Source organism: Oncorhynchus mykiss, chromosome 18 (assembly GCF_057628025.1).
Source record: "Oncorhynchus mykiss isolate SJ-2025 chromosome 18, ASM5762802v1, whole genome shotgun sequence".
NCBI lineage: Eukaryota > Metazoa > Chordata > Actinopteri > Salmoniformes > Salmonidae > Oncorhynchus > Oncorhynchus mykiss.
In genome coordinates, this window is record NC_143039.1 from 5,831,892 (window position 1) to 5,976,070 (window position 144,179).

Consider the following 144,179-nt stretch of genomic DNA (forward strand, 5'->3'; position numbering starts at 1 on the left):
GGAGACGTGTGTAGAAGAGGTCAGGTTGTTACCACATGGAGACGTGTGTAGAAGAGGTCAGGTTGGTACCACATGGAGACGTCTGTAGAAGAGGTCAGGTTGTTACCACATGGAGACGTATGTAGAAGAGGTCAGGTTGTTACCACATGGAGACGTATGTAGAAGAGGTCAGGTTGTTACCACGTGGAGACGTGTGTAGAAGAGGTCAGGTTGTTACCACATGGAGACGTGTGTAGAAGAGGTCAGAGGTCAGGTTGTTACCACATGGAGACGTGTGTAGAAGAGGTCAGGTTGTTACCACATGGAGACGTGTGTAGAAGAGGTCAGAGGTCAGGTTGTTACCACATGGAGACGTATGTAGAAGAGGTCAGGTTGTTACCACATGGAGACGTATGTAGAAGAGGTCAGGTTGTTACCACATGGAGACGTATGTAGAAGAGGTCAGAGGTCAGGTTGTTACCACATGGAGACGTAACGTTGAAGAGGTCAGGTTGTTACCACATGGAGACGTGTGTAGAAGAGGTCAGAGGTCAGGTTGTTACCACATGGAGACGTGTGTAGAAGAGGTCAGGTTGTTACCACATGGAGACGTGTGTAGAAGAGGTCAGAGGTCAGGTTGTTACCACATGGAGACGTATGTAGAAGAGGTCAGGTTGTTACCACATGGAGACGTATGTAGAAGAGGTCAGGTTGTTACCACATGGAGACGTAACGTTGAAGAGGTCAGGTTGTTACCACGTGGAGACGTATGTAGAAGAGGTCAGGTTGTTACCACGTGGAGACGTATGTAGAAGAAGTCAGGTTGTTACCACATGGAGACGTATGTAGAAGAGGTCAGGTTGTTACCACGTGGAGACGTATGTAGAAGAGGTCAGGTTGTTACCACATGGAGACGTATGTAGAAGAGGTCAGGTTGTTACCACATGGAGACGTATGTAGAAGAGGTCAGAGGTCAGGTTGTTACCACAAGGAGACGTAACGTTGAAGAGGTCAGGTTGTTACCACATGGAGACGTGTGTAGAAGAGGTCAGAGGTCAGGTTGTTACCACATGGAGACGTGTGTAGAAGAGGTCAGGTTGTTACCACGTGGAGACGTATGTAGAAGAGGTCAGAGGTCAGGTTGTTACCACATGGAGACGTATGTAGAAGAGGTCAGGTTGTTACCACGTGGAGACGTGTGTAGAAGAGGTCAGGTTGTTACCACGTGGAGACGTATGTAGAAGAGGTCAGGTTGTTACCACATGGAGACGTATGTAGAAGAGGTCAGAGGTCAGGTTGTTACCACATGGAGACGTAACGTTGAAGAGGTCAGGTTGTTACCACATGGAGACGTGTGTAGAAGAGGTCAGAGGTCAGGTTGTTACCACATGGAGACGTGTGTAGAAGAGGTCAGGTTGTTACCACGTGGAGACGTATGTAGAAGAGGTCAGAGGTCAGGTTGTTACCACATGGAGACGTATGTAGAAGAGGTCAGGTTGTTACCACGTGGAGACATATGTAGAAGAGGTCAGGTTGTTACCACGTGGAGACGTGTGTAGAAGAGGTCAGGTTGTTACCACGTGGAGACGTATGTAGAAGAGGTCAGGTTGTTACCACGTGGAGACGTGTGTAGAAGAGGTCAGGTTGTTACCACGTGGAGACGTATGTAGAAGAGGTCAGGTTGTTACCACATGGAGACGTATGTAGAAGAGGTCAGGTTGTTACCACATGGAGACGTGTGTAGAAGAGGTCAGGTTGTTACCACATGGAGACGTATGTAGAAGAGGTCAGGTTGTTACCACGTGGAGACGTATGTAGAAGAGGTCAGGTTGTTACCACATGGAGACGTATGTAGAAGAGGTCAGGTTGTTACCACGTGGAGACGTATGTAGAAGAGGTCAGGTTGTTACCACGTGGAGACGTATGTAGAAGAGGTCAGGTTGGTACCACATGGAGACGTATGTAGAATAGGTCAGGTTGTTACCACATGGAGACGTATGTAGAAGAGGTCAGGTTGTTACCACATGGAGACGTAACGTTGAAGAGGTCAGGTTGTTACCACGTGGAGACGTAACGTTGAAGAGGTCAGGTTGTTACCACATGGAGACGTCTGTAGAAGAGGTCAGAGGTCAGGTTGTTACCACATGGAGACGTCTTCAATCTCACATACAAAACAACAACAGACTCTCGAGAGTCTTTCCGTTCAAGACATTCTATAACATTCTGTCAACAAAGAAAAACACTTTGCGTTTGGGGAGCAAGACTCTGTCATGAAGAAGAGGAGGACATGATGCTTCTGTATTGGTACAGTCCGACAGTGAGCTCATTTTGGCTACAGGTTCAAGGCCGGCTTTCCATCACTCCATCAGACTACATATTAACCCTGAGCTCATCATCTTCGGCGACCTCAACGTTCGTAATCTTTCAATTAACACAATACTTCTGCTAGGTAAAATATTCATATACAAAAACACAACATTCTACGTCTAACCTCTTTAAACCATTTGCTAGACACCGATTCGTCCTTGAAAATACAAATTGCTACTAGAACTCAACAAGTAAAGTCCCCCACTAAGCTAAGCGGGGGGGAAGCTAAGCAAGGGGGGAAGTGTTGGGAAACTCTTTAGGCATATTTCTTTCACAAAGTCAACTCGTGTTATTGTATTAATTAATGCAAATATCTTCTTATAAGGTCAAAATAATCTATGTGGAATGTAAGCTAACAATGGTTTTCCTTATTTATTTTTGCATTAGGGCTACACCATGGCATTACAGATAACTGTGTTATCCTAATGTGTTGTATCGGGTGTTTGTCTTGTTATTGTCCTCAGTTCTTTTGTTTGTCTTGTTATTGTCATGTTTATCGTCCTCAGTTCTCATGTTTGTCTTGTTATTGTCATGTACAATACCAGTTAAAAGTTTGGACACACCTACTCATTCAAGGGTTTTTCTTTATTTGTACTATTTTCTAGATTGTAGAATAATAGTGAAGACATCAAAACTATGAAATAACACATATTACGTAACACATCATGTAGTAACCAAAAAAAGGGTTAAACAAATTGTAACGGCTGTTGGAAGGAGAAGGTGAGGACCAAGGTGCAGCGTGGTACGTGTTCATCCTTTTATTCATGGGACTGAACACTGATTAACAAAACAAAGAGAACAACCGAAACAGTTCTGACAGAAAAACAGAAAACAACTACCCACAAACACCCAGTGGGAAAGAGCTACCTAAGTATGGTTCTCAATCAGAGACAATGACAGACAGCTGTCCCTGATTTGAGAACCACACCCGGCCAAACAACAAAGAAATACAAAAAACATAGAAAATGAACATAGAATGGCCACCCTAGTCTCACCCTGGCCTAACCAAAATAGAGAATAAAAGCCTCTCTGTGGCCAGGGCGTGACACAAATCGAAATATATTTTATATTTGAGATTCTTCAAAGTTGACACGCTTTGCCTTGATGACAGCTTTGCACACTCTTGGCATTCTCTCAACCAGCTTCATGCTGTAGTCACCTGGAATGCATTTCAATTAACAGGCGTGCTTTGTTAAAAGTTCATTTGTGGAATTTCGTTCCCTCTTAATGTGTTTGAGCCAATCAGTTGTGTTGTGACAAGGTAGGGGTGGTATACAAGAGATAGCCTTATTTGGTAAGTCCATATTATGGCAAGACCAGCTCAAATAAGCAAAGAGAAACGACAGTCCATCATTACTTTAAGACAAGGTCAGTCAATCTGGAACATTTCAAGAACTTTAAAAGTTTCTTCAAGTTCAGTCGCAAAAACCATCAAGCGCTGTGATGAAACTGGCTCTCATGAGGACCGCCACAGGAAAGGAAGACCCAGAGTTACCTCTGCTGCAGAGGATAAGTTCATTAGAGTTAACTGTCTCTCATGAGGACCGCCACAGGAAAGGAAGACCCAGAGTTACCTCTGCTGCAGAGGATAAGTTCATTAGAATTAACTGTCTCTCATGAGGACCGCCACAGGAAAGGAAGACCCAGAGTTACCTCTGCTGCAGAGGATAAGTTCATTAGAGTTTACCAGCCTCAGAAATTGCAGCCTGGAATAAATGCTTCACAGAGTTCAAGTAACAGACACATCTCAACATCAAATGTTCAGAGGGAGGTTGCGTGAATCAGGCCTTCGTGGTCGAATTGCTGCAAAGAAACCCCCTACTAAAGGACACCAATAATAAATACCTTGGTTTCTTCATCCCAGTCTCCTCATCGGAGTCTGCTCTTGGGTTTCCCTGCTCCACTACTGTCCCGTCGATGTGGATAGGGGGGTGCTCCCTCTGCTGTTTCCTGAAGTCCACGATGACCTCGGCTGCTCTTGGGTTTCCCTGTTCCACTAACAGGGAAATATTCCTACAGATGGTGAATATCTACACTCAGAAAAAAAGGTGCAATTTAGAACCAAAAAGGGTTCTTCGACTGTACCCATCGAAAAAACCATTTTGGTTCCAGGTAGAACCCTTTTGGGTTCCATTTAGAACCCTTTCCAAAGACGGTTCTACATGGAACCCAAAATAGTTATATCCGGAACCAAAAAAGGGTTCTCCTTTGAGGACAGCCACAAAACCCTTTTGCAAATGTTCCCCTCCTCGTCTCCTTTCCTTCGTCATTTCCTTTTCATTATGTTGAATCAGTTGGGAGGAAGGAGAGGAGACGAGGAAACCCCTTGATACATCTACAGATAACAGACACTGTCCTTGCTGCAGGATCCAATGGCCAAAGGTTTCAGCTGTGGTTTAATCCCAAACAGTGTAAAGAATGGGAAGCACTTCCTACCGTCTGTATGTGTACTTTCTATTATTACGTTAGGAGACAACACAGACCAGAGTTAGTCAAGGCTGCCAGCCATGCCCCAATCCTTCAGGCTGAAACCTTCTGGCTTTATGAAATGGAGACAACACAGACCAGAGTTAGTCAAGGCTGAAACCTTCTGGCTTTATGAAGTGGAGACAACACAGACCAGAGTTAGTCAAGGCTGAAACCTTCTGGCTTTATGAAGTGGAGACAACACAGACCAGAGTTAGTCAAGGCTGAAACCTTCTGGCATTATGAAGTGGAGACAACACAGACCAGAGTTAGTCAAGGCTGTGCTGCCAGCCATGCCCCAATCCTTCAGGCTGAAACCTTCTGGCTTTATGAAGTGGAGACAACACAGACCAGAGTTAGTCAAGGCTGTGCTGCCAGCCATGCCCCAATCCTTCAGGCTGAAACCTTCTGGCTTTATGAAGTGGAGACAACACAGACCAGAGTTAGTCAAGGCTACCAGCCATGCCCCAATCCTTCAGGCTGAAACCTTCTGGCTTTATGAAGTGGAGACAACACAGACCAGAGTTAGTCAAGGCCATGCCCCAATCCTTCAGGCTGAAACCTTCTGGCTTTATGAAGTGGAGACAACACAGCCTGTCAGTCAGCGGTCTACACAGCCTGTCAGTCAGCGGTCTACATGGAGCTGTCAGTCAGCGGTCTACATGGAGCTGTCAGTCAGTGGTCTACATGGAGCTGTCAGTCAGCGGTCTACATGGAGCTGTCAGTCAGCGGTCTACATGGAGCTGTCAGTCAGCAGTCTACATGGAGCTGTCAGTCAGCAGTCTACATAGAGCTGTCAGTCAGCAGTCTACATGGAGTTGGCAGTCAGCGGTCTACACAGCCTGTCAGTCAGCGGTCTACATGGAGCTGTCAGTCAGTGGTCTACATGGAGCTGTCAGTCAGCGGTCTACATGGAGCTGTCAGTCAGCGGTCTACATGGAGCTGTCAGTCAGCAGTCTACATGGAGCTGTCAGTCAGCAGTCTACATGGAGCTGTCAGTCAGCAGTCTACATGGAGCTGTCAGTCAGCGGTCTACACAGCCTGTCAGTCAGCGGTCTACATGGAGCTGTCAGTCAGAGGTCTACACAGCCTGTCAGTCAGCGGTCTACATGGAGCTGTCAGTCAGCGGTCTACACAGCCTGTCAGTCAGCGGTCTACACAGCCTGTCAGTCAGTGGTCTACATGGAGCTGTCAGTCAGCGGTCTACATGGAGCTGTCAGTCAGCGGTCTACATGGAGCTGTCAGTCAGCAGTCTACATGGAGCTGTCAGTCAGCGGTCTACACAGCCTGTCAGTCAGCGGTCTACATGGAGCTGTCAGTCAGCGGTCTACACAGCCTGTCAGTCAGCGGTCTACATGGAGCTGTCAGTCAGCGGTCTACACAGCCTGTCAGTCAGTGGTCTACATGGAGCTGTCAGTCAGCGGTCTACATGGAGCTGTCAGTCAGCGGTCTACATGGAGCTGTCAGTCAGCGGTCTACACAGCCTCTCAGTCAGCAGTCTACATGGAGCTGTCAGTCAGCGGTCTACATGAAGCTGTCAGTCAGCGGTCTACACAGCCTGTCTGTCAGCGGTCTACATGGAGCTGTCAGTCAGCGGTCTACACAGCCTGTCAGTCAGCGGTCTACATGGAGCTGTCAGTCAGCGGTCTACATGGAGCTGTCAGTCAGCGGTCTACATGGAGCTGTCATTCAGCAGTCTACATGGAGCTGTCAGTCAGCGGTCTACATGGAGCTGTCAGTCAGCGGTCTACATGAAGCTGTCAGTCAGCGGTTTACACAGCCTGTCTGTCAGCGGTCTACATGGAGCTGTCAGTCAGCGGTCTACACATTTTTCAGAGGGAAAGAGGTCATTTATAGCCTGTTTATCATTATAGACCATCTCTGGTAAACCTGGCTGTCTAAACTAAAGGTCCCATATCGCCACCTAGTGTCAGTCAGGTAAGTTGCTGTTGACTTCCCAACTTCACATGTCCCTGTCGTCCCTGTGGACAGCATGCTTGTTACAAGGGGTTTGAGTCTCTATGGCACAGGTGGGGTTCTTTCCCCACAGCCACCGGGTCTGTGATTCAAACCCCTTACAGGCTGTTTCCTGTCCTTTACTTCAACTAAACATCCAATCACACCTACTTACTACAACTAAACATCCAATCACACCTACTTACTACAACTTAACATCCAATCACACCACAGTACCCCATCATCATGTCTCCAAACACACCTACTTACTACAACTAAACATCCAATCACACCTACTTACTACAACTAAACATCCAATCACACCTACTTACTACAACTAAACATCCAATCACAACTACTTACTACAACTAAACATCCAATCACGCCTACTTACTACAACTAAACATCCAATCACAACTACTTACTACAACTAAACATCCAATCACACCTACTTACTACAACTAAACATCCAATCACACCTACTTACTACAACTAAACATCCAATCACACCTACTTACTACAACTAAACATCCAATCACACCTACTTACTACAACTAAACATCCAATCACACCTACTTACTACAACTAAACATCCAATCACACCTACTTACTACAACTAAACATCCAATCACACCTACTTACTACAACTAAACATCCAATCACACCTACTTACTACAACTAAACATCCAATCACGCCACAGTATCCATCACCACGTCTCCAAACACAGAATAAACTGTCAACAAAAAAATACATTACTGCAGTGGCCCAACTTTCTAATCAATAAATATTCTCACATTGTAATAAACAACCACAAACATAGCTTCAGAACAGCTTTGACCACACCCCCAGACCGTTTGACCACACCCCCATACCGTTTGACCACACCCCCAGACAGTTTGACCACACCTCCAGACAGTGACCACACCCCCAGACAGTTTGACCACACCTCCAGACAGTGACCACACCCCCAGACAGTTTGACCACACCCCCAGACAGTTTGACCACACCCCCATACAGTTTGACCACATCCCCAGACAGTTTGACCACACCCCCAGACAGTTTGACCACACCCCCAGACCGTTTGACCACACCCCCATACAGTTTGACCACACCCCTAGACACTTTGACCACACCCCCATACAGTTTGGCCACACCCCCAGACAGTTTGACCACACCCCCATGCAGTTTGACCACACCCCCAGACAGTTTGACCACACCCCCAGACAGTTTGACCACACCTCCAGGCAGTGACCACACCCCCAGACAGTTTGACCACACCCCCAGACAGTTTGACCACACCCCCAGACAGCACGCTCCCTGAAATGATTGTCTTCAAACAAACAGATGACTGTCTTCAAACACCGCAACAACACCACACAATATGCACCTAACGGTTAAGAACATTGTGGATGAATAGTAATACAATGCACTGTGTGGCCCCTTCTACACTTTCACCCACAGATCACAGTTTAATCTGTTGTTGTTAGCAATATTCATAAAAAAACAACAGGGGTCAACAGACCCCACTTTGGGAACCGCTAAACGCCAATTTATGCTTGATCCGAAATGTGGTAGGAGGCTTAGAAGCAAGAGGCATGCAAGAGGCATGCAGAGTAACGATGTGGAGGGCTCGGTATAGTAACGATGTGGAGGGCTCGGTATAGTAACGATGTGGAGGGCTCGGTACAGTATCGATGTGGAGGGCTCGGTACAGTAACGATGTGGAGGGCTCGGTACAGTATCGATGTGGAGGGCTCGGTACAGTAACGATGTGGAGGGCCCGGTACAGTAACGATGTGGAGGGCTCGGTACAGTATCGATGTGGAGGGCTCGGTAAAGTAACGATGTGGAGGGCTCGGTATAGTAACGATGTGGAGGGCTCGGTACAGTAACGATGTGGAGGGCTCGGTACAGTAACGATGTGGAGGGCTCGGTACAGTAACGATGTGGAGGGCTCGGTACAGTAACGATGTGGAGGGCTCGGTACAGTAAAGATGTGGACGGCTCGGTACAGTAACGATGTGGAGGGCTCGGTACAGTAACGATGTGGAGGGCTCGGTACAGTAACGATGTGGAGGGCTCGGTACAGTAACGATGTGGAGGGCTCGGTACAGTAACGATGTGGAGGGCTCGGTACAGTAACGATGTGGAGGGCTCGGTACAGTATCGATGTGGAGGACTTGGTATAGTAACGATGTGGAGGGCTCGGTACAGTAACGATGTGGAGGGCTCGGTACAGTAAAGATGTGGAGGGCTCGGTACAGTAACGATGTGGAGGGCTCGGTACAGTATCGATGTGGAGGGCTCGGTACAGTAACGATGTGGAGGGCTCGGTACAGTAACGATGTGGAGGGCTCGGTACAGTAACGATGTGGAGGGCTCGGTACAGTATCGATGTGGAGGGCTCGGTACAGTAACGATGTGGAGGGCTCGGTATAGTAACGATGTGGAGGACTCGGTACAGTAACGATGTGGAGGGCTCGGTACAGTAACGATGTGGAGGGCTCGGTACAGTAACGATGTGGAGGGCTCGGTACATTAACGATGTGGAGGGCTCGGTACAGTAACGATGTGGAGGACTCGGTACAGTAACGATGTGGAGGGCTCGGTACAGTAACGATGTGGAGGGCTCGGTACAGTAACGATGTGGAGGGCTCGGTACAGTAAAGATGTGGACGGCTCGGTACAGTAACGATGTGGAGGGATCGGTACAGTAACGATGTGGAGGGCTCGGTATAGTAACGATGTGGAGGGCTCGGTATAGTAACGATGTGGAGGGCTCGGTACAGTATCGATGTGGAGGGCTCGGTACAGTAACGAAGTGGAGGACTCGGTACAGTAACGATGTGGAGGACTCGGTACAGTATCGATGTGGAGGGCTCGGTACAGTAACGATGTGGAGGGCTCGGTACAGTATCGATGTGGAGGGCTCGGTACAGTAACGATGTGGAGGGCTCGGTACAGTAACGATGTGGAGGACTCGGTACAGTATCGATGTGGAGGGCTCGGTACAGTAACGATGTGGAGGGCTCGGTACAGTATCGATGTGGAGGGCGCCATATTCAGTGTATCCGGGAAAGTATTCAGACCCCTTGGCTTTTTGTTACATTACAGCCTTATTCTAAAATGGATTCAATAAAAATGTTCCTCATCAATCTACATCACAATACCCCATGATGACATCACAACACCCCATAATGACATCACAATACCCCATAATGACATCATAATACCCCATGATGACATCACAACACCCCATAATGACATCACAATACCCCATAATGACATCACAATAACCCATAATGACGAAGTGAAAACAGGTTTTTCAATTTTTTTTTGCAAATGTATTGAAAATGTAAAAAAAAACAGAAATACCTTATCTACATAAGTATTCAGACCCTTTTCTATGAGACTGTAAATTGAGCTCAGGTGCATCCTGTTTCCATTGATCATCATTGAGATGTTTCTACAACTTGATTGGAGTCCACCTGTGGTAAGTTCAATTGATTGGACATGATTTGGAAAGACACACACCTGTCTTTATAAGGTCCCACAGTTGACAGTGCATGTCAGAGCAAAAACCAAGCCATGAGGTCAAAGGAATTGTCCGTAGAGCTCTGAGACAGGATTGTTTCGAGGCACAGATCTGGGGAAGGGTACCAAACAAATGTCTGCAGTATTGAAGGTCCCCAAGAACACAGTGACCTCCATCATTCTTAAATGGAAGAAGTTTGGAACCTCCAAGACTCATGAGAAACAAGATTCTCTGGTCTGATAAAACCAAGATTGAACTCTTTGGCCTGAATGCCAAGCGTCACATCTGGAGGAAACCTGGCACCATCCCTACGGTGAAGCATGGTGGAGGCAGCATCATGCTGTGAGCATGTTTTTCAGCGGCAGGGACTGGGAAACTAGTCAGGATCGAGGGGAAGATGAACGGAGCAAAGTACAGAGAGTTCATTCATGAAATCCTGCTCCAGAGTGCTCAGGACCTCAGTCTGGGACGAAGATTCACCTTCCAACAGGACAAAGCAGAAGTGGCTTCGGGACAGATCTCTGACCTTGAGTGGCCCAGCCAGAGCCCAGACTTGAACCCGATCTAACATCTCTGGAGAGACCTGAAAATAGCTGTGCAGCGACGCTCCCCATCCAACCTGACAGAGCTTGAGTGGATCTGCAGAGAAGAATGGGAGAAACTCCTTAAATACAGGTGTGCCAAATTTGTAGTGTCATACCTAAGAAGACTCGAGGTTGTAACACTGCCAAAGGTGCTTCAACAAAGAACTGACTAAAGGGTCTGAATACTTATGTAAATGCTAAATTTCAGATTTTTTATTTTTAATACATTTTTTGCTTTGTCATTATGGGGTATTGTGATGTCATTATGAGGTATTGTGATGTCATTATGGGGTATGGTGTGTAGATTGATGAGGGTAAAAACTATTTAATACATTCTAGAATAAGACAAAATGTGTAAAAACTTTAAGGAGTCTGAATACTTTCCGAATGCACCGTAGCTCCGCATTGACATGATTGGTTGAAGGTAGGAGGTCCTGTATACATTCACTTCCTTGACAACTTCCTCCAGAATAGCTCCGCTCCCCCGCTAAGCATGAAAGCCCTGATGTCTGCGGAGGCTGTTTCGCAATAAATGCTGTACTGTCAGATGGTGGATTGACCAATGCAGAGCCTTTACAGGCTTTTATCAGAGACAGAGGAGGGGGGGGGGGGGGTTCCTATACTGTCAATGAACCAAACAGACCAGACTCAGCTGCTAATGCTTTGGTGTCTATTTATTTTATCCTTTATTTAACTCGGCAAGTCAGTTAAGAACAAATTCTTATTTTCAATGACAGCCTAGGAACAGTGGGTTAAGTGCCTGTTCAGGGGAAGAACAACAGATTTGTACCTTGTCAGCTCGGGGGTTTGAACTTGCAACCTTCCAGTTACTTCCGGTTACTTCCGGTTACTAGTCCAACGCTCTAACCACTAGGCTACGCTGCCGCCCCTTCTATGGAAGAGCCACCCCATTAAGCAGATTGGGTACTGATCATTTTAATTTATACACCATTATTTGGTTTTAAACACTTACATTTTGTTTTTTTTAACCTGTGCCCCACTAATTAGGTTCCCATGGAAACACTGACCAGGACATTGTTTCCTTACTATTTAATAGTCCATGTTTAAACCTTGAACAAAGACAAATAAGCCTATACTATTAGCTATAGGCAGTGTATGAAATAGCTACAGAAGGACTTCTTTCGTTGCTATTGACTTAATTTATGTGTCATTAGACACCTTATTTGAGGATGACTCCTGTGGCTCATTTGATTGTTCTAAATGGTGTACTGTCCCTTTAAAAAAAAGTCCTTCCCGGTCTCTCTTCACTGTTTTTACCGGCCACGTTTCCCCCCTCTAAACTATACTGTACTTACTTGTCTTTGGTGTCGGTCTTCAACCTATTTCTCTGCTCTTGTTTCCATTGTTACTCTGTCCGATCATGGCAGCTCATTCTATCGACGAACCGTTCCCTTTCCACGGGTTGCTCCCTAAAAAAGAGACCGGCGCTGCGTCTTATCTCACTAGGTTCCCCGAGTACGATGGACGGGGTGTTGTCATCGCTATCCTCGACACTGGCGTGGACCCAGGGGCCCCGGGCATGCAGGTAAATTTACCCCGGTGCTTTTACAGACTACTAGGCCTCATTCAAAATTCACGACTAGCTAGTGATTTCTTTTTTTTACCGGTGCTACCTTGTCACTCCAATCTAGTAAAACTAGGTAGAAACTACTGTTAATCTAATTTACATTTTAACGAGAAAACAGCTAACGCCTTTTTGTTGTTGTTGTTGTAACATGACAGTCCCCTGGGTCTGTCGGTAAATTAGCTCAGTCAAGCTAAGATCATATAGCAAACCATCAGAACATAATGTCCTAGTTAGCTACACCATAAAATACTGACAGACCATTGATTTTGGCAGGACTAGTGCTAATATTTCCCCACCATAGCATAAGAAAAAAAAAATAGATGATTATTGTTGCTGACATGTTTAATTTGAAATGCTTCAGTGACTAGCTAGTGAGTTGCTGTGACTTAGTGGTGGAACTGGGGGACGCTGATGGAAACAGGATCAAACATCTGTTGAGAGCCGTCACTCAACTGTAGAGGCCCTGTCTGTCCTGTCTAGTTACTGTCTGTCCTGTATGCCCTGTCTAGTTACTGTCTGTCCTGTCTACCCTGTCTAGTTACTGTCTGTCTGTCCTGTATGCCCTGTCTAGTTACTGTCTGTCTGTCCTGTATGCCCTGTCTAGTTACTGTCTGTCCTGTATGCCCTGTCTAGTTACTGTCTGTCCTGTCTACCCTGTCTAGTTACTGTCTGTCCTGTATGCCCTGTCTAGTTACTGTCTGTCCTGTATGCCCTGTCTAGTTACTGTCTGTCCTGTATGCCCTGTCTAGTTACTGTCTGTCCTGTATGCCCTGTCTAGTTACTGTCTGTCCTGTATGCCCTGTCTAGTTACTGTCTGTCCTGTATGCCCTGTCTAGTTACTGTCTGTCCTGTATGCCCTGTCTAGTTACTGTCTGTCTGTCCTGTATGCCCTGTCTAGTTACTGTCTGTCTGTCCTGTATGCCCTGTCTAGTTACTGTCTGTCTGTCCTGTCTACCCTGTCTAGTTACTGTCTGTCTGTCCTGTATGCCCTGTCTAGTTACTGTCTGTCTGTCCTGTATGCCCTGTCTAGTTACTGTCTGTCCTGTATGCCCTGTCTAGTTACTGTCTGTCTGTCTGTATGTCCTGTCTAGTTACTGTCTGTCTGTCCTGTATGTCCTGTCTAGTTACTGTCTGTCTGTCTGTCTGTCTGTCTGTCTGTCTGTGTGTCTGTCTGTCCTGTCTACCCTGTCTAGTTACTACCTAGCTACTGTTTGTCTGTCTGCCCTGTCTAGCTACTGTCTGTCTGTCTGTCTGTCTGTGCTTCCTAGCCACACCACTCAGCCCTCTGCTAAAGACCAAAGGTTTCTCTCTGACTCGAACATGAGTAGGTCGATACCAGTTGGTATAGACTTTCAGAATATTACACTATTATATTGATACATCACTGACGGTGCCGTTTGTCTTTAAATCTAATTTTATTTGTCGCATACACATGGTTAGCAGATGTTATTGGTCACATGGTTAGCAGATGTTATTGGTCACATGGTTAGCAGATGTTATTGGTCACATGGTTAGCAGATGTTATTGGTCACATGGTTAGCAGATGTTATTGGTTACATACACATGGTTAGCAGATGTTATTGGTCACATGGTTAGCAGATGTTATTGGTTACATACACATGGTTAGCAGATGTTATTGGTTACATACACATGGTTAGCAGATATTATTGGTTACATACACATGGTTAGCAGATGTTATTGGTTACATACACATGGTTAGCAGATGTTATTGGTTACATACACATGGTTAGCAGATGTTATTGGTCACATACACATGGTTAGCAGATGTTATTGGTCACATGGTTAGCAGATGTTATTGGTCACATGGTTAGCAGATGTTATTGGTCACATACACATGGTTAGCAGATGTTATTGGTCACATACACATGGTTAGCAGATGTTATTGGTTACATGGTTAGCAGATGTTATTGGTCACATACACATGGTTAGCAGATGTTATTGGTCACATACACATGGTTAGCAGATGTTATTGGTCACATACACATGGTTAGCAGATGTTATTGGCCACATACACATGGTTAGCAGATGTTATTGGTTACATACACATGGTTAGCAGATGTTATTGGTTACATACACATGGTTAGCAGATGTTATTGGTTACATACACATGGTTAGCAGATGTTAATGCGAGTGTAGCGAAGTGCTTGTGTTTCTAGTTCTGACAGTGCAGTAATATCTAACAAGTAATCTAACAATTCCCCAACAACTACCTCATACACACAAATCTAAAGGGGTGAATGAGAATATGTACATATAAATATATGGTGAGAGATGGCTGAGCGGTACAGACGAGGTGCAATAGATGGTATAGAATACAGTATATACATATATGAGTAATACAAGACATGTAAACATTATTAAAGTGGCATTGTTTTAAGTGACTAGTGATCCAATTTTTAAAGTGGCATGTGATTGGGTCTCCATGTTGGCAGCAGCCTCTCTGAGGTAGTGATGGCTGTTGACCAGTCTGATGGGTCTGGAGGTAGAAGCTGTTGACCAGTCTGATGGGTCTGGAGGTAGAAGCTGTTTAGCAGTCTGATGGGTCTGGAGGTAGAAGCCGTTGACCAGTCTAATGGGTCTGGAGGTGGAAGCTGTTGACCAGTCTGATGGGTCTGGAGATGGAAGCAGTTGACCAGTCTGATGGGTCTGGAGATGGAAGCTGTTGACCAGTCTGATGGGTCTGGAGATGGAAGCTGTTGACCAGTCTGATGGGTCTGGAGATAGAAGCTGTTGACCAGTCTGATGGGTCTGGAGATGGAAGCAGTTGACCAGTCTGATGGGTCTGGAGATGGAAGCTGTTGACCAGTCTGATGGGTCTAGAGATGGAAGCTGTTGACCAGTCTGATGGGTCTGGAGATATAAGCTGTTGACCAGTCTGATGGGTCTGGAGATGGAAGCTGTTGACCAGTCTGATGGGTCTGGAGGTAGAAGCTGTTGACCAGTCTGATGGGTCTGGAGATGGAAGCTGTTGACCAGTCTGATGGGTCTGGAGGTAGAAGCTGTTGACCAGTCTGATGGGTCTGGAGGTGGAAGCTGTTGACCAGTCTGATGGGTCTGGAGGTGGAAGCTGTTGACCAGTCTGATGGGTCTGGAGGTGGAAGCTGTTGACCAGTCTGATGGGTCTGGAGGTAGAAGCTGTTGACCAGTCTGATGGGTCTGGAGGTAGAAGCTGTTGACCAGTCTGATGGGTCTGGAGGTAGAAGCTGTTGACCAGTCTGATGGGTCTGGAGGTGGAAGCTGTTGACCAGTCTGATGGGTCTGGAGGTAGAAGCTGTTGACCAGTCTGATGGGTCTGGAGGTGGAAGCTGTTGACCAGTCTGATGGGTCTGGAGGTGGAAGCCGTTGACCAGTCTGATGGGTCTGGAGGTAGAAGCTGTTGACCAGTCTGATGGGTCTGGAGGTGGAAGCTGTTGACCAGTCTGATGGGTCTGGAGGTGGAAGCTGTTGACCAGTCTGATGGGTCTGGAGATGGAAGCTGTTGACCAGTCTGATGGGTCTGGAGATGGAAGCTGTTGACAAGTCTGATGGGTCTGGAGGTGGAAGCAGTTGACCAGTCTGATGGGTCTGGAGATGGAAGCTGTTGACCAGTCTGATGGGTCTGGAGATGGAAGCTGTTGACCAGTCTGATGGGTCTGGAGGTGGAAGCTGTTGACCAGTCTGATGGGTCTGGAGATGGAAGCTGTTGACCAGTCTGATGGGTCTGGAGATGGAAGCTGTTGACCAGTCTGATGGGTCTGGAGATGGAAGCTGTTGACCAGTCTGATGGGTCTGGAGGTGGAAGCTGTTGACCAGTCTGATGGGTCTGGAGGTGGAAGCTGTTGACCAGTCTGATGGGTCTGGAGATAGAAGCTGTTGACCAGTCTGATGGGTCTGGAGGTGGAAGCTGTTGACCAGTCTGATGAGTCTGGAGATGGAAGCTGTTGACCAGTCTGATGGGTCTGGAGGTGGAAGCTGTTGACCAGTCTGATGGGTCTGGAGGTGGAAGCTGTTGACCAATCTGATGGGTCTGGAGATAGAAGCTGTTTAGCAGTCAGGATTAGTTGCACTGTGTCACCAGTATGTCAAGGTGTACTCATTGTGGAAACATAATTTGTGTGTTGTGTCGGGGTCAGAGAGGGTTTGTGTGTTTTTCGGTCAGATAGTGTGTGTGTGTATTTTACACTCTTCAACATCTGTGTCCTCTCTCCCTCAGACCACGACGGAAGGCAAGCCGAAGATCGTTGACATCATCGATACGACGGGCAGTGGAGATGTCACCATGGCGACGGTGGTGGAGCCTAAAGACGGAGAGGTGACCGGGCTGTCCGGGAGGACGCTCAAGGTACGCTACCCTCGACACGCTGCCACTTCCTGGTCACACTGTCTCTGTACAGACTGTTAGCCTGTAGTTACATGTCTCTCTGTACAGACTGTTAGCCTGTAGTTACATGTCTCTCTGTACAGACTGTTAGCCTGTAGTTACATGTCTCTCTGTACAGACTGTTAGCCTGTAGTTACATGTCTCTCTGTACAGACTGTTAGCCTGTAGTTACATGTCTCTCTGTACAGACTGTTAGCCTGTAGTCACATGTCTCTCTGTACAGACTGTTAGCCTGTAGTTACATAAACACATGTCTCTCTCTGTCCTCAGATCCCTCATGCCTGGGATAATCCATCAGGAAAGTACCACATTGGGATCAAAAATGGATATGAGTTGTTCCCTAAAGCTCTCCGAGAGAGAATCCAGGTATGGAGTGGATTTGTGTGGCCAAGTAACGAGGATTTGCACAGTGATATATAAAAGTATGTGGACACCTGCTCGTCCAACATCTCATTCCAAAATCATGACCATTCAAATTGAGTTGGTCCCCCCCTTTGCTGCTATAACAGCCTCCACTCTTCAGGGAAGGCATTAATATGGATTTGGACCCCCCCTTTGCTGCTATAACAGCCTCCACTCTTCTGGGAAGGCATTAATATGGATTTGGACCCCCCCTTTGCTGCTATAACAGCCTCCACTCTTCTGGGAAGTCATTAATATGGAGTTGGTCCCCCCCTTTGCTGCTATAACAGCCTCCACTCTTCAGGGAAGTCATTAATATGGAGTTGGACCCCCCCCTTTGCTGCTATAACAGCCTCCACTCTTCTGGGAAGGCATTAATATGGAGTTGGACCCCCCCTTTGCTGCTATAACAGCCTCCACTCTTCTGGGAAGGCATTAATATGGAGTTGGACCCCCCTTTGCTGCTATAACAGCCTCCACTCTTCAGGGAAGTCATTAAAATGGAGTTGGACCCCCCCCCCCCTTTGCTGCTATAACAGCCTCCACTCTTCTGGGAAGGCATTAATATGGAGTTGGACCCCCCCCCCCCCCCCTTTGCTGCTACAACAGCCTCCATTCTTCTGGGAAGGCTTTCCACTAGATGTTGGAACGTTGCTCTGGGGACTTGCTTCCATTCAGCCACAAGAGCATTAGTGAGGTCGGAACTGATGTTGGTCGATTAGTCCTGGCTCACAGTCGGCGTTCCAATTCATCCCAAAGGTGTTTGATGTGGTTGAGGTCAGGGCTCTGTACAGGCCAGTCAAGTTCTTCCACACTGATTTCAACAAACCATTTCTGTATGGACCTCACTTTGTGCACAGGGGCATTGTCATGCTGAAACAGGAAAGGGCCTTCCCTTTTTGTCACAAAGTTTGAAGCACAGAATCATCTAGAATGTCATTGTCTGCTGTAGCGTTAAGATTTCCCTTCACTGGAACTAAGGGGCCTAGACCATTATTCCTCATCCACCAAACTTTACAGTTGACACTATGCATTCAGGCTCGTAGCCTTCTCCTGGCATCCACCAAACCCAGATTCGTTCGTCAGACTGCCAGATGGTGAAGTGTGATTCATCACTCCAGAGAACGTGTTTCCACTGCTCCAGAGTCCAATGGTGGTGAGCTTTACACCACTCCAGCCGACTCTTGGCATTGCGCATGGTGATCTTAGGCTTGTGTGCGGCTGCTCGGCCATGGAAACCCATTTCATGAAGCTCCCGACGAACAGTTCTTGTGCTGACGTTGCTTCCAGAGGCAGTTTGAAACTCGGTAGTGAGTGTTGCAACCAAGGACAGACGAGTTTTACGTGCTACAGCACTCGGCGGTCCCGTTCTGTGAGCATGTGTGGTCTACCACTTCGCGGCTGAGCCGTTGTTGCGCCTAGACGCTTCCACTTCACAATAACAGCACTTACAGTTGACCGGGGGGCAGCTCTAGCAGGGCAGAAATTTGACAAACTGACTTGTTGGAAAGGTGGCATCCTATGACGGTGCCACGTTGAAACTCACTGAACTCTTCAGTAAGGTCATTCTACTGACAATGTTTGTCTATGGAGATTGCATGGCTGCGTGCTCAATTCTATACACCTGTCAGCAACAGAAATTGCCGAATCCACTAATTTGAAGGGGTGTCCACATACTTTTGTGTATAAATAGTGTATGTTATATTGACCAACAAACACATTGACAGAAGAATGTCTGTGTTGACAGAGGGATGTCTGTGTTGATGTGTTGACAGAAGGATGTCTGTGTTGATGTGTTGACAGAAGGATGTCTGGTTTGACAGAGGGATGTCTGTGTTGATGTGTTGACAGAAGGATGTCTGTGTTGATGTGTTGACAGAAGGATGTCTGGTTTGACAGAGGGATGTCTGTGTTGATGTGTTGACAGAAGGATGTCTGTGTTGATGTGTTGACAGAGGGATGTCTGTGTTGACAGAAGGATGTCTGGTTTGACAGAGGGATGTCTGTGTTGACAGAAGGATGTCTGTGTTGATGTGTTGACTGAAGGATGTCTGGTTTGACAGAGGGATGTCTGTGTTGATGTGTTGACAGAAGGATGTCTGTGTTGATGTGTTGACAGAGAGATGTCTGTGTTGATGTGTTGACAGAGGGATGTCTGTGTTGATGTGTTGACAGAGGGATGTCTGTGTTGATGTGTTGACAGAGAGATGTCTGTGTTGATGTGTTGACCAACAGAAAGAGCGGAAGGAGAAAATGTGGGATCCTGCACACAGAGCAGCTCTGGCCGAAGCCAGTCGTCGGGCAGAACAGTTTGACCTTGCTCACCCCTCCCCCTCACAGGTAACACTTTGACCTCTCCCCTAACCCTCACAGGTAACACTTTGACCTCTCCCCTCCCCTAACCCCCACAGGTAACACTTTGACCTCTCCCCTAACCCTCACAGGTAACACTCTGACCTCTCCCCTCCCCCTCACAGGTAACACTTTGACCTCTCCCCTAACCCTCACAGGTAACACTTTGACCTCTCCCCTAACACTCACAGGTAACACTTTGACCTCTCCCCTAACAGGTCAGTTAGTCTCTCTGCTCATGGGTAAATGTGGTGTGGACGTAAACAACGTGTGCATTAGAGGTATAGATGTTTAAAACAACATTGGGATGTTCCTGTTCCTAGACCAACTGGTCTAGGAACAGTGGGGTTAACTGGTCTAGGAACAGTGGGTTAACTGGTCTAGGAACAGTGGGTTAACTGGTCTAGGAACAGTGGGTTAACTGGTCTAGGAACAGTGGGTTAACTGGTCTAGGAACAGTGGGTTAACTGGTCTAGGAACAGTGGGTTAACTGGTCTAGGAACAGTGGTTTAACTGGTCTAGGAACAGTGGGGTTAACTGGTCTAGGAACAGTGGGTTAACTGGTCTAGGAACAGTGGGTTAACTGGTCTAGGAACAGTGGGTTAACTGGTCTAAGAACAGTGGGTTAACTGGTCTAGGAACAGTGGGTTAACTGGTCTAGGAACAGTGGGTTAACTGGTCTAGGAACAGTGGGTTAACTGGTCTAGGAACAGTGGGTTAACTGGTCTAGGAACAGTGGGTTAACTGGTCTAGGAACAGTGGGTTAACTGGTCTAGGAACAGTGGGTTAACTGGTCTAGGAACAGTGGGTTAACTGGTCTAGGAACAGTGGGTTAACTGGTCTAGGAACAGTGGGTTAACTGGTCTAGGAACAGTGGGTTAACTGGTCTAGGAACAGTGGGTTAACTGTTCTAGGAACAGTGGGTTAACTGGTCTAGGAACAGTGGGTTAACTGGTCTGGGAACAGTGGGGTTAACTTGTTCAGGGGGAAGAAGTGACTTTAAAACAGCTACAGAGTTGAACGGATGTGATAGGAGGATGGATCAACAACGGTGGAGTGACTCCACAACACTAACCCACAGTAAATGACGGAGGGAAGGAAACCTGAGGATGGATCCACCCACACTGTCACTCAGCCAGGCTCCACCCACACTGTCACTCAGCCAGGAAGGTACAGAACTGATTGATTAGGCACCGCCCACGCTGTCACTCAGCCAGGCTCCACCCACACTGTCACTCAGCCAGGCTCCACCCACCGCCAAACGTCACGTCGATCGCTAAAATGCTGGGCAAATGTAGATTCCATCCTGCCTTTTTGTGCGTTTGGAAAATGTCTGGGATCTTTTTATTTCAGCTCATGAAACATAGAACCTCATGTGAAGTGTTGGTCCCAACTGTGGAATTCAGTGGTTGGTTTTCGCCAGACATAACGGGACACGTCTCGTCCAAAAAGTTGACTCCCCAAGTTTAGCCAAAAAGCACCTGGATGATATAGACAGATGAGTCAAAAGAATATAACTCTCTTTGGCGAAAACTGCAACGAGCCGTCACCTCGATGAGAAGTGGGACATGGAGGAGAGGGACAACTGCAACGAGCCGTCACCTCGATGAGAAGTGGGACATGGAGGAGAGGGACAACTGCAACGAGCCGTCACCTCGATGAGAAGTGGGACATGGAGGAGAGGGACAACTGCAACGAGCCGTCACCTCGATGAGAAGTGGGACATGGAGGAGAGGGACAACTGCAACGAGCCGTCACCTCGATGAGAAGTGGGACATGGAGGAGAGGGACAACTGCAACGAGCAGTCACCTCGATGAGAAGTGGGACATGGAGGAGAGGGACAACTGCAACGAGCCGTCACCTCGATGAGAAGTGGGACATGGAGGAGAGGGACAACTGCAACGAGCCGTCACCTCGATGAGAAGTGGGACATGGAGGAGAGGGACAACTGCAACGAGCAGTCACCTCGATGAGAAGTGGGACATGGAAGTCTGTCGTGGCAGCTACAAGTCCCATGAAGTGGGACATGGAAGTCCCATGAAATGGGACATGGAAGTCCCATGAAGTGGGACATGGAAGTCCCATGAAGTGGGACAGGGAAGTCCCATGAAGTGGGACATGGAAGTCCCATGAAGTGGGACATGGAAGTCCCATGAAGTGGGACATGGAAGTCCCATGAAGTGGGACATGGAAGTCGAGGACATGGAGGAGAGGGACATGGAAGTCCCATGAAGTGGGACATGGAGGAGAGGGACATGGAGGAGAGGGACACAGCAGACAACCTTTTTACTGTGGTTTTATTTCTTTCCTTACCTGTTGTTCACCTAAATACCTTTCCTTACCCGTTGTTCACCTAAATACCTATCCTTACCTGTTGTTCACCTAAATACCTTTCCTTACCTGTTGTTCACCTAAATACCTTTCCTTACCTGTTGTTCACCTAAATACCTTTCCTTACCCGTTGTTCACCTAAATACCTTTCCTTACCCGTTGTTCACCTAAATACCTTTCCTTACCTGTTGTTCACCTAAATACCTTTCCTTACCTGTTGTTCACCTAAATACCTTTCCTTACCTGTTGTTCACCTAAATACCTTTCCTTACCTGTTGTTCACCTAAATACCTTTCCTTACCTGTTGTTCACCTAAATACCTTTCCTTACCTGTTGTTCACCTAAATACCGTTTTTGCCTGTTGGTTAGAGCCTGTAAGTAACCAGTAATGGTTTATATACAGTACATTGGGTCCTACCAATGGTTTATATACAGTACATTGGGTCCTACCAATGGTTTATATACAGTACAATGGGTCATACCAATGGTTTATATACAGTACATTGGGTCATACCAATGGTTTATATACAGTACATTGGGTCCTACCAATGGTTTATATACAGTACAATGGGTCATACCAATGGTTTATATACAGTACATTGGGTCATACCAATGGTTTATATACAGTACATTGGGTCCTACCAATGGTTTATATACAGTACAATGGGTCATACCAATGGTTTATATACAGTACATTGGGTCCTACCAATGGTTTATATACAGTACATTGGGTCCTACCAATGGTTTATATACAGTACAATGGGTCATACCAATGGTTTATATACAGTACATTGGGTCATACCAATGGTTTATATACAGTACATTGGGTCCTACCAATGGTTTATATACAGTACATTGGGTCATACCAATGGTTTATATACAGTACATTGGGTCCTACCAATAGTAGGCTCTGTCTGGTAGGTAGACTGAACTGCCCTGTCTGGTAGTTAGACTGAACTGCCTTGTCTGGTATGTAGCCAGGACCGTGGTAGACTGAACTGCTCTGTCTGGTAGGTAGCCAAGACCGTGGTAGACTGAACTGCTCTGTCTGGTAGGTCGACTGAACTGCCCTGTCTGGTAGGTAGACTGAACTGCCCCGTCTGGTAGGTAGCCAGGACCGTGGTAGACTGAACTGCCCTGTCTGGTAGGTCGACTGAACTGCCCTGTCTGGTAGGTCGACTGAACTGCCCCGTCTGGTAGGTAGCCAGGATCGTGGTAGACTGAACTGCCCTGCCTGGTAGGTAGACTGAACTGCCCTGCCTGGTAGGTAGACTGAACTGCCCTGCCTGGTAGGTAGACTGAACTGCCCTGCCTGGTAGGTAGACTGAACTGTCCTGTCTGGTAGGTAGATTGAACTGCTCTGTCTGGTAGGTAGACTGAACTGCCCTGTCTGGTAGGTAGCCAGGATCGTGGTAGACTGAACTGCCCTGTCTGGTAGGTAGCCAGGATCGTGGTAGACTGAACTGCCCTGTCTGGTAGGTAGACTGAACTGCCCTGTCTGGTAGGTAGACTGAACTGCCATGTCTGGTAGGTAGACTGAACTGCCCTGTCTGGTAGGTAGACTGAACTACCCTGTCTGGTAGGTAGACTGAACTGCTCTGTCTGGTAGGTAGACTGAACTGCCCTGTCTGGTAGGTAGACTGAACTGCCCCGTCTGGTAGGTAGACTGAACTGCTCCGTCTGGTAGGTAGCCAGGACCGTGGTAGACTGAACTGCTCTGTCTGGTAGATAGCCAGGACCGTGGTAGACTGAACTGCCCTGTCTGGTAGGTAGACTGAACTGCCCCGTCTGGTAGGTAGACTGAATTGCCCCGTCTGGTAGGTAGACTGAATTGCCCCGTCTGGTAGGTAGACTGAACTGCCCCGTCTGGTAGGTAGACTGAACTGCCCCGTCTGGTAGGTAGACTGAACTGCCCCGTCTGGTAGGTAGACTGAACTGCCCCGTCTGGTAGGTAGACTGAACTGCCCTGTCTGGTAAGTAGACTGAACTGCCCCGTCTGGTAGGTAGACTGAACTGCCCCGTCTGGTAGGTAGACTGAACTGCCCCGTCTGGTAGGTAGACTGAACTGCTCTGTCTGGTAGGTAGACTGAACTGCCCCGTCTGGTAGGTAGACTGAACTGCCCCGTCTGGTAGGTAGACTGAACTGCCCCGTCTGGTAGGTAGACTGAACTGCCCCGTCTGGTAGGTAGACTGAACTGCCCCGTCTGGTAGGTAGACTGAACTGCCCCGTCTGGTAGGTAGACTGAACTTCCCCGTCTGGTAGGTAGACTGAACTTCCCCGTCTGGTAGGTAGACTGAACTTCCCCGTCTGGTAGGTAGACTGAACTGCCCCGTCTGGTAGGTAGACTGAACTGCCCTGTCTGGTAGGTAGACTGAACTGCTCCGTCTGGTAGGTTTATCAACCCCGAGCACATGACATGTGTGTAAATGAGTTTTAACATTTAGTTTCCTCACGCCTGTCCCTTGTTTTATCAGGCTGAGAAGCTGCAGAAGGAGGAGCTGCTGTGTCAGTCCGAGATCCTGGCGTCTCTGGAGAAGAAGTACAACGACCCGGGTCCGGTCTACGACTGTCTGCTGTGGAACGACGGAGACACCTGGAGGTAGGAGGAACACCGTCTACTGGGTCAAATCCCTTTTCAGGCCCTCCTTCCTGCCTTCCTCAGTCCGTCTACTGGGTTAAATCCCTTTTCAGGCCCTCCTTCCTGCCTTCCTCAGTTCCGTCTACTGGGTTAAATCCCTTTTCAGGCCCTCCTTCCTGCCTTCCTCAGTTCGTCTGCTGGGTCAAATCCCTTTTCAGGCCCTCCTTCCTGCCTTCCTCAGTTCGTCTACTGGGTCAAATCCCTTTTCAGTCCCTCCCTCCTGCCTTCCTCAGTCCGTCTACCGGGTCAAATCCCTTTTCAGTCCCTCCTTCCTGCCTTCCTCAGTCCGTCTACCGGGTCAAATCCCTTTTCAGTCCCTCCTTCCTGCCTTCCTCAGTCCGTCTACCGGGTCAAATCCCTTTTCAGTCCCTCCTTCCTGCCTTCCTCAGTCCGTCTACCGGGTCAAATCCCTTTTCAGTCCCTCCTTCCTGCCTTCCTCAGTCCGTCTACCGGGTCAAATCCCTTTTCAGTCCCTCCTTCCTGCCTTCCTCAGTCCGTCTACCGGGTCAAATCCCTTTTCAGTCCCTCCTTCCTGCCTTCCTCAGTCCGTCTACCGGGTCAAATCCCTTTTCAGTCCCTCCTTCCTGCCTTCCTCATGCATCTTTATCACCTTTATGCATCCTTAACCCTCTACCCCGTAACCTCTAACCTCTACCCCGTAACCTCTAACCTCTACCCTCTAACCCCTACAATTCCTCAGTTCGTCGTGATGAGAGGATTTGTCCCTCGGTGTCTTATCCATCTGTGTTCATCCCACCAGGGCTGAAGTGGACATTTTAGAGAGTGGAGATCTGTCTTTATGTGTCCTAAACCCTACTCCTTAACCCCTACTCCCCTCTAACCTCTAACCCCTACCCATGAACCTCTAACCCGTAACCCCTACCCCGTAACCTCTAACCCCTACCCATGAACCTCTAACCCGTAAACCCTACCCCCTAAACTGCTACCCCGTAACCTCTAACCTCTGCCCCCTAAACTGATACCCCGTAACCTCTACCCCCTAAACTGCTACCCCGTAACCTCTACCCCCTAAACTTCTACCCCGTAACCTCTAACCTCTACCCCCTAAACTGATACCCCGTAACCTCTAACCCCTAAACTGCTACCCCGTAACATCTACCCTCTAAACTGAAACCCCGTAACCTCTACCCCTAAACTGATACTCCGTAACCTCTACCCCCTAAACTGATACCCCGTAACCTCTACCCCCTAACCCCTACCCCGTAACCTCTACCCCCTAAACTGATACCCCGTAACCTCTACCCCCTAAACTGATACCCCGTAACCTCTACCCTCTACCCCCTAAACTGCTACCCCATAACCTCTACCCCCTAACCCCTACCCCGTAACCTCTACCCCCTAAACTGATACCCGTAACCTCTAACCTCTACCCCCTAAACTGCTACCCCGTAACCTCTAACCTCTACCCCCTAAACTGCTACCCCGTAACCTCTACCCTCTAACCCCTAAACTGATACCCCGTAACCTCTACCCTCTACCCCGTAACCTCTACCCTCTACCCCCTAAACTGATACCCCGTAACCTCTAACCCCTACCCCCTAAACTGATACCCCGTAACCTCTACCCTCTACCCCCTAAACTGCTACTCCCTAACCTCTACCCTCTAACCCCTAAACTGATACCCCGTAACCTCTACCCTCTACCCCGTAACCTCTACCCTCTACCCCCTAAACTGATACCCCGTAACCTCTAACCCCTACCCCCTAAACTGATACCCCGTAACCTCTAACCCCTACCCCCTAAACTGATACCCCGTAACCTCTACCCTCTATCCCCTAAACTGATACCCCGTAACCTCTAACCTCTACCCCCTAAACTGATACCCCGTAACCTCTACCCTCTAAACCTCTAACCCCTAGAGGTACTGACCTCTAACCTCTACCCTCTAACCTCTACAGGGCTCTGGTAGACACCTCAGAGACTGGAGACCTGTCCAGCTGCACGGTCCTGACCTCTAACCTCTACCCTCTAACCTCTACAGGGCTGTGGTAGACACCTCAGAGACTGGAGACCTGTCCAGCTGCACGGTCCTGACCTCTAACCTCTACCCTCTAACCTCTACAGGGCTGTGGTAGACACCTCAGAGACTGGAGACCTGTCCAGCTGCACGGTCCTGACCTCCTACAGAGAGAAGCAGGAGTTTGCTACTCTGGGAAACGCTGAGATGCTCAACTACTCCGTTAACATCTACGACGAAGGAAACACTCTCTGCATCGTCACCAGCGGAGGTCAGAGTTCACGTAGATCCCCTGTAGTATTGTAGGAATCTGTCCTGCGTCTTGACGTCTGCAGCCGTGATGGTCTTGTCTCTGTTCAGGGGCTCATGGGACACACGTGGCGAGCATAGCAGCAGGCCACTTCCCAGATGAGCCGGAGCGGAACGGCATTGCCCCCGGCGCCCAGATCCTGGCGTTGAAGATCGGAGACACGCGCCTCAGCACCATGGAGACGGGCACCGGACTCATCCGCGCGGTAGGCTGAAGCAGCTGTCAATCAACACACAACAGACCAGGGCCTCCCGGGTTACACTCCATTCATCAATTAATTCATTCACCTCTGTTCTTGTTTTGGTTCATTCACACTCCTCTCTCTCTCTCTCTCTCTTCTCTCTTCGTCTCTGTCTTTCTCTGTCTCTCTCCTCTCTCTCTCTCTGTCTCTCTCTGTCTCTCTCTTTCTCTCTCTCTCTCTGTCTCTCTCTTTCTCTCTCTTTCTCTCTCTCTCTCTCTCTCTCTCTCTCTGTCTCTCTCTGTCTCTCTCTGTCTGTCTCTGTCTCTGTCTCTCTCTCTCTCTCTGTCTCTCTCTTTCTCTCTCTCTCTCTCTCTCTCTCTCTCTCTCTCTCTCTCTGTCTCTCTCTGTCTAGATGATAGAGGTGATCAACTATAAATGTGACCTGGTTAACTACAGCTATGGAGAAGCTACCCACTGGCCCAACTCAGGGTGAGAGAGATGGCTTCTACTGTCTGTGTGTCTGGCAACTCTGTGTGTCTGGTAACTCTGTGTGTCTGGTAACTGTCTGTGTGTCTGGTAACTCTGTGTGTCTGGTAACTCTGTGTGTCTCTGTGTTGTCCAACATGAGGATCTGTGAGGTGATTGGTGAAGTGTCTGGTAACTCTGTGTGTCCTCTGTGTTGTCCAACAGGAGGATCTATGAGGTGATTGGTGAAGTGTCTGGTAACTCTGTGTGTCTCTGTGTTGTCCAACAGGAGGATCTGTGAGGTTATTGGTAACTCTGTGTGTCTCTGTGTTGTCCAACAGGAGGATCTGTGAGGTGATTGGTAACTCTGTGTGTCTCTGTGTTGTCCAACAGGAGGATCTGTGAGGTGATTGGTAACTCTGTGTGTCTCTGTGTTGTCCAACAGGAGGATCTATGAGGTGATTGGTGAAGTGTCTGGTAACTCTGTGTGTCTCTGTGTTGTCCAACAGGAGGATCTGTGAGGTTATTGGTAACTCTGTGTGTCTCTGTGTTGTCCAACAGGAGGATCTGTGAGGTGATTGGTAACTCTGTGTGTCTCTGTGTTGTCCAACAGGAGGATCTGTGAGGTTATTGGTAACTCTGTGTGTCTCTGTGTTGTCCAACAGGAGGATCTGTGAGGTGATTGGTGGAGTGTCTGGTAACTCTGTGTGTCTCTGTGTTGTCCAACAGGAGGATCTGTGAGGTTATTGGTAACTCTGTGTGTCTCTGTGTTGTCCAACAGGAGGATCTGTGAGGTGATTGGTAACTCTGTGTGTCTCTGTGTTGTCCAACAGGAGGATCTGTGAGGTGATTGGTAACTCTGTGTGTCTCTGTGTTGTCCAACAGGAGGATCTATGAGGTGATTGGTGAAGTGTCTGGTAACTCTGTGTGTCTCTGTGTTGTCCAACAGGAGGATCTGTGAGGTTATTGGTAACTCTGTGTGTCTCTGTGTTGTCCAACAGGAGGATCTGTGAGGTGATTGGTAACTCTGTGTGTCTCTGTGTTGTCCAACAGGAGGATCTGTGAGGTTATTGGTAACTCTGTGTGTCTCTGTGTTGTCCAACAGGAGGATCTGTGAGGTGATTGGTAACTCTGTGTGTCTCTGTGTTGTCCAACAGGAGGATCTGTGAGGTGATTGGTAACTCTGTGTGTCTCTGTGTTGTCCAACAGGAGGATCTGTGAGGTGATTGGTAACTCTGTGTGTCTCTGTGTTGTCCAACAGGAGGATCTATGAGGTGATAGGTAACTCTGTGTGTCTCTGTGTTGTCCAACAGGAGGATCTATGAGGTGATTGGTAACTCTGTGTGTCCTCTGTGTTGTCCAACAGGAGGATCTGTGAGGTGATTGTTAACTCTGTGTGTCCTCTGTGTTGTCCAACAGGAGGATCTGTGAGGTGATTGGTAACTCTGTGTGTCCTCTGTGTTGTCCAACAGGAGGATCTGTGAGGTGATTGGTAACTCTGTGTGTCTCTGTGTTGTCCAACAGGAGGATCTGTGAGGTGATTGGTGAAGTGTCTGGTAACTCTGTGTGCCTCTGTGTTGTCCAACAGGAGGATCTGTGAGGTGATTGGTAACTCTGTGTGTCTCTGTGTTGTCCAACAGGAGGATCTGTGAGGTGATTGGTGAAGTGTCTGGTAACTCTGTGTGTCCTCTGTGTTGTCCAACAGGAGGATTTGTGAGGTGATTGGTGAAGTGTCTGGTAACTCTGTGTGTCCTCTGTGTTGTCCAACAGGAGGATCTGTGAGGTGATTGGTAACTCTGTGTGTCTCTGTGTTGTCCAACAGGAGGATCTGTGAGGTGATTGGTAACTCTGTGTGTCTCTGTGTTGTCCAACAGGAGGATCTGTGAGGTGATTGGTAACTCTGTGTGTCTCTGTGTTGTCCAACAGGAGGATCTGTGAGGTGATTGGTAACTCTGTGTGTCCTCTGTGTTGTCCAACAGGAGGATCTGTGAGGTGATTGGTAACTCTGTGTGTCCTCTGTGTTGTCCAACAGGAGGATCTGTGAGGTGATTGGTAACTCTGTGTGTCCTCTGTGTTGTCCAACAGGAGGATCTGTGAGGTGATTGGTAACTCTGTGTGTCCTCTGTGTTGTCCAACAGGAGGATCTGTGAGGTGATTGGTAACTCTGTGTGTCCTCTGTGTTGTCCAACAGGAGGATCTGTGAGGTGATTGGTAACTCTGTGTGTCCTCTGTGTTGTCCAACAGGAGGATCTGTGAGGTGATTGGTAACTCTGTGTGTCCTCTGTGTTGTCCAACAGGAGGATCTGTGAGGTGATTGGTAACTCTGTGTGTCCTCTGTGTTGTCCAACAGGAGGATCTGTGAGGTGATTGGTAACTCTGTGTGTCCTCTGTGTTGTCCAACAGGAGGATCTGTGAGGTGATTGGTAACTCTGTGTGTCCTCTGTGTTGTCCAACAGGAGGATCTGTGAGGTGATTGGTAACTCTGTGTGTCCTCTGTGTTGTCCAACAGGAGGATCTGTGAGGTGATTGGTAACTCTGTGTGTCCTCTGTGTTGTCCAACAGGAGGATCTGTGAGGTGATTGGTAACTCTGTGTGTCCTCTGTGTTGTCCAACAGGAGGATCTGTGAGGTGATTGGTAACTCTGTGTGTCCTCTGTGTTGTCCAACAGGAGGATCTGTGAGGTGATTGGTAACTCTGTGTGTCCTCTGTGTTGTCCAACAGGAGGATCTGTGAGGTGATTGGTAACTCTGTGTGTCCTCTGTGTTGTCCAACAGGAGGATCTGTGAGGTGATTGGTAACTCTGTGTGTCCTCTGTGTTGTCCAACAGGAGGATCTGTGAGGTGATTGGTAACTCTGTGTGTCCTCTGTGTTGTCCAACAGGAGGATCTGTGAGGTGATTGGTAACTCTGTGTGTCCTCTGTGTTGTCCAACAGGAGGATCTGTGAGGTGATTGGTAACTCTGTGTGTCCTCTGTGTTGTCCAACAGGAGGATCTGTGAGGTGATTGGTAACTCTGTGTGTCCTCTGTGTTGTCCAACAGGAGGATCTGTGAGGTGATTGGTAACTCTGTGTGTCCTCTGTGTTGTCCAACAGGAGGATCTGTGAGGTGATTGGTAACTCTGTGTGTCCTCTGTGTTGTCCAACAGGAGGATCTGTGAGGTGATTGGTAACTCTGTGTGTCCTCTGTGTTGTCCAACAGGAGGATCTGTGAGGTGATTGGTAACTCTGTGTGTCCTCTGTGTTGTCCAACAGGAGGATCTGTGAGGTGATTGGTAACTCTGTGTGTCCTCTGTGTTGTCCAACAGGAGGATCTGTGAGGTGATTGGTAACTCTGTGTGTCCTCTGTGTTGTCCAACAGGAGGATCTGATCTGTGAGGTGATTGGTAACTCTGTGTGTCCTCTGTGTTGTCCAACAGGAGGATCTGTGAGGTGATTGGTAACTCTGTGTGTCCTCTGTGTTGTCCAACAGGAGGATCTGTGAGGTGATTGGTAACTCTGTGTGTCCTCTGTGTTGTCCAACAGGAGGATCTGATCTGTGAGGTGATTGGTAACTCTGTGTGTCCTCTGTGTTGTCCAACAGGAGGATCTGTGAGGTGATTGGTAACTCTGTGTGTCCTCTGTGTTGTCCAACAGGAGGATCTGTGAGGTGATTGGTAACTCTGTGTGTCCTCTGTGTTGTCCAACAGGAGGATCTGTGAGGTGATTGTTAACTCTGTGTGTCCTCTGTGTTGTCCAACAGGAGGATCTGTGAGGTGATTGGGGAAGCGGTTCAGAAACACAACGTATTGTTTGTGTCCAGCGCTGGGAACAACGGGCCCTGTCTGTCTACTGTCGGCTGTCCTGGAGGGACTACTGCTGCTGTTATAGGTACACACACACACACACACACACACACACACACACTGTCTGTCTACTGTCGGCTGTCCTGGAGGGACTACTGCTGCTGTTATAGGTACACACACACACACACTGTCTGTCTACTGTCGGCTGTCCTGGAGGGACTACTGCTGCTGTTATAGGTACACACACACACTCTGTCTACTGTCGGCTGTCCTGGAGGGACTACTGCTGCTGTTATAGGTACACACACACACACACTGTCTGTCTACTGTCGGCTGTCCTGGAGGGACTACTGCTGCTGTTATAGGTACACACACACACACACTGTCTGTCTACTGTCGGCTGTCCTGGAGGGACTACTGCTGCTGTTATAGGTACACACACACACACACACACACACTGTCTGTCTACTGTCGGCTGTCCTGGAGGGACTACTGCTGCTGTTATAGGTACACACACACACACACACACACACTGTCTGTCTACTGTCGGCTGTCCTGGAGGGACTACTGCTGCTGTTATAGGTACACACACACACACACACACACACACACACACACACACACACACACACACACACACACACACACACACACACACACACACTGCTATCTTTGCCTGTGTTTGTGTCAGTACCTCTACCCCGTTGGTCTCCTCTTCCAGGCGTGGGGGCGTATGTGACTCCAGACATGATGGTTGCAGAGTATTCTCTGAGAGAGAAGCTTCCTCCGAACCAGTACACCTGGTCGTCTCGGGGCCCCAGTACCGACGGGGCCCTGGGGGTCAGTATCACCGCTCCGGGGGGGGCCATTGCCTCCGTACCCAACTGGACTCTCAGAGGAACCCAGCTGATGAATGGTACCTCCATGTCGTCCCCCAACGCCTGTGGAGGGATCGCCCTGGTGCTGTCAGGTGGGTGTGTGGGGGGTGTGTGTGTTTGTGTGTGTTTAAATGGGGGTGTGTTTTAATTGTGTGTGTGTGTGTGTGTGTGTGTGAGAGAGAGTGTGTGTGTGTGAATGTGGGTTTGTGTGTGTGTGAATGTGTGTTTGTGTGTGTGTGTGTGTGTGTGTTATATTGGGGGTGTGTTATAATATGGGGTGTGTGTGTGTGTGTGTGTACGCTGCAGGTCTGAAGCAGAACGGTATCCGTCCATCGGTCTCTGCGGTGAGGAGAGCTCTGGAGAACACGGCTCTGAAGGTCGACCACATCGAGGTGTTCGCACAGGGACACGGAATCATACAGGCAAGACTCCTTCCTCTGTGTTGCCGTGTTGGACAGGAAGTTGGATAGGAAGTTGGACAGGAAGTTGGATAGGAAGTTGGATAGGAAGTTGGACAGGAAGTTGGACAGGAAGTTCTATATGTTGAGTAGAACTGGTGTCTACTGTATAGTGGAGAACTAGTGTCTACTGTATAGTGGAGAACTAGTGTCTACTGTATAGTGGAGAACTAGTGTCTACTATATAGTGGAGAACTAGTGTCTAATGTATAGTGGAGAACTGGTGTCTACTGTATAGTGGAGAACTGGTGTCTACTGTATAGTGTAGAACTGGTGTCTACTGTATAGTGGAGAACTAGTGTCTACTGTATAGTGGAGAACTGGTGTCTACTGTATAGTGGAGAACTAGTGTCTACTGTATAGTGGAGAACTGGTGTCTACTGTATAGTGTAGAACTGGTGTCTACTGTATAGTGGAGAACTAGTGTCTACTGTATAGTGGAGAACTAGTGTCTACTGTATAGTGGATAACTAGTGTCTACTGTATAGTGGAGAACTAGTGTCTACTGTATAGTGGAGAACTGGTGTCTACTGTATAGTGGAGAACTGGTGTCTACTGTATAGTGGAGAACTGGTGTCTACTGTATAGTGGAGAACTGGTGTCTACTGTATAGTGGAGAACTGGTGTCTACTGTATAGTGGAGAACTGGTGTCTACTGTATAGTGGAGAACTAGTGTCTACTGTATAGTGGAGAACTAGTGTCTACTGTATAGTGGAGAACTAGTGTCTACTGTATAGTGGAGAACTGGTGTCTACTGTATAGTGGAGAACTGGTGTCTACTGTATAGTGGAGAACTGGTGTCTACTGTATAGTGGAGAACTGGTGTCTACTGTATAGTGGAGAACTAGTGTCTACTGTATAGTGGAGAACTAGTGTCTACTGTATAGTGGAGAACTAGTGTCTACTGTATAGTGGAGAACTAGTGTCTACTGTATAGTGGAGAACTAGTGTCTACTGTATAGTGGAGAACTAGTGTCTACTGTATAGTGGAGAACTAGTGTCTACTGTATAGTGGAGAACTAGTGTCTACTGTATAGTGGAGAACTGGTGTCTACTGTATAGTGGAGAACTGGTGTCTACTGTATAGTGGAGAACTGGTGTCTACTGTATAGTGGAGAACTGGTGTCTACTGTATAGTGGAGAACTGGTGTCTACTGTATAGTGGAGAACTGGTGTCTACTGTATAGTGGAGAACTAGTGTCTACTGTATAGTGGAGAACTAGTATCTACTGTATAGTGGAGAACTAGTGTCTACTGTATAGTGGAGAACTAGTGTCTACTGTATAGTGGAGAACTAGTATCTACTGTATAGTGGAGAACTAGTGTCTACTGTATAGTGGAGAACTAGTGTCTACTGTATAGTGGAGAACTAGTGTCTACTGTATAGTGGAGAACTAGTGTCTACTGTATAGTGGAGAACTAGTGTCTACTGTATAGTGGAGAACTGGTGTCTACTGTATAGTGGAGAACTAGTGTCTACTGTATAGTGGAGAACTAGTGTCTACTGTATAGTGGAGAACTGGTGTCTACTGTATAGTGGAGAACTAGTGTCTACTGTATAGTGGAGAACTAGTGTCTACTGTATAGTGGAGAACTGGTGTCTACTGTATAGTGGAGAACTGGTGTCTACTGTATAGTGGAGAACTGGTGTCTACTGTATAGTGGAGAACTGGTGTCTACTGTATAGTGGAGAACTGGTGTCTACTGTATAGTGGAGAACTGGTGTGTACTGTATAGTGGAGAACTAGTGTCTACTGTATAGTGGAGAACTGGTGTCTACTGTATAGTGGAGAACTGGTGTCTACTGTATAGTGGAGAACTGGTGTCTACTGTATAGCGGAGAACTAGTGTCTACTGTATAGCGGAGAACTAGTGTCTACTGTATAGTGGAGAACTGGTGTCTACGTATTGTGGAGAACTAGTGTCTACTGTATAGTGGAGAACTAGTGTCTACTGTATAGTGGAGAACTGGTGTCTACTGTATAGTGGAGAACTGGTGTCTACTGTATAGTGGAGAACTGGTGTCTACTGTATAGTGGAGAACTGGTGTCTACTGTATAGCGGAGAACTAGTGTCTACTGTATAGCGGAGAACTAGTGTCTACTGTATAGTGGAGAACTGGTCTACTGTATAGTGGAGAACTAGTGTCTACTGTATAGTGGAGAACTAGTGTCTACTGTATAGTGGAGAACTGGTGTCTACTGTATAGTGGAGAACTGGTGTCTACTGTATAGTGGAGAACTGGTGTCTACTGTATAGTGGAGAACTGGTGTCTACTGTATAGTGGAGAACTGGTGTCTACTGTATAGTGGAGAACTGGTGTCTACTGTATAGTGGAGAACTGGTGTCTACTGTATAGTGGAGAACTGGTGTCTACTGTATAGTGGAGAACTGGTGTCTACTGTATAGCGGAGAACTAGTGTCTACTGTATAGCGGAGAACTGGTGTCTACTGTATAGTGGAGAACTAGTGTCTACTGTATAGTGGAGAACTGGTGTCTACTGTATAGTGGAGAACTGGTGTCTACTGTATAGCGGAGAACTAGTTTCTCTGTGCTTTTTACAGGTGGACAGAGCTGTAGACTACCTGACCCAGCATGCCTCTCTCCCCACCGCTAACCTGGGCTTCACTGTTACCGTGGGAACGCAGCGAGGCATCTACCTCCGAGACCCCAACCAGGTCCTGTCCCCCTCCGACCATGGGGTCGGCATCGAACCCGTTTTCCCCGAAAATACCGGTATTACACACACAGAGATACACACACAGAGACACACACAGAGACATACAAACACACACACACTGCATGATTAGTGATTGGTCTGTCCTCTTTAGTTCTTTAGTCCTCTATTATTTGGTCCATTCTACTTCCTGTTTGACAGAGAACACGGAGCGTATTTCTCTGCAACTGCACCTGGCCCTGACATGCTCCGCCTCCTGGGTGCAGTGTCCCTCCCACCTGGAGCTCATGAACCAGTGTCGTCATGTCAACGTCAGAGTCGATCCCCTGGGGCTCCGAGAGGGACTGCATTATACTGAGGTACGGAGAGGAGAGAGAGATAGCGACTGGTTTATACTGAGGTACGGAGAGGAGAGAGGAACTGGTTTATACTGAGGTACGGAGAGGAGAGAGAGGGACTGGTTTATACTGAGGTACGGAGAGGAGCGAGAGGGACTGGTTTATACTGAGGTACGGAGAGGAGAGAGGGACTGGTTTATACTGAGGTACGGAGAGGAGAGAGAGGGACTGGTTTATACTGAGGTACGGAGAGGAGAGAGGGACTGGTTTATACTGAGGTACGGAGAGGAGAGAGAGAGGGACTGGTTTATACTGAGGTACGGAGAGGAGAGAGGGACTGGTTTATACTGAGGTACGGAGAGGAGAGAGGGACTGGTTTATACTGAGGTACGGAGAGGAGAGAGAGAGGGACTGTTTTATACTGAGGTACGGAGAGGAGAGAGAGGGACTGCATTATACTGAGGTACGGAGAGGAGAGAGAGGGACTGGTTTATACTGAGGTACGGAGAGGAGAGAGAGAGACTGGTTTATACTGAGGTACGGAGAGGAGAGAGAGAGAGAGGGGGACTGCATTATACTGAGGTACGGAGAGGAGAGAGGAACTGGTTTATACTGAGGTACGGAGAGGAGAGAGAGAGGGACTGGTTTATACTGAGGTATAGAGAGGAGAGCGAGAGGGACTGGTTTATACTGAGGTACGGAGAGGAGAGAGAGGGACTGCATTATACTGAGGTACGGAGAGGAGAGAGAGGGACTGCATTATACTGAGGTACGGAGAGGTGAGGGAGAGGGACTGGTTTATACTGAGGTACGGAGAGGAGAGAGAGAGGGACTGGTTTATACTGAGGTACGGAGAGGAGAGAGAGAGGGAGGGACTGCATTATACTGAGGTACGGAGAGGAGAGAGAGACTGGTTTATACTGAGGTATGAAGAGGAGAGAGAGAGGGACTGCATTATACTGAGGTACGGAGAGGAGAGAGAGGGAATGCAGTATACTGAGGTACGGAGAGGAGAGAGAGGGGAACTGGTTTATACTGAGGTACGGAGAGGAGAGAGAGGGACTGGTTTATACTGAGGTATGAAGAGGAGAGCGAGAGGGACTGCATTATACTGAGGTACGGAGAGGAGAGAGAGGGACTGCAGTATACTGAGGTACGGAGAGGAGAGGAGAGAGAGACTGGTTTATACTGAGGTACGGAGAGGAGAGAGAGAGAGAGGGACTGCATTATACTGAGGTACGGAGAGGAGAGAGGGACTGGTTTATACTGAGGTACGGAGAGGAGAGAGAGGGACTGGTTTATACTGAGGTACGGAGAGGAGAGAGAGGGACTGCATTATACTGAGGTACGGAGAGGAGAGAGAGGGACTGGTTTATACTGAGGTATGGAGAGGAGAGAGAGAGGGACTGGTTTATACTGAGGTACGGAGAGGAGAGAGAGGGACTGGTTTATACTGAGGTATGAAGAGGAGAGAGAGAGGGACTGCATTATACTGAGGTACGGAGAGGAGAGAGAGATAGCGACTGGTTTATACTGAGGTACGGAGAGGAGAGAGGAACTGGTTTATACTGAGGTACGGAGAGGAGAGAGAGGGACTGGTTTATACTGAGGTACGGAGACGAGCGAGAGGGACTGGTTTATACTGAGGTACGGAGAGGAGAGAGGGACTGGTTTATACTGAGGTACGGAGAGGAGAGAGAGGGACTGGTTTATACTGAGGTACGGAGAGGAGAGAGAGAGGGACTGGTTTATACTGAGGTACGGAGAGGAGAGAGGGACTGGTTTATACTGAGGTACGGAGAGGAGAGAGAGGGACTGCATTATACTGAGGTACGGAGAGGAGAGAGGGACTGGTTTATACTGAGGTACGGAGAGGAGAGAGAGAGGGACTGTTTTATACTGAGGTACGGAGAGGAGAGAGAGGGACTGGTTTATACTGAGGTACGGAGAGGAGAGAGAGACTGGTTTATACTGAGGTACGGAGAGGAGAGAGAGAGAGGGACTGCATTATACTGAGGTACGGAGAGGAGAGAGGAACTGGTTTATACTGAGGTACGGAGAGGAGAGAGAGAGGGACTGGTTTATACTGAGGTATGGAGAGGAGAGAGAGAGAGGGACTGCATTATACTGAGGTACGGAGAGGAGAGAGAGGGACTGCATTATACTGAGGTACGGAGAGGTGAGGGAGAGGGATTGGTTTATACTGAGGTACGGAGAGGAGAGAGAGGGACTGGTTTATACTGAGGTATGAAGAGGAGAGAGAGAGGGACTGCATTATACTGAGGTACGGAGAGGAGAGAGAGGGACTGCATTATACTGAGGTACGGAGAGGTGAGGGAGAGGGACTGGTTTATACTGAGGTACAGAGAGGAGAGAGAGAGGGACTGGTTTATACTGAGGTACGGAGAGGAGAGAGAGAGGGAGGGACTGCATTATACTGAGGTACGGAGAGGAGAGAGAGACTGGTTTATACTGAGGTATGAAGATGAGAGAGAGGGACTGCATTATACTGAGGTACGGAGAGGAGAGAGAGGGAATGCAGTATACTGAGGTACGGAGAGGAGAGAGAGAGGGGAACTGGTTTATACTGAGGTACGGAGAGGAGAGAGAGGGACTGGTTTATACTGAGGTATGAAGAGGAGAGCGAGAGGGACTGCATTATACTGAGGTACGGAGAGGAGAGAGAGGGACTGGTTTATACTGAGGTATGGAGAGGAGAGAGAGAGGGACTGGTTTATACTGAGGTACGGAGAGGAGAGAGAGGGACTGGTTTATACTGAGGTATGAAGAGGAGAGAGAGAGGGACTGCATTATACTGAGGTACGGAGAGGAGAGAGAGATAGCGACTGGTTTATACTGAGGTACGGAGAGGAGAGAGGAACTGGTTTATACTGAGGTACGGAGAGGAGAGAGAGGGACTGGTTTATACTGAGGTACGGAGAGGAGAGAGAGAGGGACTGGTTTATACTGAGGTACGGAGAGGAGAGAGAGAGGGAGGGACTGCATTATACTGAGGTACGGAGAGGAGAGAGAGACTGGTTTATACTGAGGTATGAAGAGGAGAGAGAGAGGGACTGCATTATACTGAGGTACGGAGAGGAGAGAGAGGGAATGCAGTATACTGAGGTACGGAGAGGAGAGAGAGGGGAACTGGTTTATACTGAGGTACGTAGAGGAGAGAGAGGGACTGGTTTATACTGAGGTATGAAGAGGAGAGCGAGAGGGACTGCATTATACTGAGGTACGAAGAGGAGAGAGAGGGACTGCAGTATACTGAGGTACGGAGAGGAGAGGAGAGAGAGACTGGTTTATACTGAGGTACGGAGAGGAGAGAGAGAGAGAGGGACTGCATTATACTGAGGTACGGAGAGGAGAGAGGGACTGGTTTATACTGAGGTACGGAGAGGAGAGAGGGACTGGTTTATACTGAGGTACGGAGAGGAGAGAGAGAGGGACTGGTTTATACTGAGGTACGGAGAGGAGAGAGGGACTGGTTTATACTGAGGTACGGAGAGGAGAGAGGGACTGGTTTATACTGAGGTACGGAGAGGAGAGAGAGAGGGACTGTTTTATACTGAGGTACGGAGAGGAGAGAGAGGGACTGGTTTATACTGAGGTACGGAGAGAGAGACTGGTTTATACTGAGGTACGGAGAGGAGAGAGAGAGAGAGAGGGACTGCATTATACTGAGGTACGGAGAGGAGAGAGGAACTGGTTTATACTGAGGTACGGAGAGGAGAGAGAGAGGGACTGGTTTATACTGAGGTATGGAGAGGAGAGAGAGAGAGGGACTGCATTATACTGAGGTACGGAGAGGAGAGAGAGGGACTGCATTATACTGAGGTACGGAGAGGTGAGGGAGAGGGACTGGTTTATACTGAGGTACGGAGAGGAGAGAGAGAGGGACTGGTTTATACTGAGGTACGGAGAGGAGAGAGAGAGGGAGGGACTGCATTATACTGAGGTACGGAGAGGAGAGAGAGACTGGTTTATACTGAGGTATGAAGAGGAGAGAGAGAGGGACTGCATTATACTGAGGTACGGAGAGTAGAGAGAGGGAATGCAGTATACTGAGGTACGGAGAGGAGAGAAAGCGAGAGGGACTGGTTTATACTGAGGTATGGAGAGGAGAGAGAGAGAGGGGCTGCATTATACTGAGGTACGGAGAGGAGAGAGAGAGGGAGGGACTGCATTATACTGAGGTACGGAGAGGAGAGAGAGACTGGTTTATACTGAGGTATGAAGAGGAGAGAGAGGGGGACTGCATTATACTGAGGTACGGAGAGGAGAGGAGAGAGAGACTGGTTTATACTGAGGTACGGAGAGGAGAGAGAGAGAGAGGGACTGCATTATACTGAGGTATGGAGAGGAGAGAGGGACTGGTTTATACTGAGGTACGGAGAGGAGAGAGAGGGACTGGTTTATACTGAGGTACGGAGAGGAGAGAGAGGGACTGCATTATACTGAGGTACGGAGAGGAGAGAGAGGGACTGGTTTATACTGAGGTATGGAGAGGAGAGAGAGAGGGACTGGTTTATACTGAGGTACGGAGAGGAGAGAGAGGGACTGGTTTATACTGAGGTATGAAGAGGAGAGAGAGAGGGACTGCATTATACTGAGGTACGGAGAGGAGAGAGAGATAGCGACTGGTTTATACTGAGGTACGGAGAGGAGAGAGGAACTGGTTTATACTGAGGTACGGAGAGGAGAGAGAGGGACTGGTTTATACTGAGGTGCGGAGACGAGCGAGAGGGACTGGTTTATACTGAGGTACGGAGAGGAGAGAGGGACTGGTTTATACTGAGGTACGGAGAGGAGAGAGAGGGACTGGTTTATACTGAGGTACGGAGAGGAGAGAGGGACTGGTTTATACTGAGGTACGGAGAAGAGAGAGAGAGGGACTGGTTTATACTGAGGTACGGAGAGGAGAGGAGAGAGAGACTGGTTTATACTGAGGTACGGAGAGGAGAGAGAGGGACTGGTTTATACTGAGGTATGAAGAGGAGAGAGAGAGGGACTGCATTATACTGAGGTACGGAGAGGAGAGAGAGGGACTGCAGTATACTGAGGTACGGAGAGGAGAGGAGAGAGAGACTGGTTTATACTGAGGTATGAAGAGGAGAGAGAGAGGGACTGCATTATACTGAGGTACGGAGAGGAGAGAGAGGGACTGCAGTATACTGAGGTACGGAGAGGAGAGGAGAGAGAGACTGGTTTATACTGAGGTACGGAGAGGAGAGAGAGAGAGAGAGGGACTGCATTATACTGAGGTACGGAGAGGAGAGAGAGGGACTGGTTTATACTGAGGTACGGAGAGGAGAGAGAGGGACTGGTTTATACTGAGGTATGAAGAGGAGAGAGAGAGGGACTGCATTATACTGAGGTGAGGAGAGAGAGGGACTGCATTATACTGAGGTACGGAGAGGTGAGGGAGAGGGACTGGTTTATACTGAGGTACGGAGAGGAGAGAGAGAGGGACTGGTTTATACTGAGGTACGGAGAGGAGAGAGAGAGGGAGGGACTGCATTATACTGAGGTACGGAGAGGAGAGAGAGACTGGTTTATACTGAGGTATGAAGAGGAGAGAGAGAGGGACTGCATTATACTGAGGTACGGAGAGGAGAGAGGGACTGGTTTATACTGAGGTACGGAGAGGAGAGAGAGGGACTGGTTTATACTGAGGTACGGAGAGGAGAGAGAGAGGGACTGGTTTATACTGAGGTACGGAGAGGAGAGAGAGAGGGAGGACTGCATTATACTGAGGTACGGAGAGGAGAGAGAGACTGGTTTATACTGAGGTATGAAGAGGAGAGAGAGAGGGACTGCATTATACTGAGGTACGGAGAGGAGAGAGAGGGAATGCAGTATACTGAGGTACGGAGAGGAGAGAGAGGGGAACTGGTTTATACTGAGGTACGGAGAGGAGAGAGAGGGACTGGTTTATACTGAGGTATGAAGAGGAGAGCGAGAGGGACTGCATTATACTGAGGTACGGAGAGGAGAGAGAGGGACTGCAGTATACTGAGGTACGGAGAGGAGAGGAGAGAGAGACTGGTTTATACTGAGGTACGGAGAGGAGAGAGAGAGAGAGGGACTGCATTATACTGAGGTACGGAGAGGAGAGAGGGACTGGTTTATACTGAGGTACGGAGAGGAGAGAGAGGGACTGGTTTATACTGAGGTACGGAGAGGAGAGAGAGGGACTGCATTATACTGAGGTACGGAGAGGAGAGAGAGGGACTGGTTTATACTGAGGTATGGAGAGGAGAGAGATAGGGACTGGTTTATACTGAGGTACGGAGAGGAGAGAGAGGGACTGGTTTATACTGAGGTACGGAGAGGAGAGAGAGAGGGAGGGACTGCATTATACTGAGGTACGGAGAGGAGAGAGAGACTGGTTTATACTGAGGTATGAAGAGGAGAGAGAGAGGGACTGCATTATACTGAGGTACGGAGAGGAGAGAGGGACTGGTTTATACTGAGGTACGGAGAGGAGAGAGAGGGACTGGTTTATACTGAGGTACGGAGAGGAGAGAGAGAGGGACTGGTTTATACTGAGGTACGGAGAGGAGAGAGAGAGAGGGAGGGACTGCATTATACTGAGGTACGGAGAGGAGAGAGAGACTGGTTTATACTGAGGTATGAAGAGGAGAGAGAGAGGGACTGCATTATACTGAGGTACGGAGAGGAGAGAGAGGGAATGCAGTATACTGAGGTACGGAGAGGAGAGAGAGGGGAACTGGTTTATACTGAGGTACGGAGAGGAGAGAGAGGGACTGGTTTATACTGAGGTATGAAGAGGAGAGCTAGAGGGACTGCATTATACTGAGGTACGGAGAGGAGAGAGAGGGACTGCAGTATACTGAGGTACGGAGAGGAGAGGAGAGAGAGACTGGTTTATACTGAGGTACGGAGAGGAGAGAGAGAGAGAGGGACTGCATTATACTGAGGTACGGAGAGGAGAGAGGGACTGGTTTATACTGAGGTACGGAGAGGAGAGAGAGGGACTGGTTTATACTGAGGTACGGAGAGGAGAGAGAGGGACTGCATTATACTGAGGTACGGAGAGGAGAGAGAGGGACTGGTTTATACTGAGGTATGGAGAGGAGAGAGAGAGGGACTGGTTTATACTGAGGTACGGAGAGGAGAGAGAGGGACTGGTTTATACTGAGGTATGAAGAGGAGAGAGAGAGGGACTGCATTATACTGAGGTACGGAGAGGAGAGAGAGATAGCGACTGGTTTATACTGAGGTACGGAGAGGAGAGAGGAACTGGTTTATACTGAGGTACGGAGAGGAGAGAGAGGGACTGGTTTATACTGAGGTACGGAGACGAGCGAGAGGGACTGGTTTATACTGAGGTACGGAGAGGAGAGAGGGACTGGTTTATACTGAGGTACGGAGAGGAGAGAGAGGGACTGGTTTATACTGAGGTACGGAGAGGAGAGAGGGACTGGTTTATACTGAGGTACGGAGAGGAGAGAGAGAGGGACTGGTTTATACTGAGGTACGGAGAGGAGAGAGGGACTGGTTTGTACTGAGGTACGGAGAGGAGAGAGGGACTGGTTTATACTGAGGTACGGAGAGGAGAGAGAGAGGGACTGTTTTATACTGAGGTACGGAGAGGAGAGAGAGGGACTGGTTTATACTGAGGTACGGAGAGGAGAGAGAGACTGGTTTATACTGAGGTACGGAGAGGAGAGAGAGAGAGAGAGAGAGGGACTGCATTATACTGAGGTACGGAGAGGAGAGAGGAACTGGTTTATACTGAGGTACGGAGAGGAGAGAGAGAGGGACTGGTTTATACTGAGGTATGGAGAGGAGAGAGAGAGAGGGACTGCATTATACTGAGGTACGGAGAGGAGAGAGAGGGACTGCATTATACTGAGGTACGGAGAGGTGAGGGAGAGGGACTGGTTTATACTGAGGTACGGAGAGGAGAGAGAGAGGGACTGGTTTATACTGAGGTACGGAGAGGAGAGAGAGAGAGGGAGGGACTGCATTATACTGAGGTACGGAGAGGAGAGAGAGGGAATGCAGTATACTGAGGTACGGAGAGGAGAGAAAGCGAGAGGGACTGGTTTATACTGAGGTATGGAGAGGAGAGAGAGAGAGGGGCTGCATTATACTGAGGTACGGAGAGGAGAGAGAGGGAATGCAGTATACTGAGGTACGGAGAGGAGAGAAAGCGAGAGGGACTGGTTTATACTGAGGTATGGAGAGGAGAGAGAGAGAGGGGCTGCATTATACTGAGGTACGGAGAGGAGAGAGAGAGGGAGGGACTGCATTATACTGAGGTACGGAGAGGAGAGAGAGACTGGTTTATACTGAGGTATGAAGAGGAGAGAGAGGGGGACTGCATTATACTGAGGTACGGAGAGGAGAGAGAGGGACTGGTTTATACTGAGGTATGAAGAGGAGAGAGAGAGGGACTGCATTATACTGAGGTACGGAGAGGAGAGAGAGGGACTGCATTATACTGAGGTACGGAGAGGAGAGAGAGGGGAACTGGTTTATACTGAGGTACGGAGAGGAGAGAGAGGGACTGGTTTATACTGAGGTATGAAGAGGAGAGAGAGAGGGACTGCATTATACTGAGGTACGGAGAGGAGAGAGAGGGACTGCAGTATACTGAGGTACGGAGAGGAGAGGAGAGAGAGACTGGTTTATACTGAGGTACGGAGAGGAGAGAGAGAGAGAGGGACTGCATTATACTGAGGTACGGAGAGGAGAGAGAGGGACTGGTTTATACTGAGGTACGGAGAGGAGAGAGAGGGACTGGTTTATACTGAGGTATGAAGAGGAGAGAGAGAGGGACTGCATTATACTGAGGTACGGAGAGGAGAGAGAGGGACTGCATTATACTGAGGTACGGAGAGGTGAGGGAGAGGGACTGGTTTATACTGAGGTACGGAGAGGAGAGAGAGAGGGACTGGTTTATACTGAGGTACGGAGAGGAGAGAGAGAGGGAGGGACTGCATTATACTGAGGTACGGAGAGGAGAGAAAGCGAGAGGGACTGGTTTATACTGAGGTATGAAGAGGAGAGAGAGAGGGACTGCATTATACTGAGGTACGGAGAGGAGAGAGAGGGACTGGTTTATACTGAGGTATGAAGAGGAGCGAGAGAGGGACTGCATTATACTGAGGTACGGAGAGGAGAGAGAGGGAATGCAGTATACTGAGGTACGGAGAGGAGAGAGGGCGAGAGGGACTGGTTTATACTGAGGTATGGAGAGGAGAGAGAGAGAGGGGCTGCATTATACTGAGGTACGGAGAGGAGAGAGAGGGACTGCATTATACTGAGGTACGGAGAGGAGAGAGAGGGGAACTGGTTTATACTGAGGTACGGAGAGGAGAGAGAGGGACTGGTTTATACTGAGGTATGAAGAGGAGAGAGAGAGGGACTGCATTATACTGAGGTACGGAGAGGAGAGAGAGGGACTGCAGTATACTGAGGTACGGAGAGGAGAGGAGAGAGAGACTGGTTTATACTGAGGTACGGAGAAGAGAGAGGGACTGGTTTATACTGAGGTACGGAGAGGAGAGGAGAGGAGAGAGAGACTGGTTTATACTGAGGTACGGAGAGGAGAGAGAGAGAGAGGGACTGCATTATACTGAGGTACGGAGAGGAGAGAGGGACTGGTTTATACTGAGGTACGGAGAGGAGAGAGAGGGACTGGTTTATACTGAGGTACGGAGAGGAGAGAGAGGGACTGCATTATACTGAGGTACGGAGAGGAGAGAGAGGGACTGCATTATACTGAGGTACGGAGAGAGAGCGAGAGGGACTGGTTTATACTGAGGTACGGAGAGGAGAGAGAGGGACTGGTTTATACTGAGGTACAGAGAGGAGAGAGAGAGAGACTGGTTTATACTGAGGTACAGAGAGGAGAGAGAGAGGGACTGCATTATATTGAGGTACGGAGAGGAGAGAGAGGAGGATGTCCAGTATTGAACCTGTTTCAGGAAGAGAGAGAGAGAGAGCGAGGTTGTCCAGTATTTAATCCAGTATTGAACCTGTTTCAGGAAGAGAGAGAGAGAGAGGTTGTCCAATATTTAATCCAGTATTGAACCTGTTTCAGGAAGAGAGAGAGAGAGAGGAGGATGTCCAGTATTGAACCTGTTTCAGGAAGAGAGAGAGAGGAGGATGTCCAGTATTTAATCCAGTATTGAACCTGTTTCAGGAAGAGAGAGAGAGAGAGGAGGATGTCCAGTATTGAACCTGTTTCAGGAAGAGAGAGAGAGAGAGGTTGTCCAGTATTTAATCCAGTATTGAACCTGTTTCAGGAAGAGAGCGAGAGAGAGGAGGATGTCCAGTATTGAACCTGTTTCAGGAAGAGAGAGAGAGAGAGAGAGAGGAGGATGTCCAGTATTTAATCCAGTATTGAACCTGTTTCAGGAAGAGAGCGAGAGAGAGGAGGATGTCCAGTATTTAATCCAGTATTGAACCTGTTTCAGGAAGAGAGAGAGGATGTCCAGTATTTAATCCAGTATTGAACCTGTTTCAGGAAGAGAGAGAGAGAGAGGAGGATGTCCAGTATTTAATCCAGTATTGAACCTGTTTCAGGAAGAGAGAGAGAGAGAGGAGGATGTCCAGTATTTAATCCAGTATTGAACCTGTTTCAGGAAGAGAGAGAGAGAGAGGAGGATGTCCAGTATTTAATCCAGTATTGAACCTGTTTCAGGAAGAGAGAGAGGATGTCCAGTATTTAATCCAGTATTGAACCTGTTTCAGGAAGAGAGAGAGAGAGAGGAGGATGTCCAGTATTTAATCCAGTATTGAACCTGTTTCAGGAAGAGAGAGAGAGAGAGGAGGATGTCCAGTATTTAATCCAGTATTGAACCTGTTTCAGGAAGAGAGAGAGAGAGAGGAGGATGTCCAGTATTGAACCTGTTTCAGGAAGAGAGAGAGAGGAGGATGGCCAGTATTTAATCCAGTATTGAACCTGTTTCAGGAAGAGAGAGAGAGAGAGAGGAGGATGTCCAGTATTGGACCTGTTTCAGGAAGAGAGAGAGAGAGAGGAGGATGTCCAGTATTTAATCCAGTATTGAACCTGTTTCAGGAAGAGAGAGAGAGAGAGAGGAGGATGTCCAGTATTTAATCCAGTATTGAACCTGTTTCAGAAAGAGAGAGAGAGAGAGGAGGATGTCCAGTATTGAACCTGTTTCAGGAAGAGAGAGAGAGGAGGATGTCCAGTATTTAATCCAGTATTGAACCTGTTTCAGGAAGAGAGAGAGAGAGAGAGGAGGATGTCCAGTATTTAATCCAGTATTGAACCTGTTTCAGGAAGAGAGAGAGAGAGAGAGGAGGATGTCCAGTATTTAATCCAGTATTGAACCTGTTTCAGGAAGAGAGAGAGGATGTCCAGTATTTAATCCAGTATTGAACCTGTTTCAGGAAGAGAGAGAGAGAGAGGAGGATGTCCAGTATTTAATCCAGTATTGAACCTGTTTCAGGAAGAGAGAGAGAGAGAGGAGGATGTCCAGTATTTAATCCAGTATTGAACCTGTTTCAGGAAGAGAGAGAGAGAGAGAGGAGGATGTCCAGTATTGGACCTGTTTCAGGAAGAGAGAGAGAGAGAGGAGGATGTCCAGTATTTAATCCAGTATTGAACCTGTTTCAGGAAGAGAGAGAGAGGAGGATGTCCAGTATTTAATCCAGTATTGAACCTGTTTCAGGAAGAGAGAGAGAGAGAGGAGGATGTCCAGTATTGAACCTGTTTCAGGAAGAGAGAGAAAGGAGGATGTCCAGTATTGGACCTGTTTCAGGAAGAGAGAGAGAGAGGAGGATGTCCAGTATTGAACCTGTTTCAGGAAGAGAGAGAGAGGGGGATGCCCAGTATTGAACCTGTTTCAGGAAGAGAGACAGGAGGATGTCCAGTATTGAACCTGTTTCAGGAAGAGAGAGAGGAGGATGTCCAGTATTTAATCCAGTATTGAACCTGTTTCAGGAAGAGAGAGAGAGGAGGATGTCCAGTATTTAATCCAGTATTGAACCTGTTTCAGGAAGAGAGAGAGAGGAGGATGTCCAGTATTTAATCCAGTATTGAACCTGTTTCAGGAAGAGAGAGAGAGAGAGGAGGATGTCCAGTATTGAACCTGTTTCAGGAAGAGAGAGAGAGGAGGATGGCCAGTATTTAATCCAGTATTGGACCTGTTTCAGGAAGAGAGAGAGAGAGAGGAGGATGTCCAGTATTTAATCCAGTATTGAACCTGTTTCAGGAAGAGAGAGAGAGGAGGATGTCCAGTATTTAATCTGTTTCAGGAAGAGAGAGAGAGAGGAGGATGTCCAGTATTTAATCCAGTATTGAACCTGTTTCAGGAAGAGAGAGAGAGAGAGGAGGATGTCCAGTATTGAACCTGTTTCAGGAAGAGAGAGAGAGGAGGATGTCCAGTATTGAACCTGTTTCAGGAAGAGAGAGAGAGGAGGATGTCCAGTATTGAACCTGTTTCAGGAAGAGAGAGAGAGGAGGATGTCCAGTATTTAATCCAGTATTGATCCTGTTGTGTTTCAGGTGTGTGGTTATGACACCGCGTCCCCCAGCTCTGGCCCTCTGTTCAGAGTCCCCATAACGGTAATCATCCCCACCAAGTAAGACCACGGCTTCTGTACAACACAATCAATACTTCTGTTCAACACAATCAATACTTCTATACAATCAATACTTCTATACAACACAATCAATACTTCTGTACAACACAATCAATACTTCTGTACAATACAATCAATACTTCTATACAATCAATACTTCTGTACAACACAATCAATACTTCTATACAACACAATCAATACTTCTGTTCAACACAATCAATACTTCTATACAATCAATACTTCTGTACAACACAATCAATACTTCTATACAACACAATCAATACTTCTGTACAACACAATCAATACTTCTATACAACACAATCAATACTTCTGTACAATACAATCAATACTTCTACACAATCAATACTTCTGTACAACACAATCAATACTTCTGTACAACACAATCAATACTTCTGTACAACACAATCAATACTTCTGTACAACACAATCAATACTTCTATACAATCAATACTTCTGTACAACACAATCAATACTTCTGTTCAACACAATCAATACTTCTATACAATCAATACTTCTGTACAACACAATCAATACTGCTGTACAATACAATCAATACTTCTGTACAACACAATCAATACTTCTATACAATCAATACTTCTATACAATCAATACTTCTATACGATCAATACTTCTATACAACACAATCAATAGTTCTGTACAACACAATCAATACTTCTATACAACACAATCAATACTTCTGTACAAAACAATCAATACTTCTGTACAAAACAATCAATACTTCTGTACAAAACAATCAATACTTCTGTACAAAACAATCAATACTTCTATACAATCAATACTTCTATACGATCAATACTTCTGTACAACACAATCAATAGTTCTGTACAATACAATCAATACTTCTGTACAACACAATCAATACTTCTGTACAAAACAATCAATACTTCTATACAATCAATACTTCTATACGATCAATACTTCTGTACAACACAATCAATACTTCTGTTCAACACAATCAATACTTCTATACAACACAATCAATACTTCTGTACAACACAATCAATACTTCTATACAACACAATCAATACTTCTGTTCAACACAATCAATACTTCTATACAATCAATACTTCTGTACAACACAATCAATACTGCTGTACAATACAATCAATACTTCTGTACAACACAATCAATACTTCTATACAATCAATACTTCTATACAATCAATACTTCTATACGATCAATACTTCTATACAACACAATCAATAGTTCTGTACAACACAATCAATACTTCTATACAACACAATCAATACTTCTGTACAAAACAATCAATACTTCTGTACAAAACAATCAATACTTCTGTACAAAACAATCAATACTTCTATACAATCAATACTTCTATACGATCAATACTTCTGTACAACACAATCAATAGTTCTGTACAACACAATCAATAGTTCTGTACAATACAATCAATACTTCTGTACAACACAATCAATACTTCTGTACAAAACAATCAATACTTCTATACAATCAATACTTCTATACGATCAATACTTCTGTACAACACAATCAATACTTCTGTTCAACACAATCAATACTTCTATACAACACAATCAATACTTCTGTACAACACAATCAATACTTCTGTTCAAAACAATCAATACTTCTATACAATCAATACTTCTATACGATCAATACTTCTGTACAACACAATCAATACTTCTGTTCAACACAATCAATACTTCTATACAACACAATCAATACTTCTATACAACACAATCAATACTTCTATACAATCAATACTTCTATACAACACAATCAATACTTCTGTACAACACAATCAATACTTCTGTACAACACAATCAATACTTCTGTACAACACAATCAATACTTCTGTACAACACAATCAATACTTCTGTACAATACAATCAATACTTCTGTACAATACAATCAATACTTCTATACAATCAATACTTCTGTACAACACAATCAATACTTCTATACGATCAATACTTCTGTACAACACAATCAATACTTCTGTACAATCAATACTTCTATACAACACAATCAATACTTCTGTACAACACAATCAATACTTCTGTACAATACAATCAATACTTCTATACAATCAATACTTCTGTACAACACAATCAATACTTCTGTACAACACAATCAATACTTCTATACGATCAATACTTCTGTACAACACAATCAATACTTCTATACGATCAATACTTCTGTTCAACACAATCAATACTTCTATACAACTCAATCAATACTTCTATACAACACAATCAATACTTCTATACAATCAATACTTCTATACAATCAATACTTCTGTACAACACAATCAATACTTCTGTACAACACAATCAATACTTCTGTACAACACAATCAATACTTCTGTACAACACAATCAATACTTCTGTACAACACAATCAATACTTCTGTACAATACAATCAATACTTCTGTACAATACAATCAATACTTCTGTACAATACAATCAATACTTCTATACAATCAATACTTCTGTACAACACAATCAATACTTCTATACGATCAATACTTCTGTACAACACAATCAATACTTCTGTACAATCAATACTTCTATACAACACAATCAATACTTCTGTACAACACAATCAATACTTCTGTACAAAACAATCAATACTTCTGTACAACACAATCAATACTTCTATACAATCAATACTTCTGTACAACACAATCAATACTTCTGTACAACACAATCAATACTTCTATACAATCAATACTTCTATACAATCAATACTTCTGTACAAAACAATTAATACTTCTGTACAACACAATCAATACTTCTATACAATCAATACTTCTGTACAACACAATCAATACTTCTGTACAAAACAATCAATACTTCTGTACAACACAATCAATACTTCTGTACAATACAATCAATACTTCTGTACAACACAATCAATACTTCTATACAATCAATACTTCTGTTCAACACAATCAATACTTATATACAATCAATACTTCTGTACAACACAATCAATACTTCTGTACAACACAATCAATACTTCTGTACAAAACAATCAATACTTCTGTACAACACAATCAATAGTTCTGTGTGTGCCCGTTGTTTGTTTAGGAGTGAGTGGTAGGTTTGGGCGGTATCCCGGATGTACCTGGGGGGTATCAGGAAACGACGTGGTTTCAATAGTTCTGTGTGTGCCCGTTGTTTGTTTAGGAGTGATTGGTAGGTTTGGGCGGTATCCCGGATGTACCTGGGGGTGTATCAGGAAACGACGTGGTTTCAATAGTTCTGTGTGTGCCCGTTGTTTGTTTAGGAGTGATTGGTAGGTTTGGGCGGTATCCCGGATGTACCTGGGGGTGTATCAGGAAACGACGTGGTTTCAATAGTTCTGTGTGTGCCCGTTGTTTGTTTAGGAGTGATTGGTAGGTTTGGGCGGTATCCCGGATGTACCTGGGGGGTATCAGGAAACTACGTGGTTTCAATAGTTCTGTGTGTGCCCGTTGTTTGTTTAGGAGTGAGTGGTAGGTTTGGGCGGTATCCCGGATGTACCTGGGGGGTATCAGGAAACGACGTGGTTTCAATAGTTCTGTGTGTGCCCGTTGTTTGTTTAGGAGTGAGTGGTAGGTTTGGGCGGTATCCCAGATGTACCCGGGGGGTATCAGGAAACTACGTGGTTTCAATAGTTCTGTGTGTGCCCGTTGTTTGTTTAGGAGTGAGTGGTAGGTTTGGGCGGTATCCCGGATGTACCTGGGGGTGTATCAGGAAACGACGTGGTTTCAATAGTTCTGTGTGTGACCGTTGTTTGTTTAGGAGTGAGTGGTAGGTTTGGGCGGTATCCCGGATGTACCTGGGGGTGTATCAGGAAACGACGTGGTTTCAATAGTTCTGTGTGTGCCCGTTGTTTGTTTAGGAGTGAGTGGTAGGTTTGGGCGGTATCCCGGATGTACCTGGGGGTGTATCAGGAAACGACGTGGTTTCAATAGTTCTGTGTGTGCCCGTTGTTTGTTTAGGAGTGATTGGTAGGTTTGGGCGGTATCCCGGATGTACCTGGGGGTGTATCAGGAAACGACGTGGTTTCAATAGTTCTGTGTGTGCCCGTTGTTTGTTTAGGAGTGATTGGTAGGTTTGGCCGGTATCCCAGATGTACCCGGGGGGGGGTATCAGGAAACGACGTGGTTTCAATAGTTCTGTGTGTGCCCGTTGTTTGTTTAGGAGTGATTGGTAGGTTTGGGCGGTATCCCGGATGTACCTGGGGTGTATCAGGAAACGACGTGGTTTCAATAGTTCTGTGTGTGCCCGTTGTTTGTTTAGGAGTGATTGGTAGGTTTGGGCGGTATCCCGGATGTACCTGGGGGGTATCAGGAAACGACGTGGTTTCAATAGTTCTGTGTGTGCCCGTTGTTTGTTTAGGAGTGAGTGGTAGGTTTGGGCGGTATCCCGGATGTACCTGGGGGGTATCAGGAAACGACGTGGTTTCAATAGTTCTGTGTGTGCCCGTTGTTTGTTTAGGAGTGAGTGGTAGGTTTGGGCGGTATCCCGGATGTACCTGGGGGGTATCAGGAAACGACGTGGTTTCAATAGTTCTGTGTGTGCCCGTTGTTTGTTTAGGAGTGAGTGGTAGGTTTGGGCGGTATCCCAGATGTACCTGGGGGGTATCAGGAAACGACGTGGTTTCAATAGTTCTGTGTGTGCCCGTTGTTTGTTTAGGAGTGAGTGGTAGGTTTGGGCGGTATCCCAGATGTACCTGGGGGGGTATCAGGAAACGACGTGGTTTCAATAGTTCTGTGTGTGCCCGTTGTTTGTTTAGGAGTGATTGGTAGGTTTGGGCGGTATCCCAGATGTACCTGGGGGTGTATCAGGAAACATGGTTTTACAATACCTGTTGAAACTATATTTATATTGTAGATGTTTCTCTAAACGTTGATATTTTGGATCTACTTTTCGGAGGAAATGACCTGCAGTCAACTCGGCTCAATAGAGCGTTTTCCGTTCTGCATTTCACCATGATGTTACATTATGAACCGGTTGTGTTTTGGTTTTTAAAAACGCACGACGACCGGAGACCGGAGACCGGAGACCGGAGACCGGAGACCGGTGACCGGAGACCGGAGACCGGAGACCGGAGACCGGTGACCGGAGACCGGAGACCGGTGACCGGAGACCGGAGACCGGTGACCGGAGACCGGTGACCGGAGACCGGTGACCGGAGACCGGAGACCGGAGACCGGTGACCGGAGACCGGAGACCGGAGACCGGTGACCGGAGACCGGAGACCGGTGACCGGAGACCGGAGACCGGAGACCGGAGACCGGTGACCGGTGACCGGAGACCGGAGACCGGAGACCGGTGACCGGAGACCGGAGACCGGTGACCGGTGACCGGAGACCGGAGACCGGAGACCGGTGACCTGTCACTGTCGTGCAGAACACGTCAGGTGATCTAATTTACGGGATGGTCATGCACGACTAAATGTTTTTACCAGCTAGATATCTTACAACTATTAAAGTGGAACTGTTTAAAATGTGTTGAGTTCAGTAGCTAGTTAGCTATCTAGCTACGTGTTTAGCTTCTTCCTAAATGGGATTTTACATGTACTTGTTAGCATTGCTAACCTTCAGGCTACAGAAACTCCCACGGGATTTTACATGTACTTGTTAGCATTGCTAACCTTCAGGCTACAGAAACTCCAATGGGATTTGAAAATGGCGCCCCCTTGTGTTTAATGTCGGTATTACCGGATATCCCGGTATGGTACACGGTCAGTTTGACAATCTGCATACCGCCCCAAGCCTAGTGAATGGTGTTGTGTTGTCCTGAGTACGGTATGTCCCCTGTGTCTCTGCTCAAGCCTAGTGAATGGTGTTGTCCTGAGTACGGTATGTCCCCTGTCTCTCTGCTCTAGTCTAGTGAATGGTATTGTGTTGTCCTGAGTACGGTATGTCCCCTGTCTCTCTGTAGAGTTCCTGAGGGCCACAGTCAGGAGGTTCTGTTCACAGATGTCCCCTGTCTCTCTGTAGAGTTCCTGAGGGCCACAGTCAGGAGGTTCTGTTCACAGATGTCCCCTGTCTCTCTGTAGAGTTCCTGAGGGCCACAGTCAGGAGGTTCTGTTCACAGATGTCCCCTGTCTCTCTGTAGAGTTCCTGAGGGCCACAGTCAGGAGGTTCTGTTCACAGATGTCCCCTGTCTCTCTGTAGAGTTCCTGAGGGCCACAGTCAGGAGGTTCTGTTCACAGATGTCCCCTGTCTCTCTGTAGAGTTCCTGAGGGCCACAGTCAGGAGGTTCTGTTCACAGATGTCCCCTGTCTCTCTGTAGAGTTCCTGAGGGCCACAGTCAGGAGGTTCTGTTCACAGATGTCCCCTGTCTCTCTGTAGAGTTCCTGAGGGCCACAGTCAGGAGGTTCTGTTCACAGATGTCCCCTGTCTCTCTGTAGAGTTCCTGAGGGCCACAGTCAGGAGGTTCTGTTCACAGATGTCCCCTGTCTCTCTGTAGAGTTCCTGAGGGCCACAGTCAGGAGGTTCTGTTCACAGATGTCCCCTGTCTCTCTGTAGAGTTCCTGAGGGCCACAGTCAGGAGGTTCTGTTCACAGATGTCTCTCTGTAGAGTTCCTGAGGGCCACAGTCAGGAGGTTCTGTTCACAGATGTCCCCTGTCTCTCTGTAGAGTTCCTGAGGGCCACAGTCAGGAGGTTCTGTTCACAGATGTCCCCTTCAGACCAGGACAGATTCGACGACACTTCATCACGGTTCCACGGGGAGCCTCCTGGGCAGGTGCGTGCGTGTGTGTGTGTGTGTGTGTGTGTGTGTCTGTGTGTGTGTGATTATATAATGGGTAATATTATCCGTATCGCACCCAAAATAAAGATTTGTCAAATGTATCTCACCTCTTTTGCCCCCCCCTCTCTCTCCCCTCTCTCTCTCTCTCTCTCTCTCCCCCTCTCTCTCTCTCTCCCCCTCTCCATCTCTCTCTACCCCCCCCTCTCTCCCCCCTCTCAATTGCTCTCTACCCCCCCCCCCCTCTCTCTCCCCCTCTCCATCTCTCTCTCTACCCCCCCTCTCTCTCTACCCCCCCTCTCTCTCTCCCCTCTCCATCTCTCTCTCTACCCCCCCTCTCTCTCTCTCCTCTCCATCTCTCTCTCCCCCCCTCTCTCTCCCCCCTCTCCATCTCTATCTCCCCCTCTCCCCCTCTCCATCTCTCTCTCCCCCCTCTCCCTCTCTCTCCCCCCTCTCCATCTCTCTCTCCTCCATCTCTCCCCCTCTCCATCTCTCTCTCTCTCCCCTCCCCCTCTCCATCTCTCCCCCCTCTCCGTCTCTCTCCTCCCCCTCTCCCCCCCTCCCCATCTCTCCCCCCTCTCCATCTCTCTCTCTCCCTCCCCTCTCCATCTCTCTCTCTATCTCTCTCTCTCTCTCGCTCTCTCTCCCTCCCCCCCCTCCCCCTGTCTCCCCCCTCTCCCTCTCTCTCCCCCCTCTCTCCATCTCTCCCCCCTCTCCGTCTCTCTCCTCCCCCCTCCAGAGATAACATTGACGTCTCAGAGTGGGGACGTGTCCTCTAAGTTTGTCCTCCATGCGGTCCACCTGGTGAAGCAGAGAGCTTACAGAGCCAACGAGTTCTACAAGTTCTCCTCTCTGCTGGAGAAGAGCTCCCTGACTGAAGCTTTCCCTGTCCTGGTACTGACTCTCACTCAATCAATCAGTCACTCAATCAATCAGTCACTCAATCAATCAGTCAAGTTCTCCTCTCTGCTGGAGAAGAGCTCCCTGACTGAAGCTTTCCCTGTCCTGGTACTAACTCTCACTCAATCAATCAGTCACTCAATCAATCAGTCACTCAATCAATCAGTCAAGTTCTCCTCTCTGCTGGAGAAGAGCTCCCTGACTGAAGCTTTCCCTGTCCTGGTACTGACTCGCACTCAATCAATCAGTCAGTCAATCAATCAGTCAGTCAGTCAGTCACTCACTCACTCACTCACTCACTCACTCACTCACTCACTCACTCACTCACTCACTCACTCAATCTATCAGTCAATCAAACAGTCACTCAATCAGTCAGTCAATAAATAAATCAATCAGTCAGTCACTCAATCAGTCAATCATCAGTCAATCAAACAGTCAGTCAGTCAACCAGTCAGTCAGTCAACCAGTCAGTCAGTCAACCAGTCAGTCAGTCAACCAGTCAGTCAACCCCAGTATATATTTCATAAGAAGCGGTCAACAATATGTGTGTAAACAATAGAGCTGTCCCCGACTAAAAACATGTTTTGTTTTGGTCGACCGAGTCGTCTGTTCTTTCGACCAATCGATTGGTAGAAATGTTAAAACTAGTTTTTTTTTCAATTTCTAAGAACATCCTGTTTGAATGGAATCAGCTGTAGGTACAGTACCTGGTACTGTAGGCTACTGAGCCTGTCTGATGCTTTAAGCACTGCCATTAAAACTGAAGACACACAAATTACTAAAGAGGGAGCCAGAGATCAATATAGGAGAAAATAACTTGTTCCCTGCCCCTCCTCCTGCTACCGGTACGCTCCGGAAGTTACTGGTACGCTCCGGAAGTTACCGGTACGCTCCGGAAGTTACCGGTACGCTCCGGAAGTTACCGGTACGCTCCGGAAGTTACCGGTACGCTCCGGAAGTTACCGTCAGGCTCCCGTAGTTACCGTCAGGCTCCCGTAGTTACCGGTAACTGGCTACACCAGCGGTCGGCTGCCTTTTCCATGTGGAGTGCCAAGTTACCGTTTCTACTGATCTGCGATATGATTTTCATGTAATAGTTTCATTTTAATTTATAATAACGTCTTCGTATCTCAAAATTAATGTCATGTGGTTCATCAAATCTAAATGAAAACGATACAAACCTGAAAAGTAACTTCTATTCCCATTACCAACTATGTAAAAACAGCCGACATGAAACCAACAAATAAAAACCAGCCCACAGAAAATAACCTGATAAACATAACTATCCTATAAATCACATTGTCTACACATGGCCTGTCTGCAAGGAACTAGAAACATTGTATCAACTACTAACCTGATAAACATAACTATCCTATAAATCACATTGTCTACACATGGCCTGTCTGCAAGGAACTAGAAACAACTATTAACCTGATTAAAAATAACTATCCTATAAATCACATTGTCTACACATGGCCTGTCTGCAAGGAACTAGAAACATTGTATCAACTACTAACCTGATAAACATAACTATCCTATAAATCACATTGTCTACACATGGCCTGTCTGCAAGGAACTAGAAACATTGTATCAACTACTAACCTGATAAACATAACTATCCTATAAATCACATTGTCTACACATGGCCTGTCTGCAATGGACTAGAAACATTGTATCAACTATTAACCTGATAAAAATAACTATCCTATAAATCACATTGTCTACACATGGCCTGTCTGCAAGGAACTAGAAACATTGTATCAACTACTAACCTGATAAACATAACTATCCTATAGATCACATTGTCTACACATGGCCTGTCTGCAAGGAACTAGAAACATTGTATCAACTACTAACCTGATAAACATAACTATCCTATAAATCACATTGTCTACACATGGCCTGTCTGCAAGGAACTAGAAACATTGTATCAACTACTAACCTGATAAACATAACTATCCTATAAATCACATTGTCTACACATGGCCTGTCTGCAAGGAACTAGAAACATTGTATCAACTACTAACCTGATAAACATAACTATCCTATAAATCACATTGTCTACACATGGCCTGTCTGCAAGGAACTAGAAACATTGTATCAACTACTAACCTGATAAACATACTGTAACTATCCTATAAATCACATTGTCTACACATGGCCTGTCTGCAAGGAACTAGAAACATTGTATCAACTACTAACCTGATAAACATAACTATCCTATAAATCACATTGTCTACACATGGCCTGTCTGTAAGGAACTAGAAACATTGTATCAACTACTAACCTGATAAACATAACTATCCTATAAATCACATTGTCTACACATGGCCTGTCTGCAATGGACTAGAAACATTGTATCAACTACTAACCTGATAAACATAACTATCCTATAAATCACATTGTCTACACATGGCCTGTCTGCAAGGAACTAGAAACATTGTATCAACTACTAACCTGATAAACATAACTATCCTATAAATCACATTGTCTACACATGGCCTGTCTGCAAGGAACTAGAAACATTGTATCAACTACTAACCTGATAAACATAACTATCCTATAAATCACATTGTCTACACATGGCCTGTCTGCAAGGAACTAGAAACATTGTATCAACTACTAACCTGATAAACATAACTATCCTATAAATCACATTGTCTACACATGGCCTGTCTGTAAGGAACTAGAAACATTGTATCAACTACTAACCTGATAAACATAACTATCCTATAAATCACATTGTCTACACATGGCCTGTCTGCAAGGAACTAGAAACATTGTATCAACTACTAACCTGATAAACATAACTATCCTATAAATCACATTGTCTACACATGGCCTGTCTGCAAGGAACTAGAAACATTGTATCAACTACTAACCTGATAAACATAACTATCCTATAAATCACATTGTCTACACATGGCCTGTCTGCAAGGAACTAGAAACATTGTATCAACTATTAACCTGATAAACATAACTATCCTATAAATCACATTGTCTACACATGGCCTGTCTGCAAGGAACTAGAAACATTGTATCAACTACTAACCTGATAAACATAACTATCCTATAAATCACACTGTCTACACATGGCCTGTCTGCAAGGAACTAGAAACATTGTATCAACTACTAACCTGATAAACATAACTATCCTATAAATCACATTGTCTACACATGGCCTGTCCTCAAGGAACTAGAAACATTGTATCAACTACTAACCTGATAAACATAACTATCCTATAAATCACATTGTCTACACATGGCCTGTCTGCAAGGAACTAGAAACATTGTATCAACTACTAACCTGATAAACATAACTATCCTATAAATCACATTGTCTACACATGGCCTGTCCTCAAGGAACTAGAAACATTGTATCAACTACTAACCTGATAAACATAACTATCCTATAAATCACATTGTCTACACATGGCCTGTCTGCAAGGAACTAGAAACATTGTATCAACTACTAACCTGATAAACATAACTATCCTATAAATCACATTGTCTACACATGGCCTGTCTGCAAGGAACTAGAAACATTGTATCAACTACTAACCTGATAAACATAACTATCCTATAAATCACATTGTCTACACATGGCCTGTCTGCAAGGAACTAGAAACATTGTATCAACTACTAACCTGATAAACATAACTATCCTATAAATCACATTGTATCAACTACTAACCTGATAAACATAACTATCCTATAAATCATACTGTCTACACATGGCCTGTCTGCAAGGAACTAGAAACATTGTATCAACTACTAACCTGATAAACATAACTATCCTATAAATCACATTGTATCAACTACTAACCTGATAAACATAACTATCCTATAAATCATACTGTCTACACATGGCCTGTCTGCAAGGAACTAGAAACATTGTATCAACTACTAACCTGATAAACATAACTATCCTATAAATCACATTGTATCAACTACTAACCTGATAAACATAACTATCCTATAAATCACATTGTATCAACTACTAACCTGATAAACATAACTATCCTATAAATCACATTGTATCAACTACTAACCTGATAAACATAACTATCCTATAAATCACATTGTATCAACTACTAACCTGATAAACATAACTATCCTATAAATCACATTGTATCAACGACTAACCTGATAAACATAACTATCCTATAAATCACATTGTATCAACGACTAACCTGATAAACATAACTATCCTATAAATCACACTGTCTACACATGGCCTGTCTGCAAGGAACTAGAAACATTGTATCAACTACTAACCTGATAAACATAACTATCCTATAAATCACAATGTCTACACATGGCCTGTCTGCAAGGAACTAGAAACATTGTATCAACTACTAACCTGATAAACATACTGTAACTATCCTATAAATCACATTGTCTACACATGGCCTGTCTGCAAGGAACTAGAAACATTGTATCAACTACTAACCTGATAAACATAACTATCCTATAAATCACATTGTCTACACATGGCCTGTCTGCAAGGAACTAGAAACATTGTATCAACTACTAACCTGATAAACATACTGTAACTATCCTATAAATCACACTGTCTACACATGGCCTGTCTGCAATGAACTAGAAACATTGTATCAACTACTAACCTGATAAACATAACTATCCTATAAATCACATTGTATCAACGACTAACCTGATAAACATAACTATCCTATAAATCACACTGTCTACACATGGCCTGTCTGCAAGGAACTAGAAACATTGTATCAACTACTAACCTGATAAACATAACTATCCTATAAATCACATTGTATCAACGACTAACCTGATAAACATAACTATCCTATAAATCACACTGTCTACACATGGCCTGTCTGCAAGGAACTAGAAACATTGTATCAACTACTAACCTGATAAACATAACTATCCTATAAATCACACTGTCTACACATGGCCTGTCTGCAAGGAACTAGAAACATTGTATCAACTACTAACCTGATAAACATAACTATCCTATAAATCACATTGTCTACACATGGCCTGTCCTCAAGGAACTAGAAACATTGTATCAACTACTAACCTGATAAACATAACTATCCTATAAATCACATTGTCTACACATGGCCTGTCCTCAAGGAACTAGAAACATTGTATCAACTACTAACCTGATAAACATAACTATCCTATAAATCACACTGTCTACACATGGCCTGTCCTCAAGGAACTAGAAACATTGTATCAACTACTAACCTGATAAACATAACTATCCTATAAATCACACTGTCTACACATGGCCTGTCTGCAAGGAACTAGAAACAACTATTAACCTGATTAAAAATAACTATCCTATAAATCACATTGTATCAACGACTAACCTGATAAACATAACTATCCTATAAATCACATTGTATCAACTACTAACCTGATAAACATACTGTAACTATCCTATAAATCACATTGTCTACACATGGCCTGTCTGCAAGGAACTAGAAACATTGTATCAACTATTAACTTAGTCTCACACTTTGGGCCATTGATCTTCAGACACACAACTGTAGTCAGGTAGGTCTAATTTACACCAGGGATGAGCAGTAATCAGCTAGGTCTAATTTACACCAGGGATGAGCAGTAATCAGGTAGGTCTAATTTACACCAGGGATGAGCAGTAATCAGGTAGGTCTAATTTACACCAGGGATGAGCGGTAATCAGGTAGGTCTAATTTACACCAGGGATGAGCGGTAATCAGGTAGGTCTAATTTACACCAGGGATGAGCAGTAATCAGGTAGGTCTAATTTACACCAGGGATGAGCAGTAATCAGGTAGGTCTAATTTACACCAGGGATGAGCAGTAATCAGGTAGGTCTAATTTACACCAGGGATGAGCAGTAATCAGGTAGGTCTAATTTACACCAGGGATGAGCGGTAATCTGGTAGGTCTAATTTACACCAGGGATGAGCAGTAATCAGGTAGGTCTAATTTACACCAGGGATGAGCGGTAATCAGGTAGGTCTAATTTACACCAGGGATGAGCGGTAATCAGGTAGGTCTAATTTACACCAGGGATGAGCAGTAATCAGGGAGGTCTAATTTACACCAGGGATGAGCGGTAATCAGGCAGGTCTAATTTACACCAGGGATGAGTAGTAATCAGAGAGGTCTAATTTACACCAGGGATGAGGGGTAGTCAGGTAGTCTATAGGTCTACTTCTATGTGTAATCAGGTAGTCTATAGGTCTACTTCTATGTGTCATCAGGTAGTCTATAGGTCTACTTCTATGTGTCATCAGGTAGTCTATAGGTCTACTTCTATGTGTAATCAGGCCAGGTAGTCTGTAGGTCTACTTCTATGTGTAATCAGGCCAGGTAGTCTATAGGTCTACTTCTATGTGTCATCAGGTAGTCTATAGGTCTACTTCTATGTGTCATCAGGTAGTCTATAGGTCTACTTCTATGTGTAATCAGGCCAGGTAGTCTATAGGTCTACTTCTATGTGTAATCAGGTAGTCTATAGGTCTACTTCTATGTGTAATCAGGTAGTCTATAGGTCTACTTCTATGTGTAATCAGGCCAGGTAGTCTATAGGTCTACTTCTATGTGTAATCAGGTAGTCTATAGGTCTACTTCTATGTGTAATCAGGCCAGGTAGTCTATAGGTCTACTTCTATGTGTCATCAGGTAGTCTATAGGTCTACTTCTATGTGTCATCAGGTAGTCTATAGGTCTACTTCTATGTGTCATCAGGTAGCCTATAGACCTACTTCTATGTTTAATTAGGACCAGGTAGTCTATAGACCGACTTCTATGTGTAATCAGGGTCAGGATGGATTAGTCCACTCAGACAGGCCTCTACAATGGATTAGTCCACTGAGACAGGCCTCTACAATGGATTAGTCCACTGAGACAGGCCTCTACAATGGATTAGTCCACTCAGACAGGCCTCTACAATGGATTAGTCCGCTCAGACAGGCCTCTACAATGGATTAGTCCACTGAGACAGGCCTCCGCAATGGATTAGTCCACTCAGACAGGCCTCTACAATGGATTAGTCCACTCAGACAGGCCTCTACAATGGATTAGTCCACTCAGACAGGCCTCTATAATGGATTAGTCCAATCAGACAGGCCTCTACAATGGATTAGTCCACTGAGACAGGCCTCTACAATGGATTAGTCCACTCAGACAGGCCTCTATAATGGATTAGTCCAATCAGACAGGCCTCTACAATGGATTAGTCCACTCAGACAGGCCTCTACAATGGATTAGTCCACTCAGACAGGCCTCTACAATGGATTAGTCCACTCAGACAGGCCTCTACAATGGATTAGTCCACTCAGACAGGCCTCTACAATGGATTAGTCCACTCAGACAGGCCTCTACAATGGATTAGTCCAATCAGACAGGCCTCTATAATGGATTAGTCCAATCAGACAGGCCTCTACAATGGATTAGTCCACTCAGACAGGCCTCTACAATGGATTAGTCCACTCAGACAGGCCTCTACAATGGATTAGTCCACTCAGACAGGCCTCTATAATGGATTAGTCCAATCAGACAGGCCTCTACAATGGATTAGTCCACTCAGACAGGCCTCTACAATGGATTAGTCCACTCAGACAGGCCTCTACAATGGATTAGTCCACTCAGACAGGCCTCTACAATGGATTAGTCCACTCAGACAGGCCTCCACAATGGATTAGGCCACTCAGACTCTACTGAGACAGGCGTGAATCAGAGAGGCGTCTGAACGACTAAAAAGATCTCGGTCGATCAACAGCCTATCAACCAATCAAATGACCAGGGGACTAAATGGGGTCAGCCCTAGGAAACAATAGACCAGGGGACTAAATGGGATCAGCCCTAGGAAACAATAGACCAGGGGACTAAATGGGATCATCCCTATGAAACAAACACAATATATCCAGGTGGTCTCTGTGATGCTGTTTTAACTGAGTGTCTCTCCTCTCTAGTCAGGGAGGACAGTAGAGTTATGTGATGCTGTTTTAACTAAGTGTCTCTCCTCTCTATTCGGGGAGGACAGTAGAGTTATGTGATGCTGTTTTAACTAAGTGTCTCTCCTCTCTAGTCAGGGAGGACAGTAGAGTTATGTGATTCTGTTTTGACTAAGTGTCTCTCCTCTCTAGTCAGGGAGGACAGTAGAGTTATGTGTCTCTGTGATGCTGTTTTGACTGAGTGTCTCTCCTCTCTAGTCAGGGAGGACAGTAGAGTTATGTGATGCTGTTTTAACTAAGTGTCTCTCCTCTCTAGTCAGGGAGGACAGTAGAGTTATGTGATTCTGTTTTGACTAAGTGTCTCTCCTCTCTAGTCAGGGAGGACAGTAGAGTTATGTGTCTCTGTGATGCTGTTTTGACTGAGTGTCTCTCCTCTCTAGTCGGGGAGGACAGTAGAGTTATGTGATGCTGTTTTGACTGAGTGTCTCTCCTCTCTAGTCAGGGAGGACAGTAGAGTTATGTGTCTCTGTGATGCTGTTTTGACTGAGTGTCTCTCCTCTCTAGTCGGGGAGGACAGTAGAGTTATGTGTCTCTGTGATGCTGTTTTAACTAAGTGTCTCTCCTCTCTAGTCGGGGAGGACAGTAGAGTTATGTGATGCTGTTTTGACTGAGTGTCTCTCCTCTCTAGTCAGGGAGGACAGTAGAGTTATGTGATGCTGTTTTGACTAAGTGTCTCTCCTCTCTAGTCGGGGAGGACAGTAGAGTTATGTGATGCTGTTTTAACTAAGTGTCTCTCCTCTCTAGTCAGGGAGGACAGTAGAGTTATGTGATGCTGTTTTGACTGAGTGTCTCTCCTCTCTAGTCAGGGAGGACAGTAGAGTTATGTGATGCTGTTTTGACTGAGTGTCTCTCCTCTCTAGTCGGGGGGGACAGTAGAGTTATGTGATGCTGTTTTAACTAAGTGTCTCTCCTCTCTAGTCGGGGAGGACAGTAGAGTTATGTGATGCTGTTTTGACTGAGTGTCTCTCCTCTCTAGTCGGGGAGGACAGTAGAGTTATGTGATGCTGTTTTGACTGAGTGTCTCTCCTCTCTAGTCGGGGAGGACAGTAGAGTTATGTGATGCTGTTTTAACTAAGTGTCTCTCCTCTCTAGTCGGGGAGGACAGTAGAGTTATGTGATGCTGTTTTGACTGAGTGTCTCTCCTCTCTAGTCGGGGAGGACAGTAGAGTTATGTGATGCTGTTTTAACTAAGTGTCTCTCCTCTCTAGTCAGGGAGGACAGTAGAGTTATGTGATGCTGTTTTGACTGAGTGTCTCTCCTCTCTAGTCAGGGAGGACAGTAGAGTTATGTGATGCTGTTTTGACTGAGTGTCTCTCCTCTCTAGTCAGGGAGGACAGTAGAGTTATGTGATGCTGTTTTGACTGAGTGTCTCTCCTCTCTAGTCGGGGAGGACAGTAGAGTTATGTGATGCTGTTTTGACTGAGAGTCTCTCCTCTCTAGTCAGGGAGGACAGTAGAGTTATGTGATGCTGTTTTGACTGAGTGTCTCTCCTCTCTAGTCGGGGAGGACAGTAGAGTTATGTGATGCTGTTTTGACTGAGTGTCTCTCCTCTCTAGTCGGGGAGGACAGTAGAGTTATGTGATGCTGTTTTGACTGAGTGTCTCTCCTCTCTAGTCGGGGAGGACAGTAGAGTTATGTGATGCTGTTTTGACTGAGTGTCTCTCCTCTCTAGTTGGGGAGGACAGTAGAGTTATGTGATGCTGTTTTGACTGAGTGTCTCTCCTCTCTAGTCAGGGAGGACAGTAGAGTTATGTGTCGCCCGGTGGTGGGCCAGCCTTGGTGACGTCACCGTTGACTACAGTATCTCCTTCCACGGCCTGACCACCTCACCCTCACCTCTACACATAGTGAGTATATACACCTCACCTCACCTCTACACACCACCTCACCTCTACACACCACCTCACCGTCACCTCTACACATAGTTAGTATATACCACCTCCAAATACCACCTCACCTCTACACACCACCTATAATTGTTTTCCCTCAATCTACACACAATACCCCATGATGACATCACAATACCCCATGATGACGTCACAATACCCCATGATGACGTCACAATACCCCATAATGACATCATAATACCCCATAATGACAAAGCAAGAACAGGTTTTTAGAACATTTTGCAAATATATAATAAACATAAATACCTTATTTACATAAGTGTTCAGACCCTTTTCTATGAGACTCTAAATTGAGCTCATGTGCATCCTGTTTCCATTGATCATCCTTGAGATGTTTCTACAACTTGATTGGACTCCACTTGTGGTAAATTCAATTGATTGGACAGGATTTGGAAAGGCACACACCTGTCTATATAAGGTCCCACAGATGACAGTGCATGTCAGAGCAAAAACCAAGCCATGAGGTCGAAGGAATGTCATTATGGGGTATTGTGATGTCATTATGGGGTATTGTGATATCATCATGGGGTATTGTGATGTCATCGTGGGGTATTGTGATGTCATCGTGGGGTATTGTGATGTCATCGTGGGGTATTGTGATGTCATCGTGGGGTATTGTGATGTCATCGTGGGGTATTGTGATGTCATCGTGGGGTATTGTGATGTCATCGTGGGGTATTGTGATGTCGTCGTGGGGTATTGTGATGTCGTCGTGGGGGTATTGTGATGTCGTCGTGGGGGTATTGTGATGTCATCATGGGGTATTGTGATGTCATCATGGGGTATTGTGATGTCATTATGGGGTATTGTGATGTCATCATGGGGTATTGTGATGTCATTATGAGGTATTGTGTTTTAGATGTTTGTTTAATCATGTTAGAATAAGTCTGTAACGTAAGAAAATGTGGAAAAAGTCAAGGGGTCTGAAAACACAACTATACCACAGCAGGAACACACTCCTCTGTGTTGTGGGACCACAGCAGGAACACACTCCTCTGTGTTGTGGGACCACAGCAGGAACACACTCCTCTGTGTTGTGGGACGTGTCATACCACAGCAGGAACACACTCCTCTGTGTTGTGGGACGTGTCGTACCACAGCAGGAACACACTCCTCTGTGTTGTGGGACGTGTCGTACCACAGCAGGAACACACTCCTCTGTGTTGTCGTACCACAGCAGGAACACACTCCTCTGTGTTGTGGGACGTGTCGTACCACAGCAGGAACACACTCCTCTGTGTTGTGGGACGTGTCGTACCACAGCAGGAACACACTCCTCTGTGTTGTGGGACCACAGCAGGAACACACTCCTCTGTGTTGTGGGACCACAGCAGGAACACACTCCTCTGTGTTGTGGGACCACAGCAGGAACACACTCCTCTGTGTTGTGGGACCACAGCAGGAACACACTCCTCTGTGTTGTGGGACCACAGCAGGAACACACTCCTCTGTGTTGTGGGACCACAGCAGGAACACACTCCTCTGTGTTGTGGGACCACAGCAGGAACACACTCCTCTGTGTTGTGGGACGTGTCGTACCAGTTTTACGACCAAAAGTATTTTCCTTTTCTGACTCATGATTTTTGTCTCACCCAGCATGCATCAGACGGCGTGACTAGTTTTGAGGTGTCCTCTCCCCTGAGGTACGAGGACGTTTCTCCCAGCATCACCCTGAAGACTTGGGTCCAGCCACTCAGGTACAAAACTAAAGAAATACACACACCCACATGTTTGTCCCAGGATCACCCTGAAGATCTGTGTGCAGCCACACTGGGACATATGTCTCCAAATACACCCCCCTACCTACCCCTCTACCCACCACCTACAGTCTGATATATATACCGGGTTACATTAGTCACTAATCTGGTCAGCTTTGTGATTAACTTCTGTGTTCAAACGTGTTCGTTTTTGTGAGGAAACTCTGTTTCTCCGTCTCCATCCTCTCAGAAGGAAACTCTCAGCTTCTCCGTCTCCATCCTCTCAGAAGGAAACTGAAACTCTCAGCTTCTCCATCCTCTCAGGAGGAAACTCTCAGAAGGAAACTCTCAGCTTCTATGTATCCATCCTCTCAGAAGGAAACTCTCAGCTTCTCCGTCTCCATCCTCTCAGAAGGAAACTCTCAGCTTCTCCATCCTCTCAGAAGGAAACTCTCAGCTTCTCCGTCTCCATCCTCTCAGAAGGAAACTGAAACTCTCAGCTTCTCCATCCTCTCAGAAGGAAACTCTCAGCTTCTCCATCCTCTCAGAAGGAAACTCTCAGCTTCTCCGTCTCCATCCGCTCAGAAGGAAACTGAAACTCTCAGCTTCTACATCCTCTCAGAAGGAAACTCTCAGTTTCTCCGTCTCCATCCTCTCAGAAGGAAACTCTCAGCTTCTCCATCCTCTCAGAAGGAAACTCTCAGCTTCTCCGTCTCCATCCTCTCAGAAGGAAACTCTCAGCTTCTCCATCCTCTCAGAAGGAAACTCTCATCTTCTCCGTCTCCATCCTCTCAGAAGGAAACTCTCAGCTTCTCCATCCTCTCAGAAGGAAACTCTCAGCTTCTCCGTCTCCATCCTCTCAGAAGGAAACTGAAACTCTCAGCGTCTCCATCCTCTCAGAAGGAAACTCTCAGCTTCTACATCCTCTCAGAAGGAAACTCTCAGCTTCTCCGTCTCCATCCTCTCAGAAGGAAACTCTCAGCTTCTCCATCCTCTCAGAAGGAAACTCTCAGCTTCTCCGTCTCCATCCTCTCAGAAGGAAACTGAAACTCTCAGCGTCTCCATCCTCTCAGAAGGAAACTCTCAGCTTCTCCGTCTCCATCCTCTCAGAAGGATACTGAAACTCTCAGCTTCTACATCCTCTCAGAAGGAAACTCTCAGCTTCTCCGTCTCCATCCTCTCAGAAGGAAACTGAAACTCTCAGCTTCTACATCCTCTCAGAAGGAAACTCTCAGCTTCTCCGTCTCCATCCTCTCAGAAGGAAACTGAAACTCTCAGCTTCTACATCCTCTCAGAAGGAAACTCTCAGCTTCTCCGTCTCCATCCTCTCAGAAGGAAACTGAAACTCTCAGCTTCTACATCCTCTCAGAAGGAAACTCTCAGTTTCTCCGTCTCCATCCTCTCAGGAGGAAACTCTCAGAAGGAAACTCTCAGCTTCTATGTCTCCATCCTCTCAGAAGGAAACATCCCATCTAGTCCTGACAGATCGTCTCAGTGTACAGAGTCTAACCCACAGCATCTATCCCCAAGCATCCCATCTAGTCCTGACAGATCGTCTCAGTGTACAGAGTCTAACCCACAGCATCTATCCCCAAGCATCCCATCTAGTCCTGACAGATCGTCTCAGTGTACAGAGTCTAACCCACAGCATCTATCCCCAAGCATCCCATCTAGTCCTGACAGATCGTCTCAGTGTACAGAGTCTAACCCACAGCATCTATCCCCAAGCATCCCATCTAGTCCTGACAGATCGTCTCAGTGTACAGAGTCTAACCCACAGCATCTACCCCCAAGCATCCCATCTAACTGTCTGTTTCCTTCCAGACCTCTGAGTTCTAAGATCAAGGCCCTGGGTCACAGAGATGTCCTCCCCAACAACAGACAACTCTACGAAATCATCCTCACCTACAGCTTCCACCAGGTGAGAGTGTCTAGGTTGTATTATACACCTCTGTTTGGTGTGTGTGACCTCTCTACCTCTCTCCCCAGCTGTCTAGTACTGTGTCTGACCTCTCTACCTCTCTCCCCAGCTGTTCAGTGCTGTGTGTATGACCTCTCTCCCCAGCTGTCCAGTACTGTGTGTCTGACCTCTCTACCTCTCTCCCCAGCTGTCTAGTACTGTGTCTGACCTATCTACCTCTCTACCTCTCTCCCCAGCTGTCCAGTACTGTGTGTCTGACCTCTCTACCTCTCTCCCCAGCTGTCCAGTACTGTGTGTCTGACCTCTCTACCTCTCTCCCCAGCTGTCCAGTGCTGTGTGTCTGAACTCTCTACCTTTCTCCCCAGCTGTCCAGTACTGTGTGTCTGACCTCTCTACCTCTCTCCCCAGCTGTCCAGTACTGTGTGTGACCTCTCTACCTCTCTACCTCTCTCCCCAGCTGTCCAGTGCTGTGTGTCTGACCTCTCTACCTCTCTACCTCTCTCCCCAGCTGTCCAGTACTGTGTCTGACCTCTCTACCTCTCTCCCCAGCTGTCCAGTACTGTGTCTGACCTCTCTACCTCTCTCCCCAGCTGTCTAGTACTGTGTGTCTGACCTCTCTACCTCTCTCCCCAGCTGTCCAGTACTGTGTGTCTGACCTCTCTACCTCTCTCCCCAGCTGTCCAGTACTGTGTGTGTGATCTCTCTACCTCTCTCCCCAGCTGTCCAGTACTGTGTCTGACCTCTCTACCTCTCTACCTCTCTCCCGAGCTGTCCAGTACTGTGTGTCTGACCTCTCTACCTCTCTCCCCAGCTGTCCAGTACTGTGTCTGACCTCTCTACCTCTCTACCTCTCTCCCCAGCTGTCCAGTACTATGTGTCTGACCTCTCTACCTCTCTCTCCAGCTGTCCAGTACTGTGTGTGTGACCTCTCTACCTCTCTCCCCAGCCTAAGTCAGGAGAGGTGACCCCCAGCTGTCCAGTACTGTGTGTCTGACCTCTCTACCTCTCTCCCCAGCTGTCCAGTACTGTGTGTCTGACCTCTCTACCTCTCTCCCCAGCCTAAGTCAGGAGAGATGACCCCCAGCTGTCCAGTACTGTGTGTCTGACCTCTCTACCTCTCCCCAGCTGTCCAGTACTGTGTGTCTGACCTCTCTACCTCTCCCCAGCTGTCCAGTACTGTGTGTCTGACCTCTCTACCTCTCTCCCCAGCCTAAGTCAGGAGAGGTGACCCCCAGCTGTCCAGTACTGTGTGACCAGTTGTATGAATCAGAGTTTGACTCTCAGCTCTGGATGCTGTTTGACCAGAACAAAAGACTACTGGGCTCTGGAGACGCCTACCCACACCAGGTAGTAACCACAACACAACCATGATATAACCACAACCATAATATAACCACAACACAACCATGATATAACCACAACTCAACCATGATATAACCATAATACAACCATGATATAACCACAACACAACCATGATATAACCACAACACAACCATGATATAACCACAACTCAACCATGATATAACTATAATACAACCATGATATAACCACAACACAACCATGATATAACCATAATACAACCATGATATAACCACAACACAACCATGATATAACCACAACTCAACCATGATATAACTATAATACAACCATGATATAACCACAACACAACCATGATATAACCACAACACAACCATGATATAACCATAATACAACCATGATATAACCACAACACAACCATGATATAACCATGATACAACCAGAACAAGAGACTGCTGGGCTCTGGAGACGCCTACCCACACCAGGTAGTAACCACAACACAACCATGATATAACCACAACCATAATATAACCACAACACAGCCATGATATAACTATAATACAACCATAATACAACCATGATATAACCACAACACAACCATGATATAACCACAACACAACCATGATATAACCACAACACAACCATGATATAACCATAATACAACCATGATATAACCACAACTCAACCATGATATAACCATAACCATGATATAACCACAACACAACCATGATATAACCATGATATAACCACAGCACAGCCATGATACAACCATGATATAACCACAACACAACCATCATATAACCACAACACAACCATGATATAACCATGATATAACCACAACACAGCCATGATACAACCATGATATAACCACAGCACAACCATGATATAACCACAACACAATCATAATATAACCACAACACAACCATGATATAACCATGATATAACCACAACACAGCCATGATACAACCATGATATAACCACAGCACAACCATAATATAACCACAACACAACCATGATATAACCATGATATAACCACAACACAGCCATGATACAACCATGATATAACCACAACACAACCATGATATAACCACAACACAACCATGATATAACCATAATACAACCATGATATAACCACAACTCAACCATGATATAACCATAACCATGATATAACCACAACACAACCATGATATAACCATGATATAACCACAGCACAGCCATGATACAACCATGATATAACCACAGCACAACCATAATATAACCACAACACAACCATGATATAACCATGATATAACCACAACACAGCCATGATACAACCATGATATAACCACAGCACAACCATAATATAACCACAACACAACCATGATATAACCATGATATAACCACAACACAGCCATGATACAACCATGATATAACCACAACACAACCATGATATAACCACAACACAACCATGATATAACCACAGCACAACCATAATATAACCACAACACAACCATGATACAACCATGATATAACCACAACACAACCATGATACAACCACAACACAACCATGATATAACCACAACACAACCATGATATAACCATGATACAGCCAGAACAAGAGACTGCTGGGCTCTGGAGACGCCTACCCACACCAGGTAGTAACCACAACACAACCATGATATAACTATAATACAACCACAACACATAAACCCTAACCATGATATAACCATAATACAACCATGATATAACCACAACACAACCATGATATAACCACAACACAACCATGATATAACCACAACACAACCAAGATATAACCATGATACAACCATGATATAACCACAACACAACCATGATATAACCACAACACAACCATGATATAACCACAACACAACCATGATATAACCATGATACAGCCAGAACAAGAGACTGCTGGGCTCTGGAGACGCCTACCCACACCAGGTAGTAACCACAACACAACCATGATATAACTATAATACAACCACAACACATAAACCCTAACCATGATATAACCATAATACAACCATGATATAACCACAACACAACCATGATATAACCACAACACAACCATGATATAACCACAACACAACCAAGATATAACCATGATACAACCATGATATAACCACAACACAACCATGATATAACCACAACACAACCATCATATAACCACAACACAATCATAATATAACCATGATACAACCATGATATAACCACAACACAACCATGATATAACCACAACACAACCATGATATAACCACAACACAACCATGATATAACCACAATACAACCATGATATAACCATAATACAACCATGATATAACCACAACACAACCATCATATAACCACAACACAACCATGATATAACCACACAACCATGATATAACCACAACACAACCATGATATAACCATGATACAACCAGAACAAGAGACTACTGGTCTCTAGACTCCTACCACACCAGGTAGTAACCACAACATTAGAAGAGACTACTGGTCTCTAGACTCCTACCACATCAGGTAGTAACCACAACATTAGAAGAGACTACTGGTCTCTAGACTCCTACCACACCAGGTAGTAACCACAACATTTGAAGAGACTACTGGTCTCTCTAGACTCCTACCACACCAGGTAGTAACCACAACATTAGAAGAGACTACTGGTCTCTAGACTCCTACCACACCAGGTAGTAACCACAACATTAGAAGAGACTGCTGGTCTCTAGACTCCTACCACATCAGGTAGTAACCACAACATTAGAAGAGACTACTGGTCTCTAGACTCCTACCACACCAGGTAGTAACCACAACATTAGAAGAGACTACTGGTCTCTAGAGACTCCTACCACACCAGGTAGTAACCACAACATTAGAAGAGACTACTGGTCTCTAGACTCCTACCACACCAGGTAGTAACCACAACATTAGAAGATACTACTGGTCTCTAGACTCCTACCACACCAGGTAGTAACCACAACATTACAAGAGACTACTGGTCTCTAGAGACTCCTACCACTCCAGGTAGTAACCACAACATTAGAAGAGACTGCTGGTCTCTAGAGACTCCTACCACACCAGGTAGTAACCACAACATTAGAAGAGACTACTGGTCTCTAGACTCCTACCACACCAGGTAATAACCACAACATTAGAAGAGACTACTGGTCTCTAGACTCCTACCACACCAGGTAGTAACCACAACATTAGAAGAGACTACTGGTCTCTAGACTCCTACCACACCAGGTAGTAACCACAACATTAGAAGAGACTACTGGTCTCTAGAGACTCCTACCACACCAGGTAGTAACCACAACATTAGAAGAGACTACTGGTCTCTAGACTCCTACCACACCAGGTAGTAACCACAACATTAGAAGAGACTACTGGTCTCTAGACTCCTACCACACCAGGTAATAACCACAACATTAGAAGAGACTACTGGTCTCTAGAGACTCCTACCACACCAGGTAGTAACCACAACATTAGAAGAGACTACTGGTCTCTAGAGACTCCTACCACACCAAGCATGAAATTTGTATTTGTGGTCCTGGTGACTGGACCTTTTTTGGAACTTCATTATTTTGGTCTTACTGATATTTACTGTCAGGGCCCAGGTCTGTCAGGTCCCAGGTCTGTCAGAACCTGTGCAGAAGACCTAGGTGCTGCTGTAGGCCCTCCTTGGTTGGTGACAGAAGCACCAGATCATCAGCAAACAGTAGACATTTGACTTCAAATTCTAGTAGGGTGAGGCCGGGTGCTGCAGACTGTTCTAGTGTCCTCGTCAATTCGTTGATATACAGTGCCTTGCGAAAGTATTCGGCCCCCTTGAACTTTGCGACCTTTTGCTACATTTCAGGCTTCAAACATAAAGATATAAAACTGTATTTTTTTGTGAAGAATCAACAACAAGTGGGACACAATCATGAAGTGCAACGACATTTATTGGATATTTCAAACTTTTTGAACAAATCAAAAACTGAAAAATTGGGCGTGCAAAATTATTCAGCCCCTTTACTTTCAGTGCAGCAAACTCTCTCCAGAAGTTCAGTGAGGATCTCTGAATGATCCAATGTTGACCTAAATGACTAATGATGATAAATACAATCCACCTGTGTGTAATCAAGTCTCCGTATAAATGCACCTGCACTGTGATAGTCTCAGAGGTCCGTTAAAAGCGCAGAGAGCATCATGAAGAACAAGGAACACACCAGGCAGGTCCGAGATACTGTTGTGAAGAAGTATAAAGCCGGATTTGGATACAAAAAGATTTCCCAAGCTTTAAACATCCCAAGGAGCACTGTGCAAGCGATAATATTGAATAATATTGAAATGGAAGGAGTATCAGACCACTGCAAATCTACCAAGACCTCTAAACTTTCAGCTCATACAAGGAGAAGACTGATCAGAGATGCAGCCAAGAGGCCCATGATCACTCTGGATGAACTGCAGGGATCTACAGCTGAGGTGGGAGACTCTGTCCATAGGACAACAATCAGTCGTATATTGCACAAATCTGGCCTTTATGGAAGAGTGGCAAGAAGAAAGCCATTTCTTAAAGATATCCATAAAAAGTGTTGTTTAAAGTTTGCCACAAGCCACCTGGGAGACACACCAAACATGTGGAAGAAGGTGCTCTGGTCAGATTAAACCAAAAGTGAACTTTTTGGCAACAATGCAAAATGTTATGTTTGGAGTAAAAGCTACACAGCTCATCACCCTGAACACACCATCCCCACTGTCAAACATGGTGGTGGCAGCATCATGGTTTGGGCCTGCTTTTCTTCAGCAGGGACAGAGAAGATGGTTAAAATTGATGGGAAGATGGATGGAGCCAAATACAGGACCATTCTGGAAGAAAACCTGATGGAGTCTGCAAAAGACCTGAGACTGGGACGGAGATTTGTCTTCCAACAAGACAATGATCCAAAACATAAAGCAAAATCTACAATGGAATGGTTCAAAAATAAACATATCCAGGTGTTAGAATGGCCAAGTCAAAGTCCAGACCTGAATCCAATTGAGAATCTGTGGAAAGAACTGAAAACTGCTGTTCACAAATGCTCTCCATCCAACCTCACTGAGCTCGAGCTGTTTTGCAAGGAGGAATGGGGGGAAAAATTCAGTCTCTCGATGTGCAAAACTGATAGAGACATACCCCAAGCGACTTACAGCTGTAATCGCAGCAAAAGGTGGCGCTACAAAGTATTAACTTAAGGGGGCTGAATAATTTTGCACGCCCAATTTTTCAGTTTTTGATTTATTAAAAAAGTTTGAAATATCCAATAAATGCCGTTCCACTTCATGATTGTGTTCCACTTGTTGTTTATTCTTCACAAAAAAATACAGTTTTATATCTTTATGTTTGAAGCCTGAAATGTGGCAAAAGGTCGCAAAGTTCAAGGGGGCCGAATACTTTCGCAAGGCACTGTATATGTTGAAGAGGGTGGGGCTTAAGCTGCATCCCTGTCTCACCCCACGGCCTTGACATGTGTGTTTCTTTCCCCCCAATTCTAACTGCACACTTATTGTTTGTGTACATTGATTTTATAATGTTGTATGTTTACCCTCTCCTCTCCTCTCCTCTCCTCTCCTCTCCTCTCCTCTCCTCTCCTCTCCTCTCCTCTCTTCTCTTCTCTTCTCCTCTCCTTTCTTTCCCTCCCCTCCCCTCTCCTCTTCCTCTCCTCTACCTCTCCTCTCCTCTCCTCTCCTCTCCTCTCCTCTCCTCTCCTCTCCTCTCCTCTCCTCTCCTCTCCTCTCCTCTCCTCTCCTCTCCTCTCCTCTCCTCTCCTCTACCTCTACCTCTACCTCTCCCTCTCCCTCTCCCTCTCCTCTTCCTCTCCTCTCCTCTCCTCTCTCTCCATCAGTACTCTCTGAAACTAGAGAAAGGTGACTACACGCTGCGTCTGCAGGTGCGTCATGAGCAGGCCAGTGAGCTGGAGCGTCTGAAGGACCTTCCGTTTGTGGTGTCCCACCGTCTGTCCACTACTCTGACCCTGGATGTGTACGAGTCTCACCGCGCTGCCCTCTTGGCTAAGAAGAAAACCAACTCCCTGACCCTGACCCCTGGAGCTACCCAGCCTTTTTATGTTACAGCCCTGCCTGACGACAAGTAAGTAACCCCTGACCCCTAGAGACCCTGACCCCTGGAGCTACCCAGCCTTTTTATGTTACAGCCCTGCCTGACGACAAGTAAGTAACCCCTGACCCCTAGAGACCCTGACCCCTGGAGCTACCCAGCCTTTTTATGTTACAGCCCTGCCTGACGACAAGTAAGTAACCCCTGACCCCTAGAGACCCTGACCCCTGGAGCTACCCAGCCTTTTTATGTTACAGCCCTGCCTGACGACAAGTAAGTACCCCTCACCTCTGGTGACCCTGACCCCTGACCCTCACCCCTGGTGACACTGACCCCTGGAGCTACCCAGCCTTTTTATGTTACAGCCCTGCCTGACGACAAGTAAGTAACCCCTGACCCCTAGAGTCCCTGACCCCTGGAGCTACCCAGCCTTTTTATGTTACAGCCCTGCCTGACGACAAGTAAGTAACCCCTGACCCCTAGAGACCCTGACCCCTGGAGCTACCCAGCCTTTTTATGTTACAGCCCTGCCTGACGACAAGTAAGTAACCCCTGACCCCTAGAGACCCTGACCCCTGACCCTCACCCCTGGAGACCCTGACCCTGACCCCTGACCCTCACCCCTAGTGACCCTGACCCTCACCCCTGGAGACCCTGACCCTCACCCCTGGAGACCCTGACCCTCACCCCTGGAGACCCTGGCCCCTGACCCCTGGAGACCCTGACCCTCACCCCTGGAGACCCTGACCCCTGACCCTCACCCCTGGAGACCCTGACCCTCACCCCTGGAGACCCTGACCCTCATCCCTGGAGACCCTGACCCCTGACCCTCACCTCTGGAGACCCTGACCCCTGACCCTCAGTACTGACCCCCTGGAGCTACTCATCCCTTTTTGGTCACCTCACTGCCTGATGATAAGTGAGTGCCTCTGGGCCTAGAGGCTCTAATCATAACCCTGAACCTGACCTCTCTGAGAAGAACCCATCTATCACCATGGAGACCCAACTCAACACTGTTTAGAGATGTAATGTTCAGCAGTTTGAAGTCTGTTCTCCTTCATCTAAAAACACAGTCTCTGACTCCCCCCTTCTCCATCCCCCCCTCTCTCTCTCTCCTCTCCCCCTCTCTCTCTCTCTCTCTCTCTGTATTCCCCCCCCCTCTCTCTCTCTCTCTCTGTATTCCCCCCCCCTCTCTCTCTGTCTCCTCTCTCCCTCCCCCTCTCTCTCTCCTCTCCCCCCCCCCCTCTCTCTCTGTCTTTCCCCCTCTCTCTGTCTCTCTCTGTCTCCTCTCTCCCTCCCCCCTCCCCCCCTCTCTCTACTCTCCCCCCCCCTCTCTCTGTCTCTCTCTGTCTTTCCCCTTCTCTCTGTCTCTCTCTGTCTCCTCTCTCCCTCCCCCCTCCCCCCCTCTCTTTCTCTCTACCCAGGGTTCCTAAAGGAACATGTCCAGGATGCTATCTGACCGGCTCCCTGGTCGTGCCTAAGGGAGAATACGGCAAGAAAGCAGTGAGTGGCTCTTTCTACTGTCACTCAACAGCTCTCCTACACTCTCATTGGCTCACTCCTTTTATGGCCCCCACTCGTCATCCTTCTCAACCAATCAGAAGCGTTGCTAGCATCACAGTTTTAGTTGCACGTTGCTTTGATGCTCTTTTCACTGTGTGGTGGGAGGGGTTTTCTAGTTCCTGCCTGCGACTCCGTGGCCTGTGATTTGTAGATGCTGCTGTCCGTCACTCTGGTCTTTGTTGTGTTCAGGAGTTCTGTTGGGTTCTGTTTAGTTCTGGTCTACTTGCCACTAGTTGTAAACGATGAGAGAGAAGCAGTATGACTTGTCACTAGTTGAGAGAGAGAGAAGCAGTATGACTTGTCACTAGTTGAGAGAGAGAGAAGCAGTATGACTTGCCACTAGTTGTAAACGATGAGAGAGAAGCAGTATGACTTGTCACTAGTTGTAAACGATGAGAGAGAAGCAGTATGACTTGTCACTAGTTGAGAGAGAGAGAAGCAGTATGACTTGTCACTAGTTGAGAGAGAGAGAAGCAGTATGACTTGCCACTAGTTGTAAACGATGAGAGAGAAGCAGTATGACTTGCCGCTAGTTGTAAACGATGAGAGAGAGAAGCAGTATGACTTGCCACTAGTTGAGAGAGAGAGAAGCAGTAGGACTTGCCACTAGTTGTAAACGATGAGAGAGAAGCAGTATGACTTGTCGCTAGTTGTAAACGATGAGAGAGAGAAGCAGTATGACTTGCCACTAGTTGAGAGAGAGAGAAGCAGTATGACTTGCCACTAGTTGTAAACGATGAGAGAGAAGCAGTATGACTTGTCACTAGTTGTAAACGATGAGAGAGAAGCAGTATGACTTGTCACTAGTTGAGAGAGAGAGAAGCAGTATGACTTGCCGCTAGTTGTAAACAATGAGAGAGAGAAGCAGTATGACTTGCCGCTAGTTGTAAACGATGAGAGAGAGAAGCAGTATGATTTGCCACTAGTTGAGAGAGAGAGAAGCAGTAGGACTTGCCACTAGTTGTAAACGATGAGAGAGAAGCAGTATGACTTGTCACTAGTTGTAAACGATGAGAGAGAGAAGCAGTATGACTTGCCGCTAGTTGTAAATGATGAGAGAGAGAAGCAGTATGACTTGCCACTAGTTGTAAACGATGAGAGAGAAGCAGTATGACTTGCCGCTAGTTGTAAACGATGAGAGAGAAGCAGTATGACTTGCCACTAGTTGAGAGAGAGAGAAGCAGTATGACTTGTCGCTAGTTGTAAATGATGAGAGAGAGAAGCAGTATGACTTGCCACTAGTTGTAAACGATGAGAGAGAAGCAGTATGACTTGCCGCTAGTTGTAAACGATGAGAGAGAAGCAGTATGACTTGCCACTAGTTGAGAGAGAGAGAAGCAGTATGACTTGTCGCTAGTTGTAAACGATGAGAGAGAAGCAGTATGACTTGTCGCTAGTTGTAAACGATGAGAGAGAAGCAGTATGACTTGCCGCTAGTTGAGAGAGAGAGAAGCAATAGGACTTGCCGCTAGTTGTAAACGATGAGAGAGAAGCAGTATGACTTGCCGCTAGTTGTAAACGATGAAAGAGAAGCAGTATGACTTGCCACTAGTTGAGAGAGAGAAGCAATAGGACTTGCCGCTAGTTGTAAACGATGAGAGAGAAGCAGTATGACTTGCCACTAGTTGTAAACGATGAGAGAGAGAAGCAGTATGACTTGCCACTAGTTGTAAACGATGAGAGAGAAGCAGTATGACTTGCCACTAGTTGTAAACGATGGGAGAGAGAAGCAGTATGACTTGCCACTAGTTGTAAACGATGGGAGAGAGAAGCAGTATGACTTGCCACTAGTTGTAAACGATGAGAGAGAGAAGCAGTATGACTTGCCGCTAGTTGTAAACGATGAGAGAGAGAAGCAGTATGACTTGCCACTAGTTGTAAACGATGAGAGAGTAGCAGTATGACTTGCCGCTAGTTGTAAACGATGAGAGGCTGTATGCTCCTTCCTGTGTTCTCTCTCTCACTGTGTGTTATTCTGACCACCAGGGACAGGCCTCTGCAAAACGACAAGGAAAATTAAAAAAGGTACTGATGACCTAGAAATCACTGTCAAATCCTCAAAAGGAAAATGGTGTTTTATGTTGTGAATCACTGTGGGGAAGAATTAAGATATTTGCTAGCCCCACCAACATGTAAATATATTTCTACTGGCAAAGTTAGACAAGGTTCATTTCCTCTGGTGGTCAATATAGCAGCACAGTTGTGTTCTGTCACCGTAACAACGCATTCTAACTGACAAGGGATTGGACAGACGGCAGGGGGGGAAGTGTTGTAGAGGCTTATGGGTAACGTAGTCCTAGAGGGTGTCAGTGTGTTAACCAGTGGTTTTTTATCTTTCTCATCAAGGACATTGTGCCAGTGGTCTATCACCTCATCCCTGCACCCAACAAGAGCAAGAACGGAGCGAAGGAGGGAGCGAAGGAGGGGGTGAAGGAGAAAGAGGGAGCGAAGGAGGGGGCGAAGGAGAAAGAGGGAGCGAAGGAGGATGCGAAGGAGGGAGCGAAGGAGAAGGATGTGAAGGAGGAGTTTGAAGAGGCTCTCAGAGACCTGAAGATACAGTGGATGACCAAGTCAGTCTCTCTGTCTGTTTGGGTCTCTCTACCTGCTCTCAGTCTGTCTGTTTGGGTCTCTACCTGCTTGCTGTCAGTTTCTCTCTGTCTGTTTGGGTCTCTCTACCTGCTGTCAGTCTCTCTCTGTCTGTTTGGGTCTCTCTACCTGCTGTCAGTCTCTCTCTGTCTGTTTGGGTCTCTCTACCTGCTGTCAGTCTGTCTGTTTGGGTCTCTCTACCTGCTGTCAGTCTGTCTGTTTGGGTCTCTCTACCTGCTGTCAGTCTGTCTGTTTGGGTCTCTCTACCTGCTGTCAGTCTCTCTCTGTCTGTTTGGGTCTCTCAACCTGCTGTCAGTCTCTCTCTGTCTGTTTGGGTCTCTCTACCTGCTGTCAGTCTCTCTCTGTCTGTTTGGGTCTCTCTACCTGCTGTCAGTCTCTCTCTCTCTCTCTCTCTCTCTCTCTCTCCCTCCCTTACCTCTACGTCTCTCTCTCTCTCTCTCTCTCTCTCTCTTCCTCCCTTACCTCTCTCTCTCTCTCTCTCTCTCTCTCTCTCCCCTTCTCCCTTCCCTCTCTCTCTCTCCCCTTCCCTCTTTGTCTCTCTCTCTCTCTCTCTCTTCCTCCCTTACCTCTCTCTCTCTCTCCCACCCTTACATCTCTCTCCCACCCTTACATCTCTCTCTCTCTCTCTCCCCTTCTCCCTTCCCTCTCTCTCTCTCCCCTTCTCCCTTCCCTCTCTCTTTCTCCCCTTCCCCCTCCCCCCCCCCCCCCCCCCCCCTCCAGGTTAGACACCAGCTCCCTGTATGATGACCTGAAGGAGAACTTCTCTTCTTACCTGCCACTACATGTTCAGAGGCTGCACCAGCTCGACTCTGAGAAGGTACACACACTATCTGCTGTTGATTAATCATGTCTAACCTTGATCTCTCTCGCTCTCTTTCTCTGCTGTTGATTAATCGTGTCTAACCTTGATCTCTCTCTCTCTCTCTGCTGTTGATTAATCGTGTCTAACCTTGATCTCTCTCTCGCTCTCTCTCTCTGCTGTTGATTAATCGTGTCTAACCTTGATCTCTCTCTCTCTCTCTCTCTCTCTCTGCTGTTGATTAATCGTGTCTAACCTTGATCTCTCTCTCTCTCTCTGCTGTTGATTAGTCATGTCTAACCCTGCTCTCTCTCTCTCTCTGCTGTTGATTAGTCGCGTCTAACCCTGATCTCTCTCTCTCTGCTGTTGATTAGTCGTGTCTAACCCTGATCTCCCTCTCTCTCTCTGCTGTTGATTAGCCGTGTCTAACCCTGATCTCTCTCTCTGCTGTTGATTAGTCGCGTCTAACCCTGATCTCTCTCTCTGCTGTTGATTAGTCGTGTCTAACCCTGATCTCTCTGCTGTTGATTAGTCTCGTCTAACCCTGATCTCTCTCTCTGCTGTTGATTAGTCGTGTCTAACCCTGATCTCTCTGTGCTGTTGATTAATCGTGTCTAACCTTGATCTCTCTCTCTCTCTCTCTGCTGTTGATTAGTCATGTCTAACCCTGCTCTCTCTCTCTGCTGTTGATTAGTCGCGTCTAACCCTGATCTCCCTCTCGCTCTCTGCTGTTGATTAGTCGCGTCTAACCCTGATCTCTCTCTCTGCTGTTGATTAGTCGTGTCTAACCCTGATCTCTCTGTGCTGTTGATTAATCGTGTCTAACCTTGATCTCTCTCTCTCTCTCTCTGCTGTTGATTAGTCATGTCTAACCCTGCTCTCTCTCTCTGCTGTTGATTAGTCGCGTCTAACCCTGATCTCCCTCTCGCTCTCTGCTGTTGATTAGTCGCGTCTAACCCTGATTTCTCTCTCTGCTGTTGATTAGTCGTGTCTAACCCTGATCTCTCTCTCTCTCTCTCTCGCTGCTGTTGATTAGCCGTGTCTAACCCTGATCTCTCTCTCTGCTGTTGATTAGTCACGTCTAACCCTGATCTCTCTCTCTGCTGTTGATTAGTCGCGTCTAACCCTGATCTCTCTGCTGTTGATTAGTCATGTCTAACCCTGATCTCTCTCTCTGCTGTTGATTAGTTGTGTCTAACCCCTCTCTCTGCTGTTGATTAGTCGTGTCTAACCCTGATCTCTCTCTCTGCTGTTGATTAGTCGTGTTTAACCCTGATCTCTCTCTGCTGTTGATTAGTCGCGTCTAACCCTGATCTCTCTCTCTCTCTCTCGCTCTGCTGTTGATTGGTCGCGTCTAACCCTGATCTCTCTCTCTCTCTCTGCTGTTGATTGGTCGCGCCTAACCCTGATCTCTCTCTCTCTCTCTCTCTGCTGTTGATTAGTCGTGTCTAACCCAGATCTCTCTCTCTGCTGTTGATTAGTCGTGTCTAACCCAGATCTCTCTCTCTCTGCTGTTGATTAGTCGTGTCTAACCCAGATCTCTCTCTCTGCTGTTGATTAGTCGCGTCTAACCCTGATCTCTCTCTCTCTGCTGTTGATTAGTCGTGTCTAACCCTGATCTCTCTCTCTGCTGTTGATTAGTCGCGTCTAACCCTGATCTCTCTGCTGTTGATTAGTCGCGTCTAACCCTGATCTCTCTGCTGTTGATTAGTCATGTCTAACCCTGATCTCTCTCTCTGCTGTTGATTAGTCGCGTCTAACCCTGATCTCTCTGCTGTTGATTAGTCATGTCTAACCCTGATCTCTCTCTCTGCTGTTGATTAGTCGTGTCTAACCCTGATCTCTCTCTCTGCTGTTGATTAGTCGCGTCTAACCCTGATCTCTCTCTCTCTGCTGTTGATTGGTTGTGTCTAACCCTGATCTCTCTCTGTAGGAGCGTCTGAAGCGCCTGGGTGACATCGTAACGGCCTCTGACATGGTTCTGTCTCAGATCGACCAGACGGCCCTGGCAGTCTACCTCACCTTAAAGACCGACCCTCGCCCTGACGCTGCCACAATCAAGAGGTGCACCACTAAGTCTTAGCCTGAGTCCCAAATGGCACCCTATTCCCTATATAGTGCACTACTTTAGACCAGACCATATAGAACCCTATTCCCTATATAGTGCACTACTTTAGACCAGGGCCCTATAGAACCCTATTCCCTATATATAGTGCACTACTTTAGACCAGAGCCATATGGAACCCTATTCCCTATATAGTGCACTACTTTAGACCAGAGCCATATAGAACCCTATTCCCTATATAGTGCACTACTTTAGACCAGAACCCTATAGAGCCCTATTCCCTATATAGTGCACTACTTTAGACCAGAACCCTATTCCCTATATAGTGCACTACTTTAGACCAGGGCCCTATAGAACCCTATTCCCTATATATAGTGCACTACTTTAGACCAGAGCCCTATGGAACCCTATGCCCTATATATAGTGCACTACTTTAGACCAGAGCCCTATAGAACCCTATTCCCTATATATAGTGCAATACTTTAGACCAGGGCCCTATAGAACCCTATTCCCTATATATAGTGCACTACTTTAGACCAGAGCCATATGGAACCCTATTCCCTATATAGTGCACTACTTTAGACCAGAGCCATATAGAACCCTATTCCCTATATAGTGCACTACTTTAGACCAGAACCCTATAGAGCCCTATTCCCTATATAGTGCACTACTTTAGACCAGAACCCTATTCCCTATATAGTGCACTACTTTAGACCAGGGCCCTATAGAACCCTATTCCCTATATAGTGCACTACTTTAGACCAGAGCCCTATAGAACCCTATTCCCTATATAGTGCACTACTTTAGACCAGGGCCCTATAGAACCCTATTCCCTATATAGTGCACTACTTTAGACCAGGGCCCTATAGAACCCTATTCCCTATATAGTGCACTACTTTAGACCAGAACCCTATAGAACCCTATTCCCTATATAGTGCACTACTTTAGACCAGGGCCCTATAGAACCCTATTCCCTATATAGTGCACTACTTTAGACCAGAACCCTATAGAACCCTATTCCCTATATAGTGCACTACTTTAGACCAGAACCCTATTCCCTATATAGTGCACTACTTTAGACCAGAACCCTATTCCCTATATAGTGCACTACTTTAGACCAGGGCCCTATAGAACCCTATTCCCTATATAGTGCACTACTTTAGACCAGAACCCTATTCCCTATATAGTGCACTACTTTAGACCAGAACCCTATTCCCTATATAGTGCACTACTTTAGTCCAGGGCCCTATAGAACCCTATTCCCTATATAATGCACTACTTTAGACCAGAACCCTATGGTCAATAGGGTTCCATTCAGGGCTCACACTTAGACAGTCAGGTCACAACAGATTGTCTGTCTGTTAAATCCGTTAAAACCACTCCCCTTTACCTCATTTCTATTGGACAGAGAATTTGATATCTAATAGAACTTCCTGTTTCTGTGTGTTTCCTGCAGTGACATGGAGAAGCAGAAATGTTCCCTGCTGGATGCTCTGTGTAGGAAGGGCTGTGCCCTGGCCGACCTGGTACTGCTGCCTGCTCCACCCCAGGACGGGGCCGGGGGGGCCGGGGGGGCCGGTGACGGGGCAGAGACGGGGGCTGAAGAGGAGGAGGTGACCAGCTCTGACGACGCCCAACAGGGCAGGGCCAAAGCCTTGACAGACACCTTCTGGGAGCTGCAGAAGTGGGTGGAGCTAACGGACTCTAAGGTGAGGAGAAGAGGTGTGGCCAGCTGTTTCCTCGACGATCCCCGGCTTACGCCACAACTTGCAGTGGATGATGTGTCAACGGTAACTTACATATGAATCATCCATCTCAATCTTTCTCCCAAATTTTTGATGGTTTGATCCCCTTCCTCCCCAGGTGTTGACGTTCTCCTACAAACATGCACTAGTCAATAAGATGTACGGCAGAGCCCTGAAGTTTGCCTCCAAGATCGTAGAAGATAAACCCAGTAGAGAGAACTTGAAGAACTGCATTCAGGTTAGAAACATCCTCTGCACAACTACCCGATACATCTACTTCCTGTTAGTCATGTTTTACAGCCTCCGCACAACTACCTGATACATCTACTTCCTGTTAGTCATGTTTTACAGCCTCCGCACAACTACCTGATACATCTACTTCCTGTTAGTCATGTTTTACAGCCTCAGTCCAACTACCTGATACATCTACTTCCTGTTAGTCATGTTTTACATCCTCAGTCCAACTACCTGATACATCTACTTCCTGTTAGTCATGTTTTACATCCTCTCTCCAACTACCTGATACATCTACTTCCTGTTAGTCATGTTTTACATCCTCTCTCCAACTACCTGATACATCTACTTCCTGTGTGTCATGTTTTACATCCTCAGTCCAACTACCTGATACATCTACTTCCTGTTAGTCATGTTTTACAGCCTCAGTCCAACTACCTGATACATCTACTTCCTGTTAGTCATGTTTTACAGCCTCAGTCCAACTACCCTGATACATCTATTTCCTGTTAGTCATGTTTTACAGCCTCAGTCCAACTACCTGATACATCTACTTCCTGTTAGTCATGTTTTACAGCCTCAGACCAACTACCCTATACATCTACTTCCTGTTAGTCTTAGACTAGCAGTGTTTAATCTGTCTGTAACACCTGAACAAAGAGACTAAAGCTCAGAGACATTCAGATTGCAATCTACTTCCTGTATGGTGACATCACGTCCTGTTTGTTTCCAGGTAATGCGGTCCTTGGGCTGGATGCACTGTGCCACTTTCACAGAGAACTGGCTGCCCATCATGTACCCTGCCGACTACACTCCCTTCTAGACACTCTGTTACACACACACACACATACACATACAGCAGGCATGGATTGACCTCACAAACATAAACACACATCTGAAAACAGTCAGCGATTTTCTTTTTACCAAGTCTTGACTGAATGCCTCGAAACAATGTGGTCGCGTAGAGAAGATTTCAACCCAGACATATTTTCAGAGCTTCTTGTTAAAAACCCTCCACTGTTGTTCAGTTGTAGATAGAAAGATGGAAGTCCCAGAACGGATTGGATCGTTTCATCTTTATCTGATATTTCTGTTCTGAATGTTTCACCCTCCTGAAGGAACCCGGTCTGTAGAAAGGTACCGACACGCGTCATAATACACATTATAAACAGGCAATATAACACGTTATTATTCTCCCTGATGGATGTTTAAGTGTGTGTGTGTGTGTGTGTGTGTGTGTGTGTGTGTGTGTGTGTGTGTGTGTGTGTGTGTGTGTCCGTCCTCTCTTTGGAATCCCTGGAAAGAGCCTCCCTCGTTGTCAGGATTCCACAGTGATCCTGTCCTCGCTTTTTTTTCACCCCTCCCTCCCTCCTTCCCTCCCCCTTTCTCTGTACTGTAAATTAAGCATTTGAGGTTTTAGTTACGGTCTGAAGTTCAGGGTTCATCTGTCTCATTCTGTCTTCTCGTTGCCAACGACAGTCTCTCCTAATGGCCTTAACTTAATCCACCACGGGACCGTCAGCGCCGTCCAACTCTGACTCCGGATCGATCAGAACAACCTCCTCATATCTCTCTGGTTGTGGCCCAAACACCACCCTATTCGCTATATAGTGCACTTCTTGTGACTAGAGCCCTGCGGGGGTTTCATACGGCTGTGATTTGAAAGCAGTGCACTCTATAGGGAATAGGTTAACATTTGGGAGGCATCCTATCGGTTCTCTCTGCTGGTGTCAAAAGACCTTTCGGATAATATTAATGGGATGTCTTGTATTTATATTACAACTCAAAACCTTAGTCAATTAAACAACAATATTTTACGGAATGTTAAGATTTTAAGGAAATGTACTTTTTAGTATTATTTTATAACCATATTCTTCCTGGACGACATGTGGAAAGTACCAACACACAGTTTTGTTATCACTGTAATGGAATTATGTCACAAATGAATAAAAAGATTTGGAAGAGTAATTGTATGAGTGTCTTATGGAGTTATCTGATCCAACAGTCGACAACTTAGGACTTCCTATATCCACAACCCATTTATATTTGACCATAGAAACTGGAACAAAGACAGCAAAGCGTATATATTTTTTATATTTAATATCAATCCAAATTTTCCAAGTACATGTTTGTAAAGAAAAGGAAGCTGAAGCATTTACATCGAGGAACCCATTTTGAGCCTTTTTTGTTGTTGTTGTTTGTGTTGTATGTGGGACATATTTGGGAGATGGACCGTCGCTAGGCAACAGTCCCGAAACGCGATTGAGAGAACAAGGACTTCTGAAGCTTCAAGTAAGCAATGTTACTAAACTAGTTGTGTTGAATCAGTTTAAAGTGAAACTAATGAATTATGACATGTAGTGAATATATGAACAGGTAGTGCAGGATGTCATGTAAAAATCTTACCGGCATGAAATAGTTTCCAATCGTTCAGATAGTTGCGTTGTAATATTTTCACGGGCTGTTTCTTTCTGCCTGTCGACTGCTATCGTTATGATGAGTTGACTGTAAAATATGAATTGCTAAAGTAAACCAGTAGTGATTAGGGACTGTTAGCCATTTTTAAAATGAGCAGGATAAATGTGTCTGTTTTCTGAAGGAACTGTCTAGCCAACTGGGACAGCCAACTGCCCACATTGGGCACGTTTCTCTGCGCGTCTTTTATGGCTATGTGGGAAGCTAATCAACTTCAAAATCAATTCAACTTCAAGAGGGCCGTCTTGGTTTAGCTTGGCATTAAATAAGCAGCGCACACCCCTGTGACAAGTCAACTACTGTAATGAAACCCCCTAGCAGACCCCTAGACTACCATACACACCATCATGCACTGCCTCAGTCAGAAACTCTTGTCTAGACTACCATCTCATCCCAATTATATTCAAATAAAAAGGCCAATATAGCTTGGAAAGACAATCAGTGCAGCCTCTTTCAGTGCACGTTTGTCAATATACCCTCATCTCTCTCCTCTCCCACATTACAGACATTATGAGTGGCTTCTCTAGTATTTTAGTTAACTGTTATCCTGTTATCTCTACCCATTCTACAGACATTAAAACTGATATCCTGTTATCTCTACCCCTTCTACAGACATTAAAACTGATATCCTGTTATCTCTACCCCTTCTACAGACATCAAAACTGTTATCTCTACCCTTCTACAGATGCTAAAACTGTTTATCTTGCACTCATCCCATCATACCAACACAACGATATATTTAGAGAGGAGACCATCTGACACACACATCTATCCATTACCCAATCTCTGTTTACAAGCAGCATGTGTAATAGCAGTTTTGAGTCAGTGCTGTGGAGAGATACACACACACTATTACTCAGTCTCTGTTTACAAGTAAGTAATCCCAGTTTGTAAATAGAGGTTTGACAGAGAGTTGTTGCACCAAGTTATGCTCAATGTATTTTCTGGTCACAGCAGGTATTTCTAGTGAGTGTTTTTTACAGTAGCTTGCTGTTAGAAATGGATACCAATGCATACGCAATGGAATGTGTTATATAACACATTCTATAATGCCTGATGGAGCAGGATACATGGGGAATATACATAAACATGGGGAGTATACATAAACATGGTGAATACCTATACATAAACATGGGGAATATACATAAACATGGGGAATATACATAAACATGGGGAATATACATAAACATGGGGAATATACATAAACATGGGGAATATACATAAACATGGGGAATATACATAAACATGGTGAATATACATAAACATGGGGAATATACATAAACATGGGGAATATACATAAACATGGGGAATATACATAAACATGGAGAATATACATAAACATGGTGAATATACATAAACATGGGGAATACCTATACATAAACATGGTGAATATACATAAACATGGGGAATATACATAAACATGGGGAATATACATAAACATGGGGAATATACATAAACATGGGGAATACCTATACATAAACATGGGGAATATACATAAACATGGGGAATACCTATACATAAACATGGGGAATATACATAAACATGGGGAATATACATAAACATGGGGAATATACATAAACATGGGGAATACCTATACATAAACATGGGGAATATACATAAACATGGGGAATATACATAAACATGGTGAATATACATAAACATGGGGAATATACATAAACATGGGGAATATACATAAACATGGGGAATACCTATACATAAACATGGGGAATATATATAAACATGGGGAATATACATAAACATGGTGAATATACATAAACATGGGGAATATACATAAACATGGGGAATATACATAAACATGGGGAATACCTATACATAAACATGGGGAATATATATAAACATGGGGAATATACATAAACATGGGGAATATACATAAACATGGGGAATATACATAAACATGGGGAATATACATAAACATGGTGAATATACATAAACATGGTGAATATACATAAACATGGGGAATACCTATACATAAACATGGTGAATATATATAAACATGGGGAATATACATAAACATGGGGAATATACATAAACATGGGGAATATACATAAACATGGGGAATATACATAAACATGGGGAATATATATAAACATGGGGAATATACATAAACATGGGGAATATACATAAACATGGGGAATATACATAAACATGGTGAATATACATAAACATGGTGAATATACATAAACATGGGGAATACCTATACATAAACATGGTGAATATATATAAACATGGGGAATATACATAAACATGGGGAATATACATAAACATGGTGAATATACATAAACATGGGGAATATACATAAACATGGGGAATATACATAAACATGGGGAATATACATAAACATGGTGAATATACATAAACATGGTGAATATACATAAACATGGGGAATATACATAAACATGGGGAATATACATAAACATGGGGAATATACATAAACATGGGGAATATACATAAACATGGTGAATATACATAAACATGGTGAATATACATAAACATGGGGAATACCTATACATAAACATGGGGAATATACATAAACATGGGGAATACCTATACATAAACATGGTGAATATACATAAACATGGGGAATACCTATACATTAACATGGTGAATATACATAAACATGGTGAATATACATAAACATGGTGAATATACATAAACATGGGGAATATACATAAACATGGGGAATATACATAAACATGGGGAATACCTATACATAAACATGGGGAATATACATAAACATGGGGAATATACATAAACATGGGGAATATACATAAACATGGAGAATACCTATACATAAACATGGGGAATATACATAAACATGGGGAATATACATAAACATGGTGAATATACATAAACATGGTGAATATACATAAACATGGTGAATATACATAAACATGGGGAATATACATAAACATGGGGAATATACATAAACATGGGGAATACCTATACATAAACATGGGGAATATACATAAACATGGGGAATATACATAAACATGGGGAATATACATAAACATGGAGAATACCTATACATAAACATGGGGAATATACATAAACATGGGGAATATACATAAACATGGTGAATATACATAAACATGGGGAATATACATAAACATGGGGAATACCTATACATAAACATGGGGAATACCTATACATAAACATGGGGAATACCTATACATAAACATGGGGAATACCTATACATAAACATGGGGAATACCTATACATAAACATGGGGAATATACATAAACATGGGGAATATACATAAACATGGGGAATATACATAAACATGGGGAATACCTATACATAAACATGGGGAATATACATAAACATGGGGAATATACATAAACATGGGGAATATACATAAACATGGTGAATATACATAAACATGGGGAATACCTATACATAAACATGGTGAATATACATAAACATGGGGAATATACATAAACATGGGGAATATACATAAACATGGGGAATATACATAAACATGGGGAATATACATAAACATGTGGAATATACATAAACATGGGGAATACCTATATATAAACATGGGGAATATACATAAACATGGGGAATATACATAAACATGGGGAATATACATAAACATGGGGAATATACATAAACATGGGGAATACCTATATATAAACATGGTGAATATACATAAACATGGGGAATATACATAAACATGGGGAATATACATAAACATGGGGAATATACATAAACATGGTGAATATACATAAACATGGTGAATATACATAAACATGGTGAATATACATAAACATGGGGAATACCTATAAATAAACATGGTGAATATACATAAACGTGGGGAATACCTATACATAAACATGGTGAATATACATAAACATGGTGAATATACATAAACATGGGGAATACCTATACATAAACATGGTGAATACCTATACATAAACATGGTGAATATACATAAACATGGTGAATATACATAAACATGGTGAATATACATAAACATGGGGAATACCTATACATAAACATGGGGAATACCTATACATAAACATGGTGAATACCTATACATAAACATGGGGAATATACATAAACATGGTGAATATACATAAACATGGTGAATATACATAAACATGGGGAATACCTATACATAAACATGGGGAATATACATAAACATGGGGAATATACATAAACATGGGGAATACCTATACATAAACATGGTGAATATACATAAACATGGGGAATATACATAAACATGGGGAATATACATAAACATGGGGAATATACATAAACATGGGGAATATACATAAACATGGGGAATACCTATACATAAACATGGTGAATATACATAAACATGGGGAATATACATAAACATGGGGAATATACATAAACATGGTGAATATACATAAACATGGGGAATACCTATACATAAACATGGTGCCACTATGGACCAGGATACATGGGGGATTTTAAGTCTTACCTCCATTAAGAACGGTTTTGATTTCGTCAGCGTTTGGCCTGGGTATGAGAATTTGACCTGAATACGCCAGCTCTCGAGTTTCTGATATGACCGTTAAAACCAAATCTAATCCAGCCTGAAACCCTTTTGTCAGAGGTCCTTGGTATGCCCCTGCCTCTGCCCTACATAGCTCGGTATGAGGGGTCTGATGAGGGGGACAGGGCCAAAGGAAATGGCTGGTCCACAGAGAGAGGGAGTGATGTCAGTGTCTGATTCTGTTGTGGTATTGTTGTACTGTGACCTTTTATAATTATTTTGACTTGGTAACTAATAGCAAGCCATTTCTAGATTTAACCTATCATAGAGGGCAGAGGTTGCCGGGTGAACTGATTCAAATGGCAGCTTGGAGGCAACCCCCATTCCAGTATGTTGTTGTAGTATTGTTGTACTGTGACCTTTTATAATTATTTTGACTTGGTAACCAATAGCAAGCCATTTCTAGATTTAACCTATCATAGAGGGCAGAGGTTGCCGGGTGAACTGATTCAAATGGCAGCTTGGAGGCAACCCCCATTCCAGTATGTTGTTGTAGTATTGTTGTACTGTGACCAACCCCCATTCCAGTATGTTGTTGTGGTATTGTTGTACTGTGACCAACCCCCATTCCAGTATGTTGTTGTAGTATTGTTGTACTGTGACCAACCCCCATTCCAGTATGTTGTTGTAGTATTGTTGTACTGTGACCAACCCCCATTCCAGTATGTTGTTGTGGTATTGTTGTACTGTGACCAACCCCCATTCCAGTATGTTGTTGTGGTATTGTTGTACTGTGACCAACCCCCATTCCAGTATGTTGTTTGTGTATTGTTGTACTGTGACCAACCCCCATACCAGTATGTTGTTGTAGTATTGTTGTACTGTGACCAACCCCCATTCCAGTATGTTGTTGTAGTATTGTTGTACTGTGACCAACCAACGTACCAGTATGTTGTTGTAGTATTGTTGTACTGTGACCAACCCCCATTCCAGTATGTTGTTGTGGTATTGTTGTACTGTGACCAACCCCCATTCCAGTATGTTGTTGTGGTATTGTTGTACTGTGACCAACCCCCATTCCAGTATGTTGTTGTGGTATTGTTGTACTGTGACCAACCCCCATTCCAGTATGTTGTTGTGGTATTGTTGTACTGTGACCAACCCCCATTCCAGTATGTTGTTGTGGTATTGTTGTACTGTGACCAACCCCCATTCCAGTATGTTGTTGTGGTATTGTTGTACTGTGACCAACCCCCATACCAATATGTTGTTGTAGTATTGTTGTACTGTGACCAACCCCCATTCCAGTATGTTGTTGTGGTATTGTTGTACTGTGACCAACCCCCATTCCAGTATGTTGTTTGTGTATTGTTGTACTGTGACCAACCCCCATACCAGTATGTTGTTGTAGTATTGTTGTACTGTGACCAACCCCCATTCCAGTATGTTGTTGTAGTATTGTTGTACTGTGACCAACCCCCATTCCAGTATGTTGTTGTTGTATTGTTGTACTGTGACCAACCCCCATTCCAGTATGTTGTTGTTGTATTGTTGTACTGTGACCAACCCCCATTCCAGTATGTTGTTGTGGTATTGTTGTACTGTGACCAACCCCCATTCCAGTATGTTGTTGTGGTATTGTTGTACTGTGACCAACCCCCATACCAGTATGTTGTTGTAGTATTGTTGTACTGTGACCAATCCCCATTCCAGTATGTTGTTGTGGTATTGTTGTACTGTGACCAACCCCCATTCCAGTATGTTGTTGTGGTATTGTTGTACTGTGACCAACCCCCATACCAGTATGTTGTTGTAGTATTGTTGTACTGTGACCAATCCCCATTCCAGTATGTTGTTGTGGTATTGTTGTACTGTGACCAACCCCCATTCCAGTATGTTGTTTGTGTATTGTTGTACTGTGACCAACCCCCATACCAGTATGTTGTTGTAGTATTGTTGTACTGTGACCAACCCCCATTCCAGTATGTTGTTGTAGTATTGTTGTACTGTGACCAACCCCCATTCCAGTATGTTGTTGTTGTATTGTTGTACTGTGACCAACCCCCATACCAGTATGTTGTTGTAGTATTGTTGTACTGTGACCAACCCCCATTCCAGTATGTTGTTGTGGTATTGTTGTACTGTGACCAACCCCCATTCCAGTATGTTGTTGTGGTATTGTTGTACTGTGACCAACCCCCATACCAGTATGTTGTTGTAGTATTGTTGTACTGTGACCAATCCCCATTCCAGTATGTTGTTGTGGTATTGTTGTACTGTGACCAACCCCCATTCCAGTATGTTGTTTGTGTATTGTTGTACTGTGACCAACCCCCATACCAGTATGTTGTTGTAGTATTGTTGTACTGTGACCAACCCCCATTCCAGTATGTTGTTGTAGTATTGTTGTACTGTGACCAACCCCCATTCCAGTATGTTGTTGTTGTATTGTTGTACTGTGACCAACCCCCATTCCAGTATGTTGTTTGTAGTATTGTTGTACTGTGACCAACCAACGTACCAGTATGTTGTTTGACATTTAGATTTTCTGACCAGGTCAGCATATACAGTATCTCTTTCTGTCATAAATCTGGTATGTTTATTTGAAGAGTTAGCTGGCTAGCTTGTAAAGTGGCGAATTAAAGTAATGTTAGCCTAGCTTTCTCTGTTTAGCTAGTTAAATTAGCTAGTCGTTTAAAAATAAATCTAACTTTTCAAGCCTGCTGTGAAGAGTAAGTTTTACAGTATGTTCTTAACTCGGGTTACATTTAGTATTATTTCATATCAATATTTTTATTCGACCACATATGGAAAATACCAACACGCTATTTTGTTATCATAGTCACTGGAATGGAATTATGTCACAAATGGGGAAATAATTCTGAATAAAAAGATTTGGACTAATTGTCTCCCATTGTGAATGTGTTATGTATTTCTCAGGTCCACCAGCAGCATACTTACGATATCCATTATTATTATTATTATTATTGGTATTATTATTATTATTATTATTATTATTGGTATTATTATTAGTATTATTAGTATTATTATTATTATTATTGGTATTATTATTATTATTGGTATTATTGGTATTATTGTTATTGGTATTATTATTATTATTATTATTATTATTATTATTATTATTATTATTGGTATTATTATTATTATTATTGGTATTATTATTAGTATTATTAGTATTATTAGTATTATTATTGGTATTATTATTATTATTGGTATTATTGGTATTATTGTTATTGGTATTATTATTATTATTATTATTATTATTATTATTATTATTATTATTATTGGTATTATTATTATTATTATTATTATTGGTATTATTATTATTATTGTTATTGGTATTATTATTATTATTATTATTATTATTATTGGTATCATTATTATTATTATTGGTATTATTATTATTGGTATTATTATTGGTATTATTATTATTATTGGTATTATTATTGTTATTATTATTGGTGTTATTATTATTATTATTGGTATTATTATTATTGGTGTTATTATTATTATTATTATTATTGGTGTTATTATTATTATTATTGGTATTATTATTTGACCATACAAACTGAAACAAGACAGCGAAGTGCATACATTTTAATATTAATATCAACTATCTAAGTACCTGTGTAAAAACAAAGTAAACAATAAAGCACTATGTATAGTAGATCATTAGAAAGTAGAACATCAAACATCAACAACAACATCAGTCGTCCATCAACGTCCATTATCATTAGCCAAGATGGCCGCCTTCTGTCTTCAAGCATTTCTCAGAGGAAGAAGAAAATACTCTTGGTTACAGTCGGCAGGATGTCGACAGTAGTTCCTCATCCTTCTTTCCACAATTCCTACCTTTTACATGTGGCCTTGAAGATCTTAACCTCTCCCATCTCAGCCAGCAGGGTGGTGTTGAAGGTGATCCTCTGTCTCTCTACATGTGGCCTTGAAGATCTTAACCTCTCCCATCTCAGCCAGCAGGGTGGTGTTGAAGGTGTTCTTGAAGTCCTCAGTGAATACCAGGTTTGTCTTGAGGCGGACCTTGTTGGCCCAGATCAGAGTGTTTCCTGGACGACAGAAGTATTTCATGGTAACCAACAGCTCCTCTAAGTCGTGGTGATACACCACGTCAGCCGCCAGCACGTAGTCATAGCGATACACTGATCGCGGGTAAGTGCGTTCCACCTCAGGACCCCAGGACAGAGCTGTCACCTCAGGTGTATAGTTAGAGCGCCCTCTGGTGTTTCGGAGCACGTTGTATCTCAGATTACTAAGGACGTCTGGGAGGTCGGTGGCCGTCACCTGGGCACCTGGGGACACATTACATAAGGAGCTTCTTAAGAAGAAGAAGAAGAAAGATGTCTTTTGTAGTCAGTTATCACCAGATACAGCAGATACCACAGGATTAGAGTCTAAAACTCAAAGGTAATCAGTAAGACTTACCCAGTAGACTGGCGACGATAGACACTAATCCTGTCCCTGATCCCAGTTCCAAAACCTGCTTTCCTTTCAGATCTATCACATCAGTATTGGTCTCCAGGTAGTTACATAGAGCCAATGCCTGCAGGGGAGCAAATACATTATATTACTATGTGTAGCCTATCACCACCTAGTGGTCCATCACGTGTTGCAGGTAGGACGTTTATAGAAGTCCACCACTAGGTGGCAGTAGTCCATTTGTCTGTTTCCCTGTAGAAGAGCAATCTGAATAGGAAGGCCAGAAGACACCTGTTGTTCCATGTGAGTGTTTGGTGCATTGATTTATCCTGCCAACTACTTCAAATGTAGTGATTTATCCTGCCAACTACTTCAAATGTAGTGATTTATCCTGCCGACAACGCCAAATGTAGTGATTTATCCTGCCGACAACGCCAAATGTAGTGATTTATCCTACCGACAACGCCAAATGTAGTGATTTATCCTGCCGACAACGCCAAATGTAGTGATTTATCCTGCCGACAACGCCAAATGTAGTGATTTATCCTACCGACAACGCCAAATGTAGTGATTTATCCTGCCGACATTCCAAATGTAGTGATTTATCCTGCCGACAACGCCAAATGTAGTGATTTATCCTGCCGACAACGCCAAATGTAGTGATTTATCCTGCCGACAACTCCAAATGTAGTGATTTATCCTGCCAACTACTTCAAATGTAGTGATTTATCCTGCCAACTACTTCAAATGTAGTGATTTATCCTGCCGACAACGCCAAATGTAGTGATTTATCCTGTCGACAACTCCAAATGTAGTGATTTATCCTGCCGACAACTCCAAATGTAGTGATTTATCCTGCCGACAACTCCAAATGTAGTGATTTATCCTGTCGACAACTCCAAATGTAGTGATTTATCCTGCCGACAACGCCAAATGTAGTGATTTATCCTGTCGACAACTCCAAATGTAGTGATTTATCCTGCCGACAACTATCCTGCCGACAACTATCCTGCCGACAACGCCAAATGTAGTGATTTATCCTGCCGACAACTCCAAATGTAGTGATTTATCCTGCCGACAACTATCCTGCCGACAACTATCCTGCCGACAACGCCAAATGTAGTGATTTATCCTGCCGACAACTATCCTGCCGACAACGCCAAATGTAGTGATTTATCCTGCCGACAACGCCAAATGTAGTGATTTATCTTCCCGACAACGCCAAATGTAGTGATTTATCCTGCCGACAACTATCCTGCCGACAACTATCCTGCCGACAACGCCAAATGTAGTGATTTATCCTGCCGACAACTATCCTGCCGACAACGCCAAATGTAGTGATTTATCCTGCCGACAACGCCAAATGTAGTGATTTATCTTCCCGACAACGCCAAATGTAGTGATTTATCCTGCCGACATTCCAAATGTAGTGATTTATCCTGCTGACAACGCCAAATGTAGTGATTTATCCTGCCGACATTCCAAATGTAGTGATTTATCCTGCTGACAACGCCAAATGTAGTGATTTATCCTGCTGACAACGCCAAATGTAGTGATTTATCCTGCCGACAACGCCAAATGTAGTGATTTATCCTGCCGACTATGCCAAATGTAGTGATTTATCCTGCCGACAACTCCAAATGTAGTGATTTATCCTGCCGACAACTATCCTGCCGACAACTATCCTGCCGACAACGCCAAATGTAGTGATTTATCCTGCCGACAACTATCCTGCCGACAACGCCAAATGTAGTGATTTATCCTGTCGACAACGCCAAATGTAGTGATTTATCCTGCCGACAACGCCAAATGTAGTGATTTATCCTACCGACAACGCCAAATGTAGTGATTTATCCTGCCGACAACTCCAAATGTAGTGATTTATCCTGCCGACAACGCCAAATGTAGTGATTTATCCTGCCGACTACGCCAAATGTAGTGATTTATCCTGCCGACAACTCCAAATGTAGTGATTTATCCTGCCGACAACTCCAAATGTAGTGATTTATCCTGCCGACAACTCCAAATGTAGTGATTTATCTTCCCGACAACTCCAAATGTAGTGATTTATCCTGTCGACATTCCAAATGTAGTGATTTATCCTGCCGACAACTTCAAATGTAGTGATTTATCCTGCCGACAACGCCAAATGTAGTGATTTATCCTGCCGACAACGCCAAATGTAGTGATTTATCCTGCCGACAACGCCAAATGTAGTGATTTATCCTGCCGACAACGCCAAATGTAGTGATTTATCCTGCCGACAACTTCAAATGTAGTGATTTATCCTGCCGACAACTCCAAATGTAGTGATTTATCCTGCCGACAACGCCAAATGTAGTGATTTATCCTGCCGACAACGCCAAATGTAGTGATTTATCCTGCCGACAACGCCAAATGTAGTGATTTATCCTGCCGACAACGCCAAATGTAGTGATTTATCCTGCCGACAACTTCAAATGTAGTGATTTATCCTGCCGACAACTCCAAATGTAGTGATTTATCCTGCCGACAACGCCAAATGTAGTGATTTATCCTGCCGACAACGCCAAATGTAGTGATTTATCCTGCCGACAACGCCAAATGTAGTGATTTATCCTGTCGACAACGCCAAATGTAGTGATTTATCCTGTCGACAACGCCAAATGTAGTGATTTATCCTGCCGACAACGCCAAATGTAGTGATTTATCCTGCCGACAACGCCAAATGTAGTGATTTATCCTGCCGACATTCCAAATGTAGTGATTTATCTTCCCGACAACGCCAAATGTAGTGATTTATCCTGCCGACAACGCCAAATGTAGGGATTTATCTTCCCGACAACGCCAAATGTAGTGATTTATCCTGCCGACAACGCCAAATGTAGTGATTTATCCTGCCGACATTCCAAATGTAGTGATTTATCCTGTCGACAACGCCAAATGTAGTGATTTATCCTGCCGACAACGCCAAATGTAGTGATTTATCCTGCCGACAACGCCAAATGTAGTGATTTATCCTCCCGACAACGCCAAATGTAGTGATTTATCCTGCCGACAACGCCAAATGTAGTGATTTATCCTCCCGACAACGCCAAATGTAGTGGTTTATCCTCCCGACAACGCCAAATGTAGTGATTTATCCTGCCGACAACGCCAAATGTAGTGATTTATCCTGCCGACAACGCCAAATGTAGTGATTTATCTTCCCGACAACGCCAAATGTAGTGGTTTATCCTCCCGACAACGCCAAATGTAGTGATTTATCTTCCCGACAACGCCAAATGTAGTGATTTATCCTGCCGACAACTCCAAATGTAGTGATTTATCCTGCCGACAACACCAAATGTAGTGATTTATCCTGCCGACAACTCCAAATGTAGTGATTTATCCTGCCGACAACGCCAAATGTAGTGATTTATCCTGCCGACAACGCCAAATGTAGTGATTTATCCTGCCGACAACTATCCTGCCGACAACTATCCTGCCGACAACGCCAAATGTAGTGATTTATCCTGCCGACAACTCCAAATGTAGTGATTTATCCTGCCGACAACTATCCTGCCGACAACACCAAATGTAGTGATTTATCCTGCCGACAACTCCAAATGTAGTGATTTATCCTGCCGACAACGCCAAATGTAGTGATTTATCCTGCCGACAACGCCAAATGTAGTGATTTATCCTGCCGACAACGCCAAATGTAGTGATTTATCCTGCCGACAACTATCCTGCCGACAACTATCCTGCCGACAACGCCAAATGTAGTGTAGAACTGTACTCACTGCTGGCCATATCACTCCGCCATGGGAGTCCATTGCCTCAACGATGTTGATTTTGTGCCCAGCATAGAAGTAGACCTCTCTGTCCAGTCGTATCCAGGGGACGTGGGTATTATCCAGCTGGGCATCTCCTGTATTCTTGGTTTCCTTGGTGTCCAGCTCCTCTACACAGGAATGGAACAAACCACTCATTCACATTCTAATGGGGATGGATCATACCATTTCTATTTCCTGGGTGTGTACTGTCGATGGTAGACTTGTGTTGTTGAATGATTGAGTCTGAGTATCTAGGCATTAAAAAACGATGTCAACGACTCACCGATAATGTCTTCGTCAGTCGCTTCGGTGCTACAGCGGGAGTTAGTGTTTTCTGCGTCATCATCATCATCATCCTCATATCCTTCATCACTATGTTCCAACGTCTGTTTCTCCCATGCTTGGCTACTGCCATCACCTGCATCAGCTTCCTCCTCCTCCTCCAAACTGTTGTCTTGTTCCTCTGACCTTTTATCTGCCTCCACAACAAACTGTTCGACCCAGACCGGTCTCTCCTCCCGTTGGACATTTGAGTCCTGAGTGTCTGCCTCCACAACAAACTGTTCGACCCAGACCGGTCTCTCCTCCCGTTGGACATTTGAGTCCTGAGTGTCTGCCTCCTCAACAAACTGTTCGACCCAGACCGGTCTCTCCTCCCGTTGGACATTTGAGTCCTGAGTGTCTGCCTCCACAACAAACTGTTTGACCCAGACCTGTCTCTCCTCCCGTTGGACATTTGAGTCCTGAGTGTCTGCCTCCACAACAAACTGTTCGACCCAAACCGGTCTCTCCTCCCGTTGGACATTTGAGTCCTGAGTGTCTGCCTCCTCTGCACAAGAAACACAAAGAAGACCACAAGAGTGAAGAGTAGCTGCTGCATGTGCAGTAGCTAATGGGGATCCTAATAAACTAAACTAATTCAACAACACAATGAGATCAGCTCCTGGCCTTTTAGAACTTATATTTACATTAGGTTGAATGCTCACCAAGACCCTCAAGCTCTGATTCGGAGGTAGAACGTGAGCCAGCAGAATTCTGCTGCTCTTCATCGTCTCTGCAATCTTGAGAGTCTTCCTGGTTTTCTCTGTCCTTGTTCTCCTCTTTCAGTCCCTCCTTCTGCATCGCGTTTTCTTCCTCATTCTCAGTTGTTTGATCTGCTTCAAACTCTTCCTCCTTTTCCTCTAAACCATTTCCCTCCACCTGTAAACAGACATGTTCTTCCTCCTCCTCTTCCTGTTGTTTTCCTGGGACCAGCTCTGGTTCCTCCTCCTCTTCCTGTTGTTTTCCTGGGTCTAGCTCTGGTTTCTCCTCTGTTTCTCGACACGTGCCCATGAATATGTTTACTTCTCCAATCTCAGCCAGCAGTGTGGTGTTGAAGGTGTTCTGGAAGTTCTCTGTGAAGCTCAGGTCTGTCTTGAGGCGGACCTTGTTGGCCCAGATCAGAGTGGTTCCTGAGGACCACATTAGAAATAAGCGTCATTTAATGCTTTCAAGTGTTATATTCTGGGATTCTTTAAACAGTTCAATCAATCAATCAACCTGGACGGCAGAAGTATCTCATGGTGAACAGCAGCTCTTCCAGGTAGTCATGGTGATACACCACGTCAGCCGCCAGCACGTAGTCATAGCGATAGACAGATCTGGGGTAGATGCGTTCCACGTCAGGACCCCAGGACAGAGCTGCAGCTTGGGGAGTGTTCCTACAACGCCCTCTTGTGTTACGGAGCAGGTTGGCTCTCAGGTTACCTATGATCTCTGGTAGGTCTGTAGCTGTGATCCAGGCACCTGGGGACAGGAAGCACTCTGTTATTCAACTAACAGACACACAGGTGGCCAGTACCAAATCAAACCCTAGCCACTAGTTGTCTAGTGCTGAGGACACTTCATGCAGATCTGAAAAGGTTGGATAGGTGTAAGTGGTATAGAATGCCGGGACCTCCTCCACTTAGCTAGCCACATTGATAGGACCTCCACCTTGCAATCCACCTTGCTAGCCACCTTGATAGGACTTCCTCCACCTTGCAAGTCACCTTGGTAGAACCTCCTCCACCTTGCTAGCCACCTTGATAGGACCTCTTCCACCTTGCTAGCCACCTTGATAGGACCTCCTCCACCTTGATAGGACCTCCTCCACCTAGCTAGGGCCTCCTCCACCTTGATAGGACCTCCACCTTGATAGGACCTCCTCCACCTAGCTAGGGCCTCCTCCACCTTGATAGGAGCTCCTCCACCTTGATAGGACCTCTTTCACCTTTCTAACCACCATGATAGGACCTGCTCCACCTTGCTAGCCACCTTGCTAGGACCTCCTCCACCTTCCTAGCCACCTTGCTAGGGCCCCCTCCACCTTGCTAGCCACCTTGCTAGGACCTCCTCCACCTTGCTAGCCACCTTGATAGGAACTCCTCCACCTTCCTAGCCACCTTGATAGGACCTCCTCCACCTTCCTAGCCACCTTGCTAGGGCCTCCTCCACCTTCCTAGCCACTTTGACAGGACCTCCTCCACCTTGATAGGACCTCCTCCACCTTGCTAGCCACCTTGATAGGACCTCCTCCACCTTCCTAGCCACCTTGCTAGGGCCTCCTCCACCTTGCTAGCCACCTTGACAGGACCTCCTCCACCTTGATAGGACCTCCTCCACCTTGCTAGCCACCTTGATAGGACCTCCTTCACCTTCCTAGCCACCTTGATAGGACCTCCTCCACCTTGCTAGCCACCTTGATAGGACCTCCTCCACCTTGATAGGACCTCCTCCACCTTGATAGGACCTCCTCCACCTAGCTAGGGCCTCCTCCACCTTGCTAGGACCTCCTCCACCTTGCTAGGGCCTCCTCCACCTTGCTAGCCACCTTGATAGGACCTCCTCCACCATGATAGGCTATGTATAAATTTCACCATATTACTTACACCTCTCTGATCTTCTCAGATGTACATTTAATGCCCAGACTCACCTAGGAGTGTGGCTACAATAGACACTAGGCCAGGACCTGCTCCTAGCTCCAGCACTGCCTTGTCCACCAGGTTCAACTGCTCAACGTTGGTCTCTAGGTAGTGACACAGAGCCAACGCCTGCAGGCAACCAGAGTTACTATAGAAACCATCATTATAGTTGTTAGAACTTCAACCATAGTTACTGTAGAAACCATAATTTTAGTTGTTAGAACTTCAACCATAGTTACTAGAGAAACCATTATTATAGTTGTTAGAACTTCAACCATAGTTACTATAGAAACCATCATTATAGTTGTTAGAACTTCAACCATAGTTACTATAGAAACCATCATTTTAGTTGTTAGAACTTCAACCATAGTTACTATAGAAACCATGATTATAGTTGTTAGAACTTCAACCATAGTTACTATAGAAACCATCATTTTAGTTGTTAGAACTTTAACCATAGTTACTATAGAAACCATCATTATAGTTGTTAGAACTTCAACCATAGTTACTATAGAAACCATTATTATTGTTGTTAGATCTTCAACCATAGTTACTATAGAAAACATCATTATAGTTGTTAGAACTTCATCCACAGTTACTATAGAAACCATCATTATAGTTGTTAGAACTTCAACCACCGTTACTATAGAAGCCATTATTATAGTTGTTAGAACTTCATCCATAGTTACTATAGAAACCATCATTATAGTTGTTAGAACTTCAACCACCGTTACTATAGAAGCCATTATTATAGTTGTTAGAACTTCATCCATAGTTACTATAGAAACCATCATTATAGTTGTTAGAACTTCAACCATTGTTACTATAGAAACCATCATTATAGTTGTTAGAACTTCATCCATAGTTACGTTAGAAACCATCATTATAGTTGTTAGAACTTCAACCATTGTTACTATAGAAACCATCATTATAGTTGGTAGAACTTCAACCATAGTTACTATAGAAACCATCATTATAGTTGGTAGAACTTCATAAATCACCATCCTCATCACCACCATCAATCATCATCCATCATATTAATTCATCGTTATCCTACATCCATCCATGAATGTCATGTTAAATAGTAGACTGACTCACTGCTATCATTGTTATCTATGAATGTCATGTTAAATAGTAGACTGACTCACTGCTATCATTGTTATCTATGAATGCCATGTTAAATAGTAGACTGACTCACCGCTGGCCAGATGACAGCACCGTAAGAGTCCAAGGCCTCAAAGATGCTGATCTCCTCTCCTACGTAGCAAAACACCTCTTTACCAAACGTGGAGTAGGTAGTGGGGGCCCAGGCCTGCTCCTTCTGCTGCTGGGGTTCAGTCTTCTTGGCTTTGTCATCTGATTCCTCCTCACCGTCTATCACTGTTGTCTCGCTATCATCTTTCTCATCTTCATCTTTCTCCTCCTCCTCCTCTACTGTAATGAAAGCAGTGTCCTTCTCATCTTTGTGATTTGTGCCTAAAGGATCCATAAAAATCTGAAATACGATTTTACTCCAACTGCACTGATGTTGAAATGACAAGTTAGCTACTAATGGTACAGCCAGCACTCTCTTCAGGCTCAGTCTCTCCCACACTTTGTAAAACCCAAGTCCAACACTTGCGTTTTTATCTCTCTCCCCCTCTCTCTAACTTCACCCCTCCCCGGACCATGTTTGGTAACAACATATTTTTCCCCACTTACAGTCTGTCAAAGCTAAGTACTGTAATGAAATCCTGACCCCCTTAGACACCCTTCCACAGCCCTCGTTCCCCATATGGACCGCCTCACAGCGGAGTTGACGAGAGAGCAGAAACAGCCGCTTTTTAAAACCCTTTATCAAACCAAAAAACCATCACCTACCTACTGCAGTCCTTGGTTTTATTTGGTCAGCGGGGTTTTTGGGGGTCAACCCTCCACCTTTCTGTCTTGGTTTTCCATCTCGTACTCAACGAATCAATCATTAATGAAGGCTTTTTCTCTTCTTCTTGGTGAAGATCGTTCTAACTGAATCTTAGGAAGTCTTAGAGTCGAGGTTTTAAGACTTTATCTGAATCCTCCTGGGTCGTCTCAGAGTCGAGGTTTTAAGACTTTATCAGAATCCTCCTGGGTCGTCTTAGAGTCGAGGTTTTAAGACTTTATCAGAATCCTCCTGGGTCGTCTTAGAGTCGAGGTTTTAAGACTGATCAGAATCCTGCTGGGTCGTCTCAGAGTCGAGGTTTTAAGACTGATCAGAATCCTGCTGGGTCGTCTCAGAGTCGAGGTTTTAAGACTGATCAGAATCCTGCTGGGTCGTCTCAGAGTCAAGGTTTTAAGACTGATCAGAATCCTGCTGGGTCGTCTCAGAGTCAAGGTTTTAAGACTGATCAGAATCCTGCTGGGTCGTCTCAGAGTCGAGGTTTTAAGACTGATCAGAATCCTGCTGGGTCGTCTCAGAGTCGAGGTTTTAAGACTGATCAGAATCCTGCTGGGTCATCTCAGAGTCGAGGTTTTAAGACTTTATCTGAATCCTCCTAGGTCGTCTCAGAGTCGAGGTTTTAAGACTGATCAGAATCCTGCTGGGTCGTCTCAGAGTCAAGGTTTTAAGACTGATCAAAATCCTGCTGGGTCGTCTCAGAGTCGAGGTTTTAAGACTTTATCTGAATCCTCCTGGGTCGTCTCAGAGTCAAGGTTTTAAGACTGATCAGAATCCTGCTGGGTCGTCTCAGAGTCGAGGTTTTAAGACTTTATCAGAATCCTCCTGGGTCGTCTCAGAGTCAAGGTTTTAAGACTGATCAGAATCTTGCTGGGTCGTCTCAGAGTCGAGGTTTTAAGACTGATCAGAATCCTGCTGGGTCGTCTCAGAGTCTAGGTTTTAAGACTGATCAGAATCCTGCTGGGTCGTCACAGAGTCGAGGTTTTAAGACTATCTGAATCCTCCTGGGTCGTCACAGAGTCAAGGTTTTAAGACTGATCAGAATCCTGCTGGGTCGTCTCAGAGTCGAGGTTTTAAGACTGATCAGAATCCTCCTGGGTCGTCTCATAGTCGAGGTTTTAAGACTGATCAGAATCCTCCTGGGTCGTCTCAGAGTCGAGGTTTTAAGACTGATCAGAATCCTCCTGGGTCGTCTCAGAGTCAAGGTTTTAAGACTATGAGAGTCAGAATCCTTCATCACACCAACCCAACTCTATATTTAGAGATGGAACCATCTGAAACACACACAAACACATTTTAGATTTAAACAAACAATATCTAAATCGCCGTAAACTGTCAACTCCATCTCCCTGATATACTAAGATAGGATATGAATTTTGGTTCAAATATGTTTATTTTAATTAGGTTTTAGAGTCATGAAGCAACTGAGGACAGGGGCTGAAATAAACACCAGCCACCAGCCAAATGTGGGTAGATTTTGGCAATGGCGGGTAAAGATGTTTATTTCATCAGTCACATTGGCGGGTGGTTAGAGGTCAGGGGTCAGGGCTACACAGTGCCAGCATTCCCACTCGCATTTGCAAATTAAAATAAAGTTAAAAGTCAAGTATGAGCACATTTATGGCAAAAAATGTATTGCAGTAGCCGTTTTCAATTGATTTCTGCTTTTTTTTCATAGCTGGTAATCACACAAAGAATTAGGAAACCTATAGCCCTCCTCGTGCAGCAACACTGCCTGGTTTGTGGGCTATGAGCAGCTGTGAGCACTGTGAGTGAAGTGCTGAAAGACTGATTTTTTTATAGAAGCGCTGCCACAGGCAGAGACGTTGCTCTAATTTACTTGAAAGTGTTTATCTTGACTTGTTCACAAGCCAGGTTGTTTTTCAATGTTTCAGTTTGTTTCAATTGCTGGCAAAGAGAAGTCAGTTTAGGTTTAGGTCTGATGAAACCAGGCAGGGAAAGTTAGCTTGTCCGTGGTGGTCGGTGAACTCTCAATCGTCTGGCCCGCAACACCTGCGTGGTATTGAACGTGGTAAAAGTCGATATCCACGTTTATAAACACTGGGTTGCTACAGTTATTGTTATTTGTGGTTGAGAAGATAATATTTTTTTCTATGAGAGGGGTGTGTGAAAATATTTTTTACGTTGGGGGGGAGGGGGGACAAAAAAAAAATGTATGACACCCCCCCCCTCCCCCAATGCATTTCGAACTGTCCCTTAGTTGCTATTTGATGATATTTTTGTAAAATTAGAAGGCGGTTCCTTTACATGTGTGATAGTGATAGCTGATACTTTGGTTTATCAAAATACACAATTTATCAAATGTTGTTAATTATTACGAACAATATTTGTGATTTTTGTTTTGTTGATTGTCCCGTCTTTCAAGAATCCCTGAAGTAATACAAATAGATTGGTGTCAACATCAGGGGTTGGAACTGGTTCAGGGAACAGATCCAAAAAAAAGAAAATAATGAACATTTTCAAGGAACAGAAATGGAACATGGAACAAAAGTTATCCATACTGTTCCGGAACAGAATCGTTATTTTCAAAGCATTGGAACATGTTTAGGCTACCTGCCCCTCCCCCCTCCAAAGCATAGGCTACTGTCCTGACATTATAATGATTATTCAGACGATAGGGTGAGAGATGTTTTTATTGGTTACAGAAGAATGGATTCACTTTTACAAAGCCAGTTAAGGATACCATTGGCCAAGTTATCACGTTGAATGTATTAACTACAAAAAGGTAAGATGTGTTTTTAATTCGGGTGCCGCTCCGTACGGGAGTTGTAGCGATGAGACAAGATAGTAACTTCTAACAATTGGACACCACGAAATTGGGGAGAAAAAGGGGGTAAAAAAAAAAGGACCAGCGGAAGCATCCGGAGCCCCAGGACCAGCGGAAGCATCCGGAGCCCCAGGACCAGCGGAAGCATCCGGAGCCCCAGGACCAGCGGAAACATCCGGAGCCCCAGGACCAGCGGAAGTATCCGGAGCCCCAGGACCAGCGGAAGTATCCGGAGCCCCAGGACCAGCGGAAGCATCCGGAGCCCCAGGACCAGCGGAAGCATCCGGAGCCCCAGGACCAGCGGAAGCATCCGGAGCCCCAGGACCAGCAGAAGCATCCGGAGCCCCAGGACCAGCGGAAGCATCCGGAGCCCCAGGACCAGCGAAGCATCCGGAGCTCCAGGACCAGCGGAAGCATCCGGAGCCCCAGGACCAGCGGAAGCATCCGGAGCCCCAGGACCAGCGGAAGCATCCGGAGCCCCAGGACCAGCGGAAGCTTCCGGATCTCCAGGACCAGCGGAAGCAGAACAGCCCCAGGACCAGCGAAAGCTTCCAGAGCCCCAGGACCAGCGAAAGCTTCCGGAGCCCCAGGACCAGCGGAAGCATCAAGAGCCCCAGGACCAGCGGAAGCGTCCGGAGCCCCAGGACCAGCGGAAGCGTCCGGAGCCCCAGGACCAGCGGAAGCATCCGGAGCCCCAGGACCAGCGGAAGCTTCCGGAGCCCCAGGACCAGCGGAAGCAGAACGGCCCCCATAACATCAAAAATCCACCACCATATTCCACAGTAGGTAATGGGGTTATTCTCTGCATATGCATCATTCTTTCGAAGCCAAACCCATCGATGGTGTGTGTGGATCTTTACAGTAGTCGGTTGTTTTCAATGAAGAGCCTTTTGACACAGAGGAGTTGTTTAATTGTTGATTTGGAGGCATGGTGAAGACGGCCCTTGGATTTTTCTTTGCTTCCAGAACCATATTCCTTACTGTGGGGACAAGATACACATGCTTCCAATACCAGGCAGGTTTACCACTGTACCAATACCAGGCAGGTTTACCACTGTACCAATACCAGGCAGGTTTACCACTGTACCAATACCAGGCAGGTTTACCACTGTACCAATACCAGGCAGGTTTACCACTGTACCAATACCAGGCAGGTTTACCACTGTACCAATACCAGGCAGGTTTACCACTGTACCAATACCAGGCAGGTTTACCACTGTTCCAATACCAGGCAGGTTTACCACTGTACCAATACCAGGCAGGTTTACCACTGTACCAATACCAGGCAGGTTTACCACTGTTCCAATACCAGGCAGGTTTACCACTGTACCAATACCAGGCAGGTTTACCACTGTACCAATACCAGGCAGGTTTACCACTGTATCAATACCAGGCAGGTTTACCACTGTACCAATACCAGGCAGGTTTACCACTGTACCAATACCAGGCAGGTTTACCACTGTATCAACACCAGGCAGGTTTACCACTGTACCAATACCAGGCAGGTTTACCACTGTACCAATACCAGGCAGGTTTACCACTGTACCAATACCAGGCAGGTTTACCACTGTACCAATACCAGGCAGGTTTACCACTGTATCAATACCAGGCAGGTTTACCACTGTACCAATACCAGGCAGGTTTACCACTGTACCAATACCAGGCAGGTTTACCACTGTACCAATACCAGGCAGGTTTACCACTGTACCAATACCAGGCAGGTTTACCACTGTACCAATACCAGGCAGGTTTACCACTGTATCAATACCAGGCAGGTTTACCACTGTATCAATACCAGGCAGGTTTACCACTGTTCTGAGGGGTTTAAAATGTATCAATACCAGGCAGGTTTACCAAGTACCAATACCAGGCAGGTTTACCACTGTATCAATACCAGGCAGGTTTACCACTGTACCAATACCAGGCAGGTTTACCACTGTACCAATACCAGGCAGGTTTACCACTGTACCAATACCAGGCAGGTTTACCACTGTACCAATACCAGGCAGGTTTACCACTGTATCAATACCAGGCAGGTTTACCACTGTTCTGAGGGGTTTAAAACATATTCATTGTTTCCCTAAGTGGTATATTTAATTATTCACAATTTTTTGTGAAAACCAGGTAATGACATCATAATGTGTCTCTTTTTGGTTGTGAGCTATTGGTGTTTTCCCATGTTGATGGTGACGAAGGGATTTGACACACGTGTATACCTCATTGTTTTACCTCATTGTTTTACCTCATTGTTTTACCTCATTGTTTTACCTCATTGTTTTACCCCTTTGTTTTACCCCATTGTTATACCCCAGTGTTTTACCCCAGTGTTTTACCCCATTGTTTTACCCCAGTGTTTTACCCCATTGTTTTACCCCAGTGTATACCTCATTGTTTTACCTCATTGTTTTACCTCATTGTTTTACCCCATTGTTTTACCTCATTGTTTTACCCCATTGTTTTACCTCATTGTTTTACCCATTGTTTTACCTCATTGTTTTACCTCATTGTTTTACCCCATTGTTATACCCCAGTGTTTTACCCCAGTGTTTTACCCCATTGTTTTACCCCAGTGTTTTACCCCATTGTTTTACCCCATTGTTTTACCCCAGTGTTTTACCTAATTGTTTTACCTCATTGTTTTACCCCATTGTTTTACCTCATTGTTTTACCCCATTGTTTTACCTCATTGTTTTACCTCATTGTTTTACCCCATTGTTTTACCTCATTGTTTTACCTCATTGTTTTACCCCATTGTTTTACCTCATTGTTTTACCCCATTGTTTTACCTCATTGTTTTACCCCATTGTTTTACCTCATTGTTTTACCCCATTGTTTTACCCCATTGTTTTACCTCATTGTTTTACCCCATTGTTTTACCTCATTGTTTTACCCCAGTGTTTTACCCCATTGTTTTACCCCATTGTTTTACCTCATTGTTTTACCCCAGTGTTTTACCCCATTGTTTTACCCCATTGTTTTACCTCATTGTTTTACCCCAGTGTTTTACCCCATTGTTTTACCCCATTGTTTTACCTCATTGTTTTACCCCAGTGTTTTACCCCATTGTTTTACCTCATTGTTTTACCCCATTGTTTTACCTCATTGTTTTACCCCATTGTTTTACCTCATTGTTTTACCCCATTGTTTTACCTCATTGTTTTACCCCATTGTTTTACCCCATTGTTTTACCTCATTGTTTTACCCCATTGTTTTACCTCATTGTTTTACCCCATTGTTTTACCTCATTGTTTTACCCCAGTGTTTTACCCCATTGTTTTACCCCATTGTTTTACCTCATTGTTTTACCCCAGTGTTTTAGCCCATTGTTTTACCTCATTGTTTTACCCCAGTGTTTTACCTCATTGTTTTACCTCATTGTTTTACCCCAGTGTTTTACCTCATTGTTTTACCTCATTGTTTTACCCCATTGTTTTACCTCATTGTTTTACCCCATTGTTTTACCTCATTGTTTTACCCCATTGTTTTACCTCATTGTTTTACCCCATTGTTTTACCCCATTGTTTTACCTCATTGTTTTACCCCATTGTTTTACCTCATTGTTTTACCCCATTGTTTTACCTCATTGTTTTACCCCAGTGTTTTACCCCATTGTTTTACCCCATTGTTTTACCTCATTGTTTTACCCCAGTGTTTTACCCCATTGTTTTACCCCATTGTTTTACCTCATTGTTTTACCCCAGTGTTTTACCCCATTGTTTTACCCCAGTGACGCAGGAAGCCATGGAAGGACACAATACAGTCCCTTAAACCGAGATGAACTGAGAAACGTAGAATGTGAATAGAATTTCCCTTTTTTTTTTTTGTGCATTCGATATAGCTCAGTATTTGTAATTTATTTTATACAGTCTTTTTTGCTCATCTCAAAGGGTGCCAATAATTTCAGACCTTACTCTGAGTGTATAAAACCGGAGGAACACCTTCCTGGTATTGAGTTGTTCCTCCCACCCTCCTTTTGCCCCCAGAACAGCCTCATCGGGGCCATGGACTCTACAAGGTGTGGAAAGCGTTCCACAGGGATGCTGGTCTAATGTTGACTGCAAGGCTTCCTACTGTTGTGTCCAGTTGGCTGGATGTCCTTTGGGTGGGAGACAATTATTGGTACACATTGGAAACTGTTGAGCGTGAAAAACCCAGCAGCGTTGCAGTTCTTGACACACACAAACCGCTGTCCCTGGCACCTACTACCATAACACACACAATAACACATTGACAACAACACATATACAACAACACACACAAACCGCTGTCCCTGGCACCTACTACCATAACACACACAATAACACATTCACAACAACACATACACAACAACACATATACAACACAACAACACATTCACAATAACACATACACAACACAACAACACATTCACAATAACACATACACATACACAGCAACACATACACAACACATACACAACAATAACACATACACAACAACACATACACAACACAGCAACACATTCACAACACACACACAACAACACATACACAACAACACACACACAACACATAAACAACACATACACAACAACACATACACAACACACACACACAACACAAACACAACAACACACACACAACAACACACACAACAACACACACAATAACACATACACAACACATTCACAATAACACATACACAACAACACATACACAACACACACACACACACAAACACAACAACACACACACAACACAAACACAACAACACACACAACAACACATATACAACACATTCACAACAACACATTCACAACAACACATACACACACACACACAACAACACATACACAACAACACACACACAACAACAACACACACAACAACACATACACAACACATACACAACAACACACACAACAACACATACACAACACACACACACAACACAAACACAACAACACACACACAACAACACACACAACAACACACACAATAACACATACACAACACATTCACAATAACACATACACAACACATTCACAACAACACATACACAACACACACACAACAACACATACACAACAACACATACACAATAACACACACAACAACACACACAATAACACATACACAACACATACACAACACACACACACAACACATACACCACAACACACACACAACAACACACACAACAACACACACAACAACACACACACACACACAACACATTCACAACAACACAAATACAATCCATGTCTCAATTGTCTCAAGGCTTATAATGTCTTCTTTAACCTGTCTCCTGATGTCTTCTTTAACCTGTCTCCTGATGTCTTCTTTAACCTGTCTCCTGATGTCTTCTTTAACCTGTCTCCTGATGTCTTCTTTAACCTGTCTCCTGATGTCTTCTATAACCTGTCTCCTGATGTCTTCTTTAACCTGTCTCCTGATGTCTTCTATAACCTGTCTCCTGATGTCTTCTATAACCTGTCTCCTGATGTCTTCTATAACCTGTCTCCTGATGTCTTCTTTAACCTGTCTCCTGATGTCTTCTATAACCTGTCTCCTGATGTCTTCTATAACCTGTCTCCTGATGTCTTCTATAACCTGTCTCCTGATGTCTTCTATAACCTGTCTCCTGTCTTCACCTAAACTGGTCAGTGTCTGTCATGGAAAGAGCAGGTGTTCCTAATGTTTTGTTCACTCAGTGTATGTGGCTGTAATATCTGACCTGAGTGGTGACCTGTGTTGTCTTGACTCTGATATATCTGTAGCAGGTGTTCTTAATGTTTTGTCCACTCAGTGTATGTGGCTGTAATATCTGACCTGAGTGGTGACCTGTGTTGGCTTGACTCTGGTATATCTGTAGCAGGTGTTCCTAATGTTTTGTTCACTCAGTGTATGTGGCTGTAATATCTGACCTGAGTGGTGACCTGTGTTGGCTTGACTCTGGTATATCTGTAGCAGGTATTCTTAATGTTTTGTTCACTCAGTGTATGTGGCTGTAATATCTGACCTGAGTGGTGACCTGTGTTGGCTTGACTCTGGTATATCTGTAGCAGGTGTTCTTAATGTTTTGTTCACTCAGTGTATGTGGCTGTAATATCTGACCTGAGTGGTGACCTGTGTTGGCTTGACTCTGATACATCTGTAGCAGGTGTTCTTAATGTTTTGTTCAGTCAGTGTATGTGGCTGTAATATCTGACCTGAGTGGTGACCTGTGTTGGCTTGACTCTGGTATATCTGTAGCAGGTGTTCTTAATGTTTTGTTCACTCAGTGTATGTGGCTGTAATATCTGACCTGAGTGGTGACCTGTGTTGGCTTGACTCTGGTATATCTGTAGCAGGTGTTCAGTGTATGTGGCTGTAATATCTGACCTGAGTGGAGACCTGTGTTGGCTTGACTCTGGTATATCTGTAGCAGGTGTTCAGTGTATGTGGCTGTAATATCTGACCTGAGTGGTGACCTGTGTTGGCTTGACTCTGATACATCTGTAGCAGGTGTTCTTAATGTTTTGTTCAGTCAGTGTATGTGGCTGTAATATCTGACCTGAGTGGTGACCTGTGTTGGCTTGACTCTGGTATATCTGTAGCAGGTGTTCTTAATGTTTTGTTCACTCAGTGTATGTGGCTGTAATATCTGACCTGAGTGGTGACCTGTGTTGGCTTGACTCTGGTATATCTGTAGCAGGTGTTCTTAATGTTTTGTTCACTCAGTGTATGTGGCTGTAATATCTGACCTGAGTGGTGACCTGTGTTGTCTTGACTCTGGTATATCTGTAGCAGGTGTTCTTAATGTTTTGTTCACTCAGTGTATGTGGCTGTAATATCTGACCTGAGTGGTGACCTGTGTTGTCTTGACTCTGGTATATCTGTAGCAGGTGTTCTTAATGTTTTGTTCACTCAGTGTATGTGGCTGTAATATCTGACCTGAGTGGTGACCTGTGTTGGCTTGACTCTGATACATCTGTAGCAGGTGTTCTTAATGTTTTGTTCAGTCAGTGTATGTGGCTGTAATATCTGACCTGAGTGGTGACCTGTGTTGTCTTGACTCTGGTATATCTGTAGCAGGTGTTCTTAATGTTTTGTTCACTCAGTGTATGTGGCTGTAATATCTGACCTGAGTGGTGACCTATGTTGTCTTGACTCTGGTATATCTGTAGCAGGTGTTCTTAATGTTTTGTTCACTCAGTGTATGTGGCTGTAATATCTGACCTGAGTGGTGACCTGTGTTGGCTTGACTCTGGTATATCTGTAGCAGGTGTTCAGTGTATGTGGCTGTAATATCTGACCTGAGTGGTGACCTGTGTTGGCTTGACTCTGATACATCTGTAGCAGGTGTTCTTAATGTTTTGTTCAGTCAGTGTATGTGGCTGTAATATCTGACCTGAGTGGTGACCTGTGTTGGCTTGACTCTGGTATATCTGTAGCAGGTGTTCTTAATGTTTTGTTCACTCAGTGTATGTGGCTGTAATATCTGACCTGAGTGGTGACCTGTGTTGGCTTGACTCTGGTATATCTGTAGCAGGTGTTCTTAATGTTTTGTTCACTCAGTGTATGTGGCTGTAATATCTGACCTGAGTGGTGACCTGTGTTGGCTTGACTCTGGTATATCTGTAGCAGGTGTTCTTAATGTTTTGTTCACTCAGTGTATGTGGCTGTAATATCTGACCTGAGTGGTGACCTGTGTTGGCTTGACTCTGGTATATCTGTAGCAGGTGTTCTTAATGTTTTGTCCACTCAGTGTATGTGGCTGTAATATCTGACCTGAGTGGTGACCTGTGTTGTCTTGACTCTGGTATATCTGTAGCAGGTGTTCTTAATGTTTTGTTCAGTCAGTGTATGTGGCTGTAATATCTGACCTGAGTGGTGACCTGTGTTGGCTTGACTCTGGTATATCTGTAGCAGGTGTTCTTAATGTTTTGTCCACTCAGTGTATGTGGCTGTAATATCTGACCTGAGTGGTGACCTGTGTTGGCTTGACTCTGGTATATCTGTAGCAGGTGTTCTTAATGTTTTGTTCACTCAGTGTATGTGGCTGTAATATCTGACCTGAGTGGTGACCTGTGTTGGCTTGACTCTGGTATATCTGTAGCAGGTGTTCTTAATGTTTTGTCTGGGGGGTTTAGTAACAGTCTGATTTAGTCTCCTTGTAGGGACACTTAGAAATGAGGCCTAATTAAAAACAGGGAGTTCTCTGGTTCCCGGGTTCGTTTGGATCACCAAAATACCACGGTCTACATTACGGTGAGGTCAATGACTAATGTAGCTCAGTGGGAAGCATAGCTTTATGGAATGGGAGATTGAGGGGTATCCCCTCCCAGCCAAGAGGAAGTCTACGGGAATCCCATCTCACCGCTTAGTGAGACTGAAATAGGACGAGGGATGACAGAGAGGATGAGGTATGTCTTAAAGATGTCTCAGGATGAGTTATGTCTTAAATGGATCTTTCTCGGGGGAGGTCGAAAGGGCAGACGAGGGCTGGGCCAAATCCCTGACGGACACCTTCTGGAAGCTGCCTGAAGTGGGTGGAGCTAGCTGAGCCTCCCTTGACCTTAAAGGGATAGTCCCACTCCAGAATGAAACTCCTATTAATTTGGTGAGTCTATGTTCTATGAGTGGGTCTAATAACAATCGTCGTCATGATTGTACCTTCGAAGTGGTCCGTCTGTGAAAACAGGAAATCGTTTATGTTGTGCCGCATCTTCACGATAAGGTTCTCTTCGCTGGAGAAAACTAACTGTTAAAACAACGACGCACAGACCACCAAATCAGCCAATAGATAGTATGACATACTGGTTTAGGACCCATCCATCGGTCTATATCGTCATGACAAGGTGTGTAATTTCACTTAGATGTTCTCTCACACCAAATTATTCAACTTAGTTTTTCCCTCCAACTGTTTCATCATCGCAGTGCCACTTTCTCTTCTCCCCACTCTGACCTGTGTTTAAGGTCAAAAAGGGGCCGTCGCCGTAGCAACGTCAGAGCCCACACACACTGCAAAGCAGACGTCGCCGTAGCAACGTCAGAGCCCACACACACTGCAAAGCAGACGTCGCCGTAGCAACGTCAGAGCCCACACACACACTGCAAAGCAGACGTCGCCGTAGCAACGTCAGAGCCCACACACACTGCAAAGCAGACGTCGCCGTAGCAACGTCAGAGCCCACACACACTGCAAAGCAGACGTCGCCGTAGCAACGTCAGAGCCCACACACACTGCAAAGCAGACGTCGCCGTAGCAACGTCAGAGCCCACACACACTGCAAAGCAGACGTCGCCGTAGCAACGTCAGAGCCCACACACACTGCAAAGCAGATGATCTGCATCTTGAACACCGGTGAGGTTGTAGACTCCTTAAATTGATCGTTCCGTTTGTTTAGGAGATTTGACAGCAAGCTAGCTGCTTCACGTGCTGACATCACCCGTGGTATTATTGTGTGAAAGGTACGTTTGCTAGCCCAGAGAGATAGCAAAGCATTGTGGGTTTTGTAGTTGACTGGAGCTGCAACAGATGTCCACATGTTGCTACCAACCTTATTAAAGTGACAACATGAAACATGTCATATGAGTTCTATTTAACACTGTAAATATTAAATTGTGTATTGAAGTGTTCCTGTAGTCTTGTACTATGTGGGTACTGTGAGACCAAACGCCAACTTAAGACAAAGATATGTGAGCATGGGAGCTCCAATTACAACCATGATGGAAAATCACCTGTCGCCAGGCATTTCAACAGCCATAATCATGATGGAAAATCACCTGTTGCCAGGCATTTCAACAGCCATAATCATGATGGAAAATCACCTGTTGCCAGGCATTTCAACAGCCATAATCATGATGGAAAATCACCTGTTGCCAGGCATTTCAACAGCCATAATCATGATGAAAAAATCACCTGTTGCCAGGCATTTCAACAGCCATAATCATGATGGAAAAATCACCTGTTGCCAGGCATTTCAACAGCCATAATCATGATGAAAAAATCACCTGTTGCCAGGCATTTCAACAGCCATAATCATGATGGAAAATCACCTGTTGCCAGGCATTTCAACAGCCATAATCATGATGAAAAAATCACCTGTTGCCAGGCATTTCAACAGCCAGAATCATGATGGAAAATCACCTGTTGCCAGGCATTTCAACAGCCATAATCATGCTGGAAAATCACCTGTTGCCAGGCATTTCAACAGCCAGAATCATGATGGAAAATCACCTGTTGCCAGGCATTTCAACAGCCATAATCATGAACTAAGTACCTTACTTTATACGGCCGTTGAATTGGTGAAGGCGCCACCTAGTGGAGGAGATGGGGATAAATTACTTCTCCAAGGAGAGACACATTGGTTATATCGCTTGATCACTCTAGCAGTTCTCAATGAGGAATGCTCTTTTTCTAGTATGTTCTAAATAGACCAAAAATGTAGGTAATGACATCATAATGACCGGTAATGACATCATAATGACCAGTAATGACATCATAATGACAGGGAATGACATCATAATGACCGGTAATGACATCATAATGAATGAATGAAGACATTTTTTATTTAATTTGGAACATTTTCTATAATTGTTATTTTACTTTTGAAGATGTGCTGTTGGTTCTGTAGATTGGTAGGAAAGACATTCAATGTAATAAATGTTTTGATATGTTTAAGGCAGCAAAAAGTCAACGTGTAGATTTTTACTAGAAACTTTATATATCCACAACAAATTATATTTGAATACAGAATGGAACAAGACAGCAAAGTACATACATCAATAATATTATCAATACAAACTACATGTAACAACTAAGTACTAGAAAGTACTAGAAAGTAACATTAAAGTACTAGATATAGCAGGTAAGTATTGAGTAGAACATCAAACATCAACATCAAACATCAACAACTGACATCATCCGTAGTCCATCCACATCCATTATTAGCCAAGATATCCGCCTTCTGTCTTCAAGCATTTCTCAGAGGAAGAAGGGACAGGACGTCTTGGTTACATTTAGCATAGTCTGCAGGATGTTAACTAGTCCTTTGTCTTCCCTAATCCCTACCTTTTACACATGGGCATAAACCTCTCCTATCTCAACCAGCAGGGTGGTGTTGAAGGTGATCCTCTGTCTCTCTGCATGTGGCCTTGAAGATCTTAACCTCTCCCATCTCAGCCAGCAGGGTGGTGTTGATGGTGGTCCTCTGTCTCTCTACATGTGGCCTTGAAGATCTTAACCTCTCCCATCTCAGCCAGCAGGGTGGTGTTGAAGGTGTTCTTGAAGTCCTCAGTGAATACCAGGTCTGTGGGAAAGCGGACCTTGTTGGCCCAGATCAGAGTGGTTCCTAAGGGAAATAAAATGAGTTGTTTAAGGCTTCCATGTCTTACATTCGGGGATTTGTTGTACTTTAAACTGTTCAATGAATCTATCAATGAATCAACTGTTCATCCAACAAATTAACCAATCAACCAACCAACCAACCAATTAACCAATCAACGAATCAATAATTTAACAAATCAACCAATCAATCAATAAACCAATCAATAATTTAACCAATTAACCAATCAACTAATCAATAAACCAATCAACTAATCAACCAATCAACTAATCAACCAATCAATCAACCATTCAGTCAATCAACCAATCAATTAATCAACCAATCAGTTAATCAATCAACCAATAACTCAATCAACCAATCAGTCAATCAATCAATCAATCAATCAACTATCCATCCAACCAACCAATCAACTAATCAATAATTTAACAAATCAACCAATCAATAATTTAACCAATCAACCAATCAATGAATAAATCAACCAATCAAATAATCAATCAATTAACCAATCAATTAATTAATCAACCAATCAACCATTCAACAAATCAACCAATCAATTAATACATCAATCAATCAGTCAATATAACAATCAATCAATCAACCTGGACGGCAGAAGTATCTCATGGTGAACAGCAGCTCTTCCAGGTAGTCATGGTGATACACCACGTCAGCCGCCAGCACGTAGTCATAGCGATAGACAGATCTGGGGTAGGTGCGTTCCACGTCAGGACCCCAGGACAGAGCTGCAGCTTGGGGAGTGTACCTACAGCGCCCTCTTGTGTTACGGAGCAGGTTGGCTCTCAGGTTACCTATGATCTCTGGTAGGTCTGTAGCTGTGACCCAGGCACCTGGGGACAGGAAGCACTCTGTTATTCAACTAACAGACACACAGGTGGCCAGTACCAAATCAACCCCTAGCCACTAGTTGTCTAGTCGCCGAGGACACTTCATGCAGATCTGAAAAGATTGGATAGGTGTAAGTGGTATAGAATGCCGGGACTTCCTCCACCTAGCTAGGACCTCCTCCACCTTGATAGGACCTTGCTAGGACCTCCTCCACCTTGATAGGACCTCCTCCACCTTGATAGGACCTCCTCCACCTTGATAGGACCTCCTCCACCTTGATAAGACGTCCTCCGCCTTGCTTGCCACCTTAATAGGACCTCCTCCACTTTGATAGGACCTCCTCCACCTTGATAGGACCTCCTCCACCTTGATAGGACCTCCTCCACCTTGATAGGACCTCCTCTGCCTTGATAGGACCTCCTCCGCCTTGATAGGACCTCCTCCGCCTTCCTTGCCACCTTGATAGGACCTCCTCCACCTTGCTAGCCACCTTGATAGGACCTCCTCCAACTTGATAGGACCTCCTCCACCTTGCTAGGACCTCCTCCACCTTGATAGGACCTCCTCCACCTTGATAGGTCCTCCTCCACCATGATAGGACCTCCTCCACCTTGCTTTTTACCTTGATAGGACCTCATCCACCTTGCTAAGACCTCCTCCACCTTGATAGGACCTCCTCCACCTAGCTAGGGCCTCCTCCACCTTGCTAGGACCTCCTCCACCTAGCTAGGACCTCCTCCACCTTGATAGGACCTCCTCCACCTAGCTAGGACCTCCTCCACCTTGATAGGACCTCCTCCACCTTGATAGGACCTCCTCCACCTTGATAGGACCTCATCCACCTTGCTAGGACCTCCTCCACCTAGCTAGGACCTCCTCCACCTAGCTAGGACCTCCTCCACGTTGATAGGACCTCCTCCACCTTGATAGGACCTCCTCCACCTAGCTAGGACCTCCTCCACGTTGATAGGACCTCCTCCACCTTGATAGGACCTCCTCCGCCTTGGTAGGACCTCCACCTTGACAGGACCTCCTCCACCTTGACAGGACCTCCTCCACCTTGCTTTTTACCTTGATAGGACCTCATCCACCTTGTTAGGACCTCCTCCACCTTGCTAGGACCTCCTCCACCTAGCTAGGGCCTCCTCCACCTTGCTAGGACCTCCTCCACCTTGATAGGACCTCCTCCACCTTGATAGGTCCTCCTCCACCATGATAGGACCTCCTCCACCTTGCTTTTTACCTTGATAGGACCTCATCCACCTTGCTAGGACCTCCTCCACCTTGATAGGACCTCCTCCACCTAGCTAGGGCCTCCTCCACCTTGCTAGGACCTCCTCCACCTAGCTAGGACCTCCTCCACCTTGATAGGACCTCCTCCACCTAGCTAGGACCTCCTCCACCTTGATAGGACCTCCTCCACCTTGATAGGACCTCCTCCACCTTGATAGGACCTCATCCACCTTGCTAGGACCTCCTCCACCTAGCTAGGACCTCCTCCACCTAGCTAGGACCTCCTCCACGTTGATAGGACCTCCTCCACCTTGATATGACCTCCTCCACCTAGCTAGGACCTCCTCCACGTTGATAGGACCTCCTCCACCTTGATAGGACCTCCTCCACCTTGGTAGGACCTCCACCTTGACAGGACCTCCTCCACCTTGACAGGACCTCCTCCACCTTGCTTTTTACCTTGATAGGACCTCATCAACCTTGCTAGGACCTCCTCCACCTTGCTAGGACCTCCTCCACCTAGCTAGGGCCTCCTCCACCTTGCTAGGACCTCCTCCACCTAGCTAGGACCTCCTCCACCTTGATAGGACCTCCTCCACCTAGCTAGGACCTCCTCCACCTTGATAGGACCTCCTCCACCTTGATAGGACCTCCTCCACCTTGATAGGACCTCCTCCACCTTGATAGGACCTCATCCACCTTGCTAGGACCTCCTCCACCTAGCTAGGACCTCCTCCACCTAGCTAGGACCTCCTCCACCTTGATAGGACCTCCTCCACCTTGATAGGACCTCCTCCACCTTGATAGGACCTCCACCTTGACAGGACCTCCTCCACCTTGATAGGACCTCCTCCACCTTGCTAGCCACCTTGGTAGGACCTCCTCCACCTTGACAGGACCTCCTCCACATTGACAGGACCTCCTCCACCTTGACAGGACCTCCTCCACCTTGCTAGCTACCTTGATAGGACCTCCTCCACCTTGATAGGACCTCCTCCACCTTGATAGGACCTCCTCCACCTTGGTAGCCACCCCGACAGGACCTCCTCCACCTTGCTAGCCACCTTGATAGGCTAGGTAAAAATGTTGCCATATTTCTTACACCTCTCCGATCTTCTCAGATGTACAATATGAGTAAATGTAATGCCCAGACTCACCTAGGAGTGTGGCTACAATAGACACTAGGCCAGGACCTGCTCCGAGCTCCAGCACTGCCTTGTCCACCAGGTTCAACTGCTCAACGTTGGTCTCTAGGTAGTGACACAGAGCCAACGCCTGCAGGCAACCAGAGTTACTATAGAAACCATCATTATAGTTGTTAGAACTTCATTAATCATCGTCCATCCATCCACACTGTGAAAAAATTAACCAATCATCATCCTCCATCCACACTGTGAAAAAATTAACCAATCATCATCCTCCATCCACACTGTGAAAAAATTAACCAATCATCATCCTCCATCCACACTGTGAAACATTTAACCAATCATCATCCTCCATCCACACTTAATCAGCGTTATTCTGTGAGTTCATTGGACTTCAAAAGGAAAATAATTTGAGCTACTTTGTTAAGTTCTCGAAGTGAGTAACTTAATACCACATCCATCCTTATCATACTTCCCAGCATGCTCTATTGTAGGTTGATTTTTAGAATTGTTGGTTTCAATACCTGTGTTTTTGCATATACATCGATTGATTCATCTTATGCTATACAAACATAAATAACACACATGTTTCTAAACTAATTAGAAGTTGGACTTATTGCACCTGTTACTGAGACGGCTGTTTGAGTTCATATGATTTAGGAAGTCTGAATAATGAATTTTCCTACCCTGGCAGTCATTCTTATGCAGGGAGATTAAAGGTTCCAACTGTTGGATCTTCTGGCAATAATAATTACAGCAAGCCAGAATAATGTGAGTTGCAGGCCTGATGTGGTCTGTAAACCAGAAGTTTCAGACCACTGTGGTATCTCCCTCCTTACTTCCATCCTAATCGCCATCACTGCTATCATTGTTATCTATGAATGTCATGTTAAATAGTAGACTGACTCACCGCTGGCCAGATGACAGCACCGTAAGAGTCCAAGGCCTCAAAGATGCTGATCTCCTCTCCTACGTAGCAAAACACCTCTTTACCAAACTTGGAGTAGGTAGTGGGGGCCCAGGCCTGCTCCTTCTGCTGCTGGGGTTCAGTCTCCTTGGCTTTGTCATCTGATTCCTCCTCACCGTCCATCACTGTTGTCTCGCTATCATCTTCATCCTCTTCATCTTCCTCCTCATCATCATCGTTCTCGTCCTCCTCATCTTTCTTCTCGTCTTCCGTTTCCTTCTCTTCTTTCATGATCACAGTCTTCTCCTCCTCTTGGTGAGGTGTGCATAAAGGATCCATCTGCACTGATAAATTACAATGTTACTTCCTCTGCACTGATATATAGTGTCGTATCTGATGTTGCGTTGATACCTTAGCTTCTAATGGTACAGTCAGCCCTCTCTTCAGGCTCAGTCTCTCCCACACTTTGTAAACACAGCGTCTCTTCAGGCTCAGTCTCTCCCACACTTTGTAAACACAGCGGCCAACACTTGAGTTTTATCTCCCCTCCCTAACTTCACCCCTGCCTTTCTTCACTCCTCCCTGTTACCCTGTTTGGTAACAACATATGTTTTGCTGCTCACAGCCTGTCACAGGCTACCCACTGTAATGACACCCTGACCCCTTCCCCACCCCTCTAGCCTCGATCATCCCCATACGGACGGCCTCACAGAGAACTATGTTGCACTAAATGCACCGTCAACCAAATAATGGAACTAACATCTCACCCAAAATAAACATCTCAGTCATTACACTCCTCATATTCTCATCTCAGTCAATACACTCCTCATATTCTTATTTCAGTCATTACACTCCTCATATTCTCATCTCAGTCATTACACTCCTCATATTCTCATCTCAGTCATTACACTCCTCATATTCTCATCTCAGTCAATACACTCCTCATATTCTCATCTCAGTCATTACACTCCTCATATTCTCATCTCAGTCAATACACTCCTCATATTCTCATCTCAGTCAATACACTCCTCATATTCTCATCTCAGTCAACACACTCCTCATATTCTCATCTCAGTCATTACACTCCTCATATTCTCATCTCAGTCATTACACTCCTCATATTCTCATCTCAGTCAATACACTCCTCATATTCTCATCTCAGTCAATACACTCCTCATATTCTCATCTCAGTCAACACACTCCTCATATTCTCATCTCAGTCAACACACTCCTCATATTCTCATCTCAGTCAATACACTCCTCATATTCTCATCTCAGTCAACACACTCCTCATATTCTCATCTCAGTCAACACACTCCTCAAATTCTCATCTCAGTCAACACACTCCTCATATTCTCATCTCAGTCATTACACTCCTCATATTCTCATCTCAGTCAACACACTCCTCATATTCTCATCTCAGTCATTACACTCCTCATATTCTCATCTCAGTCATTACACTCCTCATATTCTCATCTCAGTCAACACACTCCTCATATTCTCATCTCAGTCATTACACTCCTCATATTCTCATCTCAGTCATTACACTCCTCATATTCTCATCTCAGTCAACACACTCCTCATATTCTCATCTCAGTCAACACACTCCTCATATTCTCATCTCAGTCATTACACTCCTCATATTCTCATCTCAGTCAACACACTCCTCATATTCTCATCTCAGTCATTACACTCCTCATATTCTCATCTCAGTCAACACACTCCTCATATTCTCATCTCAGTCAATACACTCCTCATATTCTCATCTCAGTCAACACACTCCTCATATTCTCATCTCAGTCAACACACTCCTCATATTCTCATCTCAGTCAACACACTCCTCATATTCTCATCTCAGTCAATACACTCCTCATATTCTCATCTCAGTCAATATACACTCCTCATATTCTCATCTGTCATTACACTCCTCATATTCTCATCTCAGTCAACACACTCCTCATATTCTCATCTCAGTCAATACACTCCTCATATTCTCATCTCAGTCAATATACACTCCTCATATTCTCATCTGTCATTACACTCCTCATATTCTCTTCTCAGTCAATACACTCCTCATATTCTCATCTCAGTCAATACACTCCTCATATTCTCATCTCAGTCATTACACTCCTCATATTCTCATCTCAGTCAATACACTCCTCATATTCTCATCTCAGTCAATACACTCCTCATATTCTCATCTCAGTCATTACACTCCTCATATTCTCATCTCAGTCAATACACTCCTCATATTCTCATCTCAGTCAATACACTCCTCATATTCTCATCTCAGTCAACACACTCCTCATATTCTCATCTCAGTCAACACACTCCTCATATTCTCATCTCAGTCAACACACTCCTCATATTCTCATCTCAGTCAACACACTCTTCATATTCTCATCTCAGTCAATACACTCCTCATATTCTCATCTCAGTCAACACACTCCTCATATTCTCATCTCAGTCAACACACTCCTCATATTCTCATCTCAGTCAACACACTCCTCATATTCTCATCTCAGTCAACACACTCCTCATATTCTCATCTCAGTCAACACACTCCTCATATTCTCATCTCAGTCAACACACTCCTCATATTCTCATCTCAGTCAATACACTCCTCATATTCTCATCTCAGTCAATACACTCTTCATATTCTCATCTCAGTCAACACACTCCTCATATTCTCATCTCAGTCAACACACTCCTCATATTCTCATCTCAGTCAACACACTCCTCATATTCTCATCTCAGTCAACACACTCCTCATATTCTCATCTCAGTCAACACACTCCTCATATTCTCATCTCAGTCAACACACTCCTCATATTCTCATCTCAGTCAACACACTCCTCATATTCTCATCTCAGTCAACACACTCCTCATATTCTCATCTCAGTCAACACACTCCTCATATTCTCATCTCAGTCAACACACTCCTCATATTCTCATCTCAGTCAACACACTCCTCATATTCTTTCCTGCATTGAAAAATACAGCGTGAGCGGCTATTCTGACTCTATTCTGGTTCTATTCTGACTCTATTCTGGCTCTATTCTGGCTCTATTCTGGCTCTATTCTGACTCTATTCTGACTCTATTCTGGCTCTATTCTGGCTCTATTCTGGCTCTATTCTGACTCTATTCTGGCTCTATTCTGACTCTATTCTGGCTCTATTCTGACTCTATTCTGGCTCTATTCTGACTCTATTCTGGCTCTATTCTGGCTCTATTCTGACTCTATTCTGACTCTATTCTGGCTCTATTCTGGCTCTATTCGGACTCTATTCTGACTCTATTCTGGCTCTATTCTGGCTCTATTCTGACTCTATTCTGGTTCTATTCTGGCTCTATTCTGGCTCTATTCTGGATCTATTCTGGGTCTATTCTAGCTCTATTCTGGCTCTATTCTGGTTCTATTCTGGCTCTATTCTAGCTCTCTTCTGGCTCTATTCTAGCTCTATTCTGGCTCTATTCTAGCTCTATTCTGACTCTATTCTAGCTCTATTCTGGCTGTATTCTAGCTCTATTCTGGCTCTATTCTAGCTCTATTCTGACTCTCTTCTAGCTCTATTCTAGCTCTGTTCTGGCTCTATTCTGGCTCTATTCTGACTCTATTCTGGCTCTATTCTAGCTCTATTCTGGCTCTATTCTAGCTCTATTCTGACTCTCTTCTAGCTCTATTCTAGCTCTGTTCTGGCTCTATTCTGGCTCTATTCTGACTCTATTCTGGCTCTATTCTAGCTCTATTCTGGCTCTATTCTAGCTCTATTCTGGCCCACGTTGACTCCAATGCTTCCCACAGTTGTGTCAAGTTGGCTGGATGTCCTTTGGATGTTGGACCAATCCTGACATACAGAAAAATGTTGATCGTGAAAACCCCAGCAGCTTTGCAGTTCTTGACACAAACCGCCTGGTACCTACTACCACACCCCGTTCAAAGGCACTTTAATATTTTGCCCTGGCCATTCACCCTCCGAATGGCACACACACACAATCCACATCCCAAGACTTATAAAGCCTTCAACCTGTCTCCTCCCCTTCATCAACACTGATTGAAGTGAATTTGGGATCTTTCACCTGGATTAAACTGGTCAGTGTCTGTCATGGAAAGAACAGGTGTTCAGTGTATGTGGCTGTAATATCTGACCTGAGTGGTGACCTGTGTTGGCTTGACTCTGGTATATCTGTAGCAGGTTTAGTAACAGTCTTGACCTCTGGGTCTGATTTAGTCTCCTTGGAGGGACACTTAGAAATGAGGCCTAATTAAAAACAGGGAGTTCTCTGGTTCCCGGGTTTGCTTGGATCACCAAAATACCACTGTCTCAAGTTTGACTGATGCCAAGCTTGAGGAATCCACTTGGTCAACGTTACTTGGCCATCGCCCTTCTCCTATCAATACCTATTGGATATTGCCAACAAATGACAGAGTCAAATCAGTATATATATATATATATATATATATATATATTTACCCCTTTTTCTCCCCAATTAATTGGTAGTTACAGTCCTCTGAAACCCCAACCGCACTGCTTCTTGACACATTGCCCACTTAACCCGGAAGTCAGCAGCACCAATGAGTCGGAGGAAACACCGTACACCTGGCGAGTCGCTAGTGCACAATGGGACGAGGACATCCCTGCCGGACAAACCCTCCCCTGACCCGGACGACGCTGGGCCAATTGTGCACCGCCCAATGGGTCTCCCGGTCGCGGCCGGCGGCAACTGAACCTGGACTCCATAGCTTCACCAAAGGACAGGGGTAACAGAATAGGGCTGTCTACTAGCTGCTCTACCCTCATAGATCCACCAGAGGACAGGGGTAACAGAATAGGGCTGTCTACTAGCTGCTCTACCCTCATAGATCCACCAGAGGACAGGGGTAACAGAATAGGGCTGTCTGCTAGCTGCTCTACCCTCATAGATCCACCAGAGGACAGGGGTAACAGAATAGGGCTGTCTACTAGCTGCTCTACCCTCATAGATCCACCAGAGGACAGGGGTAACAGAATAGGGCTGTCTACTAGCTGCTATACCCTCATAGATCCACCAGAGGACAGGGGTAACAGAATATGGCTTTCTGCAGTGCAATCTCATATGTCAGACCCCGGGCAGACCCCAAGACAGGTCATCAGGGGGGATTTGTAACTCTGACCTCCCATTAAAAACTGTTTTGATTTCGTCAGCATTTGGCCTGGCTAAGAGAATTTGACCTGAATACGCCAGCTCTCGGGTTTCTGATATGACCGTTAAAACCAAATCTAATCCAGCCTGAAACCCTTTTGTCAGAGGTCCTTGGTATGCCCCTGCCTCTGCCCTACATAGCTCGGTATGAGGGGTCTGATGAGGGGGACAGGGCCAAAGGAAATGGCTGGTCCACAGAGAGAGGGAGTGATGTCAGTGTCTGATTCTGTTGTGGTATTGTTGTACTGTGACCTTTTATAATTATTTTGACTTGGTAACCAATAGCAAGCCATTTCTAGATTTAACCTATCATAGAGGGCAGAGGTTGCCGGGTGAACTGATTCAAATGGCAGCTTGGAGGCAACCCCCATACCAGTATGTTGTTGTGGTATTGTTGTACTTTGACCAACCCCCATTCCAGAATGTTGTTGTAGTATTGTTGTACTGTGACCAACCCCCATTCCAGAATGTTGTTGTAGTATTGTTGTACTGTGACCAACCCCCATTCCAGAATGTTGTTGTAGTATTGTTGTACTGTGACCAACCCCCATTCCAGAATGTTGTTGTAGTATTGTTGTACTGTGACCAACCCCCATTCCAGTATGTTGTTGTAGTATTGTTGTACTGTGACCAACCCCCATTCCAGTATGTTGTTGTAGTATTGTTGTACTGTGACCAACCCCCATTCCAGTATGTTGTTGTAGTATTGTTGTACTGTGACCAACCCCCATTCCAGTATGTTGTTTGTGTATTGTTGTACTGTGACCAACCCCCATACCAGTATGTTGTTGTAGTATTGTTGTACTGTGACCAACCCCCATTCCAGTATGTTGTTGTGGTATTGTTGTACTGTGACCAACCCCCATTCCAGTATGTTGTTGTAGTATTGTTGTACTGTGACCAACCCCCATTCCAGAATGTTGTTGTAGTATTGTTGTACTGTGACCAACCCCCATTCCAGTATGTTGTTGTAGTATTGTTGTACTGTGACCAACCCCCATTCCAGTATGTTGTTGTGGTATTGTTGTACTGTGACCAACCCCCATTCCAGTATGTTGTTGTAGTATTGTTGTACTGTGACCAACCCCCATTCCAGTATGTTGTTGTAGTATTGTTGTACTGTGACCAACCCCCATTCCAGTATGTTGTTGTAGTATTGTTGTACTGTGACCAACCCCCATTCCAGTATGTTGTTGTAGTATTGTTGTACTGTGACCAACCCCCATTCCAGTATGTTGTTGTAGTATTGTTGTACTGTGACCAACCCCCATACCAGTATGTTGTTGTAGTATTGTTGTACTGTGACCAACCCCCATTCCAGTATGTTGTTGTAGTATTGTTGTACTGTGACCAACTCCCATTCCAGTATGTTGTTGTAGTATTGTTGTACTGTGACCAACCCCCATTCCAGTATGTTGTTGTAGTATTGTTGTACTGTGACCAACTCCCATTCCAGTATGTTGTTGTAGTATTGTTGTACTGTGACCAACCCCCATTCCAGTATGTTGTTGTAGTATTGTTGTACTGTGACCAACTCCCATTCCAGTATGTTGTTGTGGTATTGTTGTACTGTGACCAACCCCCATTCCAGTATGTTGTTGTAGTATTGTTGTACTGTGACCAACCCCCATTCCAGTATGTTGTTGTAGTATTGTTGTACTGTGATCAACCCCCATTCCAGTATGTTGTTGTAGTATTGTTGTACTGTGACCAACCCCCATTCCAGTATGTTGTTGTAGTATTGTTGTACTGTGACCAACCCCCATACCAGTATGTTGTTGTGGTAATCAGATCCAGCAAGCGGTACAGGGGGGGGGGGGGGGGGGGGGGGGGGGGGGGTGTATGTTTAGTTGTTGTAGGGGGTCTGGTGTTGTAGTGTTATGGGGGGGTATGTTTAGTTGTGGTAGGGGGCCTGGTGTTGTAGTGTTATGGGGGGGGGGGGGTATGTTTAGTTGTGGTAGGGGGTCTGGTGTTGTAGTGTTATGGGGGGGGTATGTTTAGTTGTGGTAGGGGGTCTGGTGTTGTAGTGTTATGGGGGGGGTATGTTTAGTTGTGGTAGGGGGTCTGGTGTTGTAGTGTTATGGGGGGGGGGTATGTTTAGTTGTGGTAGGGGGTCTGGTGTTGTAGTGTTATGGGGGGGGTATGTTTAGTTGTGGTAGGGGGTCTGGTGTTGTAGTGTTATGGGGGGGGGGGTATGTTTAGTTGTGGTAGGGGGTCTGGTGTTGTAGTGTTATGGGGGGGGTAGGTTTAGTTGTGGTAGGGGGTCTGGTGTTGTAGTGTTATGGGGGGGGGGGTATGTTTAGTTGTGGTAGGGGGTCTGGTGTTGTAGTGTTATGGGGGGGGTATGTTTAGTTGTGGTAGGGGGTCTGGTGTTGTAGTGTTATGGGGGGGGTATGTTTAGTTGTGGTAGGGGGTCTGGTGTTGTAGTGTTATGGGGGGGGGGTATGTTTAGTTGTGGTAGGGGGTCTGGTGTTGTAGTGTTATGGGGGGGGTATGTTTAGTTGTGGTAGGGGTCTGGTGTTGTAGTGTTATGGGGGGGGGGGGTAGGTTTAGTTGTGGTAGGGGGTCTGGTGTTGTAGTGTTATGGGGGGGGGGGTAGGTTTAGTTGTGGTAGGGGGTCTGGTGTTGTAGTGTTATGGGGGGGGGGGTAGGTTTAGTCGTGGTAGGGGGCCTGGTGTTGTAGTGTTATGGGGGCGGGGGGGGTAGGTTTAGTTGTGGTAGGGGGTCTGGTGTTGTAGTGTTATGGGGGGGGGGGTATGTTTAGTTGTGGTAGGGGGTCTGGTGTTGTAGTGTTATGGGGGGGGGGGTAGGTTTAGTTGTGGTAGGGGGCCTGGTGTTGTAGTGTTATGGGGGGGGGGTAGGTTTAGTTGTGGTAGGGGGTCTGGTGTTGTAGTGTTATGGGGGGGGGGGTAGGTTTAGTTGTGGTAGGGGTCCTGGTGTTGTAGTGTTATGGGGGGGGGGGGGGGGGTAGGTTTAGTTGTGGTAGGGGGTCTGGTGTTGTAGTGTTATGGGGGGGGGGGTAGGTTTAGTTGTGGTAGGGGGCCTGGTGTTGTAGTGTTATGGGGGGGGGGGGTAGGTTTAGTTGTGGTAGGGGGTCTGGTGTTGTAGTGTTATGGGGGGGGGGGGGGGTATGTTTAGTTGTGGTAGGGGGTCTGGTGTTGTAGTGTTATGGGGGGGGGGTAGGTTTAGTTGTGGTAGGGGGTCTGGTGTTGTAGTGTTATGGGGGTGGGTATGTTTAGTTGTGGTAGGGGGTCTGGTGTTGTAGTGTTATGGGGGGGGGGTAGGTTTAGTTGTGGTAGGGGGTCTGGTGTTGTAGTGTTATGGGGGGGGGGGGTAGGTTTAGTTGTGGTAGGGGGTCTGGTGTTGTAGTGTTATGGGGTGGGGGGGTAGGTTTAGTTGTGGTAGGGGGCCTGGTGTTGTAGTGTTATGGGGGGGGGGGTAGGTTTAGTTGTGGTAGGGGGTCTGGTGTTGTAGTGTTATGGGGGGGGGTATGTTTAGTTGTGGTAGGGGGTCTGGTGTTGTAGTGTTATGGGGGGGGGGTATGTTTAGTTGTGGTAGGGGGTCTGGTGTTGTAGTGTTATGGGGGGGGGTAGGTTTAGTTGTGGTAGGGGGCCTGGTGTTGTAGTGTTATGGGGGGGGGGGGGGGGTAGGTTTAGTTGTGGTAGGGGGTCTGGTGTTGTAGTGTTATGGGGGGGGGGTGGGTATGTTTAGTTGTGGTAGGGGGTCTGGTGTTGTAGTGTTATGGGGGGGGGGGGGGTAGGTTTAGTTGTGGTAGGGGGTCTGGTGTTGTAGTGTTATGGGGGGGGGGATGTTTAGTTGTGGTTGGGGGTCTGGTGTTGTAGTGTTATGGGGGGGGGTATGTTTAGTTGTGGTACGGGGTCTGGTGTTGTAGTGTTATGGGGGGGGGTATGTTTAGTTGTGGTAGGGGGTCTGGTGTTGTAGTGTTATGGGGGGGGGGGGGGGTATGTTTAGTTGTGGTAGGGGGTCTGGTGTTGTAGTGTTATGGGGGGGGGGGGGTAGGTTTAGTTGTGGTAGGGGTCCTGGTGTTGTAGTGTTATGGGGGGGGGGGGGGGGGGTAGGTTTAGTTGTGGTAGGGGGTCTGGTGTTGTAGTGTTATGGGGGGGGTAGGTTTAGTTGTGGTAGGGGGTCTGGTGTTGTAGTGTTATGGGGGGGGGGGGTAGGTTTAGTTGTGGTAGGGGGCCTGGTGTTGTAGTGTTATGGGGGGGGGGGGTAGGTTTAGTTGTGGTAGGGGGTCTGGTGTTGTAGTGTTATGGGGGGGGGGGGGTATGTTTAGTTGTGGTAGGGGGTCTGGTGTTGTAGTGTTATGGGGGGGGGTAGGTTTAGTTGTGGTAGGGGGTCTGGTGTTGTAGTGTTATGGGGGTGGGTATGTTTAGTTGTGGTAGGGGGTCTGGTGTTGTAGTGTTATGGGGGGGGGTAGGTTTAGTTGTGGTAGGGGGTCTGGTGTTGTAGTGTTATGGGGGGGGGGGGGTAGGTTTAGTTGTGGTAGGGGGTCTGGTGTTGTAGTGTTATGGGGTGGGGGGGTAGGTTTAGTTGTGGTAGGGGGCCTGGTGTTGTAGTGTTATGGGGGGGGGGGGTAGGTTTAGTTGTGGTAGGGGGTCTGGTGTTGTAGTGTTATGGGGGGGGGTATGTTTAGTTGTGGTAGGGGGTCTGGTGTTGTAGTGTTATGGGGGGGGGGTATGTTTAGTTGTGGTAGGGGGTCTGGTGTTGTAGTGTTATGGGGGGGGGTAGGTTTAGTTGTGGTAGGGGGCCTGGTGTTGTAGTGTTATGGGGGGGGTGGGTAGGTTTAGTTGTGGTAGGGGGTCTGGTGTTGTAGTGTTATGGGGGGGGGTGGGTATGTTTAGTTGTGGTAGGGGGTCTGGTGTTGTAGTGTTATGGGGGGGGGGGGGGTAGGTTTAGTTGTGGTAGGGGGTCTGGTGTTGTAGTGTTATGGGGGGGTAGGTTTAGTTGTGGTAGGGGGCCTGGTGTTGTAGTGTTATGGGGGGGGGGGTAGGTTTAGTTGTGGTAGGGGGTCTGGTGTTGTAGTGTTATGGGGGGGGGGTAGGTTTAGTTGTGGTAGGGGGTCTGGTGTTGTAGTGTTATGGGGGGGGGGTATGTTTAGTTGTGGTAGGGGGTCTGGTGTTGTAGTGTTATGGGGGGGGGGTATGTTTAGTTGTGGTAGGGGGTCTGGTGTTGTAGTGTTATGGGGGGGGGGTAGGTTTAGTTGTGGTAGGGGGCCTGGTGTTGTAGTGTTATGGGGGGGGGGGGGGTAGGTTTAGTTGTGGTAGGGGGTCTGGTGTTGTAGTGTTATGGGGGGGGGGTGGGTATGTTTAGTTGTGGTAGGGGGTCTGGTGTTGTAGTGTTATGGGGGGGGGGGGGGGGTAGGTTTAGTTGTGGTAGGGGGTCTGGTGTTGTAGTGTTATGGGGGGGGGGATGTTTAGTTGTGGTTGGGGGTCTGGTGTTGTAGTGTTATGGGGGGGGGTATGTTTAGTTGTGGTAGGGGGTCTGGTGTTGTAGTGTTATGGGGGGGGTATGATTAGTTGTGGTAGGGGGTCTGGTGTTGTAGTGTTATGGGGGGGGGGGGGTATGTTTAGTTGTGGTAGGGGGTCTGGTGTTGTAGTGTTATGGGGGGGGGTATGTTTAGTTGTGGTAGGGGGTCTGGTGTTGTAGTGTTATGGGGGGGGGTATGTTTAGTTGTGGTAGGGGGTCTGGTGTTGTAGTGTTATGGGGGGGGGTATGTTTAGTTGTGGTAGGGGGTCTGGTGTTGTAGTGTTATGGGGGGGGTAGGTTTAGTTGTGGTAGGGGGCCTGGTGTTGTAGTGTTATGGGGGGGGGGGGGGTAGGTTTAGTTGTGGTAGGGGGTCTGGTGTTGTAGTGTTATGGGGGGGGGGTGGGTATGTTTAGTTGTGGTAGGGGGTCTGGTGTTGTAGTGTTATGGGGGGGGGGGGGTAGGTTTAGTTGTGGTAGGGGGTCTGGTGTTGTAGTGTTATGGGGGGGGGGGATGTTTAGTTGTGGTTGGGGGTCTGGTGTTGTAGTGTTATGGGGGGGGGTATGTTTAGTTGTGGTAGGGGGTCTGGTGTTGTAGTGTTATGGGGGGGGTATGTTTAGTTGTGGTAGGGGGTCTGGTGTTGTAGTGTTATGGGGGGGATGTTTAGTTGTGGTAGGGGGTCTGGTGTTGTAGTGTTATGGTGGGGTATGTTTAGTTTTGGTAGGGGGTCTGGTGTTGTAGTGTTATGGGGGGGGGGGAGGTTTAGTTGTGGTAGGGGGTCTGGTGTTGTAGTGTTATGGGGGGGGTATGTTTAGTTGTGGTAGGGGGTCTGGTGTTGTAGTGTTATGGGGGGGGGTATGTTTAGTTGTGGTAGGGGGTCTGGTGTTGTAGTGTTATGGGGGGGGGGGGGTATGTTTAGTTGTGGTAGGGTGTTTGGTGTTGTAGTGTTATGGGGGGGGGGGGTCTGGTGCTGTAGTGTTATGGGGGGGGGATATGTTTAGTTGTGGTAGGGGGTCTGGTGTTGTAGTGTTATGGGGGGGGTCTGGTGTTGTAGTGTTATGGGGGGGGGGGGTCTGGTGTTGTAGTGTTATGGGGGGGGGGTCTGGTGTTGTAGTGTTATGGGGGGGGGGGGGTATGTTTAGTTGTGGTAGGGGGTCTGGTGTTGTAGTGTTATGGGGGGGGGGTATGTTTAGTTGTGGTAGGGGGTCTGGTGTTGTAGTGTTATGGGGGGGGGGTATGTTTAGTTGTGGTAGGGGGTCTGGTGTTGTAGTGTTATGGGGGGGTAGGGGGTAGGTTTAGTTGTGGTAGGGGGTCTGGTGTTGTAGTGTTATGGGGGGGGGGGGGTAGGTTTAGTTGTGGTAGGGGGTCTGGTGTTGTAGTGTTATGGGGGGGGGGTAGGTTTAGTTGTGGTAGGGGGTCTGGTGTTGTAGTGTTATGGGGGGGGGGGGGTAGGTTTAGTTGTGGTAGGGGGCCTGGTGTTGTAGTGTTATGGGGGGGGGGGTAGGTTTAGTTGTGGTAGGGGGTCTGGCGTTGTAGTGTTATGGGGGGGGGGGGGGGTATGTTTAGTTGTGGTAGGGGGTCTGGTGTTGTAGTGTTATGGGGGGGGGGTAGGTTTAGTTGTGGTAGGGGGTCTGGTGTTGTAGTGTTATGGGGGTGGGTATGTTTAGTTGTGGTAGGGGGTCTGGTGTTGTAGTGTTATGGGGGGGGGTATGTTTAGTTGTGGTAGGGGGTCTGGTGTTGTAGTGTTATGGGGGGGGGTATGTTTAGTTGTGGTAGGGGGTCTGGTGTTGTAGTGTTATGGGGGGGGGGGGGTAGGTTTAGTTGTGGTAGGGGGCCTGGTGTTGTAGTGTTATGGGGGGGGGGTAGGTTTAGTTGTGGTAGGGGGTCTGGTGTTGTAGTGTTATGGGGGGGGGGGGGGGTAGGTTTAGTTGTGGTAGGGGGCCTGGTGTTGTAGTGTTATGGGGGGGGGGTAGGTTTAGTTGTGGTAGGGGGTCTGGTGTTGTAGTGTTATGGGGGGGGGGGGGGTAGGTTTAGTTGTGGTAGGGGGTCTGGTGTTGTAGTGTTATGGGGGGGGGTATGTTTAGTTGTGGTAGGGGGTCTGGTGTTGTAGTGTTATGGGGGGGGGGGTATGTTTAGTTGTGGTAGGGGGCCTGGTGTTGTAGTGTTATGGGGGGGGGGGGGTAGGTTTAGTTGTGGTAGGGGGTCTGGTGTTGTAGTGTTATGGGGGGGGGTAGGTTTAGTTGTGGTAGGGGGCCTGGTGTTGTAGTGTTATGGGGGGGGGGGGTAGGTTTAGTTGTGGTAGGGGGTCTGGTGTTGTAGTGTTATGGGGGGGGGTGGGTATGTTTAGTTGTGGTAGGGGGTCTGGTGTTGTAGTGTTATGGGGGGAGGGGGGTAGGTTTAGTTGTGGTAGGGGGTCTGGTGTTGTAGTGTTATGGGGGGCGATGTTTAGTTGTGGTTGGGGGTCTGGTGTTGTAGTGTTATGGGGGGGGGGTATGTTTAGTTGTGGTAGGGGGTCTGGTGTTGTAGTGTTATGGGGGGGGTATGTTTAGTTGTGGTAGGGGGTCTGGTGTTGTAGTGTTATGGGGAGGGGGGTATGTTTAGTTGTGGTAGGGGGTCTGGTGTTGTAGTGTTATGGGGGGGGGTATGTTTAGTTGTGGTAGGGGGTCTGGTGTTGTAGTGTTATGGGGGGGGGTATGTTTAGTTGTGGTAGGGGGTCTGGTGTTGTAGTGTTATGGGGGGGGGGGGGTAGGTTTAGTTGTGGTAGGGGGTCTGGTGTTGTAGTGTTATGGGGGGGGGTATGTTTAGTTGTGGTAGGGGGTCTGGTGTTGTAGTGTTATGGGGGGGGGGGGGGTAGGTTTAGTTGTGGTAGGGGGCCTGGTGTTGTAGTGTTATGGGGGGGGGGTAGGTTTAGTTGTGGTAGGGGGTCTGGTGTTGTAGTGTTATGGGGGGGGGTAGGTTTAGTTGTGGTAGGGGGCCTGGTGTTGTAGTGTTATGGGGGGGGGGGGGTAGGTTTAGTTGTGGTAGGGGGTCTGGTGTTGTAGTGTTATGGGGGGGGGTAGGTTTAGTTGTGGTAGGGGGTCTGGTGTTGTAGTGTTATGGGGGGGGGTATGTTTAGTTGTGGTAGGGGGTCTGGTGTTGTAGTGTTATGGGGGGGGGGTATGTTTAGTTGTGGTAGGGGGTCTGGTGTTGTAGTGTTATGGGGGGGGTATGTTTAGTTGTGGTAGGGGGTCTGGTGTTGTAGTGTTATGGGGGGGGGTATGTTTAGTTGTGGTAGGGGGTCTGGTGTTGTAGTGTTATGGGGGGGGGGTATGTTTAGTTGTGGTAGGGGGTCTGGTGTTGTAGTGTTATGGGGGGGGGTATGTTTAGTTGTGGTAGGGGGTCTGGTGTTGTAGTGTTATGGGGGGGGGGGGTAGGTTTAGTTGTGGTAGGGGGTCTGGTGTTGTAGTGTTATGGGGGGGGTATGTTTAGTTGTGGTAGGGGGTCTGGTGTTGTAGTGTTATGGGGGGATGTTTAGTTGTGGTAGGGGGTCTGGTGTTGTAGTGTTATGGGGGGGTATGTTTAGTTTTGGTAGGGGGTCTGGTGTTGTAGTGTTATGGGGGGGGGTATGTTTAGTTGTGGTAAGGGGTCTGGTGTTGTAGTGTTATGGGGGGGGGGTATGTTTAGTTGTGGTAGGGGGTCTGGTGTTGTAGTGTTATGGGGGGGGGGTATGTTTAGTTGTGGTAGGGGGTTTGGTGTTGTAGTGTTATGGGGGGGGGGGGTCTGGTGCTGTAGTGTTATGGGGGGGGGGATATGTTTAGTTGTGGTAGGGGGTCTGGTGCTGTAGTGTTATGGGGGGGGGTCTAGTGTTGTAGTGTTATGGGGGGGGGGTCTGGTGTTGTAGTGTTATGGGGGGGGGGTCTGGTGTTGTAGTGTTATGGGGGGGGGGTATGTTTAGTTGTGGTAGGGGGTCTGGTGTTGTAGTGTTATGGGGGGGGTATGTTTAGTTGTGGTAGGGGGTCTGGTGTTGTAGTGTTATGGGGGGGGGGGGTAGGTTTAGTTGTGGTAGGGGGTCTGGTGTTGTAGTGTTATGGGGGGGGGGTATGTTTAGTTTTGGTAGGGGGTCTGGTGTTGTAGTGTTATGGGGGGGGGGTATGTTTAGTTGTGGTAGGGGGTCTGGTGTTGTAGTGTTATGGGGGGGGGGTATGTTTAGTTGTGGTAGGGGGTCTGGTGTTGTAGTGTTATGGGGGGGGGGTAGGTTTAGTTGTGGTAGGGGGTCTGGTGTTGTAGTGTTATGGGGGGGTATGTTTAGTTGTGGTAGGGGGCCTGGTGTTGTAGTGTTATGGGGGGGTATGTTTAGTTGTGGTAGGGGGCCTGGTGTTGTAGTGTTATGGGGGGGGGGGGTAGGTTTAGTTGTGGTAGGGGGTCTGGTGTTGTAGTGTTATGGGGGGGGTGGGTATGTTTAGTTGTGGTAGGGGGCCTGGTGTTGTAGTGTTATGGGGGGGGGGGTAGGTTTAGTTGTGGTAGGGGGTCTGGTGTTGTAGTGTTATGGGGGGGGGGTAGGTTTAGTTGTGGTAGGGGGCCTGGTGTTGTAGTGTTATGGGGGGGGGGGGGTAGGTTTAGTTGTGGTAGGGGGTCTGGTGTTGTAGTGTTATGGGGGGGGGTAGGTTTAGTTGTGGTAGGGGGTCTGGTGTTGTAGTGTTATGGGGGGGGGGTATGTTTAGTTGTGGTAGGGGGTCTGGTGTTGTAGTGTTATGGGGGGGGGATGGTAGGTTTAGTTGTGGTAGGGGGTCTGGTGTTGTAGTGTTATGGGGGGGGGTATGTTTAGTTGTGGTAGGGGGCCTGGTGTTGTAGTGTTATGGGGGGGGGTAGGTTTAGTTGTGGTAGGGGGTCTGGTGTTGTAGTGTTATGGGGGGGGGGTATGTTTAGTTGTGGTAGGGGGTCTGGTGTTGTAGTGTTATGAGGGGGGGGGTAGGTTTAGTTGTGGTAGGGGGTCTGGTGTTGTAGTGTTATGGGGGGGGGTATGTTTAGTTGTGGTAGGGGGCCTGGTGTTGTAGTGTTATGGGGGGGGGGTAGGTTTAGTTGTGGTAGGGGGTCTGGTGTTGTAGTGTTATGGGGGGGGGGTATGTTTAGTTGTGGTAGGGGGTCTGGTGTTGTAGTGTTATGGGGGGGGGTATGTTTAGTTGTGGTAGGGGGTCTGGTGTTGTAGTGTTATGGGGGGGGGGGGGTAGGTTTAGTTGTGGTAGGGGGTCTGGTGTTGTAGTGTTATGGGGGGGGGGTATGTTTAGTTGTGGTAGGGGGTCTGGTGTTGTAGTGTTATGGGGGGGGGGGGGGGTAGGTTTAGTTGTGGTAGGGGGCCTGGTGTTGTAGTGTTATGGGGGGGGGGTAGGTTTAGTTGTGGTAGGGGGTCTGGTGTTGTAGTGTTATGGGGGGGGGTAGGTTTAGTTGTGGTAGGGGGCCTGGTGTTGTAGTGTTATGGGGGGGGGGGGTAGGTTTAGTTGTGGTAGGGGGTCTGGTGTTGTAGTGTTATGGGGGGGGGTAGGTTTAGTTGTGGTAGGGGGTCTGGTGTTGTAGTGTTATGGGGGGGGGTATGTTTAGTTGTGGTAGGGGGTCTGGTGTTGTAGTGTTATGGGGGGGGGGTATGTTTAGTTGTGGTAGGGGGTCTGGTGTTGTAGTGTTATGGGGGGGGTATGTTTAGTTGTGGTAGGGGGTCTGGTGTTGTAGTGTTATGGGGGGGGGTATGTTTAGTTGTGGTAGGGGGTCTGGTGTTGTAGTGTTATGGGGGGGGGGTATGTTTAGTTGTGGTAGGGGGTCTGGTGTTGTAGTGTTATGGGGGGGGGTATGTTTAGTTGTGGTAGGGGGTCTGGTGTTGTAGTGTTATGGGGGGGGGGGGGTAGGTTTAGTTGTGGTAGGGGGTCTGGTGTTGTAGTGTTATGGGGGGGGTATGTTTAGTTGTGGTAGGGGGTCTGGTGTTGTAGTGTTATGGGGGGATGTTTAGTTGTGGTAGGGGGTCTGGTGTTGTAGTGTTATGGGGGGGTATGTTTAGTTTTGGTAGGGGGTCTGGTGTTGTAGTGTTATGGGGGGGGGTATGTTTAGTTGTGGTAAGGGGTCTGGTGTTGTAGTGTTATGGGGGGGGGGTATGTTTAGTTGTGGTAGGGGGTCTGGTGTTGTAGTGTTATGGGGGGGGGGTATGTTTAGTTGTGGTAGGGGGTTTGGTGTTGTAGTGTTATGGGGGGGGGGGGTCTGGTGCTGTAGTGTTATGGGGGGGGGGATATGTTTAGTTGTGGTAGGGGGTCTGGTGCTGTAGTGTTATGGGGGGGGGTCTAGTGTTGTAGTGTTATGGGGGGGGGGTCTGGTGTTGTAGTGTTATGGGGGGGGGGTCTGGTGTTGTAGTGTTATGGGGGGGGGGTATGTTTAGTTGTGGTAGGGGGTCTGGTGTTGTAGTGTTATGGGGGGGGTATGTTTAGTTGTGGTAGGGGGTCTGGTGTTGTAGTGTTATGGGGGGGGGGGTAGGTTTAGTTGTGGTAGGGGGTCTGGTGTTGTAGTGTTATGGGGGGGGGGTATGTTTAGTTTTGGTAGGGGGTCTGGTGTTGTAGTGTTATGGGGGGGGGGTATGTTTAGTTGTGGTAGGGGGTCTGGTGTTGTAGTGTTATGGGGGGGGGGTATGTTTAGTTGTGGTAGGGGGTCTGGTGTTGTAGTGTTATGGGGGGGGGGTAGGTTTAGTTGTGGTAGGGGGTCTGGTGTTGTAGTGTTATGGGGGGGTATGTTTAGTTGTGGTAGGGGGCCTGGTGTTGTAGTGTTATGGGGGGGTATGTTTAGTTGTGGTAGGGGGCCTGGTGTTGTAGTGTTATGGGGGGGGGGGGTAGGTTTAGTTGTGGTAGGGGGTCTGGTGTTGTAGTGTTATGGGGGGGGTGGGTATGTTTAGTTGTGGTAGGGGGCCTGGTGTTGTAGTGTTATGGGGGGGGGGGTAGGTTTAGTTGTGGTAGGGGGTCTGGTGTTGTAGTGTTATGGGGGGGGGGTAGGTTTAGTTGTGGTAGGGGGCCTGGTGTTGTAGTGTTATGGGGGGGGGGGGGTAGGTTTAGTTGTGGTAGGGGGTCTGGTGTTGTAGTGTTATGGGGGGGGGTAGGTTTAGTTGTGGTAGGGGGTCTGGTGTTGTAGTGTTATGGGGGGGGGGTATGTTTAGTTGTGGTAGGGGGTCTGGTGTTGTAGTGTTATGGGGGGGGGATGGTAGGTTTAGTTGTGGTAGGGGGTCTGGTGTTGTAGTGTTATGGGGGGGGGTATGTTTAGTTGTGGTAGGGGGCCTGGTGTTGTAGTGTTATGGGGGGGGGTAGGTTTAGTTGTGGTAGGGGGTCTGGTGTTGTAGTGTTATGGGGGGGGGGTATGTTTAGTTGTGGTAGGGGGTCTGGTGTTGTAGTGTTATGAGGGGGGGGGTAGGTTTAGTTGTGGTAGGGGGTCTGGTGTTGTAGTGTTATGGGGGGGGGTATGTTTAGTTGTGGTAGGGGGCCTGGTGTTGTAGTGTTATGGGGGGGGGGTAGGTTTAGTTGTGGTAGGGGGTCTGGTGTTGTAGTGTTATGGGGGGGGGGTATGTTTAGTTGTGGTAGGGGGTCTGGTGTTGTAGTGTTATGAGGGGGGGGGTAGGTTTAGTTGTGGTAGGGGGTCTGGTGTTGTAGTGTTATGGGGGGGGGTATGTTTAGTTGTGGTAGGGGGTCTGGTGTTGTAGTGTTATGGGGGGGGGTAGGTTTAGTTGTGGTAGGGGGCCTGGTGTTGTAGTGTTATGGGGGGGGGGGGTAGGTTTAGTTGTGGTAGGGGGTCTGGTGTTGTAGTGTTATGGGGGGGGGGGGTGGGTATGTTTAGTTGTGGTAGGGGGTCTGGTGTTGTAGTGTTATGGGGGGGGGGGGTAGGTTTAGTTGTGGTAGGGGGTCTGGTGTTGTAGTGTTATGGGGGGGGGGGATGTTTAGTTGTGGTAGGGGGTCTGGTGTTGTAATGTTATGGGGGGGGTATGTTTAGTTGTGGTAGGGGGTCTGGTGTTGTAGTGTTATGGGGGGGGGTATGTTTAGTTGTGGTAGGGGGTCTGGTGTTGTAGTGTTATGGGGGGGGGGTATGTTTAGTTGTGGTAGGGGGTCTGGTGTTGTAGTGTTATGGGGGGGTATGTTTAGTTGTGGTAGGGGGTCTGGTGCTGTAGTGTTATGGGGGGGGGTCTAGTGTTGTAGTGTTATGGGGGGGGGTCTGGTGTTGTAGTGTTATGGGGGGGGGGTCTGGTGTTGTAGTGTTATGGGGGGGGGGTATGTTTAGTTGTGGTAGGGGGTCTGGTGTTGTAGTGTTATGGGGGGGGTATGTTTAGTTGTGGTAGGGGGTCTGGTGTTGTAGTGTTATGGGGGGGGGGGTAGGTTTAGTTGTGGTAGGGGGTCTGGTGTTGTAGTGTTATGGGGGGGGGGTATGTTTAGTTTTGGTAGGGGGGTCTGGTGTTGTAGTGTTATGGGGGGGGGGTATGTTTAGTTGTGGTAGGGGGTCTGGTGTTGTAGTGTTATGGGGGGGGGGTATGTTTAGTTGTGGTAGGGGGTCTGGTGTTGTAGTGTTATGGGGGGGGGGTAGGTTTAGTTGTGGTAGGGGGTCTGGTGTTGTAGTGTTATGGGGGGGTATGTTTAGTTGTGGTAGGGGGCCTGGTGTTGTAGTGTTATGGGGGGGTATGTTTAGTTGTGGTAGGGGGCCTGGTGTTGTAGTGTTATGGGGGGGGGGGTAGGTTTAGTTGTGGTAGGGGGTCTGGTGTTGTAGTGTTATGGGGGGGGTGGGTATGTTTAGTTGTGGTAGGGGGCCTGGTGTTGTAGTGTTATGGGGGGGGGGGGTAGGTTTAGTTGTGGTAGGGGGTCTGGTGTTGTAGTGTTATGGGGGGGGGGGTAGGTTTAGTTGTGGTAGGGGGCCTGGTGTTGTAGTGTTATGGGGGGGGGGGGTAGGTTTAGTTGTGGTAGGGGGTCTGGTGTTGTAGTGTTATGGGGGGGGGTAGGTTTAGTTGTGGTAGGGGGTCTGGTGTTGTAGTGTTATGGGGGGGGGGTATGTTTAGTTGTGGTAGGGGGTCTGGTGTTGTAGTGTTATGGGGGGGGGATGGTAGGTTTAGTTGTGGTAGGGGGTCTGGTGTTGTAGTGTTATGGGGGGGGGTATGTTTAGTTGTGGTAGGGGGCCTGGTGTTGTAGTGTTATGGGGGGGGGTAGGTTTAGTTGTGGTAGGGGGTCTGGTGTTGTAGTGTTATGGGGGGGGGGGTATGTTTAGTTGTGGTAGGGGGTCTGGTGTTGTAGTGTTATGAGGGGGGGGGTAGGTTTAGTTGTGGTAGGGGGTCTGGTGTTGTAGTGTTATGGGGGGGGGTATGTTTAGTTGTGGTAGGGGGCCTGGTGTTGTAGTGTTATGGGGGGGGGGTAGGTTTAGTTGTGGTAGGGGGTC

General features: G+C 46.0%; 3 protein-coding genes across 9 annotated transcripts; 1 reads left to right on the forward strand and 2 right to left on the reverse strand.

Moving 5' to 3' along the window:
- The first annotated feature begins 12,116 nt into the window (after positions 1-12,116).
- Positions 12,117-87,796, forward strand: LOC110519261 (tripeptidyl-peptidase 2). 6 transcript variants are annotated; one of them, XM_090206989.1, is made up of 30 exons: positions 12,117-12,434; positions 16,690-16,818; positions 17,128-17,223; positions 19,495-19,599; positions 24,419-24,543; positions 26,668-26,831; positions 26,921-27,075; positions 27,464-27,540; positions 31,255-31,382; positions 32,019-32,267; positions 32,482-32,597; positions 35,200-35,371; positions 35,514-35,671; positions 48,168-48,244; positions 54,903-55,009; positions 55,752-55,906; positions 65,637-65,753; positions 67,410-67,510; positions 69,335-69,431; positions 70,641-70,778; positions 76,604-76,848; positions 78,240-78,318; positions 80,365-80,403; positions 80,725-80,807; positions 80,838-80,948; positions 81,706-81,802; positions 83,718-83,848; positions 85,306-85,558; positions 85,713-85,832; positions 86,562-87,796. In XM_090206989.1, exons 1-30 carry the CDS (start codon positions 12,270-12,272, stop codon positions 86,649-86,651), a joined length of 3,879 nt encoding a protein of 1,292 aa, XP_090063115.1. In that variant the 5' UTR covers positions 12,117-12,269; the 3' UTR covers positions 86,652-87,796. The 6 variants fall into 6 exon arrangements, with proteins under 6 accessions (XP_090063115.1, XP_090063114.1, XP_090063117.1 ...); XM_090206988.1 differs by having other exon boundaries at positions 80,725-80,948; XM_090206991.1 differs by lacking the exon at positions 80,365-80,403.
- An 8,601-nt stretch (positions 87,797-96,397) lies between these two features.
- On the reverse strand, positions 96,398-105,576 carry LOC149975361 (uncharacterized). The gene is made up of 8 exons (XM_090209461.1): positions 105,182-105,576; positions 103,995-104,112; positions 102,581-102,826; positions 102,028-102,492; positions 101,325-101,870; positions 100,918-101,169; positions 97,251-97,385; positions 96,398-97,117 (listed from the first exon to the last, which is right to left on the reverse strand). The coding sequence occupies exons 1-8, from the start codon at positions 105,470-105,472 to the stop codon at positions 96,702-96,704; spliced, it is 2,469 nt and encodes an 822-aa protein (XP_090065587.1). The 5' UTR covers positions 105,473-105,576; the 3' UTR covers positions 96,398-96,701.
- A 13,753-nt stretch (positions 105,577-119,329) lies between these two features.
- LOC149975362 (methyltransferase-like protein 21E) lies at positions 119,330-124,964 on the reverse strand. 2 transcript variants are annotated; one of them, XM_090206701.1, is made up of 5 exons: positions 124,513-124,964; positions 124,105-124,440; positions 123,207-123,324; positions 120,573-120,818; positions 119,330-119,979 (listed from the first exon to the last, which is right to left on the reverse strand). In XM_090206701.1, the coding sequence occupies exons 2-5, from the start codon at positions 124,438-124,440 to the stop codon at positions 119,807-119,809; spliced, it is 873 nt and encodes a 290-aa protein (XP_090062827.1). In that variant the 5' UTR covers positions 124,513-124,964; the 3' UTR covers positions 119,330-119,806. The 2 variants fall into 2 exon arrangements, with proteins under 2 accessions (XP_090062827.1, XP_090062826.1); XM_090206700.1 differs by having other exon boundaries at positions 124,105-124,445.
- Positions 124,965-144,179: the final 19,215 nt, after the last annotated feature.

Coding starts and splice junctions, on each gene's coding strand:
- LOC149975362 (XM_090206701.1), bottom strand. CDS start 124,440: ATGGATCCTTTATGCACACCTCACCAAGAGGAGGAGAAGACTGTGATC. Junction 123,325..124,104: donor GTGCTGTCATCTGGCCAGCG/GTGAGTCAGTCT, acceptor GGTTGCCTGCAG/GCGTTGGCTCTGTGTCACTA. Junction 120,819..123,206: donor TATTGTAGCCACACTCCTAG/GTGAGTCTGGGC, acceptor TCCTGTCCCCAG/GTGCCTGGGTCACAGCTACA.
- LOC149975361 (XM_090209461.1), bottom strand. CDS start 105,472: ATGGATCCTTTAGGCACAAATCACAAAGATGAGAAGGACACTGCTTTC. Junction 102,827..103,994: donor TATTGTAGCCACACTCCTAG/GTGAGTCTGGGC, acceptor TCCTGTCCCCAG/GTGCCTGGATCACAGCTACA. Junction 97,118..97,250: donor TATCGTCGCCAGTCTACTGG/GTAAGTCTTACT, acceptor ATGTGTCCCCAG/GTGCCCAGGTGACGGCCACC.
- LOC110519261 (XM_090206988.1), top strand. CDS start 12,270: ATGGCAGCTCATTCTATCGACGAACCGTTCCCTTTCCACGGGTTGCTC. Junction 16,819..17,127: donor TGTCCGGGAGGACGCTCAAG/GTACGCTACCCT, acceptor CTCTGTCCTCAG/ATCCCTCATGCCTGGGATAA. Junction 65,754..67,409: donor CACCCTCACCTCTACACATA/GTGAGTATATAC, acceptor TGTCTCACCCAG/CATGCATCAGACGGCGTGAC.